Raw genomic sequence first — 103,201 nt, 5'->3', positions numbered from 1 at the left:
TCATAGCTTTATAAAGTTAAAAGTCAAACAGAGCCAAAGGCTGATATGAAATTGGCTGCTTATGGGTCTTCTTTATGATACCTATTGTGGGAATATTAGCTTGTATAATAGTAGGCAAGCAGGTTCCCTATGCAAAGACACGGAGACCACAAAATGCTGAGAAGCTGACTTGGAAGAATATTTGGATAAATCAGACATGAGATAATAAGGCTACTGATTATTAGCAATTGACATTTATCAGAAAACACAGAATCTCCTTATGGATTCAAATAGTGCAGATAGGATGTGTATTTGGGTAACTTTTGAAGAAAGCTGCTAATATTTAATTATTAGAATGCTGATAAAAGTTGTGGTAGTTCATTTGGGATATGATAAGGGAGTAGTAAGGGCATGTGATTTCTTTAGTGATGAGTTTCCAAAACTATAAAATGATGTGCATATCAGCCAAGACTTCCAGGTTTGTAAATATAAAGAAGTGAAACAATGTACCTGCCTGGGTGAATTAAAGGTGCTGAAAGTTTATGGAAAGAAGATGGTAGTTGAAAGTTGAGTTTTAGTAAGTCTGGACGTAAAGGGGAAGTTCACCATCAGTAAAGTAGCTCCAGAAAAGTATCCAATAAAAGCATACGCAGTGGAGGCTGCAAGTTGCTTAAAATAGGGGTGGGCATCCATATAACAGAGATAGAAATAGTGACATTAGCATAAGTGTTAAAGGAGAAGGAAAACTACAGAGGCAGTTTATTGCCAATAGATAAGCCACAATAGCGCAAGCTAGAACACTATATTTATTCGGCAGAATGATTTACTATACCTGAGTAAACTGCTCTAAAAGCTCTCTCTGTTAAGGATAGCAGAGGTAGAGAGGAGCAAACAGAGCATGCTCACGCCCGGAGCAAGGAGGTTTAAGCTGAAAACAGGAAGTCTGATACAGAGGACTCAGAGCAGCATTACTTTGAGGGTTACTGATGTATTTATATAGACCTTTCTGATAAAATTTACTTAGGGGCTGATTCATTAAGGGTCGAATATCGAGGGTTAATTAACCCTCGATATTCGACTAGGAATTGAAATTTTTTTACCGCAAATAGTGCGATTGTACGATCGAAGGATTATTCCTTCGATCGAACGATTAAATCCTTCGAATCGAACTATTCGAAGGATTTGAATCCAACGATCGAAGGAATATCCTTCGATCAAAAAAACGTAGGAAAGCCTATGGGGACCTTCCCCATAGGCTAACATTGACTTCGGTAGCTTTTAGCTGCCGAACTAGGGGGTCGAAGTTTTTTTTAAAGAGACAGTACTTAGACTATCGAATGGTCGAATAGTCGAATGATTTTTAGTTCGAATCCTTCGATTCGAAGTAGTAGTCATAGTCGAAGGTCGAACTAGCCCATTCGATGGTCGAAGTAGCCCAAAAAATACTTCGAAATTCGAAGTTTTTTTACTTCGAATCCTTCACTCGAATTTAGTGAATCGGCCCCTTAGTGTTAACCTTTCCTTCTCCTTTAAGAGCTGAGGAGAAGACTTCCATCAGTGCGCCCATTATGCAGAGCAGCTACATTTTGAGAGCATAAGAACATGATTTATATAATTTTCAGCCTATGCACCCCCAGATGCTGCTCTTGCAACAGCAGCCAATACATCCTGCTCGTCATACATTTGCCAGGCAAGCAGCACTGATCTGTTTTATTACTGTTTACTGGGTTTCATTTCACTTCTCTATTTACTTAATTTTGCTTTGCCTCATCCTAAAATCATGAATCCATACTAAAGGCAGATTTATTAAGGGTCAAATTGAAAACTCGAATTCGAATTTTTAAATTTTTTCTATGGACAAAATGGACAAATTGTAATAGGTAATTATCTATTCTATAATTATCGATTCGAGTTTTTAAAAAAATGTGATTTTTGAAATTTATCATACTCTGGCCCTTTAAGAATTTGACTATTCGCCACCAAAAACCTGCCGAATTGCTGTATAGGTCAATGGGTGAGGTCCAGTGAGCAATTTGGAGGTGTTTGAAGCCTTCCTGACATTCAAGTTTCTTTCGGAGAAAATACTTCGAATTCGACCTTCGAATTTAAATACTTCGAATTCGAATTAAAATTATATTCAACAAATTTGGCAATCGATCGATCGAATTAAAATTGTTTGATCGAACGATTAAATCCTTCGAATCGAACGATTCAAAGGATTTTAGCGATCGATCGAAGGATTTTAATTCGATGTGTAAAGACTTGGAAAAAGTTTGTAGAAGGTCCCCATAGGCTAACATAGCAATTCGGAAGGTTTAATTTGGCGAAGTATTGAAGTCGAAGTTTTTTTAAAGAGACAGTACCCTCATTATTGGATATTCGAATATTCAAACTATTTTACTTCAAATCGAATTCGAAGGAAATTCAAAGTCGTAGTATCCTATTCGATGGTCGAAGTATCCAAAAAATTACTTTGAATTTCGAATTTTTTTACTTCGAAAATTCCCTCGAATTCACTTCGACCCTTGATAAATCTGCCCCATATTATTTATTCCACTTGTACTCTAAGACGTAATGCAATGGCCACCTTTAATTTCACCATTCTTCTTAAGCTTTTCTCCCCTTTCTTGAAATAATTTGTGAACATAGAGTAACAGAAAAAGCCAAAACAAAAAAAGCTTTTCTTAGTGTATGACACACAGTTATTGTTTTCAGAACTATTAAATTTCAATCACCCCGATTGTTTTTTTTTTAAAATGATCTGGTAACTCAATTCATCAAGTGCCATGATCATTAATACTAGATCATGCTGGTAACTGATTTCCTTACAGAACATAATGGCTACTGGTATCCAGACAGAACATAATAACATCTCGAGTCTGAATTGGCATACTATTTTTTTTAGCACTTTTTGGTAACTTCACTACAGAGTAGCACTTCTCTGCTCTGTATATACAGCCAATTCCATGAAAAGGTTTCTTAGTGCAAATTACTTTAAAATGTTTTTTAAAATGGAATACATTAAGCAAAATATGAACAACTCTTTAGCTTTGTACACAATGGGAGCTAGCAAAATTGTATGTTCTCTCTGTACCTGCTAACTAAATTGCCAATGAATATATTTCACTTTTTGTGATGCATGTGACCTGTAAGCAAGCATTTAGATGTCTGCTACTTAATCTTTGTAGATAGGATTTAGATGTTCATAAACCATTTAGGCTGTAAATGAAAAATATGAGACTACTCGTGTCAATACTTTAAGGGGCACATTTACTCAGTTCGAGTGAAGGAATAGATTAAAAAAAACTTTGAATTTCGAATGTTTTTTTGGCTACTTCGACTATTGAATTGGCTACTTCAACCTTCGACTACGACTTCGAATAAAAACTTCGACCCCCTACTTCGCCATCTAAAACCTACCTAACCTCAATGTTAGCCTATGGGGAAGTCCCCATAGGCTTTGCAAGCTTTTTTTGGTCGAAGAAAAATCATTAGACCGATGGATTAAAATCCTTCGAATCGAACGATTCGAAGGATTTAATCGTTCGATCGAACGAATTGCGGTAAATCCTTCGATATTCAAAGTCGACGGATTTACCTTTCGGCAGCCGAATATCGAGGGTTAATTAACCCTCGATATTCGACCATATGAAAATCTGCTCCTTAGAGGATATTCATTAATTTTCACAATGGCTTTTCCCCCCACAACCACTAGCTTATTTATTAATAGGTTAACTGCTTTAAATTGCAGAAAAATAATTATTTCAAATGAAAATCCAATCCAGGTATGGGACCTATTATCCAGAATACTTGTGACCTGGGGCTTTCCAGATAAGGGGTCTTTGTGTAATTTGATTATTCACACCTTAAGACTACTAGAAAATCATGTAAACATTAAACAAATCCAATGGGCTGGTTTTGCTTCCAATAAGGATTCAATATATTTTAGTTTGGAACAAGTACAAGGTACTGTTTTATTATTACAGAGAAAAAGTAAAATCATTTTAAAAAATTTGGATTATTTGATTATAATGGAGTCTATGGGAGACGTCCTTTCCGTAATTTCGGAACTTTCTTGATAACGGGTTACCATACCTGTATTCCATTCAGTTTCAATAAGGCTGTAAAATCTTAACTGTGTTAAAAATAAGTAAAAACATACATTTTTTAAGGCCTTATGCTTATATGTCATGGAACTTCTTGTTGACTTCTAAAATCCTTATATTTTGCAGTAGGGGGTACACTATCCAATATATAAATGTATACCTACTTTCCCACATCCCTTCAGCATACAGGAGTAACACTGGCAAAATGTAAACTGTGGATCTGACTTCAGTGAAACAATAAACATTGTACATTTGGTATATACATGCACTGCTGTATATACATGATGTGGAATCCTAAATTCCAGGGAAAACAAAATGAAAGGAAACGGATATTCTTCTTAAAAATTATTTTCATTTGACGCAGCCAATGTTATTCTAAGACAATTTGCAGTTGGTATTTATTTTTTTATTCTCTGTGGTTTTTGAATTATTTAACATTTTGTTCTGTAGCTCTCGAGCCTGGGATTGGAACTATTATCTTTTTGTTAGAGTCCCGCTGACTGTAGCAACCACTAAGTAGTTTGACCGACAGAATGTAAGATGAATCTCAGAGGGCCTAACCAATAAGTCTAAACATACAAAATAGTAATGTAAAGCCTCAGAATGAACATGCTTTTTGTTTGTCCTGTATCTGGGGTCTCATGGAAGCCTTTGTAGAGGACATGTCAGAGAGATATTAAATACACTTGAAACCAATCACAGTTTAAACAAGCAAGTACAGGGATGGCTCCACATTACATGGTGTATGGGAAGAAAAAGGCAATGCACTTTAGTTTCTTAATTATTTTTATGGTGGAGGTATGGGAACCTGTTATGCAGAATGTTCAGGACCTGTATTTTCTTTCTGTAATTTGGATCTCCATACCTTAAAGGGATTGCCGACCCAAAATCTAATTGTTTGCCTAAGAAAAGAAACAACCAGGAGTTTAGCAAATGCTGCTTTCAATTGCCATTGTTTTTACAAATAACTTTAAAAGCACCGAACATTTTTAATAAATGCATATTAGAAAGTTGCTTAGAATTAAGTTTTATTTTAATAGGCAAATTTTTATTTTGGCATTGAATTGTCCTTTAAGTGGGACAGATTTACGGTATCTAGCGACAGCAGGTTGGTTTTCGATTGCACAAAAATTTACTATCGCAGAAGTGTTTTCTGAAGGTAAAATTTACCAGCATTTATAAATTGGCCCCGTAATGTAGTTAAACCTGTGAATCTTAAAAATTAAAAAGCAAATACAAGGGAATTATTCATTCATAGCCGTCCAACCAAATTCAAATACAAGAAGTGATGACGAGTTGTGGGAAGGATTTTACTGAGATGGCAATTATAACAAATTTTTGATAAGTCCCCAGTTCCTATTATTTATGTTTATTGACTGTAATTTGGATCATCAGGTCGACTAAAAAATTATTTAAACCTTAAATAAAACCAATAGGATTGTTTTGCCTCCAATAAGGAATAATCATCTCTTATTTGGGATCAAGTACAAGGTACTGTTTTATTATTACAGAGAAAAAATAAATATTTTTTAAACGCTGGAATTATTTCCTTAAAACAGAGCCTATGATAGATGACCATCCGGTATTTCAGAGATTTCTGATAAGAGGGGTTCTGGATAATAACTCTCATACCTGTAACTGGCATAAGGCAAAGTGTTTTATATTTTTTTATTCTTGATTTTTGGGTTGAAAGAGAAGATCAAGAGCTGGAGTACTAGAAGGTAGGCACAGAGGTTGGGATTGCTGCAAATAGTTTAGAGAAGGTGTATTACTTTCTCTGAATTTAGCATCAAAAGCCATCTCCATGTGCTATTCCCTTAAAAATGTAATTTACTGCAGTTTCCAATTCATCCCTAAGTAAAAAAGAGTGGGGGGGGGACCTTTTTCATGAATCATTTACAGAGTAGCTGAAACTATATAGGCTGCATGCAAACAGAATAAAAATAAAGGATATTCTCTGTCTGTTGAAGCTGACACCCCATTGCTCGTAAAATAAATTGAGCATTTTATGTCTTTTTCCTGACTCTTTTTCCTTGCTTTTTGTAGCATACCAGTTTTAAAGAAATGTTTATGTATCCATTTGTGCCTTAAGTGAATGACGCAACTGCTGCTGCTATGTAAAAACTAAAATTTGCTGGGCATGCAGATCATGTCTCCATGAAGTCTCATGAGGAAATCTCAAGAATTTGCTTGTGTTGCCAAAACTTCTGCCTAAAGAGGTACTGAATATTTTTGGAGGCTCAAGCAGATTTTTCATGCTTTATTAGCAGAAAAGATGTATATATCATTATTTTAGGGAAGGCACTCTTGACTATATGTCGAAATATAATATTAAATATTTTTTTTGAGACAGGATGGGATTAAGTTCCAAGAAGAATTTTAAGATTTCCTTTGGAAAGTCAGCTATGTTATGCTATGCTTTATTTTTTATTATGAATGTACAGAATATTGTCTTTGAGACCTTTCTTTATATTAAAAATGATTTACGTATGCATCTTATTCCAAGTAGTTTTCTTCTTATGATTTGACTTAACAGAAAAATGCAAAACTATATGAAAGTTTATGCCCACTGGGTAGAAAAATTGTTTACGTGAAGGAATTTTTTTTTTTTTGCAAATATTTTTTCAGTACATTGCTTCCTTAGACTTTTAGATAAGAGCACCAGTTAGGCAGGGGCCACACATTGTAGATGAACTGTTTTTAATTGTCTTAAAATCAGTTTAATTGATTTCTATAAAGGTAATCTATTCTATCTTTATAGAATATTACACCTTTATCCCCAGGGGACAATGAAAGTCAATTCTAGCATGCTCTGAATTACAATTCCTTGCAGTGTATGATCTATTGGAATGTCATCATGACACATGGCATGTTTTCAGGTGGCATTTACCTAAAACATACCTGCCCCTGTGTTTTATGACATTTCTTCCAATCTGCTACTCATGGATGTAAACATATACAGTACTGTTATGCGAACACATTCCTAGTGTTTCCTAAAGCATCTGTGACATGAGTCTTAAAGGAGAACTAAAGCCTAAAAATGATTAAGGCTACATGCTATGCTTAGCATTGATTCAGCAACCCCATAACAGTAATGATCAAGGGCGGTGTGGTCCACTAATTACCGGGGATGGCAAAATGCTGCTCCTGTAACTTTAAGAGCAGAATTTCTGTTTTTCAAAACAAAAATAAGTGCAATTGCCTACTAGCCTCCTGGACCCCTCTGCTGACTGTAACAAACTTGTTAAGCCGGAACCTAGGATTAGGTTGCTGGCGCAGATCTGACTCGTAAAAGCAGGAGAGCCCAGCTAGTCCCGGTCTTCACAGATGCCCTTTTGGGGCACCAGAACTTTCTGCTGCAGTTCTAGCTGGGAACCTACCAACTTCGGAGTTCAGAAATTCCAAAAGCGAGGTACGGGCAGGGGTTAAGTGAAGAGTAGTTAAAAACAGGCAGAGGTCTGGACAGGCGGCAAGTTTCAATCTCAATAGGCAGGCCAGAGTCAAAAACCAGGAACGATATAATGCTAGGGCTTGAGCAGGATCTGAGATAACCAGAAGCTAGCTTGGGCAAGGAATGAATGAGTGATCAGGTTTAAGTAGCAGGATTTGGTGCCAAAGGACAGGAAATAGGAAGTAAGGGCAAAATATAACCTAGCCCAGAACAAAGATTGCAGAACCATGCATGCAGTGACGTCATTGCGTACGTCTATACAAATGTGACGACAAGCCAAGCTTCTTTTTACATGCGGGAATGCCCACAGAGGATCGCAACTGCCAGACGGAGCACAAGGATGTAAGAGAGCGCACTGGTCCGGCGGAGCGTCTTACACTGACGTTGTGGACCCCCCCCTCAACCCCCTCCAGTGCATAAAGGTGAGTGTGCGGGCAGCAGCAAGCTGCCTCAGGTGGTGGAGGGACCAGGATCGCCCCTGGTAAGAATTCATGCCTTCAATGGAGGCGCTTGCCATCTTAGATCTTGTAAGGTCATCTTTTGAATGTCAGTGGCTCTACACATGCTTAGTATGCTCTGGGCAGCTGTTGAGAAGCTAATCTTAGGGATCATTGTATATCATCATGGTATAAATCATGTTACATCTATCATAGAAGCTGGTAATAAAGGATTGATTATTAAATTCTGATGCAGAATGCACTGGTTTTTGAGCTTTCACTCAATTGGAATATGAATTGATAACTAATTAGAATTATATAATGAATTCTACATTATATAATACTGTATATTGTGAGTTGGTCCCTAAGCTCAGATCACCAACAGTGGCTCAGAGCATGTACTGTCAATCAGTAGATATAAAGGTAAATAGGAGAGCTACTGGGTGCATCTGCAGAGACACAGATCTTCCACGCTAAAGTCTTGTGGCTGGATTTGGAGCTGAAAGAGAAGACCAAAAATAAAGTGTAATAAAGTATAATTCTTTGTTGAGCTTTATCTCCTTATATGCATTAGTGCGACAGACAGACTTTACTTAGATGGTGTATACTTTCTTACCCCAGTGTTACCTTGGTGTTTTTTTCCAAGCCACAGACACATCATTTGTTACAGTTGGTTGTATTAATCAAACACATTACCCTCTGTTAGAAAAACGTTTCCTTTGGCACCTAGTTGAATTTTCGAGAACGCAATTGTGTTTTCACTCAAAGACTACACAATTATGCTACAACTAAATTAAAAAGCCTTTTACATAATAAAAAGGCTAATAAAGCTTTTCTTGGCAATCCTTGCTAATCCCAGTGTGTTTTTCAGTGGTGTCTGGAGAGATAAAGATTAAATTAAATTCTAAAGATCTTCGGAGTTAAAAGATTTCTGCTTCAAGTAACCTTAGTGGCAAATGAAGGCTTTTATTACAGCCCCTTATTCTATCATTTATAACACATATTATTAAGTATGTATTTTGCACTGTGACTGGTATACATTTATTTAAAGGAGACTGTGAGTTATTTTCATCATCTTGCAGGTATGCTGACCCCATTTTTTTTTATCCCATTAATTTTAAGTTTTCTGCATCTAAAGGATGTATATAAAAGGAGCGCATGGCGGGCTAGGGTTGGGTGTGTGTTTTCAGGGGTCAGGATAGGGTTGGGTGCTGGGTTGGTTTTTTTGGCACTAAACCAGAATATGAGGCCAGTTTCTCTTTACATAGTTACATAGTTACATAGTTAAATTGGGTTGAAAAAAGACAAAGTCCATCAAGTTCAACCCCTCCAAATGAAAACCCAGCATCCATTAGTACTTCCTGTCACTTCCTGGTCATGAAGATAAATGGATAATCCAATAAAACCTATTAAATGCCCAGTTTATAAAGGAAGGGGGAAGATGTTCAGTTTTCTGCAACTAAAGTAATTAAATGCTTTTTTTTAAATGTTCTACTTGAATGTCCCAGTCTTCCCCAGGCGCTGCTTTCCTGCTGACTTCAATAGCTTACCCAGTTTGGCACAAGCACATTTATGATGGTCTTTGATAGGTTTGATAGACCATGTGCTGCATGTACAGGTTATAGAACTCCTTGTTCTAGACCCCTCTATGAACCTTGCACCCCCTCAGGTGCCCCCCACCCAGTTGTGAGCTCCTCCACTGACTTAAACAGGCATCACCACCCCAAGTGTACAGTTTACTATTCACTGCAAACAGGTTGGGCGTTGGTTGGGAGTGTGTCTGGGTCCCATGAAGACCGGTGCCCACTGGGGTTTTTTCAGGTGTCCCGTCAGCTGAGTCTGACCCGGTTTAGTTGTATATTGTCCCTTTACAAGAGAAACAAAAGAGGTGATTAGCATTTTAAACCCTATAAATTGAATTTAGGGTATCCATTCCATTGACCTGATGCTGGAGCATTAGGGTAATAAAAACAAAGTATAACCAGCCTATACATTTAATAAATTGGTGAAGCAGACCATATAGCAACAAGTGCAAAATAGTCAGCAGTAAACAGTTTGCTGCTTGATGAAAATTTGCTTTTGTGTGTTTAGACAATTTGCTTTGATTAAAAAAATATTAGCTTCATTATAAGCGGAGATTGGATTAAAATGGATGCCATATGGAGAAGAGACTTTCTCAGATGTGCTAACATTTGCTTTATAAGACATGTCAAATAAATAAGGCTGTTTTAACATAGAAAGTTGCAATCAATTTCTAATTGTGTAAAGGAATGTTCACTTTAAAGGGGCATTGGACATGAACTATATTAATTAAGAAATATATTTTGTTTTTGTAATTTCTCTCACAAAATAAGAATACAAAACCACTTCCACTGAAGATCTTCCTGGTTTTGCCGAGTCACTCTTTGCACAGGAGAAGCTAATAAACCAAATTGCTAATCCACAGAGAGGCCATCTGTATAAATGAGCTGCTTCTTCTCCCAAAGCCTAACAAAGGCTGCAGTTTAGGAATACTTACACAGAGTTTAACACTCCCTGTAAGCAACATACCGAATATTAAAACGGTAAAGTTAGATAAAGATAACGGACTGGGCCTGTCTTTTATGGTTTGGGCTAGGGTCCCTAGTTCTATTAAAATCGAATATTAAAGGGGACCTGTCATCCAAAAAAATTGTTCAAAATACTATTTCATCACGTTACTTAAGCAAAATAAACCGTAATTAAACTATATAAATTATTGTTTATATTATATTATAATCATAGCAAGCAGGCAGGAGCCATTTGTGGACACTGTTATTAAGACAAGCCTTGCATCATCTCCGAATCTTGTTTGTGCACCAGAATGGGGGACCTGATGTCCATCCCCATGTCCTGGTTACACAATTAAATGGCAATGAGAGAGGGGGAATGTGTGGAGAGCAGTGACATCTAGTAAGTGCTGAATGGAAAGGCATAGAGGAGTGGCAGACAATATTTGATTGACAGCTGAGACTTTTAAATGAGTTTACAACAGCTATGAATGCTTTAATAAAAAAAAGAATTTGGATCTCATGTTTAATTTGAAAAGGACTTTTATTATACAGATTTTTATGTCTGGGTGACAGGTCCACTTTAAGGTTACAGTTTACAATGCCGTTCTTCTCTGTTTCGTTGCAATAATGCCTCCATGCACAAAGCATGGTTTAAGCAGAATGTGTTTGCAGCAATGGGAGTTGAATAACTTGACCCCCCTGCACAGATCCCTGACCTCAACCCAACTGAACTTCTGTGGGATATATTTGAATTCCAACTGTGATCCAGGCCTGGTCCCCCAACATCAGTACCTAACCTCACTTACTCTTTTGTGGGTAAATAGAAGCAAATTCCACCAAGAATGGTATGTCTAGTGTAGTGTTCCTAAACCAGTGGCTTGCCAGCAACATGTTCTTCGCCAAACCCTTGGATGTTGCTCCCAGTAGTCTCAAAGCAGGTTTTTGAATTTGTGGCTTGAAAGCAAACTTTAGTTGCATAAAACCTATGTGTACTGCCAAACAGAGCGTCCTGCAGGCTGCCAGTCCACATAGGAGCTACTAATAGCCAGACACAGCCAAAATTTGGCACTCCCAGGAAGGTTTTGCATGCATCTGTGATCTCCAACTTCCATTACAATTGAAAGTGGCTCACTGCTACAAAAGGATTGGGACCCCTGAACTCTAGTGGAAAGCCTTATAATAGTAGAGACTCTTACATGAGAAAAGGGAGGACACCCGAATACCTTTGCCCATATGGTGTATCATCCAGTCAGCTAAAGTTCCATAAGTCAGCTAAAGTTCCAATATCTGAACACTTGAAACTCACTTTAATCATCTTCAGACTGAGCTTTCCCAAGCATTTGGCAAAGAAATCATAAACCAGGTTTATTACTGCAGACTGCAGATGAAAGCGCCCAACGCGCGAAATGTCTTAGGCGTTTTCAACAGACCAGTAATAAACCTGCATTTTATCCAGAGTGCCGCCTCGTTTATGATTTTTTTGCCACTGATCCAGTGGGGATGCTGCTGGCTGAACAACTGGGAACACAGAAGCTTGGAGCTGCTTAATACAAGGGATGTGAGCAAAGAGGGGGCCTGGAGCGGTCGCCAGAATTCTACGCGAGTAAGTGATTTCCTAAGCATTTGGCCTTAAGGTTGGATCCCCCATGCAAACTAATACTTGGGAACCATTGCCTTAACACAAAATAAACCTTAAATGAACCTTTCATTTTGGTGTTTTTGCTTTTTAAACGGAACAATTCTATATTTTTAAATACTAAAGTACCTCCTCCTGTTTAATAATTTAAGAAAACAAAAAAGAAATCTTCCCCTGAAAGCCATTACAAATAACTGACTCTCATTCTATTTTACACTCACTTAAACAACGTGTAATGTACCTTTGGTCGCAGCTCAGTCTTCTCTTGGGCGCAGGGGTGTGCAGGTTTCTGCGCATTCTTGGCGTCTGTTTCCGGCGCCCGCGTCTTTGCGCGGGCGCGCGTCCGTTCATTCGGGCGCGCGCGCGTCGCGACGGTCGCGCGCGCGCTAAAGTTGACGCTGCGTCCTTACGTTTGGCGCCAATCTGCCCCTATTTATTCTTGTCGGAAAAAGCAAACAGCGCTTGGTGATTATTTCCCTTGCTCCTGAACTTTTGCTATTATACCTCTCTTTGAACTTGATTCCTGGATTTTGACCTCGGCCCGTTTCTGACCACCGCTTGACTTCTGCCTGCCCATCGACCCGGCTTGTTTTGACTACCGCTTGTACTCCGCCTGCCTTCTGACCTCGGCCTGTTTCTGGTTTGCCTGAACTCCGCCAGCCCTTCGATCTCTGCCTGCCTACGGATTCTTCTCTACTCTGACACGGCCTGCTGCTACCACCTGTGAGCTCCTGCTGTACACTAAAGCAGTTTTAACTGCTAAGCTCTTCTCCAGTGGCTCCTACCCTCCTGACAGCCCTGACACAACGTCAGTTCATTTTTCTAGAACATAAAGCTTAAAGCACCATGTTCTGTTGAATGACTAGCAACTACATGTACAAATACATACAAAGACCTAATAAAGAGTAAGGGTGGTGTCCTTTTCTTCTAATACATTGCTAATTTCCAAGAAAAAAAACATATTTATCGATTCTGCTGAATGCATACTGTTCTTTCTGTACTCCTACTGAAGGGTCCAGCTGTGGAGCAGTAAATGTGAAAGAAACAGGGAATTTAAGGGGTGTGTCAGGAAATTCAACTCCCTTGTGATTTAGCTCAGAAGTAAGGCAGTTAAAAAGATATAAAACACTGCTGACCAAAATGAGTAGTAGGATAATGAGAGGCAGAGAGAGTGAATGTTTTTGCAAATGAAAACCTAATAAAACCGACTGTTCTCAGAGGTACATGTCAATCTGAATTATTCTGTTACGTTTTTATCAAAGGACGTGTACAAGTGTATATACCTGATCTTCCAGTCTAATGGGCCGAAAGAGAATTTGTTTTTATCTAGTCAAGCAGACCTACAATTTATAGCCCTCTCTTTAGATAAACAGTATGTTGTGGAGAGGAAGAACATCCTAAGGGACCTATTTATCATGCTGTGTAAAAAGTGGAGTGAAGCATTACTGGTGATGTAGCCTAGAGCAGCCAATCAGCATTTAGATTTCAACAGAAAACAAATGCAAAGATCTGATTGCTATGAGCAACATCACCAGTTATGTTACTCCACTTTTTACACATCATGATTTACACATCATGTACCCCTAAGAGGCACATTTACTTAGCTCGAGTGAAGGAATAGAATAAAAAATACTTCGAATTTCTAAGTATTTTTTTGGCTACTTCGACCATCGAATTGGCTACTTTGACCTTTGACTACGACTTCGATTCGAACTAAAAATCGTTAGACTATTCGACCATTTGATATTCAAAGTACTGTCTCTTTAAAAAAAAACTTTGACCACCTACTTCGCCACCTAAAACCTACCGAGCATCAATGTTAGCCTATGGGGAAGGTCCCCATAGGCTTTCCTAGCTTTTTTTGATCGAAGGAAAATCGTTCGATCAATGGATTAAAATCCTTCGAATCCTTCGATCGTACGAACGAAGGAAATGGGGTATATCCTTTGACTTCAATATTCGAAGTCGAAGGATTTTACTTCGGCGGTCGAATATCGAGGGTTAATTAACCCTCGATATTCGACCCATAGTAAATATGCCCCTAAGTGTTATCTTACTTGCTCACACATCACCCTGACTCATAATCTATGTACATGTGATGGTTGTAAAGGCAGTATGCTATGCATCTTATATTACCTCCCCCAGTGTTTCAGACGAAGAGCAGCAGCAGAAAGCCCCAAAAGGATGCCATTGATGATTGGTGGTATAAACTACCTACTTTAAAAAGATATCACTGATCGGGTTTCTTAAATTGCTCATTCTAAAGGTCCCAATTGGATCAGTCAGTATGCATGAAATGTGCCACCCAGAACCAATACAAGGATTAAGAAAGTGCATGGCCAAATTGAATTTTAAAATTTAGAATTTTAAATATTGTGAAATAGGTATGGCACAAAGATAGTACCGTAATTCAACACTTTTTAGCCTTTTTACCACTTGCTCATTAGTTGTTTTTTTTATATAATCTGTATGGTCACCCATTTATTGTACAGGGCTGCAGAATATGTTGGCTCTTTATAAATACATGATAATCATAATAATCCCAATGTTCTCTGTTTCTAGATGACTTTGCAATTGAATAAAATAAATTGACTTACCAAGCCTAGAAGACAGAAATATTAATTCCCAGCACAGGAGTCCCTGCTCCATATTATTACTCAAGTTGATATTCTAGTTGTGGTGCTCTGCCACGGGTAACTGTCCAGGTGCAAATATGCATAGTTTTTATAAATGACCCCCCAGTAATTATATTTGAAGGATCTGTTCACTATAAAAATAAAAACTGGGTAAATAGATGGGCTGTGCAAAAAAAAAAAAATATTTCTAATATAGTTAGTTAGGCAAAAATGTAATGTATAAAGGCTGGAGTGACTGGATGTGTAACATAATAGCCAGAACACTAATTTCTGCTTTGCCACTCTCTTGGTTTCCACTGACTGGTTACCAGAGAGTAACCAAACAAAGACTTGGTGGGGGGGGGGCACATCGGCCATAACTGTTGCTTTTGAATCTGAGCTGCATGCTAAGGATCAATTGCAAACTCAATGAACAGTTATGTCCCATGTGGCTCCGATTAAAGTCACTGAATAACTCAGAGTTAGAGAGCTGAAAAGCAGGAAGTAGTGTTCTGGCAATTATGTTAGACATCCAGTCACTGCAGCCTTTATACATTACATTTTTTGCCTAACTAACGGTATTAGAATTTTTTTTTATTTTGCAGTTTTTTTTATCTATTTACCCAGTTTTTATTTTTACACGTAACTGTTCCTTTAAGTTTTAATCAAACTTTAATAGTGCTGTGCTATTTTCTTTCACCTCAGTGGTTCAGATTTCACATCATTTTAGCATTTGTGGGCTATGCCATCCACTACTCCACAGGTCTGCTACATACATGGCCAAAGTATTATTGTTTGTTAAAGCTCTGATTACAAGAAAATATGAATATTAATTATTATATAGTGTGCTTTAATATGCTCTCGCTGTTGAACTATAACTCATATTTTGGGTGAAATATTAAAAACTGATTTGCTTTTCAATTAAAAATTGCATTTACTTACAAAATATAATGTGTAAAACCCTGATAGCAATGATACAGTATCTGCATTGGATAGGGGAATTGGGGTGGAACTCCCAATGTGTATGAAAGGGTAAACTTTAAAGGACACAGAAACCCAAATTCATTGGAATGTGCCAGTTTTCAGGCACCCCAGTAATTCTGATCTCTAATCCGGGACCCCAGCCAGGGGTTCTCTTCTTCAAAAAAAAATACCATCATAGTGCCACACAAACTATATTTTTTGACTGGCACTGCATACTAAGGCTGGAATAAGTTTGCAAGTATACAAGGGATTCAAGAGGAAGTAAGAGGAAATAAAGTGAAATAAAGTGGTCAAGAGGAAATAAAATATATTCCAGTATATGGAAAGTACCCCTGTCCAATGCATTATTTCCTTTGAACTCTTGCCTATAACAAGTCTTTTTCTTGACTCAATTGTATGTTTGGCCTAAGAATATATACACCTATCCAAAGAAATGACAAATAAACAGTCCAAGTAAAATGCAAACTGATCAGCGTCAACAAAGACCGATCAATGGTCTGGATGCCTGATTAAATAGTAATACTGTGCAATGACAGTTTTACAGGCAAAAAAAAAACCTATAACCAGCAACAATTTAAACTTTAAAATATCAAAAAATTCAGTGAACAATAATAAAACAAATTATGCTATTACTGTTTAAAAATGTGATCCAGTGAAGAGGTTTTATGGGTAAAAAAAAAACCAAGCATTACAATGCAGAATGTAAAATGTAAAATCACTGAAATCAATGAAAATGATTGCACAGTGTGATCTGTGACCTGAGTACCTAATCCACTAATCACACTGTGTAATAACAATTTTTCTGTCAAAATTAAATGAAATAACCAGCAAATGGGGAAAGCTGAAAACGGGCTGAAATTTCAATAAACAAGCAATAATACTTTATCCTCTAGTCATATTATATAATGCTACAGGTATAGGATCCGTAATCTGGAAACCCATTATCCAGAAAACTGGAAGGCCATCTCCTATAAACTCCATTTTTATCAAATAATTCACAGTTTGAAAAAATTATTTAAATTAGTAATAACACATTAGCTTGCACTTCCTCCCAACTAAGGTATAATTCATCTTTATTTTGGACTTAAAGTGTAAATATTAATCAACGTTAAAAGTTACCTATAGGTCATGTTGATAGTAATTGAGTAATTGTCACTTGAAGTTCCTAAACCTGACTGTTTTGCCAACCTGACTGTCCCTTCTCAACCTGTCAGTTAGAGTTTCTAATGCTAACAGACTCCTGCTGCACAAATATGGCAGCCCCCTCAGAGGAACAGGGTAGTAAGAAAGGTAATGTAAAAAAATCAGGCAAATACTTTTATGGCAAAATTATAAATAGTAATCAAAGTTATGTTATGATAGAAAATATATAAAAAGGTTATTTTCTGATGTCAGCATCTCTTTAAATGAACAGTTCAGTGTAAAAATAAAAACTAGGTGAATACTGTAGATAGCTTGTGCAAAAAAAAAGAATATCTAATATAGTTAGTTAGCCAAAAATGTAATATATAAAGGCTGGAGTGACTGGGTGTGTCACATAAAAGAACAGAACATAACTGTCTGCTTTTCAGCTCTCTAACTCTGAGTTAGTCAGTGACTCTAAGGGGGGCCACATGGGACATAACTGTTCAGTGAGTTTGCAATTGATCCTCAGCATTCAGTTCAGATTCAAAAGCAACAGATATGAACCATGTGGCCCCTCAAGTTACTGATTGGTCACTGCCTGGTCAGTGGATACCAAGAGAGCTGAAAAGCAGGAACTTGTGTTCTGGCTATTAGGTTACACATCCGGCCTTTATTCATTACATTTTTGGCTAACTAACTATATTAGAAACATTTTTTATTTTGGATGAGCTATCTATTTAACTAGTTTTTATTTTTAAACTGAACCATTCCTTTAAGGTATGGTGATTCAAATTATATAAAGATCTGTTATTTGGAAAACCCCATAGCATTCTGGATAACAGGTCCCATACCTGTAGTTTTATTGGCAAAAACTAGGCAAACTAGGACCAGGGAGAATATCATGCAGGTGCAGGAAAGCAATATAAGCAACAGCTCAGAGGCAGCGCTGGGGTCTGCACAGCAGACAGTACTTGTCATGTCTTCAGCTGATATTGGCTCCTGGAGACAAGAACAATATTTCCCATTTTTATACTTGTCCTCAAGTGGGTCGTATGCAATTTATAGGGACTTTACCAACTGACACAGCCAGTGAGGCACATCTAACCAGAAACTGCAAGAGAATATAAGACCTACATTCCTGTGAAAGGAAGGGTTAAAAAATATGTCTGATTTTTATCTTCTGGAGCAAGATCGTTTTTTCGCCTTCTAATTATGATAGAATATTTTTTTACACACGTGTAACATGCCTGGAGGTCTATCTAAAGTGAAGAATTATATCATTCTTACTACTAAAACACTTATTTAACTCTTTAAGTGTCACTACTTTGCTCTTTGTTTGCATTAAATACCAGGCAATTTTTAAAAACAAGACATTTTTAGGACATTTAAATTGGTGTTGCTGTCTGTGTGGTTTTGAATCGGACAGCAGGGTTTTTCAAGGGGCTGTCCGGTTGAAACCTGGTTGTATTGTTTTAAAAACCAGACAAATTATTTTGTACCAAGCGGTGTGTGACATCATAGCCCTGCCAAAACCTCTGCAGATTCACCCCTAACATCATAGTTTCACCACTCATCATCATAATTCCGTCCCCGACATCATCAGTCCACCCACCAACTACACCCACCTGCTCCCTTTGTTTGTGTAATTGCATTCTTCAACTAAAAATATGTAAATATTGTAACAGTAAGCTTAGAAAGATGTCTGTTTGGCCTGGAAACGTACATATTTGTGTGGTTGTCTAGTGCAATATATGGGCTGTAGTGGTGTAACTGGAGAACAGATGGGTAATTGCACTGCAGATAAACCCAGTTGTGCTTAAAGGGACAGTATAACCCCCTTTTAAACTTTAGTCCAATGAACAGGGCTTGAGCTTTTATTTTAATGACTTTCTTGCACCTAACAGGGCACAAACCCAAATTGAAAGTAAAGTCACACATTCTACTTCCTGTTCTTATGATCAGGGGCATGTTGGCCTTATACTGTAAGATTTACTTGGTTGGCAAGGTTGTCAAACGAGCAAATCTTTCCCCCCTATTAAGCCCACCTTGGGTAGGCGATATTGTGCCAATGCAATCAATCACATTATAATGAAGGGGATATGAAAAGTCAGAACAAAGACTGCATCAATGAGCTGATACGGCCATCGATCTGACAGAAAAATCAAACCTGCTTGAATGAGATCTGGCTGAATTTTGTGGAGATATTGATTGTAGAGGCCTGTCAGAGTGTTCCATACACAGGCAGATAAGATGGTAAATCTGTCTATCGTCAGCTTCAATCTGCCCGTGTATGGCCACTTTTAGTCCAGTGAGAAGCCCTCTGTATAAACAAACCCCTCTGTATAAGCAAATCTTATTAGGCTTTGTGATAATGATAAGCATTTAGGCTCATACCTCCCAATGATCCTGTTTACTGTAGGACTGTCCTGATTTTCAGGCTGAAAAGGGGCAAGGACTTCTTTGTGTGACATGGACAGAGTTTTGGACTGTTTCAGGACATGCCTGCAGCAGATTAGGTCTAATTGGCCCAGTTTTGGACTTCCATATGTTGGGAAGCATTCTATATGATTTAGACATAAGATAATTATATAGGTTTTACAGGTTAATAAATGCGTTTTACAAGTTTAACTTGAAATGGGCTTATACAGCTTTTTATGTCTGGGTGACAGGTGCAATTGAAGTCTCCCTGCACTTTACCAATGTCAGACTGGGGTGTCCAGATGCTGCTGCCACCTCATGTGTCCCCCATTTCAGCTCCAGGGCTCAATGTTATAAGCTGCTGCTGCTGCTGCTGGAGACCTTAGCTAAGGGTTGCCTGGTGTCATTTTCAAAACCAGCCAAAGTCAGCTACAAAACCAGCCCAAAACTAGCCAAAAGGCACTTCAAAAGTAGCCCAAAAATAGCACATGTGCAGTGAAAAATAAAGTCTAAAAAAGAAATGAATATATATGAAAATTTGACTTTTTCAAATTTTTCCATGAAGCAAAATGGGACAGATTCACCCATCACAAGGGCCGTAATTACAGAGGGGGGCACAGGAGGTATAGGGGCCCCATAAGGCACTAATACATATACAATTTCAATAAATATTGGTAAAACATGTCAACCTCTAAACATTTTGGTGACCAGCAGATATTTGCCCCAAAATTGTCTGAAATTGAGGAAAGTCACCGCAAAATGTGACATTGCTTAAAAGTGACAGGAGAATGGGGTACAGAGCCCAAAATCTGGTAACTCCTGCACAAGTCAGTCCCATTGCATGCTGGGCATTGGAGTCTTATATTGAACTTGGCAGTTGGCAAACTGTTAAACAAAGACTACATTACCCAAAATGCACTGGGAGATGCAGGCTTGGTACATTAGGGCAAGACAAAAAACTTTGGTTGGTTTCCAAAGTACAAACCAGCCAAACGCCCAAAAAGTAGCCCAAATCATGGCTAGTTTCTACTTTCAAACCCAGCCTGGGCTTCAAATTAGTAGCCACATTCGGCTGGAGAACCAGCGGCAACCCTGCCTTAGCTAATATCCATATTTCATCAATTACTCTTTGCAAGGGGAAAGCTGGGGTGAGGGAAACTGAAACAAATATCTTTACACAAATATATCGTTTAGCTGAAACTAGAACCACAGAGAAATGTGGAAAATAGTAGCAGCACTGACTCCTTTCTCTTAATAAAGTGCTCTCGTACATCGTGTACTACGGTAACTGCAAGCAGAGGATGCTGGGAGGGGCAGGGTTACAGCACACGGAGGTATAAAAGCAGGAAGATGAAGGAGCTTTGCCTGTGCGTCTATCGTGCTGAATGTTGTCAGTTGTAACCTGAGTTAAACACCTCTCCTGCCCTGACTGCTGCCCAGCTTTATGTGGTAATGTCCTTTGCTTGTACTGCAGCGCGATAAAGCTCACAGCTTCTGTGGGAGCTATTAAGGCTGAGAGCCCATATTAGAATCATCACGGTAGTGTGGGCAAAGTCAGTGCAATGCCAGTCTGGCCTCGGTCTGGATTAGGAATTGTTTTCATCAAGAGAAAATATGACTTTTCTACTCTAAATCATACAGTAAAATAATTGTAGTCATTTCTCAATGAATGTAATTTGCTGTAAAAAGTAAGTTTTAACCAAATGTAATTTTATTTTAAGTTTTCACCAGAATCTGATTTGCTTGTCAATAAATACACCCCAATTCCACCCTCTACTTTAATTTCAGTGCCCCATAAAAACCCCAGTACAGTCTTGCTCTTAATTCCTACCCTGACTGCACTCTCCAGTTACTACAAAAGACCCCTACTTATGGGTTTCTCAATTCTGGCCACTCCCACACCAACTGGAATTTACTACTCTGTCTAAATTGTAGGGTCCCTTCCAGTGGTAGAACTACTGGGGGTCCTGTTGCCTCTGGGTCCACCTCCCATTTGTTCCTGCCTGAACAGTAGACTAGGGGAGTTTTTCGATGCTATTGAAAAAGTGCGGGTCTGGAGACTATATACATAGTCCAAGTGTTCGCACCCTAATGATATTACCTTCCTGGGTGCACGGCCAATGTAACTTATATTTGTATTAACTCCGGTTTTCTTCAAGTAAAGTGATTTATTTCATAACATGCTGTATCCAACGTTTTGGTCCCTATTGGACCTTTATCAAGGATAATATATATATATGTATATATATAGTGAATAAAGTACCCCCTCTTGTAAAATATAAGCATATTATAAGTTACCAAGGAGTTTTATGACCAAATTAAAAACACGAGGCCGAAGGCCGAGTGTTTTTATACAGGTCATGGAACTCCGAGGTAACTTCTAATATCCTCATATTTTACAAATGGAGGTACTTTATTAATTATAATACACAAGTTTCAGTGAGTCATGTGACAGAAATGACATCAGAACTCACTGTTTATAACTGATAACATCAGAACTCACCGTTCATAAGGATATAATTTACAGGATATTTATAGCTTTTGTGTATAACTGGGGGTACTTTATTAATTATAATACACAAATTTTAGTGAGTCATGTGACAGATTTACATCACTACTCACCGTTTATAACTGATGACATCACTACTCACCGTTTATAAGGATATAATTTACAAGTTATTATTCATGGCTTTTGTGTATTATATAGTGAATAAAGTACCCCCTCTTGTAAATTATAAGGATATTATAAGTTACCGAGGAGTTTCATGACCATATAAAAACACGAGGCCGAGTGTTTTTAAACAGGTCATGGAACTTTGAGGTAACTTCTAATATCCTCATATTTTGCAACTGGAGGTACTTTATTTATTATGATACACAAGTTTCAGTGAGTCATGTGACAGAAATGACATCAGAACTCACAGTTTATAAGGATATAATTTACAAGATATTCATGACTTTTGTGTATTATATTCTTATATTAAGTTACCGAGGAGTTCCATAACCATATATAAACACGAGGCTAAAGGCTGAGTGTTTTTAAACAGGTCTCAACACTTAACGGATTCACTCGAACACGATTTCTAGTTAAAAATTACGTTGCTTTATTGATTCCATTAAAATTTGTTAGCTAATCAGAGATCCCACACACTGAAGTAAAAGTTTGTTTTTATACAGGGCATGGTACTCCAAGGTGACTTCTAATATCCTCATACAGTATTTTGCAGCAGGGGATACTTTATTTATTACAATACACAAGTTTCAGTGAGTCGTGTGACAGAAATGACATCACTAAGCTCCGATTAGAACCAATGACCTTCGGCCTTGTGCTTTTATGTGATCATGGAACTTTTCCTTAACTTATAATATACTTATATTTTACAATAGCTCTTATTTATCAATAACACTGTTTACTTATATTTATGGCCCAAACGTCAGCTCAGATTGTGGACTTTGATCAGGGCAGCTGCTTTTTAATTCCTTTATGTTTGGTAGAATACTGAAGATTTTGATGACAGTTTAGATTATTCTTTTACTATGGGGCAGATGTAAGAAGGGTCGAATATCGAGGGTTAATTAACCCTCGATATTCGACTAGGAACTAAAATCGTTCGACTTCGAATATCGAAGTCGAACGATTTAGCGCAAATCCTGCGATCGAACGATCGAAGGATTATTCGTTCGATCGAACGATTAAATCCTTCGAATCGAACGATTCGAAGGATTTTAATACAACGATCGAAGGAATATCCTTCGATCAAAAAATCACAGGCAAGCCTATGGGGACCTTCCCCATAGGCTAACATTGAGTTCGGTAGCTTTTAGCTGCCGAAGTAGGGGGTCGAAGTTTTTCTTAAAGAGACAGTACTTCGACTATAGAATGGTCGAATAGTCGAACGATTTTTAGTTCGAATCGTTCGATTCGAAGTCGAAGTAGTAGTCGAAGGTCGAAGTAGCCCAAAAAACACTTCGAAATTCGAAGTTTTTTTAATTCGAATCCTTCACTCGAGCTTTGTAAATCTGCCCCTATGTGTCTGCTATGATGGTGGCTGAAATGTACAGTTTATTAGTGTTACCAAGAGCATTGTTCATTGTCTAAACCCTATTCATGACTGTAGGCAATTTCTGTCTGCTCAAAGGCAAGGAGTTTTATATAGGGTTGCCACCTGTCCTGATGTCACACAGAAAGCCTGGTTTTTGAAGGGCTGACTGGGAAATCTGGACAGAACATTTAAGTGAATGACATGGGGATCAGCCAATCGCTGATGGCCACGTTATCACTCCCGCTCCTACGTCACACGCCCTTTTCCCGACGTCACTATCCCGCCCCTGATGTCTCCCGGCCCTTCCCCGACATCATCCGGCCCACCACCTGCCCGTTTTCCCAAAACAATAAAGGTGGCAACCCTAATTGGATAGCATTTCCCACGTTTTAGGGTCCATGAAATTTCCAATAATATTGTCTTTTTTTTTTTTTTTTTTGCTTGTAAAGGTTGTGTTGAAATGGATGCCAAAACGGACTTCTACCTTGCAGAAGATAACTTTAAAACGTGTTGTATTGAATTTGTGAAACATTCCCAAAATATTGCAGACGGGTGGGAATGGAAAAGTTTACAGGTAATTAAAAGCTTGTCTTTGAATGTCAATACAAATGACAATACATTTCACAGTGGGTTACCTTTGAGGTAACTTTTAGTATGTTATACTATATTATATTCCAAGCAACACAGCAATTGTTCCTCATTATGAATTATTTGCCTTCCTCTTTCCAGCATTCAAATGGGGGGGGTCACCGACCCGGCACCCAAAAAACTATTGTTCTATGAGCTTACTTAAAATGTTTTTTGTTATTGTTACTTTTAATTGCATATCTTTCTATTCATCCCCTTTCTTATTCATATTCCAGCCTCTCATTCAAACTAATGTCTGGTTGCTAAGGAAACAAGACCCTAGCAACCAGATAGCTGCTGTAATTCTAATCGGGAGAGCTAATGAACAAAAAGCTGAATAACTGAAAAACCACAAAACATAAAAAATAAAAAGCAAAGACAGATTGTTTCAGAATATCAATGTCTATGTGATACTAAAAGTGTATCTAAAGGTGGACAACCCCTTGTGATTTTTATGAAACGTAAACGTATAAACAGTATAATACAGTCAGTATGACTACTAGCTGACTATTCTTCAGCAGTTATTATCGTTCCATATTAATAATATACATTCTTACTGTACTTACAGAGATCTTCTTTTCCTTTACTGAAACATGACATTGGGCACCAGTGGGTTATTTCCTTGTCATGTTAAAGGATAGAAAACTGCAAGACAATTTAATAAGTAACCTTCTGCTGTCCTCGTTCACTTCCCTTTTACTGACTAGAGAAAGTAAAGGTTTCCCTGTAATAGGGCAAGGAGAGTGTTATGCCCACTGCCATGGTTCCATCCTGGAAAAGAAAACATTGCTATTTACGATAAGAGTTTCTCTTTCATTCCCATTCATTGGCATTGCACTAGGTACTAATAAAACTTGTCAAGTTATTGTGATCATGATAGATGATCTTCTATTGATTTTTAAAGGTTAAACTGACCTTATAATGGATTTTGTTGTAAATTTGAATAATACTTACAATTTGTCTTTTACCTGTAAGATGGATCAATGAGCTGCTGATTTCTTTGCACATGAAGTTGCTATAGCGACTGGAAGGGGCAGATTTATCAAAATGGGAAATTAGCGTTTACCACAGATAAACTCACCCACTTTCTATTCATTCCTATGGCATTTCTAGTGTATTTATCAACCCATAGTCATTGTTCTCTCTCTCTCTCTCTCTCTCTCTCTCTCTCTCTCTCTCTCTATATGCAGAAGGAGGATCATCACATTCTGTTTGTAGTTAAAATATGTGTCCTTTTATTTCACATAATACAGCATTCTATCCAACGTTTCAACCTTTTTCATCCTTCATCCGTCGGATAGATTGCTGTATTTGTGAAATAAAAGGACACATTTTTTCACTACCAACAGAGTGTACTGATGCTCCTTCTGCATATATCTTACAATATTGATCGTGCACCTCTGGCTTTGACAAGTTTGAGTGTGGGCACTGTGGGACATTTATATACACACACACACATATATATATATCTATATATATATATATATATATATATATATATATATATATATATATATATATATATATATATATAATTTACTGACTTCAAAAATATTCCATATTATATATCTATATATATATATATATATTTATATATATATATATATATATATATATATATATATATATATAGTCCAATGATAAGGGTGCACACTGGGATTTTGTAGTTAAAACTTCATGTTTATTAAATAAATTTAAAACAGGAACCGGCCAACGATTCGGTCTTTCTCTAAAACCTTTATCAAGACCTTGATAAAGGTCTTAGAGAAAGACCGAAACGTTGGCCGGTTCCTGTTTTAAATTTATTTAATAAACATGAAGTTTTAACTACAAAATCCCGGTGTGCACCCTTATCATTGGACTATAGATAATGCAGCTTTTTTAGGGTAGCACCCAGGTATGTGATTTATATATACACATTTTTGAACCCTTAATGGATGGTGTGCGTTAGGACTTCGATTCTATATATATATATATATCCTTGATAAAGGCCCAGACATGGGCCGAAACGTTGGATGCACAAGTTAAAATAAAAAAATCTTTTTTCACGAAATTTTGGAGTGCGGGTCCTTATCCAATGATTGTATGCTGAAGCTTTGACCGAGCACCCACAGTATCTTCAAGACTGGATCTGAGTGCAAGCGTTGTTCTATATATATATATATATATATATATATATATATATATATAGCCTTGAGAAAGGTCCCAGTGGGGACCGAAACGTCACGTTGGCTGGAACATGCTTTACTAACATACTAAATACACTTTTCTATTGAAAAAAACCTGTGTTGCTGGTTCATTCTGGAAATATATGAAAACTTTAACCGTGCAACTGGGTGTAGTCGAGAAGCGGAGTGCCACCCATCTTATCAATATATATATATATATATATATATATATATATATATATATATATATATACAGTATATAGTTTTTGAAGTCAGTAAAATTCAGAGTATTTCCCCAGATGTATATGCAAGCTGGATGGAAGCAATACACAGGGAATTCTAGGTTGTTTGCAGTAATGTAACTAACATTGGTCAAGCTTTGGTACAGGAATTGCAACAGGGCCCCCTCCAGGTTCAATGGTGGTGTGCTTGCATGTTGAAAAACTCCTCCAGACTGCTGTGCCATGCACCCTTGGTACAAGGCTTCCGGTCGCGAACAGAGAAGAGGATTCTGCTAGCAGGGAGGGGCTGAAATCGGCCTGCGGATTTTAGCAGGCTGATTTAAGCCCCATCTGGCCCTAGTCTTAGATCACTGCATCCCTCCACTTTGTCTTCCCAGTAGAACCAGCAACGTTTGATTAGTTGGAGCTGTTGTTACTGTCAATAAGGGGCTTCCTCAAGAGCAGGATACTCAAGCTAAGAATACATAGCAGAAAAAAAAATCTAATTTATAATATTTAACAAAAGTATTTAATGAGATACATATGGTGTTCCTTCAATGGGCCTTAGCCTTTCCAAGCACAGCCAATGCACAGGTTTTGAAAGCTTTGTCAAAGGATTTAACCCAAAGAGCCCCTGTAAATAGTGAAGCCTAAGCACGTGCTTTTGTACCTAATCATTAACAATAAGTGACTCACTGTACTCATTCCAAGTAGACTATAAAGCAGATCACATCACTGAAGTACCATCTAGCTTTCTCTTCTTTTTTAGAAGCAGGGAAACTCTTGACTATGATGAATGTATTGCAAGTATAAATGTGTTTTTTTAGACGTTTTAATGGGATACAATGCATTGGTTTTTGATGAAAAGGTCTGGAGGGCCAATTTTTTGGTTTAAGCCTCTTTACTGCCCACTGTAATCTCTAAACTGAACTAGACCCTTGTGAATTGCCTTCAGCTTAGTTGGAGTGCCTCTTCTGTTCCACATTCCATTTTCTACCCACTGACTTTCCTCCCAGCCCAATGCAAGTAATCATCGTTTAAGCTGATTTACAGTAGTTCCCAAACTGCCTCCCTTAATGGACACCAAGGCTATCAGTAATCATAGGGTCCCATACTAAAAAGTTAAAAGGACCCTCAAACCAGGATGGTGGACCTTGCCAACAATGAAAAAATAAATTCCCAGTGGGCATACACTAATCTGTTTGGCAACACACCTGTTATGCAAAACCGTCAAGATCCAGCCAGACTCCAAACCCTCCTCACAAGTCTCGCCCATTTTATGCAAGATGGATCGTTTGCTTTAATTTTGTTATCCCCCTTTACCAAAAGACTCCTGACTGCAGTCCGGAGTCTTCCTTGATGGCGGCCCTGGTATAACATATGATTATTGGAGAGGATTTTACAAATATGTGTGTGTGTTTTCACTGGCAGCAATGTTATTTGAAACACATAAAGGTAAACAAATAAATGTGTATTTTGCTAAAATGTTCTATATAGAAATGTCCCATTGTACATAACAATAGCCTTGCAACCTTAAAATGTTCTATATAGAAATGTCCCATTGTACATAACAATAGCCTTGCAACCTTGTGTGAGCACATGAAGCATAGAAAGTGACCCGATACTCATATATTGAGTACAATCCTGTATAAACTACATTGCTACAATTGGGTGCATGGACTATAAAAGGAAAAAGGTCTTCAGTTATTTTAGAAAACAATAATGATGGAAACAACAATCTACATTTTTGAACTTGTGTCATATTTCTGGCCAATCAGCCACATAGCACATTTGTTCATGTTTATATGTATAAAAAGCCTTGGTAGCATAAGAATATGTTTTCAAACTCGCAGTGTTTGAATGAATGAAGTATTATTTCCCTGCCATACTGATGAAAATGCGAAGTGATTTTTAATAATTTACTCTGTGAGTCACAGAAGATATATCAGCAATCTACAATGTACCATGTCATTAGTTCAGTTAGAAGGTTTATTTACATTATGGTAACTATAAACCAAAAATAATGCAGATGTTGCATGAGACACCAGAAGCAGGCATTGATATGCTAGTGTACAGTGCCTGGCACTTTTAAACCCAAGATAAAGCATAACTTTATAGACATAATAGGTAAGGAATAAGGAATTTTCACTGCGAAAATGACTCCCATAGACTCGAATGGGTGAACAAAAATTGTCACGCGTCAAAGATTATTTGTTGTTGATAGACTTCAATACATTTTGCTCAATTTTCAGTTTGCAGATTTTAGCCGAAGTGAAACAGGTCAGATTCGCCCATCACTAATAATAGGGAGTTAATTTCTTAACAGATTGCAGTGTGCAAAGTGTTCAGGGCACACGTTTAGATTAGGGGAGATTATTCGCCTGGCGACAAAACTCCTCTTCTTCGGGGCGACAAATCTCCTCTTCTTCAGGGCGACTAATCTCCCCCCTGAACTGCCTCCCGCCAGCTGGAATGTAAATCGCCGGCGGGGTGGCACTTGGAGCCTTTCATTTTCCGAAGTTGCCCGAAGTTTCCTCGTGAGGCATACTTCCGGCGATTTACATTCTAGCCGGTGGGAGGCAGTTCGGGGAGATTAGTCGCCCCGAAGATGTGGAGATTTGTTGCCGGGGTAACTAATCTCCCTGGATCTGAGCATGTGCCCTGACCCTAATAACTGGTTTCATTGCAGAGTAAAGAAAAGTATTATCCTTTCTGCAAACAAATGGCTTGTAAAGTAAATATTATGGGGCAGCAGAGTTGTCTGAGAGAGGCAACATTTTTAAACTTCACATAGGATACCTATGCCTCAGTATTTTGCTTTGGTTTTCTGAATATCATCATGTCATCTATCTATCTTAAAAAATTCTAAAAAATTCTAAAAATTTCACTAGGCACAGAGAAAAAAAACATTCACAAATGATTTTTTACCCATATGCATTTCTTTAAACTTGCATTTGCTCAGGATGCAAGTTTGCCCAGGAAAGCCCTGGAATTACCACCTACCTGAAGAAGGCACAATTTCCATGGGTTTCTATTTCATGTTGCACCTACAGGCAATCCTACGAGTGCCAGCTGAATTGCACACAAATGGCTCACACCAGCAGTACCAAATAGAGACAACTTTTGCAGTGAGCAATAACATTAAACTTCTGTGAAAGAATGTTGTATTGTGGGTACAAATATGTTTCTTAAGACTGTACAAAAATTTCCGGAGCCAAGCCATATTTAGTACAGATGAATAACAATCTCAACTTAGTTTTATGTTTATTCTTCTTTGTACTTATGTGTAAGCCTTTTATAATGTGTGGAAATCTCAAGCATTGGCACTTTTTGTCAGAATTGTTGTATTTTCAACAACAGAACCCTTAACGTCTAACTGCTGTGCATAATTCCCTATTGCAGCAACTATTCTATGCGATGAGGGAGGTCTTTATTTTCTGGCTGCTGTATATCTAAAAATAAAGTGCTTTTAGCAATACAATGTTCTCAACCCAGGCTATTTGGTTCTAGGGATTGCTACTTCTTAATTAGTTTTCTAAACTGATCTTTCAGTTTTGCTTTAAGAAACTATATAGAGACTCATTTCTGATATATATTATTAATAACCAGAAGGCATCCATTCTATCAGCAAATTAGTTTGTATCTTTCAGTGAGTACAAAACAAGTAGTTTATATGTAGCTACTCTAAAGCACTGCTTTGTGTTATTTTTTTATTTATTTGGGCAAATACACTTTTTGAGTCCTCATTTAGATGTGTAACCTTCATATTCATTTTAATAAAACATACAAGCTTAAAGTGGACCTGTCACCTACACATAAAAAGCTGCATAATGAAAGTCCTTTGCAAATTAAATATGGAACACCAACTTTTTTTCATTAAAACATCCATACCTGTTATAAAGTTGTTTAAATATCTGAACTGTCAATCAAATATTACCTGCCCCGCCTCTATGCCCGTGGCATAGAGGAGGGGCAGTCAATTACTTTCACTTTCCATTCAGCACTTCCTACATTTCACTGCTCTCCTCACATCCCCCCTTCCCTCCTCAGGCTCTATATTTGTGTAGGGAACTGCACATGGACATTAGGTCCCCCATTCTGGTGCATACACAAGATTTTGGGTTCCCCTTAAAAACCGTGTCCACAAAATGGCAGCTGCCTGCTTGTTGTGATTGTATAATTCCAAGATATAAGGAAACAAAATTTAAATAATAAATATAGTGTAAATAAAGTTTATTTTGCTCAACTAACATGATAGAAAAGAATTTGAAATTATTTCTTAGGGTGACAGGTCCCCTTTAAACATGAACAAGCTTAAATATGAACCTGAAATTGCAGATGTATATAACTACAGGATTTTAAAAACTGAAAATAAATATTTATAAATAGAATATTTATGCATCTAACCTGTTGGTGTTTTAGTGAAAAAAAACTGGGGTTGGGAGCAAGACCGTGACCAGTGCCAACAAAGTACTTTGCCATCATTGTTGCTCAGCATTGTTTCTGATTTCGGTATCTTATCATTTTGTTTTGGAACACTGGCACCAGTGGCATTCTCAGTTTGCTGTTTTTTAAAAACATGACCTCTGCCCAAGATGATATAAATAAGAGACATTTAAAAAATAAATTGTGATAATTTTAATTATTACGTAATGGTTTCCAAGTGTATTTGTACCATAAATTGTGTGATTTTTTAAATATAAATTCTGCAGTGTGGAACAAGGTTCATGTGGAGTTATCGACGTGATTTCACTGCCCCCCTACAAAAAAATGTATGGCCCCATGACTAACACTTTAAGGAAAGAGAGGTACAGGTATTGATTCATTATCTGGAAACCCCTTATCTAGAATGCTCAGAAATATGGGCCATCTCCCATAGACTCCAAATAATCTAATTTTTTTTTAAATAAATTCCTTTTATCTCTGTAATAATAAAATAGTACCTTGTACTTGATTCAACTAACATAATTAATCCCCAATAGGCAAACCCTGCCTAATGGGTTTATTTAGGGGGTTATTTATGAAAGGTTGAGTTGTTTTTTTCTCAAAAAATTCAAGTTTTGGAGGGTTGTTTTCAATAAAAACTTGAACCATTTAAAGATGTTTGTAGCCTTTATGATGTTCGGGGTACAGTACTGGATAACAGGTCCCATAGCTGTATTACAGGGAATTTGATGGTTATTGTTGGTAATATTAGGATAGGGAGGTATTTTGTACTGTACATCAAATTATAACCAAAAACATAAATAGAAACCAAGTGCACTATGCTAAAAATGTGTTAGTCAGATTGAACAGCAGTAAACGAGAAGGTTATAGGAACTTTAAAATATTTTTCTGAAATTACAGTGAAATCTAATTGATCAACTAAGTAAGATTAATATCAAAGTAGTTTTACATGAAAATGAACAAGGGAAAGTAGGAATTATCAGGGCACAGAAACTTGATTGGTTGAGCTACCAGTGAGTACATAGAATAAGCTAATGTTTCTTAGAAATTATTAGAGAAGACTGGCCTACTGTATCTGAAGTTTACAGCTGGGTAATCACAAGACCACATTATCAATGAAAATGTTATTTTATATTGTTTGCATGGTTTTATTTTTAAAAGCAAGGTGCTGTATATCAGATTAGTATTTAAAAGGAATATTTATCTTTATTACAGTTTTTAAAAAGAAAATGATATTGGCATTTAAATGAGATTTACAATTTGGTTTAATTAAAAAAAAAAGGATCTCTTCAATATATCTACCTGCAAATGTAGTGTTGTATAAGCGTCTTGTAGTGCCAGCTGGGGGCCTCTGGCATACTCACATTTCAGGGATTTTCATTCTGACATAGACAGGACCTTACACAGCCAAGGTATTGGCAATCACCCTGGCTATGCAGTTTTATCTTATTTACAGGTAAATATTTTGAAAATGATCTATTTTTTTTTTTTTTTTTTAAATTAGACCGAACTGTAAATATTGTTTAAATGGCAATATCTCTTTATTTTCAAAAGCTGTTATAAAGAAGAACATCCCCTATAAAGGGACAGTATAGCCCATTTTCAACAGGGCTTAGATAGACAGATAAATAGAAAGATAGATAGATAGATAGATAGATAGATAGATAGATAGATAGATAGATAGATAGACACTGATCATTCCAAAACTGTGTAATTTTTTTTAAATAAGAATATACAAGGGCATGGTGCTTAAAACAAACAATGTTTGTTTTTAATGCAATGCATATAAACAATACATACTAAACATATAATAAATAAAAAGTGGTGGCATACTTTTCAAAAACACAGCTGCATTATACTTATAATATGAAAATACTAATTACCTACTGTGAAACACTACAATATATGCACAATGCACTCAACTTTATAGATATTGTTAAACAATACGTACCAAAGTGCAGTGTGCCATATTATTAACAAAAACACAGCAACCTGAAGATAGCAATGTTTAAAATATCCAAAAAAGCAAAAAAAACGGTACTCAATATCAAAATAGTTATAAAAACGTAATAACTATTTATTTTGGTTTAGCTCAATAAATAACAAAATAAATACCGGTATATACATTTTACAAGCCGGTATATACATTATACAAGCCGTATTCATTGCTTTCATAAACTGCCTCTTTAATATATTATGTGAATGCAATGTGCACCTAAAGTTTCTGGGTTTTTTTTTTATGAATCCAGGGAACAGATGAAGGCTACATGTATAAAGTCTGCTACCATTCGAGGCCTAAATGTATAGTATCATCTGAAAGAAAAGAAACTGATGAAGACGAAAGGGTGTCCATTGTTAGTGAAACAGTAAGTCTTTCATAATGTCTCACTTGTACAAACAGTAATTATTTGCATACATTTCTGGTTAAAAATCAGGATAGTTTTGTCTATGTACCACTCACATCAACCCACATATTGCCCCTTTCCATCCTGCCATACTACGATGCATGGAACCACCACCATATCCATGTAGATTGCTCTACCTTTGGGTTGACGAATAAGGAAATATCCAATAACCAAAGTGAAATATTGGCAGTATACATATGGAAGTGGAAAGTTACTGCTTGCTTATTACTTCTTTAAAAAAAAAAAACATTCAACATAAAGCACTAAGTATTGATACTCTGTCTTATAAGGTGGCCTAAATTAACAATGTTGCACCATTTCCGAAATAATTTGGCACAAGCTGAAAAATATACAGCATGTAGCAGTTGATTCTCTATTGCATTTATTCTTTAATGTGGAGAGCAAAACTTAAAGCAATTGTGCCCCATCATTTCTGAGTGAAGATTTAAAATTTTACAGAAAACATGCCCATAGAGGAGCAAGCAATTACAGTAATTTTGATAACACTTTTTTTTTTTTAAAGGGATTCTGATTTTTATGGTGTCGTTTTTATTTCTAAATTACATTGCAGCAGTAAAGAGTGACTAATGTTTATCAGTGCACAAGTCACATGGCACAGCCATCTGGGAAACTAACAACATGTCTAGCGCCATGTAAGAAAATTAAATAGAAAAAAAAATCTGTTTGCCCTTTTGAAAAATGGATTTCAGTGCAGAATTCTGCTGGAGCAGCACTATTAAAAACCCCCCCAAAAAACATGTTTTCCTGTGACAGAATCCCTTTATGTCTGATATATATATTGAGGTGCCTGAGTGACAATGGGGGAGGAGCAAAGACAGAGGGGAAAAAAAAAGTGATTTAACAGGGGGCAAGTGATACTAACATGGAGTGCTGACAATATAGGAAAGAAAGAGGGGAAATATTGGAGGATCACACATTTACATTAATCTATTTAATGTGTACCAATAACACCATTTAATGTGTACCAATAACACCAAATCCTCCTTCAATTAATTATATCTGCATTTATCTCTGTATGGTCTAACAGGAAGGTTGGCCTACGCAAGGCTACTTTTAGACAATAATTAAACAGATATCTAAATTATTAACATCTTCATAGAAGCTAACTGAAAAACAAAAGAAAAATAATTATAACTTTCCATTAGGAACATACAGGTGGTAAACAAATATGAAATGATAGTGGCACTTTAATGCCTATTTTATTACTCAAGCATTTTACTTCCATGCTGCTTTGTATGTCCTTGGAGATTGAATACAATGATGCTGTGTTTGCTCTGTCTTTGATCTCTCCTGAAATTCTATTTTATTTCCCCAAAAGAGTATGCTTGACTGACTGATACTTCCTTAAGTAAATCAGAGCATATTTAGAAGCAAGTGGCTGGGAGAGCTTAAAACCTTACTCTCCTAACCTCCAGCAAATATATATTTTTGTGTCAGCCACAATCTTGTTTCCTTGTGACCTTACAGAGCTGATTATCACTGTCAAGAAAATTGGTTTTGTTATGAATTGCTAGCAAATAAGCTTTACACTATCTGAAAGTGAACATAAAACAAGCTTTTGTGGCCAAATATGTGTTCCATTAGCAGATCCTCGGAGCTGGAATGCAGCCTTTGCTGTTATATTAAATACATTAATAAAAATCTTCAGACATCTTACTCCAAAGGGGATTTTTATGTGTACCATTTGCCGATTGTGTTACAACATTAAATAATTTTAAATAAATTCCCTATTATAGCTTTTTACTGTACATGCAGGATTAGAGGTCTAACACTGACATAATTAATACAAAGTACACACAGTGGAAATGTAGGTGGAGTGGCTTTATAGGAATATTTAACATGTTATCCATGCAATTTAACAAATCTGTACTGACAAATTAAATCTGAGGTTTCCTTTTCTCCAACACTACACTTAATGTTTCAGTGTTTAATGATTCCAAGTTCTACAATATTTTTTTCATTACTCATGAGTAATCGAAAGAGAGAAACTGACCAAATTCCTGGGGAAGCCCAGGGTCCCCTGAAGAAGTCATTATTGATACCGCTGGCATAAAAGCCAAGAAAGAAACCAAGTTTGACCTTCAGATTGGCACTCACAGATACAGGGCAGCCATCAGGGGGGGACAGGGGGGAGAGATGTAGGGGGCCCGAGGGTAAGGGGGGCCTGGCCACGCTGCACTTTCTTGATTAGCCGGGCCCCCCTGCTTTCTGAGAGCTGCTGACTTCTGGAAGGCAGGGCGGGAGCACAAGGGGAGGTATCTTCTGTCTATTACTTCCCCTTATTGGTCACTGAGTTTAAGTCCCGGTTGAGCTGCTCAGGGATTGGATAGCTGAGGTTTGAACATCTCCTCCAGCTCATCCAATCACCATGCAGCTTTACCAGGACTTGAAATTCTCTGACCAATAAGGGAAGAAAATGCTGTCACTGGAAGAAGATACAGCCACCTGTGCCCCCCTCCTCCCTTCTGTAGTTGGCAGCTCACTGACAGCAGGTGGGCCAAACTAATGAAGTAAGTGTAACATGGCAGGGCCCCCCTTAAGGTAACCCTTTGTGGTCCCTGTTGTGCTTATAACATGGGGGGGCCTTAACCACAAATTTTTTTAAATGGGGGGGCCCTGTCCACAAATGTTTTTTTCAATGGGGGGGGCCCTGACCACCAATATTTTTTTATTAACATGTGGGAACCATAGCCACAAATGTTTGTTTTTTTTAGTGTGTGGTGGGGGGTGGACCTATAGGTGGGGCTTGTGGTGGGCGCAGCCCAGGAATTTTTTTCGTATGGGGCCCTGCGATTTCTGATGGCGGCCCTGTACAGACATATGGGAATGTGGGGTCATATGTCACTACCAATGAATTGGGGCGTTTTATAAACTGTTGATTTTATACCTATTGATAATTTTTAAGCAACTATTGGGGGTGGGATATGGGTAAGAAGCTTATAATCTATACTAAGGTATATGAAATATATTGTGTGTGACTTACTTCATTTGGTAGTTATATAGTGAAAAAACTACCCTCTCTTGTAAAATATAAGGATATTATAAGTTATCGAGGATTTCCCTGACCATATGAAAACACGAGGCCAAAGGAACTCCAAGGTGACTTCTAATATCCTCATATTTTGCAACAGGGGTTACTTTATTTAGTATAATACACAAGTTTCAGTGAGTCTTTGACAGAAATTATCCCAGTTTCCAATTCATTCATTTTATTATTTTAAACTTTTTTTTAAAAAAAAGTAATATTTTGTAAATATATATATATATATATATATATATATATATATATATATATTATATATATATATATATACACACACACACACACACACAAAATGCAGGGATTGACAGCACTCCAAGGAAATACATCAAGTCAATAATTCAAATGAAAGTGGAGATTTATTGGTGATCCAACGTTTCGGCTCCGCACAGAAGCCTTCTCAGACTAGCTCCCAGGTTTCTGCATACTAATGGTTGTGCATTCCATTCTGTTTGATTATATATATATATATATATATATATATATATATATATATATATATATATATATATATATATATATATATATGTATGTCCCCTGATAGGTAGCTCTCTTACAAGGATAACAATCCCAATGTTTCATACCTTTCATTGTAAGATTGATCATCCAGTCCTATAGTTAAAGGGGTGGTCGCCTTTGAGATAACTTTTAGTGTGATGTATAGGGGCATATTCTGAGACAATATGCAGTTGGTTAGCATTTTTTATTATTTAAGGTTTTTGAGTTATTTAGCTACAGTATTTATTCAGCAGCTCTTCAATTTGCATTTTAAGCAATCTGGGAGCTAGGGACCAAATTACCCTAGCAACCATGCATTGATTTGAATAAGAGACTGGAATATGAATAGGAAAAAATAGCAATAACAATACATTTGTAGCCTTACAGAGCATTTGTTTTTTAGTAGGGGTCAGCAACCCATTTGAAAGCTGCAAAGATTCAGAAGGTACAGGCCAATAACTATAAAACTACCGTATAAAAAATAAATAATGAAGACCAATTGGAAATTTGCTTAAAGTTGGTCATTCTATAACATACTAAAACTTACCTTAAAGGTAAACCACCCCTTTAATATGGTTGAATTTCTTTGAATATCTTCCACTTCTCCTATGGCTTTTTTGATGATGTTTCCAAAACTGCACCTCATATTCGTATATTGTCTAATTAATAGTAAATAAGCAGAACTGTTCATCCTTCTAGTTTAATACTTCTTTCTTACCTTTTCTTAGGCATTGCAATCCCTAATAGCAGACTCAGGATTCATTCCTCGTTACTAAAATACTGTAAAAGCATATTGGATAAGTACGTCAATTGTATACGGTGAAATACTTTATTTACAACTATGTTTTTTTTTACTTGTGTTCTGCCTGAGAGTAATGTCTCAAATAGTGTGTTTTGTTGTTGCACGATTATCTACCAATAATATGGGTGAGATAGATTATAGTGGAAATCTCATGCTGATTTGTTTTGGTTATATTGTTAAATATTATGTAAGATATTATCAATATGAAAAAGTTGCTGTAAAATTAGATGTCTGTTTTTTATGGGGGCCACGAGCTTTCGGGCAATAAGTTGCAGGTTACATGTGTTCATTGCAACCTTCAATTATAGTCATGGTGTATTATAGTCGTAATTCTTTAAATAATATGTATGTGTTTCTTTCTTAATGGATTTCTATTTATTCCTAATACATTGTGTCCAGTTGAGGCACGTTTTGTTTTGTTTAGTTTTGTTACCAAGTTTGCTGGAAACATCCAAATGACTCAAAGTTTGTTTCCTGTAACACAGGAGTTTACCAGAATAAAGTTATTTTGAAATGCAGAAGTCTGGCTTTAGTAAGGTGATTTAGGTTTTGATCACTTCCTTCTAGCTTTGGGAGTGGAACTTGTTTACTAAATGTGCTGGCTGGGCTTATGTATAAGTGACCATCCCTTCCAGAAAGACTGCATATAAAGTTTTTTGGTCCCAAGATTTCACATATTTAATGACATTTATTGTATTTTATTTTATGTATTGTATCTGTGATACCGGTGGTTGTATAACGTGTTGCCACTGAAGAGCTGCTTAAAAACTCTTTACAGTAAAATTAATATAACTGCTAACTAAATAATCCCCCTTTATTCCCTTCTTTCTAGTGTATGTATCAGGGCAGGAGGCAGTGTCTTTGGACATCCGATATGTATTCTAGACTTGTAGTAATTAACCATTGTATCCAATGCATGTTCTTACATCCTCTGTCTATACAATAGGGATGCACCAAATCCTCTATTTTGGATTCGGATGAACCCCTGAATCCTTCGCGAAAGCACCAAACCAAATCCTAATTTGCAAAAGGATTCGGCCAAATCCGAATCCTACTCAAAAAGGCCGAATCCTGGACGAATCCTGAAGCAAATCCTGGATTCAGTGCATCCCCTCTATATATATATATATGTCATATTATTTTATTGCTTGACAGGAGATATGTCCTCCAATGAGACATTGTTATTCACACATAGCCTTTCATACATCTAGATTAATTCTCCTTACACACCCTTTCACCTTATAATTTTTTATTGTATATAGAGCCATATCTGCACCATTCAAAACAGACTCCTTCCCCCGTTTTCCTTTTAGTTTACCTTCTTTTAAAAAAAATACTTTGTGTTTCCTAGTTTTTTATTCTCAATATTCATATAATTGTGCAGATATATCGCAATTACTTTAGGACTTTTAAAAAGAGGAAAGGGGTGCAGAAAACATGAGTGATTATTGTTCCTTTTAATCATTCCCTGTTTTTTCCTTCTTTGCTATGTCTCTCTGTTTCTCTTCCATGCTGCTCACAACCCTGCTAGAACCATCTTCTCTTCAGTTGTGTTTGTTTTTAAACCCTTTCCCGTTAAAGATTGGCCTTGGAAGGCTTCCAAATAGCCGGCATTAGTGACTGTCACTTCCAGTAAAAACAAGTTGTTGTTTAGCAAGCCAGAATTCTTTTCTTAGTGATTGAGTGATGGACTGCTTAAAGGGATACTGTCATGGGAAAACATTTTTTTTCCAAAATGAATCAGTTAATAGTGCTCCTCCAGCAGAATTCTGCACTGAAATCCATTTCTCAAAAGAGCAAACAGATTTTTTTATATTCAATTTTGAAATCTGACATGGGGCTAGACATATTGTCAATTTCCCAGCTGCCCCAAGTCATGTGACTTGTGCTCTGATAAATTTCAATCACTCTTTACTGCTGTACTGCAAGTTGGAGTCATATCACCCCCTTCCTTTTCCCCCCAGCAGCCAAACAAAAGAACAATGGGAAGGTAACCAGATAGCAGCTCCCTAACACAAGATAACAGCTGCCTGGTAGATCTAAGAACAGCACTCAATAGTAAAAACCCATGTCCCACTGAGACACATTCAGTTACATTGAGAAGGAGAAACAGCAGCCTGCCAAAAAGCATTTCTCTCCTTAAGTGCAGGCACAAGTCACATGACCAGGGGCAGCTGGGAAATTGACAAAATGTCTAGCCCCATTTCAGATTTCAAAATTGAATATAAAAAAATCAGTTTGCTCTTTTGAGAAATGGATTTCAGTGCAGAATTCTGCTGGAGCAGCACTATTAACTGATTCATTTTGAAATTTTTTTTTTCCCATGACAGTATCCCTTTAAGGACAATACTCAATATAGCTCATCATCGTTTGCACAGTAAGCATTACTTAGCTGGTGTAAATTTAGTCATAATATGCTATGCATCTAACCTGACCCTCAATATTATATTCTGTTTGCTGTGCACTAAATTAAAATGATTAAATATTTTCATCTTGTTCCTTTTGAAAACAATATAAAAACCATGCAAAATGTTCTTCCTGCGTGAGTTTAAAAAAAAAAGAATGTAGAGTACATTGATGGTGCTACAGACAATAGGTTCGCCCCAGCACTAGACCCACAGACTGGTTGAATGTCTCCCAAGGAGAGCTATTTTCCTGCACTACATTGTGTTCTCCGTTCAATTCAGAGGAAATGAGAACAGCATTATCTGCAAAATCTTCTTAAAGTCTTGCCGTTTTACTTAATTGAAAATCCATCATTTCATACTAAAACTGTGTACATCTTGTTCTTTTGTCCGTATAATGGGGAATTGAAGTAATTACATACAAAACCTGCTGTTAGGTAGTATGTCCATGGAATGGTTTAAAAAAATAAAAAAAAACCTCATAATTCTGAATGCAACACACAGGGCCAGAGCTAGGGAAAATGGGACTCTAGCCTTCCTGCACTGCCAGTAACTCTGGGATGATTAATGGGATTCTGTCGAGAGAAAATGTTTTTTTTTTAAAAACACATCAGTTAGTAGTGCTAATCCAGCAGACTTCTGCACTGAAGTCCAGATTTTTTTATATTTAATTTTGAAATCTGACATGGGACTAGACATGTTGTTAGTTTCCCAGGTGCCCTCAGTCATGTGACTTGTGTGCTGATAAACTTCACTCGTACTTTATTGCTGCACTGCAAGTTGGATTGATATCACCCCCTCCCTTTCCCCCAGTAACCTATCAATGCAACAATTGGAAGGTAACAATACAACAGCTCCTTGACACAAGATATTAGCTCCCTGATAGCTATGAAGATAGCACTTAATAGTAAAAATCCAAGTCCCACTGCGACTCATTTGGTTACATTGAGTTGGAGAAACAATAACTTATCTGAAAGCAGTTCCATCATGAAGTGCTGGCTGGCTCTTCCTAAAAGCACAAGATCAGGCAAAATGACCTGAGATGGCTGCCTACACACCAATATTACAACAACAAAAAATGTAATTGTCTTTCTGGAATAACATTTTATACGGTAGAGTGTATTATTTTCAGTGTAAACAGTGTAATTTAAAATAAAATCAGAATCCCTTTAAATGAAACCAGAGCATCCAATCTCCAGACCTCCAGTTGTTTTACAACTGTAACTTCTAGCATCCCACAAAGCCTTCAGCACCTTGCACTAATTGAAGCTAAAATCATAAAAATCATTGGTGAGAGTTCATGTTTTATCTTCAAACATGAACAATTTAAAGTGATACAACATATATCTTATAATATTTATATTTCACTATTAGTTCTTTATTACATGATGGATTTAAAGAAGAACTAACCCCTAAATAATAAATATGGCAAAATGCCCTATTTTATATACAGAACTTATTGCACCATCCTAAAGTGTCCATTTCTCAATACCAGCAATGATCCAGGACTTCAAACCTGTCACAGGGGGTCACCATCTTGGAAAGTTTCTGTGACACTCACATGCTCAGCGTGCTTTGGCCAGCCATTGAGAAGCTAAGGCTATGGCTCACCGCTAATTATCATGCAAAAAATTAGGTTGGACTATAATATAAACTGATGCTATAGGGCTGATTATTATATTCTGATGATAGTTGCACTGGTTTCTGTGCTGCCATGTAGTAATTATCTGTATTAATTACTAATTAGACTTATATTGTGACATTTCTATGTGCTGTACTATATGTACTGGATATTGTGCATTGGTTGCTAAGCTCAGTAACTGACAGTAGCACAGAGCATGTGCAGTGAATCAACAGAAAATAAGATGGGGAGCTACAGAGGCATCTTTAGAGACACAGATCTTCCCTGCTAAAGGGTTGTGGTTGCTTTGGGCTGGTACAAAAGTCCAAAACATAAAGTACAACATTGCTAGCTACTAACTAAGTTTTAGTCCTCCTTTAAGGAGTTATCCGATCTTGCCTGCATTAATACTGCTTGATATATTTTCTTGCTGATCTGCCAGCAGCTCTATAAGCTTTGTCATCTAAAAAACCCTCAGTGGAATCCTCTAAAACCTCTGTCTCCTGTCTACAACTTCAAACTTTCTGCCTTTTTAGGCTAATTGCCAGTCATTTTTAATAAAGGGTCTTTATAAGCACATTAATTCTAGTCTGTTAAGATGGCCATATGCGGACAGATTTTGTCACACGAAATTGCTGATTTTTGAAAATGGTGTACTTATCGTTATGTTGATGGGGTGCAAATGATCATAAAAGTTACAATCGTTACAAGTTTAAAAATTTTAGTTGTAAAATGTAATTGGTCAGTGGATGGGACAATCATTGTTAAATGATATTTCACGGAGTATGCTTTAGTGCAAAGTAAACAAAGGAACAAACAGCCATTGGTTAATATATGTTAGACCTTTCTTCCAAAACAACAAATATGCAACAAAAGTCTCCTCGTATATCAACCATTGATGGATGAATCGTTTGTTATAACAATCGATTAGCTGAAGAGGTCGTGTACAGGGTGGCTACAAAATCTGCCTGTGTATGGCAATCTTAAGTGCTAAACATGCTGTTTTTGACAGAATGAACAAAATATGCAACAAAGAGAAGATATCCATGTGTTATTATATGCTATAAACACTGCAGAAAAAACCCCGAAATCAACAGAATGTCAAGTGTGTTTCTTCAATTATGAGGTAGGGATTAAGGCACCTTTTCAGAATTCTAGCTGCTCATTTCAGTTTTTTGCTGTTCCATTACAAAGAAAGAAAATAAACAACTTAAAAGCAGGCTCATAATACTGTTTATTTATTCTTGTGGGTAAAACCCAAGACTGATGAAGGATTTATTGATTGAGGGGCCCCCACTCCTATTTGTTTAATAGGGATGCACCGAATCCAGGATTCTGCCTTTTTCAGCACTTGGAGTTGGCTGAATCGAATCTGAATCCTTAAATCCACATGACTTTTCAGACAAGGAATTTACAAGTTTGCCTGAAATGCCGTGTGGATGCACAATAAACGTATAAACAGCAGTCATCCTGCTTTCAGCCCGTGAACACTTACATGAATTTACAAGTATGTGGCTCTTTCTAACCCTTCCTTACCCTTATTTGCATATGGATACAGTACATTCCTATTGTTTATATGCATGGTGAAGGCATATGATCCCGTAGCCTATTTCTTATGATTTCATAATTAAAGAATCATCTGGATCCTCCTATTTCTGTTCTTAATCCTGCATCTGTTACTGGGTCAATTAAATGTATTCCTTAAAGAGACACTGACACCAGAAATTAAACTCTTTTTACATCTATAATAATATTACCTTTGAAAACAACTTATAATTTTGCCATAAAGTATTTGCACAATACTTTTACATTACCTGTCTGATGATGCCCCATGTTCCTGTATGAGGGGACTGCCATATTTGTGCAGCAGGAGTCTGTTAGCATTAGAATCTATAACTGACAGGCTGAGATGGGACAGTCAGGTTGGCAAACAGTCAGGTTTAGGAACTTCAACTAACAATAACTTCCAAAAATAAACATCTCAGCAAAAAACAATCAACATGACCTATAGGTAACTTTTAATGAACTTTCATATTTTAAAAAGTATTTTTTTGGTGTCAGTATCACTTTAAGTACCAATGTATTCTCAGCCTGTTACTCCACAGCCTTTAACTGTTCTTGCTCCCTGCTCCGGGCCACGAGGAAGATCCAGAACTTTTTAGTAAACTGGCTGAGAATGAAGATCCCTCTGTGGACCTAAAATTTGGTGTTATGGTGTTATTGCTTGCTATATACATTACTATCACTCATTGAGATAAATATCTGGAGAGATTTCTGCAGAACCAATCAGCAATTAGATTTAAACAGCCATCTATAAGTTATAAAACAAAAGCAAAGATCTGATTGGTTGCTATGGGCAACATCTCCAGAAATCTCTCCAGATATTTATGTTAGTAAACATGCCCCCAAGAGCATCTAGTGCCTCTAGTTGTTTATCTAAGAGAGAATAATAAGCAGCTGGAGGGATATGTCTAAAGAGGAAGACTGGGAAGATGACTGCTTATACTATTAAGCGTTTCTACCTTTCAGTTCTGAACACTTGTTCTTGACCATGGACTTCTGGACCCATGGTGTGTTGGCTCCACTGCCTCCAGCTCTTTTATCAGCGCTGGCTGTCAAGCCTCTGTTAGCTCTTATGCTAGCTGTCTCCCTCTGCTGTGGACTGAAGACAATTCTGCCTTGAATTCCAGCCCAGATTTTCCCACTGTGTTTGACTGGTGGCCTCCTGCAGCTCCTGAATTTGGTGCTACTTTTATTGCTCCTGACACCTGTGGTCTTTTGACACCAATATGCCACTGATATTGGTGGCCTACATCTCTACTTCCTGCTTCTGGCAGCCAACCCGATCTAGCTCCTAATTCTGGTAGCCCACCTGTTCTGGCTCCTAAGTCTGGCCACCCTCTCACTCTTGTTCTTGACACATGCACACAGCCTGTACAACCTGCACTTTATGACAGTACTTTCTAACTTAAAGTTACACTGACTCTCAATTTTTGCAGGAATATGTCAGCATCACTATAACAGCTTGTGTGCTGAAATTAACACCTTGAACTCCCCCATCCATTCTCCAACAATTCTTACATGTGTAATAGATCCTTTACCAAGTAACTGGGTGCGCTGGGTTTCGTGCAATACCCAGAAGTTTTCGGGTGAAAAATCTGAAAAAAATATTGAAAATAGGATGAAAAATCAGAAAAAAGTTTTTGGGAAAATATAATAACTAATAAGTTTAAAAAACCCGAGCGGATTTGGTTGGAGTTTGTGCCAGAAAATATTGAGATAAATTCGCACTTTGATAAAAGACCCCCTTATAGAGGGATAATAATATACAGTATTTGCACACCAAGCTAAATACAAAGCCCATACTTGTCAAACACTACTTAGTTATTGTAAGGACTACTTCTTTTTACTTTCTTATCTTCTTTTATTGTGGAGCCACAATCTCCACGGAATTTCATGTTGTGGGTTTCCATTATCACGTCATAGCACCTGGTATTACATAGCAGGCTTAGAAGTGTCAGGCTCTTTATGATGTCCATAATTAACAAAATATTTCACAAATTTAAAAAAGAAAAAATCGGGATGAAACCCTAGCTGATGAAACATTTTATAATCAGTAAAGCCTTTTTATTTTTTTTAAGTAGCAGCCACAAAAACACGGTTCTACGTGGAATGTTGGGCAGGAATTCTAATGGGTCTTTTGCAAGGGGATGGGATGACGTTTGTGTATGTTCAGCCTATCACCTTGCAGCCATTTATGGTGTATTTATGATTCCTGTGTTTGCAACTTCTCTTATTTATTGGGATGCAACACAAATGCATAAATGTTTAGACTCCAGTTGTGACAAAATATGGTTACAAATCAAAATGAAAAAAGTTTCATTTTGCACAGTCTGTACAGTACCTTTTAATAGCTCAGTTCACCTTTGTGTTTTTACATGCTGTGTATAGTACTAGCAGACTTGTTTATTTGTCAACCACTCAGCTATCTTATTCTTAGATGGCACTGCATTATCCCTTTCAGTCATAATACACGCCATTGATTGAAAATTAGAAGAGCAATGTTTTTATTTATGTGCGTGTGATAATATGTATATTGTTTGCTTCGGTAGAATGGCCAACATGTTGCACTTGTGTAGGAGGTGAGGCTTTTAAGAAAGCCCTTGAGTTGCTGAAAGTAAAACTGGAATTTTGAGCATGCAGCAAATCATTGCCAAACTAAATGAACACTGTTGACCTTGGACACATCTTGAAGGAAACAGAAACTACTTAGAGTACATAGCCATTTATCTCTCCAAGCAGTACTTGGTTATCCGCACATTCCGTATTTGCAGAGCGTTGCCTCAAAGGGATGTTCACCTTTAAGTTAACTTTTTTTGTTATAGAATAGCCAATTCTAAGCAACTTTTCAAATGGTCTTCTTTATTAACTTTTTATTGTTTTTGTAGTTATTTCACTTTTAGGGTTGGGGCAGACGAGCAGATTCGGGAGATTTAGTCGCCTGGCGACTAATCGCCTCTTCTGCGTGGTGACAATCTCCCCGAACTGCCTTCCGTCTGCCTTCCCGTATGCTTGAATGAAGAATCGCCTGCTATAATACACTCGCGGCACTTCGATTTCCGAAGTGCAACTTTGGGCGACTTCGGAAATCGAATCGCCGCGAGTGTATTAGCGCAGGCGATTCTTCATTCAAGCATACGGAAGGCAGTTCGGGGAGATTGTCGCCATGCAGAAGAGGCGATTAGTCGCCAGGCGACTAAATCCCCCCGAATCTGCTCGTCTGCGCCAACCCTTACTTCTGGCTCTTTCCGGATTTCAAATGGGGGTCACTGACCCCATCTATAAACAAATGCTCTGTAAGGCTACAAATGTGTTGTTATTGCTACTTTTTATTACTCATCTTTCTATTAAGGCCTCTCTTATTTATATTCCAGTCTCTTATTTAAATCAATGCATGGTTACTAGGCAGTGGTGTAACTAAATATAACTGGGCCCCAAAGCAAATTATTTTTCAGGCCCCAAAAGGTCGACCTGTTTTACCAACATTTATAGAAATTCTATAAAATTAGGGCCTCATGTGGCCCCTATACCTCCTGACCGCATGGTCTGCTTCCTCTGTAGTTATGCCCCTGTTACTAGGGTAATTTGGACCTAGCAACAAGATTGGTGAAATTGCAAACTGGAGAGCTGCTGAATAAAAAGTTAAATAACTCGAAACCCACAAATAATAAAAAATGTAAATGATCTCAGAATATCACTCTATACATCATACTAAAAGTTAACTCAAAGGTGAACAACCCCTTTAATTATGTGCACCTCTAATACATCGGATGTGCTTGCCTGAGACAACCAACGAGTAAATCATACCTTACTGGCTTGTAATTTAATAAGAAATGTAGTGGAGCATATAGAAATAATGCAGCCAAATTCCAGACCATTACCAGATATGAATGATAAAATTCAAAGTGAATTACAATTGGCGAGTAAAATGCAACTTTACCCTTATTTTGATTAATATAATGTTATGTGAAGCATGTCTTACATGGCCTTTGTGTGCTGGACTCACTTTGCAGTGTAATTCAAAAGTGGAAGGAAACAGCATTTTCTTTCAACACCTCTGAATGACAAAGTGCACAGGACTATGGGACAGCAGATGTATCTTGAATACTAATGCTCTCACAGGAAGCCCAACAATCAAAATGTCCTTCCTGCCTGTAGCCACTTATCATTCCCACGTGCTCTGTCCACGGCAGATGCTGGGGCTGTGAGGCAGGCATCTTCTACGTCCTCAACCTTGTTTTGGTAACTGGGATATCCAGCCTGCACCCTCTAGATATTTTATCTACAACTCCCAACATCTCACTGACAAAGACTGTCTGGCTATATTCATATTGGAGATAGCTTGAGCTGTGCTTGAACTCTAAGGATTACTATATATACTGCAAAATATGTTATATATATATATATATATATATATATATATATATATATATATATATATATATATATATATATATATATATATATATATATATAGATAGATACACATTCATTTATGACATGTTGATCCATAGAAGCATCTTTAGAGAACTAAATATTAGCTCCCTGACATTTGGCACATCTTAGAACAGTCTTTATTTTGCAATTGTGTTCCAAACAGTGGCGTACAGTTGCAGACCTGGGCTCCCCCACAAAATGTTGGTGTGGTCTGCATTGGGCTTAACCAAATTACAGTATTTCTTTAAGTTAATGTATCTTTATTTGGGCAGAGAGAAAAAAAGGAGTCATAAGTGGCTGCACTTGGAAACAGGTATTGTTCCCTGCTATCTAGATACACACACACACGGGTTTCTCCTGGCAACCCTAATGGTGGCCATACACGGGCAGATAAAGCTGCCGATATCGGTCGTTTGGACCGATTTGACAGCTTATCTGCCCGTGTATGGGGGCTTCCGACGGGTCTTCCCGATCGATATCTGGCCACGATATCGATCGAGAAGGTTGGATTTTTACCGACCCGTCGGAGCCGCTTGGCGCATCATAATTCGATCATTCGGCCATACGGCCGAACGTTCGAATTACCCCCGATATAGCCATGCAGTTTAGTTGCATATCAGGTAAAAAATCCGCTCGTTTGGCGATGTCGCCAAACGAGCGGATCTTTGAGTCTATGGCCACCTTAAGGGTAGGACTACACGGCCGACTTTGAAGCGATCCGACACGTCAAGTCTGATGGACAGGAACAAGGTAAGTAATATAAAGTCGGTTCGTGTTGCACCGGTGATCCGACGCAACTCGACTGTCGGATGCAAATGCGTCCGACAGTCGTTTTGCGTCGGATTACCGTTGCGGCACAATCCGATTTTATATTACTTACCTTGTTCCTGTCGCATCAGATTTGACACGTGCGTTTTGTTGCCCAGCGTTGGATCGCATCAAAGTCAGCCGTGTAGTCCTACCCTTATTTATATTCTTATGCAGGGCCTAATTTAGGACAGGATGGAAATTGTATCTGCCCTAAGCTCCAAGTTTCCGAAGGTTTTCTTAGGGAAATCATGTAGCTAAAAGTATAAAAGGGCATATTATATATATATTTTTTAGTATATTCATTCAAACTGAACCCCCCCCATCTGTTGTTGAACTTCAGCTCACCCTTCCTAATTAGGGGCTTTAAATCTTCCAGCATTGTAAGGACCCCCCTGCCTCTGACTAATTTTTAATACAATAATGCCTATCGAGCCAATGTTATCATTTGTCTGCCAGAAAACAGCACAAGCAGCCTGATACACATAAAGGACGAGTTTCTGGGTACTAGGAGAATTCTTCCTCTCCAGCATACTAACAGGAATGTGATATTCTGATTTATCCCCCTGGACAGATTTCCAATTAGGACAGTATAGTACTCTGTGTGATTGGGCTTTTTGCATTAACTCTTGGAATAACTGTTTTTATACATGCATAATTTTCCCTTGGCTATAAGTCATGCAAGCATGCAGAAACATGATAAAACTGAGCAAGAAAAATACATTTCTCAGGATCATGACAGTAATATAGGATATAATAGGAGTTCTGTATTAAGGCATGAATATAGTATCTAGAGAAACTACTGGAAAACCAGCTAAAGAGCTTATTGGCCATATCAGATATGATTATTGCCCCCCTGCTGAACTGACTGCCTGCAGCAGAATTTAAAGGGATTATATTCTTCCATTTTTTACATGAACTCATTCAGCTGGGCTTATGAACACTATCTTAATTCTTGAAATAAATATATATGTATGTATTTTTTTTACACAGACATACAAGATTCCACAGATTGGATGGAAACCATTATAGTCTTTCTCTGTGTTCTTTGGAACCAGTTCCACCTCCCACTCCCCTCTCCACTTGTCCTATTCCCTCCAGATAATGTGTGCACCACCCACTATAGAAAGTAGAAGGACTTCAAGTTCCAGAATCTTTCACTTTACAATGTATAAATAAAAGTATGTTTAGTGCTAATTGCCAAAGGTCATACTGTCCAATAGAGTGATGGGCTTATTTACTTCATGGAACATAGGTGCGAGAGTGGTGGAATGCAAAAGAAACATTTGAATATTTGCTTTCTTCTAAAAATTCTAAGCTAACTGCTGATTGGTTAATCACACCCACATCGAGTGTCCTATACCCCTGTGTGATCATTGTGCAAGTGTTACATCTCAGGCTTATGTAGCAGTAGGTCAACTCCTGTAGAATTTTAAAGCTAAGCAAAGTTCAACAGGAGCTTTAATCTAGGGTTGATGGATGTTTCTATAGTTTGTATAGGGAAAAAACATTCCCTTTAGTGTGCTGTAGTGAGATTATGTAAGCCTATCTTTTGCATGTAAAATCATTTTATACTTTAATAAATTAGCCTAATTGTGTATTCTTCTGTGGATCAATGTGGTGTGATTTTAGAAAGTGGATTGTGCTTGTAAAGAATTGTATGCTCCATAAAATATTGTATTAGTGCAGCAATTTCTGCTTTCAGTTAATTCAGTTCTTTATTGACAAATAGCTAATGAATGTAAGATATCACACCTAACAGAATGGTGTAGTTACTTCAGGAATACATACGTTTATGTACTTCAGATATCAAATTTAATGGTTTATAACAGCCAGATTGAGACTGCAAGCTTCTTTTTAATATTAAAATCACATCCTCTTTCTTCCAGTCCACTAGTAAAATACCAGCTGAGAGGAAATCAGTAATCAATAATATTGGCCTGGCTAAAACTGAACTGAACTAAGCCCTTAAAAGGGAACTCCACACAAACATTTAGATTTTTGAAAAAGTAATCATAATTTCAAGCAACTTTGCAATATACATCAATTAAAAAATATGCAGACTTTTCATGATTTTTAATGGTTTGGAACAGTTCCCTAAACCTAGCCCCCTGCTCTTCTGCTGATCTGTCTGACTTCTTTGGTGAGCTGTCTGACTACTGTTACTTAGTATCAACAGCCAGCTGTCCTTAGCTCATATCCTCCAAACATCAACGTTTAGTCCCTCCTTCCCTGCCAGGATTTCAAATGATGCAGAAAGAGAACTGTTAAACAGCTGGATTTCATCATAGAAAATGACATTTATTCATACTTTTTGAAGAAATAGGTAACTGTTATGGTTGTATTAGGAGTTTCTTTGTTATGTGGGCCTCTTTATCAAATTTGATAATATCGGTTTGGAAGCCGCAGTTCCCCTTTAAGAACTTGTGACTGTATTGCATCATGTCCCAGGACCTTATGCGCTTTGCTTAAATGGACCATTTTCTATGTGAGACACGTGGGGGCACATTTACTAAGCTCGAGTGAAGGATTAGAATGAAAAATACTTTGAATTTCGAAGTTTTTTTTTGGCTACTTCGACCATCGAATTGGCTACTTCGACCTGCGACTACGACTTAGAATCGAATGATTCAAACAAAATCGTTTGACTATTCGATAGTCGAAGTACTGTCTCTTTAAAAAAAACTTCGACTACCTACTTCGCCACCTAAAACCTACAGAGCACCAATGTTAGCCTATGGGGAAGGTCCCCATAAGCTTTCTAAGCTTTTTTTGATCGAAGGAAAATCCTTCGATCGATGGATTAAAATCCTTAGAATCTTTCGATTCAAAGGATTTAATCGTTCGATCGAACGATTTTTCCTTCGATCGTTCGATTAAAGCATTTGCGGTAAAACCTTACGACTTTGATATTCGAAGTCGAAGGATTTTATTCGACCAATAGTAAATGTGCCCCGTAGCCTTTGGGCCTATGGGTTAAGCCATCTGTACTACTACATTGTGGGTAGGGCTTCTCTGCTGTATTAAAATATTTCCATTTTTTTATTAGACCCAAACGGTATATTTTTACTGATAAAATTTATATATTATTTATACATAAATTCTTTTTTGGAATTGGTCTTAGCAAGGCAAGCAATCAATTCCGTATTTATTTTTGCCTTCTTGATTACTTCCTCAAATTAGTCAGTCCCCTCTGACTCTAGATTTCAAATGCTTTCTCTTTTGTCCCCATTAACATGATTATGGTCCTTTATGTTTTTCAGTTTCTTTCTTAAGAGAATACATTGAGAATACAAATATAAATTTTTAGCTGATAAGCTGCACATTTAAGCAATAATCTTATTTTCAACTTCGACTAAACTCACATTAAAAAACCCCACAAATGTCTACTTATTTATTAAAAGCTCGGAATATAAAAAAACGTGAATAAATAAAAACATGGAACAATTCCAAATAAGAATATGAAAACCTCGAGATGCTTGTTTTCATAAGAATTTTCATTAGATTACAAGGAAAACCCCCCAAAAATAAAGTAAAGTAAAGAAATATTTTACAGTTGGAGAAGGACAGCTCCCATTGATTTCTAAATGACCTTGTGAGCTTTTTGATGGTGAAGTTTTGTATTAGAGTTTTTTTTTATGGTTTTACACTTAATAAATAGCTAAGTTTACGTGGTTTAGAGTAATTAGTCAAATACATGATTTTTAGAACTAAAATGTTTAAAACGGGGAAACGAAAGTATACAAACTTTAAAGGGGATGTAAAGGCAAAAATATAAAATCCCATTTTAACTTTCTTTGATGAAAAAGAAATCTATTTCCAATATACTAATTAAAAAATGTTTACCGTTTTTATAATAAACCTGACTGTATGCAGTGAAATTCCCGCTTCATTTACTTGCTCTGACTGCTGAGGATAGGAAACTTCAGACGGTCCCTAACTGCTCTGCAGGGAAATGATCATACTTTCAAATCTTATTTCCCAGAACTCGAGCAGCTTTGTTTGTTTCCCTGTAGAGCAGCTTGCGACTGTGTAGAGATTGGTATTTTCAGACCCAGTGCAGTCTGTATATTCTGATTATTAATCAGTCTTGCTGTATCAGCTTCTATGGCAGATATTATTTGACTTGTGCTGTTTTGATCATTTATGACGATCCCTGAACTTAACCTCCCAACTGAAGCCCAGACCACACTGAGCATGTGCGTAGTCTTGGCATTGCAGAGTTGTTTAACAAAGTTACAAGATGACAGCCCCCTGCAGCCAACTTTGAAAGCATAAATCATTTGTTTAATTAGGCGTCTGGTGCAGTAAGTTCATGTTTATATTTAGTATATAAAATACACCATTTCTAGCATTATACTATTTTATACTTTAGTTCCCCTTTACTAAATCTTTCCTTGTGTTTATCTTGATCCACTGCATATTTGCTTCTGTAACACTCATAAAACAAGCCTATATTATATTCTTTTTTACCCAGGGGTTCTTGCACATTTTAAATGTATTCAGGGTTGTTAAAATTCACAAGATCCAACACCATTTCTGGTTGGGCCCTCAACATTTGTTGATATGAATTTGTCATGCAGTAACTGGCATATGCAGCAGGAGAACCTGCTACTCTCCATTTACAGGGTAAATGTAACAATTTTACAGTGAACTTGACTGTTGCTTTACAATTTGGGAAAATTCTACCCAATACTTACTAGTATATCTTGCTTTAGTGAAAATACTTTTCACAATTACGTACATTGGGAATCAGATCTATTCATGCTGCATGTTGTCAGTAAATACATGGTGGTGTAGATTAAAGAGAAACCAGGAAATGTAGAATCTTTGGGACAGTACACTGCCATCTTCATATCAGTCCTGTAGATTCTATGGCACGTAAAGCATTAATACTAATACCAGTTTGCACACTTTACATATTCCATTCCTATAACCTTTGATAATCATATACCTTTTAGTTGGGTCATAAGAAATTGTCCTTTTCCTAATTTTCATTACTTGTGTGTGTGTCTTTTTGCAGGATATTTACAATGAAGATTTTGATGTCTCTCATGTACCTCAGCTTACACAAGAGACAGAGATGATTCACTATGAGTACCATGTCTTGTACTCGATCAGTTACCAGGCTCCTGTGCTATATTTTAGGGCAAGCTTTCTAGGTAAGATATTTCATAATGTATGTTCTGGACCTTTATCTCTAGAACCCTATAGCTAGAAATGAGCAAATCATTTGTGGGCTGAATAATGGGAATTGTTTAATAGAAACTCAGCAATAACAGACAGCTCAAGGTGTGTCACCATCAATGTCAGTCAGCACTATGACTGCAACAAAATAGAAACAGCCTTCTCTACTGCAACAGTTGGTTTTATTGCTTATTAAAAATATTCTACACAATTATAGATTACTGTACCTGTATATGATACTGCCTCCTTAAGAAATAATATACAAAATATGTATGACCAAATGTATTTTAGTTTCTTTGCTTTAAAAAAAAAAAGTAATCAAATGTATTGGTTGAGCACATATTCAAAAGCTCATTTACTTTGTTTTTCTTTAATTAAATTAGACTAAATGAAGTCTGACCAAATAGCTCCCTGGTTGAATAGAACACAAGGAGTCACAGTAGATAACCCACCATTAATAGGACTGTGTGTGTGTTTGTTTGCATGAGTTTATTGAGCACATGAGCATATACATACACATTGTCTTAGGAAATGCAGTGCAGTACTCTTTATTGATATATATATATATATATATATATATATATATATAGTGATAGAGGGCTGGCATATTTAACAGCAGATCTACTTACCGTATTTAAATTAGTCCATAGCTCTTCAATAAATCATTTTTTATTTTTCTAAGACCTGCGAGTGCTGATCTCTCTTTTTGTTTTTTTTAGATATATATATATGTATATGTGTATGTATATATATATATATATATATATATATATATATATATATATATATATATAGTGGATAGAGGGCTGGCATATTTAACAGCAGATTTACTTATTTAAACACACCAAGCAATTGATGTATTTGGAGCAGAATGCAAGATAATGATGGAGCATGCCTTATTACTATGTCCATCCTTTTGTTATAGATGAATTAATCTATAATAAATTAATAACAGATTCAAAATCTAGGGGGTTATTCACTAAACCTTGAATTTTTCTGATTGAGGTTTTTTTTCCCAAAAACTCAAATTTTTTTGTGGGGAAAAAACTGAATTTTTTTGTAGGAAAAGATTTATTATACCCCGATGCTGCAGAAAACCCAAATCCGAAAAAAACACCATCTCAGACCTGTCAAGGTACTGTATAAGCTAATGGGAGAGGCATCTATCTCAATTTGAGGTTAAGGTGGTCTGCGCTGGGTTTAGGCCAAAAATCCAACTTTTCTTGGTTTTCGGGCAAAAAAAAAAATTCAAGCCATTCGGGAAAAAAAGCCTGAAAATCTTGTATGATACGGGTTTATGAGATAAATTCGGATTTTAGTAAATCTTACATTTGTGAAGGTGAGTGACTATGGGCTTTTTGTCTACACCTCTTTATATGAATCTATCATGCATTGCCAACACTTTGTTCATGGGAAGAGGAACATCACTTGAAAGCAGTTAGAAATGGAAAGCACATATAACTGCAAACACTTGCTAAATTTGCACCTGGGCAGTTCCCCGTGGCAACCAATCAGATGTTTGCTTTCATTGTTCTCCTTGCAGCTGGCTGAAAAAAATCGAATCACTGATTGGTTGCTATGGGTTACTGCCCAGGTGCAAATTTGCCCAGTGTTCATAAATGAGCTCTGTGTGTGCTTCACAAAGATCTGTCAGTTTTCATTGTTTATATCTGCTTTCAAGTGTAAACCTTGACTAACTCTGAAAGTTACCCAAAGACTAAGGATAACGTTCAGAGGGTGTTCTATACTTTGTTCTAAGGCAGTGTGGCTTGGGTCCTGTGGGCATTTTAATCCAATGATTTCTTTGTATGATGACGAGCACCATTTACTAAGGAAAAAAAGGCTTTGTTGTTGTAATAGCAGCTGGTATACTCAAAGCCATTATACTCTCCTATAAATGCAATGTAGTGCATAGGGCTGCTATACAAAATTTAGGATAACTCTATTTGACGTTCTCTTAGGTAATTCTACTGATATAAATGGTGTACATTCCCTTTAAAAGTAGGTTGAGCAATATGAAGCTCTTCAAAGTGAGAGTGTAGCTTATTTATAGTTCAAGGTACCCAATCCTGCCTTGGGCATATGCAGAGAAATAATAGTGATCATTGGGCCATTTCAGGCAGGTCATCTCTGTTAGAGTCCTGCGGCGGGTCGGGTACCCTTGCAAAAAAATTGTGTAACCTGCAGGTTGCAGGTAAGTTTTTGGGATGCTGGTATAGATGCAGGCTGCGGGTTGGGTTTCGGTTCTTATCTATATTTCTTATATTATCTATATTTTACATTTTTGAACATTTTTCTGTCCTGCTCACTTTGGGTTATGTCACGTCCGGTTTGCAACAACAGCACTTCCTGTTTAATAGTGGTCAGTGGGTCGCCAATAGGGTTAGGTAGCAGGTTTGAGCAGGTAAAAATCTGGGACTAAAGGTCTGGGTTTCAGAAATGGGTCCTGCGCTTGTCTTAGTACATTTGACAATGCTGAATGTCTTTGGCACTGAGATATGATATTTATCTGTTACCATTTAATTTTCTTATTCTATTTTTTTCTCTTTTACACTTTTAAAGGGGTAAAACAAATACAATTTTAATGAAATAAAAAACCAGCAACAAAAATGTAGCCCAGAGAATCTCGCCATTGACTGAAAACCTTATTTGTTCAGCTACGGCCCAGATAGTACTTTGAGGACGTTATGGATGTTCAGCGTTTAGACATTTGTTTTACCTGCAAAAATAGGTTGAGCTTGATTAAAAATTGTATCATTAAGGAAAAAGATACCCATTTGCTTGAATAGGCAATTATCCTTTTGTATATCTAGTGATATTTCACTGGCGCTCGAGAAGTCCTTGATGCTAATCCCCACTAGGGGAGATTAACCGAGCTGTTTGGTGGTTTACATGAAAGTATAATGAGGCTAAAAAGTAATATACTCAATTTTCTCCTGACATTTTTGCATGTAGGCATTGCTCACTTTGACCATGTTTATTAAGCAGTAAAAAAACTACTACGTTCACTGACTCAGATTTAAAGCAAAACACAAAAAGTAGGGAGATAAAAAAAAAAAGCTAGACATGTTATGACCCCGGTTTTTTAACTCCCCCCCCCCCCCACGAAAACGTAAAATTTGGTTGGCCACTGGCTAGTGGAACGAAATATCATAATCCTAATTATTATTATCCTAATGCTTATAGTTTTCTATATATCCTAAACTCATAGCTTTTTATATAGAAAGAATGCTCAGGACCTGGGGTTTTCCGGAAGTCTACTAAAAAATCATTCAAACGTTAAAGAACCCCAATACGATTGTTTTGCTTCCAATAAGGATTAGTTATATCTTAATTGGGATCAAGTACAAGATACTGTTTTATTACTGCAGAGAGATTATTTGTATAAAATGAAGTCTATGGGAGACAGCCTTTCTGTAATTCTGAGTTTTCTGGATAATGGATCCTATGCTGTTCAGGATAACGGATCCGATATCAGCCTGGTAAGCCTAATTGCACAGATATGATTGGAACTCGCACAGTCTGATTCAATAGCTTTTCTGAAAGTATTGAACCGTTAAAAAAAAGTCTTGTAAAATGCTATTTAACGTCCCTAAACAAGAGCTGGTTGTTATTTCTGTTACATCAAGGGGTTTGTGTGATATTACAATGTTTTTGTTTGTTGTGCCGCACATTTCACCCATTCTTCTGCATGTATCACAAAAAATATTTGCTTTGTCATTTTAAATGACAACCAAGAAAAACTAATTTGTTTGAGTCATTTACCTCTAATCTTGTTAAAAGTGGATACACAGAAAACAGGATTTATATTATCCTGAAAATCAGTCCAAACTGTTTTTCAGTCATATAAAAAGTCTGACTCATAAAAATACTAATGCTAAGCTTTGTAAAGAAGTAAAGTATGTCTCTCTCTTTATTGGGCAAGATTATAGTAAAAAATTCATTGTGAGTTCCTCAGCCTAACATTGTGTTTAGGCTACAACCAACCCACGTATGCTGTGCGTAGCTGACAGATTTCATATGCTCTGACTGGCTGATTCCTGCATGAGTCAGCATGGTTGGGTTTTCTGCAGAAAGCATACTAATAAAACATTTTTAGGGTAAGGCCTCACTGGGCGTTTAGGGGAGATTTGGTCGCCTGGCGACTAATCGCCTCTTCTTTGCGGCGACCGATCTCCCCAAATGCCTTCCCTGACTCTGCGCCGGGTATAATGAAAAAAATGGCGGCGCTAATCGTTTCGTTTTCCGAAGTCGCCTGAAGTTTCCTTTTGGTCGCCGCAAAGACCAGGCAATTAGTCGCCAGGCGACCAAATCTCCCCAAAACGCCCAGTGTGGCCTAAACCTTATCTTAAAAACTGTTATATTGTATATTTATTGAGCATCCATCAGTGACCGTTCCCCTTAAATATAGATTTAAGATGATTTAATCACCTGCTTTGGAAATTAGATGAAACAGGATAAATCTTAGTCTGCAGTTCTTGGAATACCCCAACAACTATTTGTTAGAAAAAAACCATAGGAACCTCGATTTTTGATAAAAAGCATTGTGGAAATAGGGGGCGAGAGCAGAAACTGACAACTAAATTAATAAAGGCAATGACATAGGTAGTATTAACATGAAGATTTCCAATTCAGGATTATTAAAGTAATACTGACATGTTTGTGTCCAGGAACCTGTGAATATTACTAAGAATGGAGGGCACAAATGTTCATTTTCTACAAAATTACTTCAGCAGTATCTACCACTACAAAACTACAACGTGGCTAAGGTTGCTGGGAGTGTAGAACCCACTGTTAGTCTTGCAGGCCTAGAGGTGACCAGGAATGTACCAGTATGATTATAGGGTCAGTATAGGATCACATGTGGTTACTTTGTCTAAATATTAGGGCCTTGCGTTTCAGAAAATTCAGGGTTACAATTCTCAATACCTATTACTGTGTATCGAATTAGTGATTGGTCGGTTTGCCATTTTGGAATTAAGAACAAATATTTTAACATTCACAGGTAAACATGAGGTAAATAAGGAGTGGAGTTGTGTATATTCAACATTCTTTTGTCTAGATCAACTAGATGATCACTTGGAAGTAATCAAAGGGTTTGTGTGTGTGTGTGTGTGTATATATATAAATATATATATATAATTTTCTGTTCTGATCATTGACAATATAGCAAATTTTTAATTTAATTATTATGGCTGCTCTCAATAATTATTTTACACCAGCAGGGACTGGTAAGTTCAGAAGCCTGCAGATGACAACCCATGTCTTGTTTTTTCTTCCCGTCATACAAACTGACCAGACAAATGTACAGAGGAGGAGAACCTACTGTTCCTCACACTGCAGGATAGAATAAATGCAGCAGGGGATGCACCATATTGCTCATGAAGGTCACGGTGATGGAGGATGTTGGGAATAGAAACTCTATAGACACTGGTGTTTAATTGCTTTATACAAAAAAATGGTGCCCTGCCCATGTTTTTTTAATCACAGACCCCTCCACTGCTAAGAGAATCCTTGCAGCTCTAAAATATATATTTAAGTAGATACCATGTAAAATATATATTATACATACAGATCGCATACATCTGCTAATCAATCGGTTGCCGGCTTTAGTATTTGCAAGGGGGCAGTCAGCCTCTTGTCCTCTGCTGCACTGACAGCCGGATAATATAAGTAGCCAGCAAGTGGGGAGTAGAGGGTTCCTTGTATCCCCTGGCTAACCATCAGTACTGTGGCCCATAGAGACACACAGGGGACTACTTGCCAATTAAACAGCCAAGGTGCATGCATCTTCATTTAATTAGGAAACGCTACTAATTGCTTTATGTATCGCTATTACATTTGACAGAAGCAAAACGATTCAGTCATATATACATATAGGGTAAGCTAAATGCTCTAAACCTGGGAGTCTTTTGACTTAATTAGTATTCACCATAAGCAGTTAATCACTGCAGAAAAGCTCCCAGAGACAAAACAAGTTGTTTCCCTTGTCAGCATCTGGGAGTTGGAGGTGTTGAAACATGACTGCCTGTATCTGGGTCTGTGTTTTTGAATGTAGAGGCAAGTAGGAAGCTTCTGTCTCTGTTACGTGCCAACAGCTCCTCTCGCAGTGCACTTCAGCAATTGTTCCCTCAAGTACCATTGCTGCTCATAAAAGATTCCCTCCTACAGCTAAAGATCGTGGGTTCCTTCCAACATGCACCTTTTCCATGTAGCAAGTGAGACTCCCTGTGGATAATGTGGAGCATTAATGTCTTACGCATACTTTTAATTGTAGACATCTGGAGGCTAAATAATAGAGCGAGTTGGATGAAGCCAAGCACAACACCAGCTACCCAGTACAGTCATGTTGAGGATTTGGCAGTCTAGTAGTTCTGCACTTTTAAGGTGTAAAACTTTATGGATTATAGCAGGTATATTGGCTGAACAGGCTTTGTAAAGTGAAAGATCTCTGGTGCATGGTCCTGTATACAGCTTGTAGCAGTTTATAGGTGTTTCTTGATATTTCTTATCAGGGATGCACCAAATCCAGGATTTGATTTGGGGTTTTCAACAGGATTCAGCAAGTGCCTGTCAAAACGAAATCTTTAAAATCATGTGACTTTTTGTTACACGAGCAAGGAAATTTTTATTTTTATCCTGTGTGCATTCTTTCTAAAGGTCCCCGTAGACGCAAATATTTTTCTTTGCTGAACGGCCGATTTTAGCGAAATCCAACCAATCCATCAAATTATCGTGAAGTTAGTGGGAATCGAACGATCGTACATCTGAAAGGATTTTTCATCCGACATCTGTTGGCCAGGTTAAAAAATAATATATTACAAATTTAAGGGCAGCTACATTGCCGGTAAATTTGCAATACTGGCCCCGGCCTTGGCAGGTATTTTACCGGCTAGGCCGGTAAAATACCGGCCGGGTGACAACCCTAAATGTTGGTGGTATATATAGTTCTGCCATATACAAGTATTCATAGGCTCTATTAGCAGAAAACTGCACTGGCCCACGGTACTTCTGAGCGAACATCACGGAGGAATCCTCTTCTTTGGCTTCTTCTTCTCTAGTGTCAGCATGCGCATACCCAGTAGTATTAAAAAGTCCTATTTTTTCTTACTTAGCTTTTCACTCTACTGAACATGCGCACCTGATGAATAGAAGGAAGAGGATCAATCCATGTTGCTTAAGCAGAACTATGCAGGGACTGTGCAGTTTTATGCTAACAGGAGCACTGGCCTGGGGTATCAAGTAAGTGAGTATAATCACCGGGGGTTACCTGACATTAAACATGTGAGGTAGTCTGATGATCACTTAATACAACTGCCACAAAAAAATTTCTCCATGTACAACCTATTCAGCCAAATCACATGTAATAATACAATGCATTTCACTATTCTGCATTGTTGTATCATTTTTAACTCCTGCATACGCAAGGCATATTCTTTACTTTATTAAGATTATTTTCTGTTTATCTCAGATGGAAAGCCTCTAACATTGGATGAGATATGGGAAAGGGTCCATGACTGCTTCAGGTCGAGCCTTCTACAAGGACCATGGGAGACAATTACACAGCAAGTAAGCAAAGCTTAATCATTACACCCACTGCCTGCATACAAACCAGTATTAGGGAACAGTGCAGGCCTGCATGCCTCTTATAGATTATAAATAGAGGTTTATAGCAGTGAAGTAGTAATGGTATTAACTCAGTTTATATGCTATCTGGAAACCTGTTAGAGTTCTGAATTAAGGGAAGGCCATCTCCTGTAGACTCCATTTTAAGTAAATAAATTTTTTTAAAATGATTTCCTTTTTTCTGTAATATTAAATCAGTACCTTGTAGTTGATGGTATCTAAGCTGCGTGAATCCATATTGGTGGCAAAACAATCCTATAGGGTTTATTTAATGTTTAAATTATTTTTAGCAATCTTACACCCCCAAATTGTTTCCTCTACCTGAGCTGTGGGTTAATTGAGCTCACACTCCAGTAGGTAAAACAATCGTTTTTCATTTAAATGACCCCCATGAGCACTAGGCCGCCCACACCGGGAGGGGTGCTCATTGTGTGGGTGGCCATGTTGTATGGTGCGTATGCAAATAATGAGTACTTCTCCCAGTACACTCATTATGTACATGCATGTGACAACACACTTGTGTGCATAATGACAAAAAACTCTTAAGTGAAATTCTCTGTGCTGTCTGTCCTGGGTGCTTCCTTCTAATACTGGCAGCCTAATGTTCCTTTAGAAGAAAAAAAAACTGTTGTATCCCCAACTGAAGTGTGAACTCTATTAGCTCACACATCAAGTGGGGGAAACAATTTGGAGGTGACAGGCGTGCTTTGAGGTATGTTGATCCAAATTACAGTAAGATCTCTTATCAGGAAAGTCCAGGTCCCATGCATTCTGGATAACACATCTTAAGAGCAACTCTTACCACCGTTAGTCTAGTTGTTTCTGTAAAATTGTGTTTTTAAGGCATTGTGGTCTTACTTGGCATTCATTATTCATTTACATATTGTTCTGTTGAAATAATTACCCAGTATTTTTGTTATTTTTATGAAAGGGTGCAAATCAAGAGCAGAATAAAGATTTTAAACATAGCTCCCTTTCATAAGCTGCTGCTTCCTCCTCAAACATAGGAGCCACAATACCAAAAGTTACTCACGCCTATCTAAGCACCAAATGCAGAGCTGCAAGGTGGGTGTAATGTAAGGTATCCCAAACTCAGAACTAACTCCAAGACTCAGTCATGGCTCACTCTTCTGCCTATAGCAGCCACTTTTGCCTTTTCAGGAGGAGCCCTCCGCTACTCAGATGCCATCAGGACTTAATGTGAAAGGACCAAGGAGAGCATTCTGAGCAGGCTAGGGAACCGATCGTATGCGGAAAGGACGTGGGAGCAGTCAGCGAGGCATGAACAGGCAGGGTCAATACCAGACGGGCAACTCACTACCAAATCCGATAACTGAAGTAAAGTTGGGGTCACAGGCCAAGGTCAAACAAAACAGCAGCGTGGTACAAAATCAGAATCCTAGGAATAGTCAAATACAGGCATAGGTCGGTACAGGGACAGAATGGTAAGGTCAGGAACAGGCAAGGGTCAGGAACGCCAGACAAGAGAAGCACACACAGGAACTATAGGAATAGATCTTTATGTTTGGCAGTGAAAATGGATCATTTGCGCTTCGAATGTAGCCCAAACTACGCCCAGAATTCTTACAGTGGGCATGGCAGCTGTAATGTTTGGCCACAGCATGTTCTGTCTGAGGCTCCATGTTACTGATGGCTGTCCAGGACTATTTATACCAGCCAAATGGCAGGTTAATGCAACCCTACATTTGAAGTAACCCTTGTTCATCATTTTTTTTCTTGAGTAGCAAAGAATTTATTGAATGTTTATTTATTCTAATTGTATGTACACACCAAAACACAAACATTTCTACAGCTGGGCAATTATACCCGTTATTGCCCTTTTTCAATCCACTTTTGCTTTCGTAAGTTCTCAATGAAACCCTCTAGGAATGGAGAATTAAAATCCCTCTATGAAAGATTTCACTGGTGCTTGTCCTGATAACACTTGAAATGAACAATGGGTACTTGTAAGTGAATTTCTTTTTTCGGCGGCAGCCTCTTCTCTCCCATTCATCCGGTGACACTTTAACATCCAGCATCTTCCTTATCGGCATCTGTTTTAAATTGCACAAAATCAATTACAAGACACAGCTGTTTAACAAAAAGTTTCTGCGACGCTCTGTGGGTATTTCCTTGTGAACTCATAATAACATCAATTTTCTGCACCTGGAGAGACGTGCGCGAACTGTGCTGGAATCTGAATTGACAAGAAAACAAAATTGTTTTCATTGCTGCATTAGTATGGCTGTCAGGGTAAAGCATTGCTCTTAATTTATAGATTACACGGTCAGTGTTTAATATACTGAACAAACAAGCTCCGTGGCTAACCTGGGAATTGTGTACCAACACGCTCCCTTTAACCTGTGCGTTGTCAATTCCATCGTGTTGTGCAGGTTAATAAGACTGAAATTCTAACACACACAAAACATTCTGGTTATACTAATCTCAGTTATGGTGTTTGGAACACGTTCTGCATAAACATGCCACAAAACTTTCCATATACTTCAAATACAGACATCTGCTGCACACTGTGGAGTCCAATGAAAAAAAAGTTGGATTACCTGTACCAGATACTTGATTTAAAGGTGAACCAAACCCTTGTTAAAACCCTAGGCCCCCTCCAGATGCTTTCCTCCTGAACCACAAGGGAACTCCAGTACATGTGCAGTTTATTCATTTCAAAAAGGTAATGAGAAATTTATCAGCTACTGAATGTTGCTAGGAGTGCTACAAGAACCTCTGGCAATTTGTGATATCTGACTGTAACATATTCCCATCCCATATTATCATGTAACTTACATAAAAGAAGAAATCTCATGAATAAAAACTTTAATTGGGAAATAAATACAATTTATACAATTTCTTAAAGTGCGTAACATGTTTCTGAGCACTTTTGCCTTTTACATTTTTCTTTTAATTCTCATGATATTAGCTGTTTTATTCTGATAATATCATGAATTTGTAACGGGGTGCCCCTGCTGATATGTTCATTGTGACATTTTCTTTTATCTCTTCTACTTTGCTGATATAAACAAGTCAACAGACTGCAGGGCATACAAAGGCATTTTATAAGTTAGTATCACATCACTTGAAGAAAGTAGATAGGGCCCTGGGGTGGTTCACCTTTAGGGTCAGGCCACACGAGCAGATTCAGGGATATTAGTTGCCCCAGTGACAAATCTCCCCGAACTGTCTTCCGCCTGCCCTCCGCCAGCTAAAATGAAAAACGGCTGGGGGAAGGAACATGCGGCTCTTCGTTTTCCGAAGTCGCCCGAAGTTGCCTCACGAGGAAACTTCGGACAACTTCGGAATACGAAGTGCCGTGTGTGCCTTCCCCCAGGCGATTTTCATTTTAGCTGGCGGAGGGCAGGGAGAAGGCAGTTCGGGGAGAACACTACTTATGACCCATGTACCCCCCCCAAGTCACTGATTGGTTACAGCCTGGTAACCAATTAGTGGAAACCAAGAAAGTTGATAAGCAGGAAGTAGTGTTCTGTTATTTTAGACATCCACTCACTACAGCCTTTATATGTTATATTTTTGGCTAAGTAACTATATTAGAAATTTTTTTTTATTTTGCACAGCCTATCTATTGACCCAGTTTTTATTTTTATACCGAACAATTCCTTTAAGTTAACGTTTAGTATGTAATAGAATGGCTAATTCAAAGCAATTTTTCGATTGGCCTTCCTTTTTTTCTTTTTTGTAGTTTATGATTTATTTGCCTTCTTTTTTTACACTTTGCAGCTTTCAAATGGGTGCCACTGACTTCATCTAAAAAACAAATGCTCTGTAAGGCTACAAATTTTTGTTATTGCTACTTTTTATTTCTCATCTTTGTATTCATGCCTCTATTTCAGGGGTGCCCAAACTTTTTGCAACGAGGGCCAGATTTGGTGAGGTGAAAATGTGTGGGGGCCGACCATTCAGCCCGACATTCTTTGAACCATTAAAATTAAATTACAGGAATCGAGTAATCGTAGCAGTAATATTTGGGGAAATTAGTGTAATGATCTGCCACTTGGTCTATACTTCTGCCTTTGTGCTGAAGGTGTTAGTAATAGACACGTACTGGAACGTAGTGACGCCATACTTCTTTAGTTTACTGTAGGGGCACGTCAGTATGTCTATTGACACCTTCAGCCCTAAAGAAGTATGTGAAAACAGCGCGTTTCTAAGTGCCAGTACGTGTCTATTGCTAACACCTTCAGCACACAGGCAGCAGTATAGACCAAGTGGCAGATCATTTCACTAATGTGCCCAAATATTACTGCTATGGGATTCCTGATCGCACTGTGCTGGGGGCCTCATTATTATTAATTTCATGATGGAGGCTGAGGGCCGGTGTAAATTTGAAAAATGGGCCGCAATTGGCCCCCGGGCCACACTTTGGACATGCCTGCTCTATTTATATTCCAGTCTCTTATTCAAATCAATGCATGGTTGCTACTAGGGTAGTTTGGACCCCAGCAACCAGATTGCTGAAATTGCAAACTGAAGAGGTCCTGAATAAAAAACTAAATAACTCAATAAAAAATTAAAAACAATTGCAATTTGTCTCAGAATATCACTCTGTACATCATACTAAAAGTTAATTTACAGGTGAAAAACCCCTTTAAGATTATTATATCCCTTTAACCCTTGCCTTGTAGCCCCTTTATTATGATTCAGTAATTAGTCTTTCTCATGATCTATGAGTAGAAATTTTGGAAAACTCTATTATTGCCTTTTGCAGTGATAGAATGGCCTCTTGGGTTCCTCAGATAAAACACTTTGCATATGGCATATACAGAACTACTTAAAGGGATCCTGTCATTGGAAAACATGTTTTTTTCAAAACACATCAGTTAATAGTGCTACCCCAGCATAATTCTGCACTGAAATCCATTTCTCAAAAGAGCAAACAGATTTTTTTATATTCAATTTTGAAATCTGACATGGGGCTAGACATTTTGTCAATTTCCCAGCTGCCCCCAGTCATGTGACTTGTGCCTGCACTTTAGGAGAGAAATGCTTTTTGGCAGGCTGCTGTTTTTCCTTCTCAATGTAATTGTATTTGTCTCAGTGGGACATGGGTTTTTACTATTGAGTGCTGTTCTTAGATCTAACAGGCAGCTGTTATCTTGTGTTAGGGAGCTGCTATCTGGTTACCTTCCCATTGTTCTTTTGTTTGACTGCTGGGGAGGGGGAGGGGAGGGGGTGATATCACTCTAACTTGCAGTAAAGAGTGATTGAAGTTTATCACATGACTTGGGGCAGCTGGGAAATTGAAAATATGTCTAGCCCCATGTCAGATTTCAAAATTTAATAAAATCTGTTTGCTCTTTTGAGAAATGGATTTCAGTGCAGAATTCTGCTGGAGCAGCACTATTAACTGATTCATTTTGAAATTTTTTTTTCCCATGACAGTATCCCTTTAATGACCCCTTTTGCTAAAAAGCTGCACTCTCACGCAGTTTATCATACATCCCAAAAGCGGAACTGAAATATGACTGTAGGCCATGAAATTAAATCTGTTTCTTGTAACCGCCCAGGAGATAGAATAAATATTAGTGCATGCTGCCACAAAACTAGTGTTATGGTAAGATTATGATTTAGTAACACTGTATGGTTTATTTAAACAGAAATATTTTGAACAAAAAGGGAATTTGGGATTTAAAGCACCCTTTGGCACTTCACTGTATTTGCAGGCAGCCAGGCAATCTTGAAAGCACTCTGTATGGTGAGATTGACCGTGAAAACTGGTACTGTAGCTCAATGCTTCACACCTCAGTATAGTCTTGCAGCTATGCAGAAGGGCCTAACAAGAAAGCAACCCACAGGCTCCTATTTGTAAAGCTGTGTAACATAATTTACAGCTTCAAAACTGGGATAAAGTAAAGCACACTAATAATGGTGCTTGTTTCTTCTTACACATAATTTTAAGATTTACATTGCAATCCCTTGAATCATTATTAAAAGAACTAGTTGCTGTATTTTTTACACTATTTGATAATTATTAAAACACACACACACGCATATAAAATTAAAACTATAATTTACAGCTTTATAAATTCACCACATTTTAAAGTAGGTCTGTAGCTTTATAAATAGGTCCAATAAGTCCACAGATTTACTTTTTATACACAGATAAAAAATGGCAAAAAAGGGATTTGTCGCCTGGCGACTTATCTCCTCGAATCTGCCCATGTCCCCCAACCCTTAAGATCAGTACAAGATTACCACGCTTGCACACCCTGGCTCTCCACGATAAGATGACCCGGTGCACTGTGATGGAGGCCTCAGCAACCTCAACAATACGAATACAGGAAGAATTCACTGGCACACAATGGTTCTTTCAAGCAGGTACAAGCCCTTGCTATATTTTATTTGCAGAGGTGCAACGTTTCGGGTAAAGGGGTTTACCCCGAAACGTTGCACCTCTGCAAATAAAATATAGCAAGGGCTTGTACCTGCTTGAAAGAACCCTTGTGTGCCAGTGAATTCTTCCTGTATCCCCAACCCTTAAGGACACAGTAACCTTAAATGAAAAAAATCCTAGTTTAAACACTGTGATGAATAAGGGACAGAACACTTACTTTTCCATCCATTGCAGCTCAGGAGTATTCTATTTTGTGTCTATGCTAATACATGGGCTTACTTCACTGCTTTTGGAAAATTCCTTCTCTGTGCATGGCAGGTAACGTGCAGTTCTCCACATCAAAATATGGTTGTCTTCTCTTTTATTACATATTTGGTCTCAGGCAGCAGCTCAACTACAGGATCCATTTTCTGGACCAAATTTACTTGCTGAAGTCTGCTGGGAACATATTTGTTTCTGTGCAGTAGCATAACTAGATGTTACTGGTCCCCACAGCAAAAGAATTTGAGGGCCCCCCAAACTCTCCAGAAGTTGTCCTGTTTTACCAATATATATTAAAATTACTCATTAATTAGGCCTCATGGGTCCCCCTATACCTCCTGCAGCCGCAAGGTCTGCTTCCTCTGTAGTTACGCCCCTGTTTCTGTGGTTCTTGGTCATTTTTGTGGGAGCTAAGTCTTCTCTACTTCAAGTCATCCTCTGCACCCTATGGGCAACTGGATTTCTCACCCACCTCTGACACAGCATATCAAGGCCACCTCTGGGTAGAGGCACCCATGAAAGACTTGTGCTTACAATACGGTGGAGATGCCCAACCTTTTACCAGTGAGCTACTTTCAAATGTAAAAAGAGTTGAGTAGCAACACAAGCATACAAAACTCATAGGCTGTGCCAAATAAGTGCATTGATTGACTATTTGGTAGGACCATGTGGAGTGGCAGCCTGAAGGAGGCTTTGTTTGGTGGTGAATATGGTCTTTATGCCCCAAAAACTTGCCTATAAACCATAAATAAAAAAATGAGCACCTGCTTTGAGGCACCTAGGAGCAACAACAAATGGGTCAGTGACAACATGTTGCTCATGAGCCACTGGTTGGGGATCACTACAATAGGGATTTAAGTAGAATCACCCAACCCCTTGCTATAGTAAAGCCTATCTTTGCTACACCATGGCTGTAGCTGAAGTCTTTTATTTGAATGGGATAACAGATAATCCTGCAAGTGCTATTCATTTTCTCCAGCAACTTAATCATAGCACCTGCAGTTTCTGATATCCTAAAACATGGCAAGATATGAAAATATTTACATGCATGTTAGTGAAGTTACAAAATGACTTTCTAGCATTTGAACACTTTGTATCATATCTATAATTCCCATGGAGTATAATCTCCATTTAAAATGAACTACATTATCTAGAAATCAACCACAACTAAAAAGCAATGTAAAGCCATTCAATGCAAAAATAAATTGCATATTCAACAGTGCTATGGTGTATGTAGCTTCTTTTCCTTCTCATCACGTATACAAGCAAGTAAATCAGCAGCCTCCTCAGGTTTTTAGATAATGAGATTTTACAGAAAACTTGTTATGTTGTTGGGGAAGCCTGCTAACTAAATATATGATTCATAAAATCTTGTACAGTATGTAGCACTATTTTATATATTAAACAGTTTTTTGCAGCTAGATTTGAAAGCTATTTCCAGCTTAAAGGGATGCTGATTTTAACAGGAACATGTTTATTTGTATGTAGGTAGAAAATATATATATATACAGTATATATATATATATATATATGGAAGGAAGTGGAAGTTCTCTGGCAAAACTGGCAATTTGTAGATGGGGCAGCAGTCTGTTTGCTCAAGGAAAAAGTAGTAGAGTAGGCCAAAATGTCCAATCTTCAGGGGACATTTAATACCCACAGATTTGATATGATATCTTTGCAAAATGTTGTGAATAAAAGTGGTAACTCTAATTGATGTGGAGTTTTTCAAATAGTGCTTCTTACAATTGATGTAATCAGCAGGATGGACAGCTTCAAAGCAGAATTGCAGCAGTTGTGGCGGCACTCTTGCCAGTGGGTGCCATGATGTCTAGTATACCACAAATTTATCAGTAGCTGACTGGGCATAGAGGCTTGGCATGATGCTAGTAGCCCCATGAGCCCTGGAGGGTAATGCATAGAGAGTTACTGGGGACTGAGTGGGCCCCAGTGGCGGAACTACCGGGGGAGCAGGGGGTGCGAGCGGGCCAGGGCCTGCACCCCCTCAGGGCCCCCCGGTAGTCCGCGCGCCGCTGTGCCAGGCCAGTTTCGGGTGTACGGAGGGGGGCGGGGGCCCGGCTGCGCGTCCTGCGCCAGGGCCCGCCCCCCTCTAGTTACACTTCTGGTGGGCCCTGCCAGATGAAATAGTAACCCATCTGAAGGCATGGCATTATACAGAGCGCTGTAGCCACAGGCATGTGGACCAGATTCATTATGTACAGAGGGACAGTAATAATGCCCCAGTTTGCAGTTGCTTTGGAGGACTTGTGGACCAAACTTATAGTCAGGGCCAAGTTGTCGCCATGCCTGATAGCTTGCTACATGACCAGTTGGTCAGTACAGGTGTAAGACAAAGTTCAGGCAGAGAAGCATACCTCCCAACATTTTGAAAGTAAAAAGAGGGACAAAAAATTTTTTTCCGCATGAAGTGCAGCAATTTTTTGACCACACCCCTTTCTGTGGCCACACCCCCTAATTACCATGTTTGTTTTACAAAATTTGGCAGGTTATGAAAATATTTCTCCTTATCTAAACTGTGTTTTTGTGTCTCAAAATTGTTACAAAGTATCTTATTTGCACCTGTGGCTGTTCTGGGCTCTCTGCTAAAAGCCAATTAAGTGAGAAACTTTGTTTCTTTTTCTGGCTGTTCAGTGCATAGAAAAGAGGGACTTTCCAGTACAAATGAGGGACTGCGGGTTGAGCTGTCAAAAGCGGGACTGTCCCTCCGAAAAAGGGACAGTTGGGAGGTATGGAGAGGCCATTGAGAGAAGTCCAGAAATAGCCCCATCTCCCCATAGAAGATAGAAGTAGCAGCCATTGGGAATCTCAAGGATCTGGAGGGGATGTAAAAAGCTGCAAAAGTCCATGGCTATCATGCAAAAAGAAGTGATTAGACTCCTCAGGGTCCACAGCAATGCAGGAGCTGTAGTACTTTAGGGCATTTTGTGTATATGTGCTCCAGTCTTGAAAAGGGTATTTTGAATAGGTGTGAGCAGTCACTAAGATATGGAGAAGAAGTACCAGGCATGGAAAGACTAAAAGTAAAGAAACATATTTAGCCAGTGCTGTGAACAGAGTTGAAGGACTGCAGGAAATTGCTTTTTCATAATCGACCATTAGACACAGGGTAGATTTCTTTAGGACCTGCAAGTGTAGCAGTGAATATTGTAGCCATGGCAGGTGGGAGAACATATGTTGTTAAGGGAGATGGTCAAGTCAGAAAAGGAATTGCTGAGATGAGGGTAGAATTGCAAAGTTAAAGTGGGCAACTAGTGGCTCTGAAGGACCCATTAGAATAGTGCAGAGATGGGAAGGTAAAGTATCAATCTTGTCACAAACTGGAAAGGAGTCAGGGAATATGGTAATATACAATATGGCAGAAACTGAAGAGCTTAAGGCCCAAGAAATATATTGCTCTGTAGCTGAGCATGTAGGTCTGCTTACCGAAATGATTTGTGCTGGTTCAGAATAGTACACTATTTAGAGCAGAGCTGTTGCTGTCCCACTTAAAGGAGAACTAAAGGTGGCCATAGACGCAACCATTACGACCTTTCTTGGAAAAGATCTGTCCAAGAAAGATTGTTCGTTTCAATACACAAGTGTAGAGCTGAATCAATAGAGGGAATTCTATTTGTATCTGATGATTCAGCACTAACAATGTCCGATGTCTGGGTGCCTTCAAAGGCACCTGATCAAAATTTTCCGTCCAGCCCGACCGACGAGCTGCCCGATATACAAGTTGTCTGCCGATTGATCGGCTGTTTTCCCACCATACACGCACCGAATATCGTACGAAAATTAGTTTTGTATGATATTATCTGTGCATCTATGGTTATTTTGAAGCCTAACAAGAAGTAGGCTAGAAATGTTGTACATTATGTTTTGGGTTTCTGTACCAGACCGAGGCAACCACAGCCCTTTAGCAGTAAAGATCTGTGTGTCCAAAGTTGCCCCCGTAACTCCCCATATTCCAATTCACTGCACATGCACTGTGCTGCTGTCACTTACTGAACTTAGGGACCAACTCACAATATACTCAATATACAGAATAGAAATGTCACAATATAAGGCTGATTAGTACTTAATACAGATAATTACTACATGTCAGCTTAGAAACCAGTGCAATTAGCACCAGAATTTAATAATCAGCCCTGTTGCTTATATTACAGACAAACCTTATCTTCTGCTTCTAAATTTGAGATAATCCCTAAATTTAGCTTCTCAACAGCTGCTCAGAGCCCACTGAGCATATGAGTGTCGCAGACACTTTCCAAAATGGTGACCCCCTTTGACAAGTTTGAAGTCCTGGATCATTGTTGCTATTGAGAAGCTGAAACTGTAGGCTGGTGCAATAAATTCAGTATGTAGAATATGGAATTTTTCACCATATTAATTTTTAGGGTTTAGTTCTCTTTTAAGCATGAATGCCGGATGTGACCCTTCAAAGGATTTGTATGCCCCAGTCTACTGAAGGGCTCCATAATATGGCATCATAATATATACTGGCCCCTGAGCAGGCAGAATGAAAAATAATTGGTCTATTACATATATAAGGTTGCAAAGCACTGACAGAGAAACACATTTTTTGTGTTTGGAGAGAAGTGAAGTAAATACAACAACCTTTTGATGAATAAAAAGTCATTACTATAGATTGGGAACTTATTTATCAATCCACCTTTAATTTTTCCAGACTCTCTGAAATGTTTGATAAATGGTCAAATATATTGAACTCCTAAGAATCTTTCTGCTTCGACCCATAAACCCATTTAATATCTAAAGATTCTCTCCACACAGAACAGTTATTACTGAAGAGCTATGCAGGTAACTTCTTGTGCTTATTCAACAAAACCAACCTGTATTTCTGCAAACACATATGAATCGGGGTGTGTAATTACATTTATGCATAGATCAGATTTGCATGAATAAGAGAAAAAAAGAAAAAGTATGTAACAAAAGAAATAAAAAAACAGTCAGAGTGCTAAGAACTGTGGAGCAAATTACCAAAAACGGGGGGCTTTGCTTTTGCACATTGCCCTTCACTTCACAAATGAAACTTATAGTGTACACAATATTTCAGACTGTATAATTCTGCAATAAGGGCTTCCTATTCCTGGAGCATTTTAGAGATATTTGGCTTAAATATAAAAGTCACTTAAAAGTCCAAACCATACAGAAAAATCTGGAAGCAGTTAGGGCAAACACGGTCTCTCATTGGCTCCCCCAGAACGTATAATTAGGTGGACTGTGGTTGTGTCCAAGAAAAGCAAATGGCTAAACCTTGTTTGCATTTCTAAGTTTTCGTGGCAAATCTCCACCTTGACATAATATTACGGAAAGGAGGGAAGTCTAGTGGTTAACACTTACGGATAAATCCTCTGCAATAACTGTGCGGTATACTCGGTTTTATTTTGTGGTACATTTACAGTGAAGAATATGTTTGTGCATTGTTGTGCTACAATTCTTCCATTAGTGTGGACACCTACAAACCACTTAATTGCTTTAATAGTTAATTGCACAACTTTATTTGTTATGCTAAAATATCAGTAACACCAGGTGTATAATGCTCAAACTTGAATAAACTTCACAGTGGTTAAAAGTTTCAGCACTTGGAAAATGCACAACCCATAGATTTAGTTTAGAGACCCAGGGCCCTCAATTACATTACTTTATATGTTGCTTGTTCCTCTTTTATTTATGATTGCTTGCAAAATACCGAGTATATTATTAGGATAAAGAGTGTAAAATTGGCAAACCATAGCATCCAACCACCAAGCAACACTGACTGCCAGCTGTTTAAAATTAAGAATCCGATTGGCTCGTATGGGTTACTAGACCTGGCATTCTCCTCAGTGCTAACCAAGGGTCTCAGTACACCTTGTAGTTGAATGTATATAAAGCTGTTAATTTGCTCCAACTCTATCAACTGCATGCAGAGACTTCCTGTATTCCAAAAAAAAAACCACTCTATTGTGCATGTTCCCTCCTACTGCACCATATTCTGTTTCTGGTTTCTCTATTGCCATAGGTGCTGATCTGCTTTTATTTATGACATTTGGGGGCAGATTTACTAAGCTCGAGTGAATAATTCGAATGCAAAAATATTCGAATTTCGAAGTATTTTTTTGGGTACTCTGACCATCGAATTGGTCAAATTCGATCAAATCGAATGATTCGAACAATTCGAAGTAAAAATCGTTCGACCATTCGATAATCGAAGTACTGTCTCTTTAAAAAAACTTCGACTTCATAATTCGCCACTTTAAACCTACCGAAGTGCAATGTAAGCCTATGGGGACCCTCCAGAGCACTTTTCTAAGTTTTTTGGTTTTTTTTGCTCGAATAAAAATCATTCGATCGATCGCTTAAAATCGTTTGAATTGATTTGAACAATTTTTATTCGATCGTTCAATCGAAGCTTTTCCGCTAAAATCCTTCGAATTCGATATTCAAATTCAAAGGATTTTACTTCGAGGGTCGAATTCGAGGGTTTTTTTAACCCTCGAAATTCAATCCTTGATAAATCTGCCCCCAAGTGTACAGCCGAGAGACTGTGCAAGGATCGGCAAGAGGAAATAAGCATAAGGGACTAATTAACTTTTTTTTATTGTAGCATGCAGAGACTATAGGCCTCATTTATTACTCTGGTGCAAGATGCAAAGAACAGGGTTCAAAGTGTGGCTGGTTTTTGTACTTTGCATCATTCCTCTATAAGATCGCCATTGTCCTACCAACTTATTGCACTTGACAAACTCAAAGAGTTGTGGCACTGTTCTCTATGCAGTGCTGGAATTGTTTGCTGGCACCATATATATCGACAGTGACACTCGGGCTGCCAACTCGAGGGGCCCCCACCCCAGTCACGGGCCCCTGCCCCAATCACGGCCCTTTTCGTCTGGGTTGCGCACCCCTGCCCCAGTCATGAGCTCCTCCATCTTCTCTCCCCCCCGTGTCCCTTTTTGCCTTATATGGCTACAATAAAAGGAGTGAGGGTAGCGCCCACATTTCTCCGGCGGGAAATGGCCTGGTTCGGCGGGGGGCCACACGACATGCAGAAGAAATAAACATGTGACTTAATTTCTGGGATGGGCCCTCTTGGAATTATTGGAGGAAGGGCTTTGTAGAACTAAAACTCTTTAAACATTTGGATGTCAGTGGTTCTTGAAACAAATAACTATTTACAAAAATGTAGCACATATTTACAATCTCAAGTCAAGTGCAATATTTTGTCATCTCTTCTGCATAAATATATTGTCATCTCAAGAAAGCATAAACAGTGAGACAGAATTACGTTTTCCCTTCATGCCCATACCCTACAATACATATTACACACAAACCCCCAAAAAAGCATATACTGTTATAAAACATACTGCAATATACACTATACAGCAAAGAAGAATAATATCCAGAGAAAAGACAGAAAATTCCAATTCTCCAGTGTACCTAGGTCGATACACTTGTGTCACTACTGTGCCAGGAATGATCCAGGATTACTAATCCTTCTACTTTCTTAGTTGGAAAATCAGGCTGCTCGCTAGCTACTCTGATCCTAACTCTCACGCCTAGGGGCAAATTTACTAATGGGTGAAGAGGGCTTTTATAGCAAAATTTCACCATAAAAACAATTCGCTGTGATGTCGCCAAATTTACTAACAGGTGAAGAGGACAATTCGCTAGTGAAAAAGCTCAGTGCTAGAGAAGTTATGTATAGTTTCGAAAATTTTCACGTATTTTCCCTCAGGCGAACAATTGTTACTCCGCAAATTTGTCAAAGTATGAACTTTTCAATCCATTACCCTTTTCACCAGAGTCTGTTTTGCCAGGTTCTACCTGGCGAATTGATAAGATGAAGCTACGTCCTCAACATTATTACGTCATTATTAGGTCAGTCTTGTTTGCCAAAAAAGGAATAAAAAAGACAAAACTCTGGCGTTTTTTCACATTTTAATGTGGGATTATGTTTAAAAGTTATACTGTTAAATATATTTAAAGTTATTATGCAAAACGTTGCCAGCGTTCATCTGCCAAGATGAAACTTGAGAAATACGCGTATTCGATGTGAAATAACGCCTGGCGAAGTTGCGCAAAGTGTGCTAAAGTTTCCCAAAGCGAAAATTCACTCTTGTAAATTTGCCTCTTAGAGTGATCTATTACAGAACTATCCTCATACTATCTTCACCTACTGGGCCTACTTCTGTCTAATCTTTAAATAACTTCTACCTACTCCAGGACACAAAGAGGCTGAGCGCATGTTGGCTTCTCCTTTTAAAGACCAGAATTATGACACCTCTTGGCCAGTTACAGAATTTCCAGGAAAATATTTTACCCAAGTATATTGAATCCACTTCCCCTCCCAACTGTTAGGACCACACTTAGTCATCAAACTTTAGGGGACTGCCTGCAGTAAAGCATATGCAGATTATACTGGGGCAGATATTACTCGAGTCCAGCAGTCCAAATCAACCATTTGGCAGTTAGCTTCTATCAGCTTAGTGTGTTAGACTCATATAAGAACAATATAATTGGCTGCTAAGGGACAGGGCTAAAAGCTCATACAAGATCAGGGCAGAATTGTACAAGGCAATAGAAGTCTGAACAAGACAGAGAGGTGACATTATTAACACCTAAAAGTGCTGAATAATTGTCTAACAACACACACATTCATTGGTACACACATTTCTATAGATCACTGCTAATTATTTTATTCTCCCCAAAAAGCAAGGATAATTGGATCAGGTACACAAAATGTATTCTTCAGAAAGGATGAGTTATTATTATTTCTTTATGAGCTTGTAGATGATTTGTGCTATGCCACTTGAGGACAAAACCGTTGCTTTTTCTTGGTTAATTCACATTTAAACCATTTCCAGGGTCAAAGGCGACATTTAGAGCAAGCCATCATCCAGCCGTTTCCCCAGAATGAGATGCTGGAGTTTGAACAGCAGATGGTAGCATCATCCACTGTTTGCTTCCATTGTTCACAGCAGAACATATAAAATAATTTCCAAAATCTCTAAAATATGACTGCGTAGGTAGCAAAGGCTAGTGAAATTGGGGAACCCCAAAAGCTGTTGGGTATTATTGGGGAATATCACAGCATCATTTACTGGCACCTGTAGGCTTGGGTCATTGGCACATGTCAGCTTTTCAGCCATGCAGCTCCAAGTTATCTACTATTCCAGATCAAAAGGTATTTGCCCAGGCCCCTAGCATGTCAGGGTAATGCTGGAAGGCTGGGTGCCTTGGTCCTAAATGTTGATAAAAACACAATGCCCTGTTATTTATTAAAGTCCGAATGCCACTTTAACTATATTTTTACCATAAAATCCGATTTTTTTTTGTGAAAAAAAAATTGAATTTTTCGAGATTTATTATATCCCAAGGATGGAAAAAGCTCCCAAAAATCTGGCATATCAGACCTGCTGAGGTTGCATATAAGCCAATGGGAGAAGTTCCCTAGATATCCTGATCTGCGCTGGGTTTCGTGCAATAATGCGAGGATTTCATGGTTTTTGGGAAAAAATCCGACAATTAGAATTTTCGTACAACTTTCATGATTTTTTTGCGCTCAGGAAATTTTCGGGAAAATGTATTGATAAATAAGGGGAGAAAACGTGTGCTGATTTGGTTGGGTTAGATTTCAGAAAATAACGAGAATTTTTCAGATTTTGATAAATAACCCCCTAAATGTTGCATTTTATCTTGATGATTATAAAACCGATATTTTACTATGTATATCCAGGGATGTCCAAACTCTGGCCCTTCAGCTGTTGATCCACAGATCTTAGTTTCCCACCAACAACCAAGTAGCTATCTCTTCCTGGATGAACCATCGCCACCTCAAGTTCAACTTGGCCAAGACTGAGCTCATGGACTTTCCACCCAAACCGAGCCCTTCTCTTCCTTTCACCATAACTATTGATGGCATGACTATTAACCCGGTTAACTCAGCACGCTGCTTAGGGGTTTTCTTTGACCAGTCCCTCTCCTTCTCTAATCATGTTAATAATACTGGCAAAACCTGTCGTTTCTTCCTCCGCAATATAGCCAAGATACGCCCGTTTCTTCCACAAACAACAGCCAAAACACTAATCCATGCCCTTATCTTATCCCGTTTAGACTATTGCAATCTCCTCCTAACTGGTCTTCCTGACTCCCATCTCTCTCCCCTCCAATCAATCTTAAACTCTGCTACCAGGATCCTTCTGCTCTCTCCTAAAAGTGAACCCGCTCAACCCCAACTAAAATCCTTAGCGTGCCTGCCTGTTAAGCAAAGGATAGCATTTAAAACCCTTCTACTAACATTCAAAGCCCTTCACTCCTCTGCTCCTCACTACATTTCTTCTCTTGTCTTACTATACGTTCCTGTTCGTCTTCTCCTCTCTTCTCAGAGTCACCTTCTCTTCACACCATCCACATCCACTGCCACCTCTCGTCTCAAACCCTTCTATCTTTCTGCTCCTTACCTCTGGAATCCCATCCCTGAATTCCTCCGTAAGGAATCCTCTCTTAATCTCTTCAAGAAAAAACTAAGTCTACCTTTTGGACCACTAGAACATTAGCCTCGTCCTGTCCCTACTGACTATGCCTTACCTTGGGCACTTTTTTTATCTCCAGTTTGTACCTGTATGTTAGCCTCCCATCCACTTAAACTGTAAGCTCTACGGGGAGACTTCCTTCCCACTATGTCTCTTACCACATAGCACTTAAGCTCTTTGTCCTATAATTCTGTATATATTTATTATTTGTCTCCCCCATGTATACTTTTATATATATTTTACTTTTATGCACTGTACAGCGCTGCGGCTCCTTAACAGCACTTTACAAATTAAGTTATAAATACATACATACATACATACATAAATACATACCAACAGCTGGAAGTTGTAATACAACAACAGCTGGAAAGCTGTTAACTGGACAATCCCAAATTGCATATAAATTTTACCTTGGATTGAGGGCCCTGCTGTCTTGCAGTGCTCTTAGGCCCTACATACTGTATCTAATGCCAACTGTATTGCTAAACTTACTGCTTGTCTAGAAATGTAGATGTTTTCCTTTCATTGAACAAATAATGACAAATAATGTCAATCCCATTACTGAAGTCCATCTGCTCCTGTATTACTGTTGTTTTCCTACTTTGTTGTCCATTAACTGAACAGGTAATTAATATAATAGTGGGTGTGGGATCTCTTACCCGGAAACCCATTATCTAGAAAGCACCAAGGCGATCTCCCATAAACTCCATTTTATTCAGATAATTCACATTTTTAAAAACGATTTCCTTTTCTTTGTAATAATAAAACAGTACAGGTACCTTGTACTTAATCCTAAAATATAATTAATACTTATTGAAGGCAAAACCTGTTGTGCTTGATTAATGTTTAAAAGATTTTTTTGGTAGACTTAAGGTATGGTGATCCAAATTATGGAATGATTTTTTCATGACAAAAGAGGCAAATCGCCCCTCCCAGCTGTACCTGTACAGAGAATCTGCTATATTATTACAGACCCCTGTCCCACATATCCTTCTAAGGGAATATTGCTCACTTTAGCTCTCTGGTTTATTTATGACTGTTCACAATAGAGATTCTCTTCCATTCCATACCAGTTAAATCTCAAGAATGCCTGCAGAATATTTTGAGAGGTTAATCCTTGCCTGTTCTTGTTTTGTTTTGGGTATCGGGGTATTCATATTTATTAAATTAACTGGGCGGTGGTTAGGAGTTGCAACTGAATGTGCTTAATGCCTGTTTTCCCCTGATGGGTTAGGGGACTTTAGAGTATATAACAGTACTCACCAGTTTATAATCCTCAAACCAGACTAGACCTCAGTTTCCTTAGTCAATAAATCAATACAGCAAGAGGTTGCACTTACCATGTGCAACTGGCTAATGGATTATCTTATATATTTCCCAGCTCTGCACACACAGTCAGTTGGGCAGTGCGATCACTAGTGCCCAATAGACAAGTTAGCAGGCTTATAGGCAGGGAGGTTTTTTGGAGTAATTAGGCTGATATTAGGTCACAGTAACATTAGTTTCAGTTCACAAAGTACAAAGCTTTATGTATATCTGTGTAACAAAAACTTGGTGGCATTAGGACCCCTCTCTTCCTGCTGTCAGGCTAGTAATGCATTTTTAGGTTAATGGCACACAGGAAATTGTTATTTACTAAAATCCAATTTTATCTCATTGTTTCAGAAAAAAAAAAAAGCTCAACCAAACTCCCATCCACAATTTAAAATCATTAAAATAACTTGAATAAATCGAATCGGGAAAAAACTCAATAAAATCTAGCGAAAACCCAAATTGTATGATTTTGTATGTTTTTTTCCCCAAATTGCAAGAGACTGGATAATTGGATCAGGTTCAGTGAATGTATTCTTCAGAAAGGAAGAGCCGTTATTATTTCTTTATGAGCCTGTAGATTGACTTGTGCTATGCCACTTGAGGACAAATACTTAGCCTTTTCTTGATTAGTTCACATTTTAACCATTTCCAGGTTATAGGGTTGCCACCTGGACGGTATTTTAGTGGCCTGGCCGGTAAAAATGCTGCTTAGTGACAATTTTAGTAATAGGGAAAGCCATAAAAATATAGGATGGCCAGTATTTTTTTCCAGAAAAGTTGGCAACCCTACCAGGGTCAAAGGCGACATTTAGAGCAAGCAGGATGCAGGAGTTTGAACAGCAGCTGGTAGCATTATGGTAGCAAAGTTTTCTGTATATCCATGTAGCAAATACTAGGCGGCATTAGGACCCCTCTCTTCCGGTTGTCAGACTAGTAATTCATTTTTCGGTCAATGGCACAAAGGGAATTTCATTCACTTTAAGGGGGTTATTTACTAAAATCCGATTTTATCTTATTGTTTCAATAAAAAAAGCTTGACCAAATTCCCATCCACTATTTTGCCTCATTTAATCATTAAGATAACTAGAATAAATCGGATCTGGAAAAAACTATAAAATCGAGGGAAAACCCGGATTGTACAATTTTTTTTGTACTTTTTTCCCCAAATGGCTGTATTTTTTTTGTCCAAATTTTTCAGATTACCGGGCTAAACCCAGCGCAAACTTTCAAATTGGGAAGGGGACATCTCCCATTAACGTATACATGAACTCGATAGGTCTTATATGGCGGATTTTCGCATTTGGGCTTTTTGCAGCATCGGGGGTTTTTTTTTTTCATTTAATATTTGAGTTTTTGCCCCAAAAAACTTGACTAGAAAAAGTTGAAGTTTAGTAAATAACCCTCTGAGTGTCAAGATCTTTAGTTGCCTCAAAAATCATGTCAATAAGGCAGCCAAAGTCGTCCTCAATTAAAATTTCCTGGCAAGGCTTTTGTCAGCCCTTTGTCAGGCAATAGTTGCATGGAAATATGTCATGGCACATTTCTACCACCTGAAAAGACCTGCCCAAGGGGGGGGGTCCTCAAAACAACTGCATGAGCCATAACCCTTATCTTGTAAAAGTCCACCTGGGCCTCACCAGATTTGCAATGAAGTCTAACAAGTGAGTCTGGCCTTACAGTTTGCTTACAACATTTACCTGCACTGAACTGCAAGATAATAAGGTACCTGGGATCCAGGGCAGGTTGTGTTTTTTTTGCCATTTTAATTACATTGTAAGAATAATTATAAGAAAGGATTTGTGCAAGGAGCAGTTTGACAAATTTTAACAGCCAAGTATAATATTGAAGGTGTATAACCAGCTCTGGACTTTTACTTGTGTGTTTTAACCAATAGACTAGATCTATATTTTGCTTCAGGATCATGGTGAGGCTCATTTTTAAACACTGGGCAAATTTGCACCTGGGCAGTAACACATAGCAACCAATCAGTGATTAGATTGTTTCAGTCTGCTGCAAGGAAAACAATGAAAGCAAACATCTGATTGGGTAACTCAGGTGCAAATTTGCCCAGTGTTTATAAATCACTCCCAGTGTCGTTATTAATTTTTTTTTTTAATATTAAAAATGACATTATATACTGTGATAAATACTTTGTAACTATAATAAATATGATTATAGCCTGAGATGGGCCGCCCCGTCCCAATCAGTTTGCTCAGTATTTGTATTGCATATTATCTGGGTGTCCAGTTTGTTAATATATTGGTTATTTTCTGCCCCAAAGTGGGCTTAATCCACAACTGATCTGGATCTTTCACAACTTTGCTTTTTTTTGTCAGGAACATCCAATTTTGGGACAGCCATTTTTTGTTCTTCATCCTTGTCGGACCAATGAATTCATGTCGTCACTGCAAGGAACCAGTGCCAGGTGAGAGTACAACACCATAAATATTGTAAAATAGTCTTGTCTAACTCCTGTCTTAAAGGGACAGTCTCAACAAATATTACACTGTTATTTGATATAACAGTTCTTTCTATTAATTTTTATACAGCTTGTGTTGTATAAATGAAAACCCTTTTTGTTTCTGAGCATTAGGTTTGAACTGAGTTCTGGCTAATACTTTTTTATGGGCCCAAATTCCTGAGAACATCATGTCAATATATTTTTAATAAAAATATCTTGCAGGTTTTATTTCAATGTACACTGCTGGGATATTGTGTATCGGTCATTTTATTCTTCATATGGAGAATTCCACCCAGTTTTTCCTGCTTATTATATGTTACCTTTGCCTTTTAGAAGCACAAACTACCCTCTCTCTCTGTTTATATGTGTAATGTTAGCTTTTTCACAAAATCCCCAGTCCTACTTCTCAACAAAATTCTCTCTTTTAAGGTATTTTACTTGACTTGTTTATTTTATTGTTTCTTTTTGCTGAATTATTTTCTGTTTCCTATTGCTGCGGGCATTTGTCTTTTCATTTGACTGCAGTATTATACACCATGTACAAGAGGGCCATGTCATCTCTCTCTATATACTGTATTGGGTGGAGGTGAAGCAATGTTTTTTTAAACCTGATTCTGGCACAGTAAAATTAATCTTCTGGAATCTTAACCACAAAAAAAAAAGCAACAATATTTTGGCATTTCTGCTATTCCATCCCAATGACCCAGTGTGCTGGTGTGACAGTTGTTTCTCTGTTCGGCCTATTAACCTGAAAAACCTAAACTGGCTCACAATGGATTGCTTCAGGAGGCTAGTTTACAGCACATTCCCCTAGTAATGTCATTAGGGCTGTAACCCTGGAAATAAGTTTTTGTAAAGCAGAAATGTCAAGATATTGCCAGTATCCCTTTAATCGTTTGCTGCAACTTGTGCCCTTCCCCAGCTGTTGTTCCTTTCTTTACTGACACCAGACATCAAGGGGGTTTTTTATCAAAGGTCGAGTGTTAATTTATTTCTTTTTTTACCTTGAATGAACTCTAACTCAATCGAAACACGAATTGTATCTTATTTCAGAAAAAATGGCAAAAAATGAGTTCGAGTCCCGCAACCCAAAAATGCAAATTAATTGAGTTTTCTGCAAAGAAAAACTCAAATTGATCAATTCATTCGAGTTTTCGGGCAAAAGCCTCCGAAAAAAATCAAACAGGCTGTTTACCTCTTCAAAGGTTTCCAGGTACCTCTGCCATTGACTCCTACATGACCTCGACAAGTTTTAGATGTGTATTTTTAGATTCAATATATTTCCAGGGTCTGGGAATAATAAATCTCGAACTTTTACGTTTTTTTTCTCCAAAAAAACCTTGAATCATTCAAGTTTTTTTTATCCTGAAAATGTGAGTATTAACCAAAAAATACAACTCAAAAACTTGAATTTTCGTGGAAAAAAAACAACTCGAATCATAATAAATCTGCCCCTAAACATCTATCCTATCATTGTCTTTGCGTGCTATTTATAATTTTGCCTTACATTACCTATCTGATCCCCCATGTTCCTCTATGAGGGGGCTGCCTAACTGACAGGTTGAGAAGGAACAATCAGGTTGGCAAAACATTCAGGTTTAGGAAGATCAAGAAACAATTACTTGCAAAAGCAGCCCTATCAGGGGAAAACGATCAACATGAACTATAGGCAACGTTTCATGTACATTAAGATTTTGAAGAGTATTTTTTTTTTAGTTTCAGTATCCCTTTAATATAATTTCCCAGTGGCTTTGGGCTGTGACATTCCTGAATCTTCTATACCATACAATAGGTTATGCACTCTCAAAAATAAAATTCAATTACAAACTCAGGTGGTATCAAAAAATCTTTTACTGTTTAAAACAATCTGGCAGCATTAACAAAAGTTCAGTTTATACAGCAATGAGATACATAGCAATAGTATACATACCGCCCAAAGGTTTGTGTGAAGCAAAAAAAGGAAAGAATTAGGAGGGGATATACTTGCCACAAATGAGAATAACCCCAACGTTTCGGCACAACTGCCTTTGTCAAGAGGATTTCGGCAGTTGTGCTGAAATGTTGGGGTTATTCTCATTTGTGGCAAGTATATCTGCTCCTTGTTGCTTCCTTTTCAGTTGGTCTTTTTATTGTTTCATTTTTCATTATTTGCATTTTTCTTCTGACTCTTTCCAGCTTGTAGAATGTAGATGGTCACTGACCCCATCTAAAAAACAAATGTTCTGTAAGGCTACACATTTATTGTTATTGCTACTTTTTATTACTCATCTTTCTATTCAGGTCCTCTCCTATTCATATTCTAGTCTCTTATTCTTATGCATGATTACTAGGGTAACTAGGACCCCAGAAACCTGATTTATGAAATTGCAAACTGCTGCTGAATAAAAAGCTAAATAACTAAAAAACCACAAATAATAAAAAATGAAAACTAAACACAAATTGTCTCAGAACACCACTCTCTACATAATACTAAGGGTTATTTATCAAAATCGGTTCGGAAAAAACTCGAAAAATTCAGGTTTTTGAGAAAAAAAACAGAATTTTTTGGGTTTTATGCCCAAAACGCTCAATTTTTTTCGTGAAATCGATCGAAACCCCCAAATTTTTAGGATGTTTGGCCGAAATTCAGCGCAGACCATGATGGGACGTTTGCCATTGACTTCAACAGGACCCGACAGACTTTTAGCAGTCTCGGGGTATAATACATAATGAAAAATTAAAGTTTTTTTTTAACAAAAAATTCAGATTTTATAGTACAACATTTTTTCTCAAGTTTTTGGCATTAAGACTAACAAATAACCCCCTAAAAGTCATTTTAAAGGTAAACAACCTCTTTAAGTACAAAAGTAGCCAATATTTATTTTGAGTAATTGGTTGTATTCCTATAAGCAGATAGTTCATATCGTTATGAATATTACTAATTACTAGTGGCTTCTGTCAAAAGCTTGCAAGTCTTCCAGCACTTGAACAATAATCAATGACAATCCCACTCACTTATTGGGAAAAGGTCTTTGGAGTTGTCAGTTTTATGCAATGATCATAAAACCACATTTTCCTTTCATTTTCAGAAATGGAAATTACATTATTTCCTGGTTAAGTACAGTAGGACCTGTTGCTGGACTACATCTGCCACTAAGTTATGGAAAGAACGTGTAAAGGTAATCCTAGAGCTACTTTATAGTTATCAGTCGGTGCCTGCCTGAATGCACTTTACAGATGTGAGTCAGGTTGTCTGGTTTGTGCCCAGCAGAGGCATTAAAAATCTTATATACTTCTGCCTGGGTGTGTGCCAAAGCCTCCATAGTCACATCTAGTGCATTTCTCTCTGTGTATAGCGCTTTCTTTTCCCTCTCTTCTGAAGCACAAGATTATATGGATTATGGAAGCTATTGGCACCACGTTAGAAGGGTCTTTCAGCGGAGATTTCATATACAGTTTCATCGGTGGGAGGCAAAAGGAGCAGGCTTAATACAATCACTAAAAAATGCAGTGGCTTGACCCATGTTTCAGGTCTTTGGGGCGGTGCCCATTGCCAGCATACTCGTGCCAATTCCCAGTCCCACATTTCTGATCTCTGAAAATGTGATTGCTGTGAAGCTAACGTTTCTGGTTTCAGGTATTACAGAGAGTGTATTAACTTCGGCAACAGGAAGGAATGGTGTGTCGGGTTTCTATGTCAATTACAAATGAGTCCAAATCAGTTAAATATGGATTGCAATATTGATTTGTGTATATTTGTGTAACTATTGGGTAAAACTAAACTGCACCTGTGGTTGTTCAAGGAATATTTAACATTACATCAGGCTTAAAATACATTTTCCCCAAAATGATGTCCCTGACCCTTTGAGTTTAACACCTCTTGGAGATTTTTAAAATGCTTTAATAACTGTATAATAATTATTTGGTTAAAAAAAAGCCACAGAACACTTCTGCTTTTACCACTAATTTCACAAACAAACTCCCCCCCCCCCGTTGCACCTAGAAGTTGTCAATCATTGTTTCCCCACTAGGCCTCAGATCACAGTAAACATTCACGTTGCACTGATTCAAACAATAGAACCAAAATGGTTATTAATGGAACATTTTCAGCCTGTCAGCACACAGCAGATTTTGGCATGGGAACTCTTAAGTTATGCCAGACGATCCCTTGCCAATGAGTGCACATAAAAAGTGTGGAAGACAGCTGATTGGCTTTTCTACATGGAGAAATATATTTACTGTACACTGGCAGAGAATACTTCCCATGTGCCATCATTTTTTGTGGCTGAATTTGATGTTATCCTGAAACACCGAATTATGGTACATTACAGGCACATCACTAGTGTCGATCGCTGATTGGCTGTTCACCGCACCATTCATTTTTAAGACTTCCTAATTTGGAACTCCGAACAGGCAGATTTGACCCGGACTGCCCTCTGGCAAACTGGGCTGCCAGTTGAAAACATGATAGGTGGCACCCTATGTGCATCTTCAAGAGAGACCCGTGTAAAAATCGCCAGTGGCACTGCTTTCATGAGACTCCCAGTGGCAGCAATGCAGTTTGCACTTGGGCCTTTTAAAGGGAAAAAATAGGCAGAAAAGCATCTGAATGTGCGTAGGCCTTATACTGTGTTATTAATATAGTTGGGTGCAAGGGGCGGAACTAGGGGTAGGCAGAAGAGGCAGCTGCCTAGGGTGAAATGATAGGGGGCGCTGGACAGCTACCTCTAAAATTGTCTTCTGCCTACCCCTAGTCCGCACCCCTCCCTACCCCTATCTGCACCCCTCAGTCTTACTCACATTTCTTCCCTCTGTCACCCACCCCTCTGTCACTATCCCCGCCCTCCTCTCTGTTGGTCACCCATCTCTCCCCTCCATCGCTGTCACCCCTCCCTCCCCTCCGTTGCTGTCCCCTCACTCCTCTCTCTCTCACTCCCTCCCCTCCGTCTCCTTTCTCTCCATCACAAAACCACTTAATTCTCCTGCTGTCTGGTAATGGACTTCCGGTGCCCAAGCATTCCGCTGCAGCCTTCATACTCAGATAGATCAGATGGGCTAGTGAATCCTAAATTCAATCTTGGCAGGTGAGGGGATAATTTATCCCCAAATGACTCATAGCATTATTGGGAATAAGGCAAGTATGGAAGCCTTTTAATGCTCCCTATACTTTAGAATGGCTTTTTGTGCCCACACATTTCTCGTGTGCAGGGGTGGGGTGGCCAGCCGGGTTGCATAGGGCGCCCGTCCGGCCTGGCCCGGCCTTGTTGGGTGCGGAGTGAAGATTCGCTTGTTAGGAAAGTAGAGCCAATATTTATTTACACAGTTTGTATTTGTGTACATACTAATTAGCAGCACTGCTTATATTGTGCTTTGATTGGCTGGCATGGTACAGTTGCAGAGTTGCAGATGGCACTGTTTAGCTTTGCTTCAGATGTTTTACTGGAAAGGAAGCAATGTCTGTATACAGGCTGGAGAGCTTATGTTCAATAAATCATCTCTATAGGCTTTACCTTATAGATCTTATTGATCTGTGTTCCCAAAAATCTGGAAGATTTTATTTCAATTACCCTAATGATGAGAACTGTAAACAAAGAGTTTCATGAACCTCTTTCCTGCTGATATTCCCCTGAGAGATCCTCTTGGCAATACAATGAGTCGGCTGTGTCAGGGCATTTGGAATTAATAATCTAGTTTCTTTTGAATATTGTTTGCAGTCGTTTGAATCTGTCCCCTTATTATGAGCTACATAGACATTTTGCTTCTTTATTTTAACATGTTTTGTGCAAAGCCTAACATGACTTGTTATTTAATCCAGGGTCTACAGCCAAGTCATCTTCTGACAAGGAGCTCGGTCTTTCCAAGTCTGAATCTGCTTGTGGAGTAAAACCTTGGGGTGAGCAACAACAGTGTCTGCTGGATTAGTTCCAGCCATTATATACTGCTTCAGACTGATGGACTCTGCATACTGACACAAGAGTATGTTGTGGGGGTTGACATGGAGCCTGCAGTTTTGGAGTCTAACATCCCCAGATAATGGCTTTAATCAGAATGGATACAATGAAATTGTATCATGATGTCCTCTGAGTCATGTCTTTTCTGTGCTCAATTAAACAGATTATTTAGACGAGGGATGCAAAACTGCTTATGAACTGCCATTAACAGCACCCTATGTACAGTCAAAGGCCACAGGGGATCTCGGAATTTTTCATCTGGAACAGCTGCCCAACCTAATGGTCAAAGTCTTTATGTAGCTCTGTAGCTGCTCCCAAACTGCAGCCCTCACCATCATAGGACTTGCAATAATCAAAACCAGTTGGAGAACTACAAGTTATATCTACACTTAAAGTTCTACGGAAAGAGGTAGCCATGTGGAATATAACAAAAACTTTTGTTAAAAAAATGCAAAAGTAATTGTTGAATAATGAAGTTTACAAAAATCAGTTTGTTTTTTATACTTTTTATAATGATGGACAGTGCCTCGTGTCTATATTGGCACAGCAGATTATATGCCCTTCACAGCATTTACATGACCAATCATCATTAAAGGGGTTGTCTGCCTTTAAATGCACTTTAAGTATGATGTAGAGAACGATATTCTGAGACAATTTGCAACTATTTTTCATTTTTTATTATTTGTAATTTTGAGTAATTTAGTTTTTTATTCAGTAGTTCTCCAGTTTACAATCTCACCAATCTGATTCACCAAGCTATTGTCCAAATTCCCCTAGCAACCATGCATTGATTTGAATAAGAGACTGGAATATGAAGAGGTGAGGCCTGAATAGAAAGCTCAGTTATAAAAAGTAGCAATAACAATACATTTGTAGCCTTACAGATTATTAGTTTTTAGATGGGGTCAGTGACCCCCATTTGAAAGCTGGAAAGAGTCAGAAGAAAAAGGCAAATAATTCAAAAACAAACAAAAAAACGAAGGCCAATTCAAAAGTTGCTTAGAATTAGCCATTCTATAACATACTAAAAGTTAACGTAAAGGTGAACTACCCCTTTAATTCAAGGTCCAAATGGAACAGAGGTTTGTAATTGGTAAAGACAGTAATGGCAGGGTTTTGTTGGACCAGGTGCTCACTGATGCTTGCTAGCTAGCCTATCTAAATGTTGCACAAGTTAGAGGAAAGGTGGGTGACAATAGTCGGCACCTATATGCCTTCCCCCAGCTCGCTGAATATAGTGCTATTAAACACAGGTAGGGCTGACTTCACGGGGGAGAGTCCTTGTGCTCTATTATGGAGTGCAAGCCCTGTGCCGGTGGGTGCACGCTGCCTTTGTTTTTCTACACACTGAACTGTATTTATATGTATATATCCATATGAATAGGAGCAGCCTCTGGAGAGGAAATCTTATCAAAAGATGTTCATAAAACATTGCTGTAGTCAAATTATTTTAAAAATTGCTTGGATACCTAGACATAAATTGTTACAGGAACGTAACTATGTTCATATATAGACAGCCAGGCAGATTATTATGGAGAAGATTTAAGAAAATGCAAACCTGGAAAATCCTAAAGGATTCCCCAAAGGTCGAATGTTATCACATTTATTAACATTTTCTTGACCATCAGAAAAACTATGGTTTAACAAACTGATGCATTTATTAGCTCGGAGTGCTTGGCCAGCGGTGTATGCGAATATCTCTGGTGCTCTGTTCTTATTTCCTTGTATTGATTTCCAGTGACCCCTAAGCTTGGCTTTTCAACTGCCCAGAGCCAACTGAGCATGTGCAGTGTCACTGACACTCAAAAGAGGCCTAACAAGATCCAAGATTGCGAGCTCTTGTGCACAACATTGAATTACCTGGATCCTTATTTGTTATAGCATCGCTGAACCTCTCTACTGGAATAGTAAGTTAACTAGATAAAATACAGCATGCAGCATTTTTAGCTGTATATTAGGGATGCACCGAATCCACTATTTTGGATTCAGCCGAACCCCCGAATCCTTCATGAAAGATTTGGCCGAATACTGATCCAAATCCTATTCCTAATTTGCATATGCAAATTAAGGGTGGAAAGGCAAAAACATTTTTTACTTCCTTGTTTTGTGACAAAAAGTCATGCAATTTCCCTCCCCGCCCCTTATTTGCATATGCAAAATAGGATTCGGATTTGGCTCGGCTTGGTAGAAGGATTTGGCCGAATCCTGCTGAAAAAGGCCGAATCCCGAACCGAATCCTGGATTCCGTGCATCCCTACTATATATATATATGTATATATATATATATATATATATATATCATTCAAAAAGACAAGCAACTAGGGGATTTTTGAACAAAACAAATATATATATATATATATATATATATATTTATTTCACACCAACTCATGAATTCCTGCTTTTTGGCTTGGATTTGCTTTCTCTGGCTGATACACACTGATTTATTATAATATTTAACCCGACTGTACGTTTTCCCGGCTGTGATAACTTCCCTTCCTCTATGCTGTTATATCTTTAGAATTTTCTATTTACGTTGGTTTTATTTTGTTTCCTTCCATCCTTTTCTTCGCCACCGTGGATTTGTTTGTTTTGTTTGTTGCAGTTCCCCCTGGGGACGTACTATTGAGTATGTGTATCTAGAAGCATTTCCCCAAATGAAGGCAATATCCCAGTTGATAGGCTGTAATGATGCCCTTAGAGGAGTAAAATTTGCTTTGCTGAAATGAAAGATTTTAATTGCTCTGTGGGGCCGAGTTGTTTAATCTTGAGAGAAATCATAAAGTGATCGCTAGTTCCTGTGATATTAAAGGGGATATTTCACTTTAGACAAAAATGCAGTGTATATTTGAAAGCAATAAATGAAGGATATTTGCAATTGCTGTTAATGATATTATCATTGTTTCCTTTTTACATATCATGTACTGAAGTACTAAAATGCATGCACATTTCTTTTCTCCAGAACTCCAGTATATTATTAGGCAGCTAAGGTACATCCGCTTTTGCCAGCTGGCGTGTGCATCACATAATATCTGGTGCACTGATGTGTGTGTACCTGGTACATTGTTAGTGAGGGATTGTTTAGGCGGCAGTTAGTAGTGAAAAGGTGCAACATGCAAAGGGAATTCTCTGACTGCTGCCTTGTGTTCATGTCACCTTGCACTTTATTCAGCACAACTATCTGGTGTTTTAATTCAAGGTGCAAGAGTAGACTAGCCTAACAGTATGTGCAATACTACAGGTCCCCCCTCCCCACCCCACAGTAAAAAAACAAAAAAAATATTGGTGGCTAGGGTTCCTACATGTTAATAAAAAATAAAAAGATATTGGTGGTCAGGGCCCCACATAAAAAAACATTTGTGGCCAGGGCCGTCCCATTTAAAAATATTGGTGGCTAGGACCCCACATGAGTAAAAAATATTGGTGGCCAGGGCCCCCCCCCCACATTATAAGAAAATTGGTGGCCAGGGCCCCTTAAACGTCCATGCCTTCCCGAAGTCAGCAGCTCTCAGAAAGACGGGGGCCCGGCTAATCAAGTAAGTGTGGCGTGGCAGGGCCCCCCTTACCCTCGGGCCCCCTTTCAACTCTCCCCCCTGTACCCCTGATGGCTGCTCTGGCCACTGAACAAAAACCTTCTGATGTCACCGCCTCACCTTTACATGACACAGACATACCCCACATGGTATCACCCTGCCCCTATAATAGGACATTGCTCTTCCCCCATTGTCATTGGCCTGTCCATACGTATGTCTTGTTTTTGCTAAGGCCGAGGTGTTCTCCAGCAGAGAACTAATATTGCCGTGACTTTTAGTAACATGCTTGTTACCTGCAGATTTTCATTAGATTGCATTCAGGAAATTAGATTTGTGGGCAGTGCTGGGACAAGTTCTATTTGCGCCCACTGCCCAGACATCCTACCCCTGCCACTCACAACCCCTCCTCCATGAAGAATTCAATTGCTTCAATATACATTTTACACAGGGACTGAGTTACCCACAACTTACTTGCTGCTTTCAAGGTTAAAGGAGAACTTAACACCCCATTAATGAAAAATCCCCATCCCCTTCCGTCCATTAGCCCCCCCTCAATGAGTTCTCCCTCCTTAGTAACTGTACCTTGGCATAATTATGCAGAGTAGCGCAGCGGAGCTCTCCGGCGCCATCTTCTGTATTTCGGATACTCTTCTTTCCCTTCGGCAATCTTCTGAGCTTTCTGCGCATGCGCAGTAGGCACGAATACCACAATGGTCCCAACTGCGCATGCGCGAAAAAGCCCCGTGCCGGCTCTCACTACCGCAAGTAACCAGAAGATACAGAAGGAGGCGCCGGAGAGCTCTGCTGCGCTACTCTGCATGAATATGCCAAAGTACATGACAGGGACACTTCTTCCATTGAGTTACTAAGGAGGGAGAAAGGAGTGGGGGGGGGGCAAAGGACGGAAGGGGATTTTTGATTAACGGGGGGTTTAGTTCCCCTTTAAAACTCCCAAACATGGTTGCCCTTTTATTGGCCACCAGTGGGATCACCTGACTATAGCTGGGAAGGGTGGGAGCTACAACATGGAGCTGGTCACTGCTCCTGTATAAACTATAACAAACAAGGGAAAGTTGTGCTCACCACTAATTTTTAAAAACTTTTTCTTATGTATCCTTAACATAATAAATATCTGAATGAAAAGCATGAAACAAGAGGGGGATTTAGACAAGCAATATGCTGACAGTGTCTTGAGATCTACCGATCCCCAGCTAAAGATCTACTGGTAAATCCTGATCTACCTTTTGGGAAGCCCTTCCTTAAGTCTACTAGAAAATCATGTAAACATGAAATAAACCCAATAGGCTGATTTTGCTTCCAATAAGGATTAATTATACCTTAGTTTTGATTACGTACAAGCTACTGTTTTATTATTACAGAGAAAAACAAAATAATTTAAAAAAAAAAAAAATTATTATTTGGATTAAATGGAGTCTATGAGAGACGGTCTTCCCTTAATTCGGAGCTTTGTGGATAATGGGTTTCCAGACAATTGATCTTATACCTGTATACAAATAAATATTTAAATTCTTTAATTCCTGGAATAAAGACTGACTGAACTAAATGTAGAATAATATATTCGATAAAAGCATGTATCCGCAAGGGGCTTATTTCAAGTGTTTGAAATTAGGTTGTTGGGGGGGCTGGGCGTTTTAGTTCAACGCGATCTTGCAGGTTGCAGTTTGGAAATCCCATATCCTTATAGTTTACCCCCACCCTCAGCATTCCTGCAGTGCCAGGGCCCCTCTTTTCTCACTCTGGCTCTGCACATGTACTGTGATTTATATGTTTATAATGACAAACACTATGTGCTGATATGGGAGCTGCAGCTAGGTGCCCTATATTATGCATGACCTTTGCAGAGATAACCCATGAAATCCTCCTCTTCACCTAATGGTGTGTGATTAGATGCCAGATCTCATCAAGCAGCCTCTTCTGCTTTTCTTTGCTGCCCTCATGTGGTGGATTTGATATATACAGTGCAAGCTCTATGGAAAAATGCTGCATACATTAGATTAGCACTGTCTCTTTATTGAACGGGAAGACTGACATACAACAGAGTGACACGCAGCTTGAGCCTCCCGTATAATTCAGTGACATATTGGACTAGTGTGAAATAAGCAAAGCCTCATGTTCTCATAGAAATTCTCTTACAGCTTTAGATCTGGAGCTTGTTGGTCATAGAAGGCATTTCACTTTTCCTGGCTGTTCATTGAATCAAATGTTTAACTGTTAATCTCCTTGAATATGGGGACTTTATGAAGGGAGCGTTCTGGCAACAACAGATGCATCCAGTTCTATGTCTGCAGTTATTCAAGCATTGGGCATATAAAAGGCACAAAGTTTGCCCAGGAGCAGAAACCCATAGCAACCAATAAGATGTTTGCTTTTAAAGGACAAGGAAAGTTAAACTAAAGAAGTAGCTAGAAATGTACATTATGTTTTGTGCTTCTGTACCAGCCCAAGGCAACCACAGCCCTTTAGCAGTAAAGATCTGTGCCACCAAAGATGCCCCAGTAGCTCCCCATCTTCTTTTCTACTGATTCACTGCACATGCTCTGTGCTGCTGTCACTTACTGAGCTTACGGACTGACTCAAAATATACAGTACACATAGACTATAAATGTCACAGTATAAGGCTGATTAGTAATTAATACAGATAATTACTACATGGCAGCACAGAAACCAGTGCAATTAGCATCAGAATTTAATACTCAACCCTGTAGCATCAGCTTATATTACAGACCAACCTCATTCTCTGCTGGATAATTTGTGAAGACCCCTAAGCTTAGCTTCTCAACAGCTGCTCAGAGCCCACTGAGCATGTGAGTGTCACAGACACTTTCCAAGATGGTGACCCCCTGTGACAAGTTTGAAGTCCTGGATCATTGCTGCTATTGACAAGCTGAAACTTTAGGCTGGTGCAATAAGTTCAGTATATAAAACATGCCATTGTTAGCCCTATTAATTTTTAGGGTTTCCTTCTCCTTTAAACAGGTGAGCAGTAAATGTTTCCTGCGGATTGGTTGCTATAAGTGAAAAAAAAGGGTTGCAAACTTTGTTCTTAATAATACATAACCCAGAACTATAGTAGAACCCCTGTTTTACATTATTCAGGGAGACCCCAAAACAAATGGTGTAAAATCCAGGGAAATGTAAAACCAGGGAAATGTATTATGCATTATACACTGGTGGGGCCACAGAAAAAACTAAGAAAGATGATGGAAAACTTAAAATCAGGGAATGTAAAATTGAGCTTTCACTGTATATATAGAATTGGTGTAGAACACTGGGTAAGGATTTTGGAGATTATTCAGAATGACCAATCAGCCCCAGTCTGAGCATGGTATGTCTGAAAGATGAATTGAAATGATTGGCAACATTAGAACAGTTTGCACATGGGGCTGGTAATCCCTGAAAACAATCATAATCCCCGTTTTATATTTTCTTTGCACTTCTTGCAAGGAGAATGGAATATTCATGTTTAGGATGACAGTAATGTTACTTGTATGTATCACATTGCACTGAAATACAGCAGCTTCCAATAATCCAGTGTTGTTTTAATCAAGAACTCGGCCTATATGGGCAGGAATGGTACTTAGCTCTAGTGTGGAACTCATTAAATAAACCCACTGATTTGCTTTTTAATCACATTTCACTCACATGCTAATACAGTATCTATGCTCAAGGGCCAAGAGCAGCCCATGTATGTTCCAAAGTCCAGGATTTCTGAAAATCAAACAGATTTTGTATGTGCTTAAAGGACCAGTAACATCAAAAATTTTTAAAAAAAATTCTTTAGAAAACAACGAAAAAAAAACACCAAGACAAATTAAAATTTCAAAATTGCAAAGCCTTTATTAAGAAATAACTTACTGAAACTCCACTTCCTGTCCTCTTCTGAAACGGCGATATGTCGACCATCCATAGTGCGGTGCTGGATTTGTCCTCCCTGACTAGCTCCCATAGGCTGCTGACAGCAGGAAGACGGTGCTGGAAAGCAGACGGCTGGATGAAGAGCTGAAGTGCCCGGTGTGTTCCCGGAACATCCTTGTGCAGAACAGCGCGCCTCTGGGGAGATCTTGCACTGACTCAGCCTCCTACTAACCCAGCCCTGCAGCAGCAGGCGATTCTTAGCGAGAGTGCCCCAGGCGGGTGGCAGGGCACACAGACATCGCAGACATCCCCTCTGGGCGCATCTATCAGCACAGGAGCGTTACATCGCAGGAGTGTTACAAGCGGTGTGCGGCTGGTGCCGGGCCGGTGTCTGTGTGAGGCGCAAGAGTGAGCGCACACTGACAGCCTCCATCGCTCCGACTTGGAACCAAAAGGGGGAATCGGTACAATCCCAGCAGCCTCTCTCCAGAGCGGGACTAAGGAGGCTTCCGAGCAGTGGCGCGATGCAATCCGTGCATGAGAATGGCCGAGTGCTGCTGCTGCCTGTGAAAAAAGTGTGCGGCTGTCAGTGTGCGCTCACTCTTGCGCCTCACACAGACACCGGCCCGGCACCAGCCGCACACCGCTTGTAACACTCCTGCGATGTAACGCTCCTGTGCTGATAGATGCGCCCCAGAGGGGATGAAGAGACAATCTGTGATGTCTGCGATGTCTGTGTGCCCTGCCACCCGCCTGGGGCACTCTCGCTAAGAATCGCCTGCTGCTGCAGGGCTGGGTTAGTAGGAGGCTGAGTCCCTGCAAGATCTCCCCAGAGGCGCGCTGCTCTGCACAAGGATGTTCCGGGAACACACCGGGCACTTCAGCTCTTCATCCAGCCGTCTGCTTTCCAGCACCGTCTTCTTGCTGTCAGTAGCCTATGGGAGCTAGTCAGGGAGGACAAATCCAGCACCGCACTATGGATGGTCGCCGTTTCAGAAGAGGACAGGAAGTGGAGTTTCAGTAAGTTATTTCTTAATAAAGGCTTTGCAATTTTGAAATTTTAATTTGTCTTGGTGTTTTTTTTCGTTGTTTTCTAACAAATTTTTTTAAAAAAAATTTTGATGTTACTGGTCCTTTAATCTGTAACAGAGACTATCACATGTAAAGTTGGATCTGTTATATAGTGAATAAAGTACCCCCTCTTGTAAAATATAAGGATATTATAAGTTACCGAGGAGTTTCATGACCATATAAAAACACGAGGCCGAAGGCCGAGTGTTTTTATACAGGTCATGGAACTCCGAGGTTACTTATAATATCCTCATATTTTACAACTGGGGGTACTTTATTAATTATAATACACAAATTTTAGTGAGTCATGTGACAGAAATTACATCACTACTCACCGTTTATAACTGATGACATCACTACTCACCATTTATAAGGATATAATTTACAAGATATTCATGGCTTTTGTGTATTTTAATAGCTTCTCCACTGGCGGCCTGTTGGTCACATGAACCCCCTTGTGTGCCCCCCCCCCCCCACATGAAACTCTGTCTGCTGTGACTGCTTACCTTGTAAATTTAAAATGTATCAGTAAACTCCTGTATTGTTCACACCTGTGACACCTCTATTGTTCACACCCTAAAGCCCTCAGACCCAGACTGAAACTGCCCACTGTTCACCTGTCACACATCATACAAACTGCTGGAGGGGCACCAGCACTGTGTCACTGTATGTAGCACAGTATGGACTGTTCATTTTAGAGTGGTCCTGATAGGTTTCCATGTCTCCTGCTGTACTCTGCCTTCCCAATGCTCCCTGTGTGTGCCATACTCTGCCTTCCCTGTGCTTCTTGTCTGTGCCATACTCTGCCTGCCCTATGCTCCCTGTGTGTGCCATACTCTGCCTGTGGGGGGTGAACCTGGTGAGGGTGTGTTAGCATTTTGGAAATACTTGTTAGGGAGGTCCCCAAGGTGTTTAATCAAGTGCTTGCGGGGGGGGGGGGGGTAGCTGTATTTTCCACAGGGGAGGATGAGGTATATGGATTTAAGGGAATGTCTTAATATGACTTAATAAACTTGTTTCACATATGAGTGATATCCCTGCAGTGAGCAACCATTTGGTTTTTTGGTGTGTTACCACAATTAATGTAGAAATGGTCATGTGGTAACATGGGTGTGGTTTAAATTGGGTGTGGCTTAAATACAAGGAGTCGTAAACACTGGCTTCCATTATGGGCCCTTCACCATGTAGGCCAGAAAAATTCTGGCCCTTGGTACCACAGAAGTTGGACAGCACTGTGTTATAATATTCTATTAAATCTGGGCCATACTGTAGGGAGAAAACTTGTGTGCAGCAATATTGTCATTTTCTATCACCGACTCACTGGTCACCATGTCTCTGGACACTGTAATATTCCATGTGCTTGTTTCAATTTAACTTTGTGAGATTGAAAGTGATGAGAGAGAGAGAGAGAGAGAGAGAGAGAGAGATGATAGATAGGTAGATAGATAGATAGATAGATAGATAGATAGATAGATAGATAGATAGATAGATAGATAGAGAGAGATAGATGATAGCTAGACAGATGGATAGATGATAGATAGATAGATTAGACTTATATAGATGATAGACATAGATAAATAGACAGATGATAGATTAGACTTAAATAGATTGGTAGATAGAAATAGATGACAGATAGTTTATAAAGACTTAGAGCCCAAGTCAGCATGAAGGTTAAAGGGAAGAGAAGAGAGTGGTTCCAGACAAGGCATAGAGTCCAACTCTATTTAATATATATATAATAGTAATGAACTGTCAGCAGCCTTAGATTCCTCCTCGGCACCAGGACTGAAACTGTACGACACTGAGGTGAAGTTCTTGCTGTATGCTTATGATCTCCTACTCCTGTCACCAACAGATAGTGGCCTGCAAGCCGGCAGTGCTGGAGAAGTACAGCACAATATGGACACTAGCCATTAACCCAAACAAAGTAAAGGTCATGATGTTCCAGAAACTAAAACAACTGTATATTGAGTGACACTAATAGCTATACCTACCTTGGCCTAGAAATCAGCCAATCAGGAAGCTTTAAACCAGCAATAGCTGTCCTAAAAGACAAGGCATGCAGGACCTTCTATGTTATGCCATCAGAAGAAACCTCTACCACCTTAAACCACCAGTGTCATCACCCCAATCCTCGTCTATGGTAGCAAAGTGTGAGATCCTGTCACTAACCCAGACCAATCCAGATGGGACTCCAGCCCAACAGAAATATTCCATCTGGAATTCTGGAAGCACCTTCTCCAGGTCCATCGGGGTACCTCAAGGTCTGCCTGTTGGACTGACCTGGGCAGATTTCCCCTACTGATCACCATACAGAAGAGGACGCTCTCATTCTGGGCACACTTACAGAACAGCAGTCCCATGACCTACCAGCATAAAGCCTGGCTGAACAACAAGACCAATGGAAAACCAAACACCCTTAGACAACTCATCAGCACCCTGCCCACCCAAGACTCCCGCCAAATGACAAAAGGCCAAGTAACAAACAAACACATCTAAAGAGCAATACGTCTGTGATTGTAGAAAGGAAATATCAAACTCCCAGAAACTATCCATCTACCAATCACTGAGGAGGGAATACAGACTGGCCACAAGTTGGAGATTGAACTGGGACGGGGCAGACAGATATACAGGACCAAGAAGAACAGAGATGTGACCAGGAGGCAGTGGAGGACGAGGCTGACTTCCTTCTACAGCCCCAAATACTCAGCACTAAGGGACACCCACTTCCAGATATTCTCCTGTCACATCCTAGACTTCATATCCATAAAAGAAGAGCGGAAACTCCACAACCTACTTGGAGAAGAGGCACAGTAGCAATAGCTGCACAATATGTAAGAGACTGTCATAGACTGAGAGAAACAGGACTTTCCCCATGTCCCATAAACTCCCCCCCCCAACCCCACCCATTTCACCCCTCTACCTGCTTTGGTAATGTTTAATGTATTTTATAGATGATGCTGATGATGATAGATAGACAGGCAGATAGATGATATATATATACATAGATTGATAGATAGAAAGACAGATAGATTAGACAGATAAATAGACAGATAGATTAGACAGATGATGAAATATCAAACATTCAGATAACATGGGACACATGTTCTCCTCACTGTGGGTGACAATTAGTGAAACAGAGCAGAGGTGCAAGTTGGAGAAACAGCTGTTAGGAAGATCTGGGATATGGCATCGTTCATCCTTCTTAGCAAGATAACTAATCCGATCATTCTGCTTGTGTTGGAGCCACTGATCAAAAGAGGAAAATTTAGAGCAAGTGACAAGAGAAGAGATTCAAGCAGTCTACTCAGTCAGGTCCTAAAAGATATGACCATTCATTTCTACATGACCTCGGCAGCTTTTATTTGCTGTTCTTTTGCATTCATAGATTTTATAGTATTTACACGTGATAAATTACAAAAAAAAGTGTGTCTTAAGTAACTATACGAAAAACTTGTTTGCGTGCGCTAAAATTACGATTCGGAGAAATGAACATTCTACGAACTTTTATAAATCAGCCTCATTGTATTCTGGTACTGAAATTGCCTCTCTATGGGGCCAATACATCCAACTTGTGGTTGGGGACCCCTGTATTAGATTACCAGTATACACCCCCCCCCCCGCCATCTGTTTTGTTGGCAGGAATCCACTCTTCAGGGGGATTATTTGTGCACTGGTCAGTTCAAGAAATAACAAAAAACATAGAATTTCCTTGATCGAAACAATTGGGAAAAAGTATATTTGACCAAAGCCCTATTCTCTGAATCAATGTTGAACATGGAGATATTCTTTGCCTTTAAAGTATCTCAGCAAAGCAAATACTGTATATCTGTTTCTGGTAGGCCCAAAAGTTTCGTTAAATCAATGGGAAAGAGCATGGCACAACCTAAAATCCATCGCCCAAAACTCAGTGACTGGGTAAGGAGAGCATCTGTCAAAGCAACCAAAAGACCACTGACATGAGACCTTTTACAATTGGCCATAAGTCCACCTCCCAGCATGCCCCTACACACAGCCAGACATACACTGGGGGAGTTTAAAACCAAAAACACCTTGGCTTAGAACTGTTCTGTGGCAAAATTTGGGTGTGGGGGGGGATTAGTTGTCCTCCAGGTGTATTAGGTGTCCAACAAGTAAAAATGGGACTGTAAACTCACTGATAAATCCAGGGCATCCATTGAGGCTTAATCTAACCTGGCAACTCTGCAGCACCCAGGTCCTTTGACTCACAGATGATGCTAAATCGGAACTCCCTGAGTTGCCCCAACAATTTAAAGGGGAACTATTGTGTAAATGTAATATAAGCTTCATCGTACTGAAATTAACTTTGTAAACACAATAAAAAAATTTCTGTATAATATGCAAGTGCATATGGTGCAAAAGTGCCACGTACATCACAAATATAAAAAATGACAAATGGCATAGGTAAGTAGAGTTTACCCAGGCCATGGGTTTGGAATCCAGGGGACCCTTGCCCAAGGTATACCTTGTGTTACATTCTTCATGAAGAGCTCTTCTGTGAGAGGCTGTGCTAGTTCTGTCACTGAGGCATAAACATTCCCCAGGGATGAGCCACTCAGAGTGAGCCTTACCAGGCACAGTTTGACCTCTCAGAGTCTTTGGCTTCTGGATGCAGTCAAGATGGATAACATACCAGCATTCAGTTTTAGCACCGCCTGTACTTAACTAAAGCCAACTTCTATGGTTCCACTTTTACCGATTATTTTTTTGGAAGCCATTGCTGGTGGAGCAGTCAACCACATGTACTGCAAATGTGAAGTAGCGGCACTTCTATAGAATGGGTATCATTATGAAAATGTCCCTAAAAGGCCTCCTCAGTTAACTACATCTACATAGTAAGTTAGGTTGAAAAAAAAAGACACACATCCATCAAGTTAAAAGGTTGAACTTTTTTTTTTAACCTGCCTAACTGCCAGATGATCCAGAGGAAGGCAAAAACCCCATCTGAAGCCTCTCCAATTTGCTTCAACCACGACACCACAAACCGTGACGTATTATTGCTTTCTATTTATACCAATTATCTGTTTGGTTTTATTTCCCCTGACTGTACCCAGTAGCACTATGCCTCTAAATTGCTATACAATATTTTCTTACATTTTTCAGCAGTAGCTTCAATTAAATTCCAACTGGAAGCTTTGTAGCAACTAATATGACATCTGGAACATTTATTTATCAACACACTGAATATAAATCTTAAGAGACATAAGGCAACTAATGTGAGTCAGTGACCAGGTGTGCTGAGCCACTTGTGCCAAATAGAGGGGAAAAACGTTTAAAGGGGTTGTTCACCTTCAAATACTTTTTTTTTTTTTTTTTTTTTTTAAGTACAGATGGTTTGATATTTTACCAGAAATAAAGACCTTTTTCCCCCAGTCACCGATTTTGAAGTGTCAAGTTTTAGTTTTCACTTAAGCAGTACTAGGAGGGGGGGTCGCAACCCTGTAACCTGTTCTAAATACATACATTTAAATGTATCGATTTAGTACAGTTTGCAGGGTCGGCGACCCCCCCAGAGCTGCTTTACAAGGTGAAAAATGACACTTCACAGTTAAATGTTAGAAAAACTGTGACATATAGAAAGTCATTGGAATAAGTCTTTCCGGTGTTGTATCTGAAAAACAACTAGTTGTTTGAAGGTGATCCAACCCCTTTAAACTTAGATTTTGGAAAGACAGTTAATAAATAATCGAAAGTAATTTAAAAAAAGATAAATAAATTAAAAAAAAAAAAGTCTTTCTGGGGAACAATCTGAAACCAAATGAACTGAAAAAGTGTTTGGAAGGTGAATAACCCCTTTAATTAAATACCTAACTGCCACAGAAAACAGGGTTGCAGGTTATGCTTATACGTGGCCACGTGTTCACTGCCAAAACATGCGTAGCAACATTAAAGGAACAGTTCAGTGTGAAAATAAAAACAGTGTAAATAGATAGGCTGTGCAAAATAAAAAATGTTTCTAATATAGTTAGTTAGCCAAAAATGTAATATATAAAGGCTGGAGTGAACAGATGTCTAATAAACAGCCAGAATCCAACTTCCTGCTTTTCAGCTCTATAACTCTGAGTAAAGGTGGCCATACACGGGCCGATAAAATCTGCCGACAGACCGAGTCGGCAGCTTATTGGCCCGTGTATGGGGGCCCCCGACGGGCTTCCCCGATCGAGATCTGGCCGAAAGTCGGCCAGATCTCGATAGGATGGGGTTAAAAATCCCGTCGGATCGCGGCCGCATCTGTTCGTTGATGCGGTCCCGCGATCCGACCGCCCGTTTGCGAACGTGAAGGATCCGATCGTTGGGCCCTAGGGCCCACGATCGGATCAGCCCGATATTGCCCACCTCAAGGTGGGCATATCGGAGGGAGATCTGCTCGTTTGGCGACATCGCCAAACGAGCGGATCTATCCGTGTATGGCCACCTTTAGTCAGCGACTTGAAGGGGGGCCACATGGTACATTTCTGTTCAGTGAGTTTGCAATTGATCCTCAGCATTCAGCTCGGATTCAAAAGCAACAGATATGACCCATGGGGCCCCCCCTAAAGTCTGATTGGTTACTGCCTGGTAACCCGGGTAACCCGTCAGTGGAAACCTAGAGAGCTGAAAAGCAGGAAGTAGTGATCTGACTGACTTATTATACATCAAATCACTCCA

The 103,201-nt window shown here is 38.6% G+C and overlaps 1 protein-coding gene across 5 annotated transcripts; it reads left to right on the top strand.

Moving 5' to 3' along the window:
* The first annotated feature begins 20,574 nt into the window (after window positions 1-20,574).
* atg10.L (autophagy related 10 L homeolog) lies at window positions 20,575-99,066 on the top strand. Of its 5 annotated transcripts, XR_005962408.1 has the most exons (10): window positions 20,575-20,731; window positions 23,775-23,899; window positions 33,037-33,153; window positions 53,407-53,545; window positions 61,042-61,139; window positions 82,001-82,089; window positions 85,194-85,283; window positions 87,920-88,464; window positions 89,794-89,962; window positions 98,388-99,066. XR_005962408.1 is itself a non-coding variant. In XM_018264785.2 (8 exons), exons 2-7 carry the CDS (start codon window positions 23,786-23,788, stop codon window positions 85,279-85,281), a joined length of 645 nt encoding a protein of 214 aa, XP_018120274.1. In that variant the 5' UTR covers window positions 20,575-20,731; window positions 23,775-23,785; the 3' UTR covers window positions 85,282-85,283; window positions 87,920-88,914. The 5 variants fall into 5 exon arrangements, 1 of the variants encoding a protein (XP_018120274.1); XR_005962407.1 differs by lacking the exon at window positions 98,388-99,066 and having other exon boundaries at window positions 89,794-90,080; XR_005962409.1 differs by lacking the exons at window positions 20,575-20,731; window positions 98,388-99,066 and adding an exon at window positions 20,738-20,970 and having other exon boundaries at window positions 89,794-90,080.
* The last annotated feature ends 4,135 nt before the right edge of the window (window positions 99,067-103,201 follow it).

The sequence above is a fragment of the Xenopus laevis genome, chromosome 1L (assembly GCF_017654675.1).
Source record: "Xenopus laevis strain J_2021 chromosome 1L, Xenopus_laevis_v10.1, whole genome shotgun sequence".
NCBI classification, from domain to species: domain Eukaryota; kingdom Metazoa; phylum Chordata; class Amphibia; order Anura; family Pipidae; genus Xenopus; species Xenopus laevis.
The sequence above is the reverse complement of the archived record's forward strand: the minus strand, read 5'-3'. Positions and strand labels throughout refer to the sequence as shown.

Excerpts from the sequence above, each read along its gene's own strand:
- atg10.L (XM_018264785.2), top strand. The coding sequence starts at position 23,786 with ATGGATGCCAAAACGGACTTCTACCTTGCAGAAGATAACTTTAAAACG. Across the intron at positions 33,154-53,406 it reads TGTCCATTGTTAGTGAAACA|GATATTTACAATGAAGATTT; the intron begins GTAAGTCTTTCA and ends GTCTTTTTGCAG. Across the intron at positions 82,090-85,193 it reads CTGCAAGGAACCAGTGCCAG|AAATGGAAATTACATTATTT; the intron begins GTGAGAGTACAA and ends TTTCATTTTCAG.